A 144,179-nucleotide genomic window follows, 5' to 3' on the forward strand; every position below is an offset into this window, starting at 1 on the left:
TTTACCATTCTATGATTGTGAAGACACAAGCTACGTAGAGTAAACACTGTTTTATTATGCAGCAACAAACAAGTCTTTGAGCTCATCAGACATCTCAATTAATTATTAAAAAAGTCTAGAGAGAACAAAACTACTGGAAGAAAATGTAACTCTGCCAGATGATTCCAAATTGTCAGGTTGGTCAGCTGATCCACAAAAAGGGCAGTTCAGGATAATGTCTGGTATATTCAACTACGCTCAAAAAAAGAAAAAGAAAAGGAAAATAGGGAAAAATTTGTATTTCATATTTGTGACTTGTCTTGTATATACAGTTTTTGTATTCTGACTGGTCACATGTGGCATTCATAGATCTGATATTTCCTAATATCCACCATCATAAACAGCAGTGCTAAAACACTCATCTGGATGGGAAACTGGGTCTCTCGTATCACACCGCAAACTTGCGCACAACATAATGTTCTATTCATTAATTTATGTGTAAAACATTTTAACGAGGAACAACTTTGTGCACATTTAAATACTTCAGAGATTTAGTTATTTAAACTAAACTTCAATCAAACAAAATGTAATTATGATGTGGATGCGGTGCTCATGCAGGTTTGAGTCAGGCCTGTGTAGCCTATATGTCTTGATCTCATTCTCTCCTTAGAAAAAAAAACCCATATTATCTTTATCATAAATGTCATTACTTTTAATTTAAGCTGACATTCATCATCAGTGCTCTGCTTGTCAGGCTATTCTCTGGAAAAAAAAAAACAACAACAATGAGGCTTGAGTGAAGCAGAGAGCATGCTGGGTCAAAGCAGCTGTTTGGCTTTCAGCTCTCTCGCAGCACTTGACCCAGGTTTGACCTTGAGCTTTAAAAACAGAAGGCATGGTGGCTTGTTAGTGGAATATTGACCTTTCTAGCAAACATGAAATAAGCTGAACTTCAGCACTGAAGTCTAAAACTAATCCTATAGCTCATATAGCTCAGTGTAAAAAAATGACAAATAAATACTAGGAGCCTCGCACCAGGAAGATCATATTTGGAGGTCCATGGCATCTAAAAGATTCACTCACAAAAAAAGGCACAAAAGCTGTCTATAAATCATTTAGGTAATATCACGTTAAGTACTAATATGTGCCTTTAAGACACTAATACACACAGTTTAGTGGTAAATAAGGTACAAAAGTTTACCTTCTGAAAGCTGCCCCAGCTTATATACTGCTTTAATTCATAACCCAGTTTTACCCATAACCAAAGAATTGGTCACAAAAATGATGTATTCAGTTAGCATAAGGCTCTGGGGGTGACTTGCCCCTGTTTAGCAATGATGAAGAAGAAGAAGAAGATGATGATGGTGGTGGCTTTTTCACATAAGCCTGGGAACATGCTGTCCTATTCTGTGCAGTTCTCTGCTTCATTAGATTCATTTTTCATGCCACTTAACTCCATGAGGATGAGTGCTCACCATAGGTTGTTTTTTCGTTTCTTCTTCCAAGCATTGTCTCTGTAGCTGTCGAATTTCAGCTGATAGGTTTTGAATGTTCAGCTTTTCAGGGATTTTGTTTTCTCCGAGCTCTGCGTGGTGTTCTGAAAAGTCTAAAATGATAAGCATTTTTTTTCTGGCTGTTTATCCAAAGTGACTTACAGTACACTTATATCGTGGACAATATCCCCTGAAGCAACCTGGATTTAAGGGGCTTTTTCAGTGGCACTGTCAGTGGTCATGAATCGGCCCTTGCGGGGTTTGAACCAGCCTTTTTGTTCACCAACCTAAGGGGAGATTCGCACTAAGATGGGCTTTTAATAAAACTAATAAAATTCAGTAGAAAGGCGATAGAGAAAAAAACAGAGAGAGAAAACAGAGATAATGGCTGGGAAAACCCCTATAATGCACTGCAGGCTCAAACCAACTGACAAATAAACCAGGAGATCTGGGTGCAGGTAACATGGAGAATGAGTACATACTGTTAATTTAGCCTACTACCAACATTGTAAAAAATGGCAAACATGTCTTCACCCCTTCAGTCACCAAAACCCCACCCAGCTCCACAGCAAACATTGACAGACAGAAAGAAATTCTGGTTAAGTTTTCTAATTGGTTTGTCCTGTTATTATTATTATTCATAGGCCTATAATTATTCATATTCATATTCATAATCATATATAATTATTATTAGTTTACCATCTTAATCAAGCTCCACTGTCTGCACTCTCCAGCTGTTGCTGTATGAAGTCGCTTCGTATTTGATGTTGAGCATTTGCATAAAATTAATAGGTTATTTAGTGGACACGCCCACATTGCAAAGGACCTCAGTCGCCAGTTTATCTTTTATTGAAAATGATTGTCGCTGTAAACAGAGCATTTGGTCTGTCAGAGAGGAAGGTGTAGCCTAGGCTACTGTATTTTAGTTATAGATAAGTCATTTTATTATTTATTTTCCCCTTTCCAGTCCATAAACTAATGTGGAAAAAAAAAACAGCATAACGCAAGATGTTATCCTTTAGAGCAGCAAGGCTACAAAACAGGACATACAACAGAACTGACAGTGAAACGCCGGAGAACTGAAATGAGAGAGGTGCAGATCATGACTAGAGAGCAAATTTAAAAACAGTGTTAGCTACTTTCAACCGAAATAGAAGCAAGAAAAAAAAAAAAAAACACATCTTCGTGTAGGTGGAGCTGAGACCTTCCGCTTCGCTTTGATGAGAAAGTTACTCGTTTAACCTACTAGAGTGCGCAATTCTCACACACTTCCTCGCATGAAGAACCGAACTGTCAATTCCATCAAGTCAAGGACTGTAGCCTCCACGCGAACATTATTATCAGCCAAACCAAGCGATTGTCCTCTCTCGCCCCTTTTATTTAAGTTTTCCTTTCCGTGCGACTTGTCTTGTTTTTTCTTTTTCTTTTGGAGAGCTGGAAGACACCCCAGATCTGCGCTCGCTTCAGCATGCGTTTGGCGGACGGAGCGCACTCTTGGCAAGCTCTTCATCATCAGGCGCAGGGATGATGTTCAACTCATCGGGCGCACTAGATTTCTTCTCGTTCACTCACCCTGAAGTCGCGTCGGAAGTTCTCAATGGTTCCTCACACTTATTCTACAACATCTCAATGGCCATGTGGAACAATTCCTGCGGGGAACAACTGCTCGATTTCACCTCAGCGGAGAAGATTATTATCGGAATCATGCTGGCCATCATCACCACCGTGACGGTGATTGGAAATATGTTGGTGGTGATCGCGGTGTGCGTCGTTAAAAAGCTCCGACAGCCGTCCAACTATCTGCTGGTGTCTCTGGCCGTGGCGGATCTCTCCGTGGCGATTGTGGTGATGCCATTCGTGATCGTGACGGACCTCACTGGAGGAAAGTGGCTTTTTGGAGAGGTCTTCTGTAATATCTTCATCGCTATGGATGTGATGTGCTGCACTGCATCCATCATGACGCTGTGCGTGATCAGTGTGGACAGGTGAGTGTACTTTGCGTTCTTAAGCCATTTAGGGGACGCTTAAAAGTCAAAGTGACTTTTTTTTCACAGGGACAATCCTCTTGGAGCAAGTGCTTAGAACACAGTGGTGATGGTAATGAAGCAACCTGTTTAGGAGGTTGAACCTTCAACCCATTTGGTTATTTAGCATCAGTTTTATAACAACAAGGTGTTCATGCAAAATGTCTTATTAATCAACAGGGTAACTGTGTGTGTGTGTATATGATGAACATTTTGGAAACATTACTATTTTTTATGTTTTTGAAAAAAGTCTCTTAGGTTCATCAAGCCTGCATTTATTTGATCAAAAATACAGGAAAAAGAGTAGGCCTAATGTGAAATTTTATTTCAATTTAAAATAATGGTTTTCTATTTTAATATAGGCTACTTCATATATAATTTATTTCTGTGATGCAAAGCAGAATTTTCAGCAGCCATTACTCCAGTTTTCAGTGTCACATGATCCTTCAGAAACCATTCTAATTATGCAAATTCATTATCAATGCTGGAAATAGTTGTGCTGCATAATATTTTTTTACAACCTTTTTTTTCAGGATTCTTTGAAAAAGTAAAAAAATAACAGCATTTATTTAAAATAGAAAACTTTTGTAACAACTTACCGTCCAAAGGTTTTGGAGTCAGTAGGGTCAGTTTCATTTTAAATAAATGTTGTTCTATTTAAATTATCATTCATCGATGAATTCTGAAAAAAGTAGGCCTATCACAGGTTCCCAAAAAAATATTAAGCAGCACAACTGTTTCCAACATTGATAATAACTGAGTATCAAATCAGCATATGATTTCTGAAGTATCATGTAACACTGAAGACTGGAGTAATGGCTGATGTTCAGATTTGCATCACATAAATACATTTTATTTTAACATAATAATATAAAACCATTTTTTCTGTATTTTTTTTTTTATCAAATAAATGCAGGATTGATGAGCATAAGAGACTTCTTTAAAAAACATTAAACTTTTGACCGGTACTATATACAGTATATATATATATATATATATATATATATATATATATATATATATATACTTTAAAAAACATTAAACTTTTGACCGGTACTATATACAGTATATATATATATATATATATATATATATATATATATATATATATATATATATATATATATATATATATATATATATATATTAAGCTTAGATGTATACAAAATATCACTGGTGAATTTCTGTTTTATTTTATTTTTATTAAATATATATTAATCATGCTGCATGAACTCCACAAGTTTGTGTAAAACCTGATATTTTCAAATCAAAATGATTTGAGAATGTTTCAAAGAGCATCTTGTGATTCATTGGAAGCCACAGACTTCAATGTCGTCTCAGACTTTTGGACCCAACTGTATAGGGGTGTTTTCAGGTTGATTGGGACACTTTTTCCCAGTCACCTCAAAGGCGTAAATGTGTCCTAAATTCATAAAAGAAATTAGGCCAATGGTTTAAGATGCTGTAACTGGTAATTTCTTGTAGATTTTCCACCATTTTTTTTTTCATAACTGCAAAAACCCTCTATTGGAACCTTTATTTTTAAGAGTGTATAGTCTGTAAATGTTTATTCCCATACAATGGCATTTATCATTTTTATAAAAATATTATAAAAATGCTGCAGGGCACTGATGCTCATGTTATGTCAGCTACCCATGCAATCATAAATGGTCCACGTTGTTGCTCATTTAATATTACTCCTCAGATAAATAAGCATCAGTCAGTACTAAACCGCAATGGCAACTTCCTTCTCTCGAATGTCAAGGCAACTCTCTGGACGTGTCCACTGTACAGCAGAAATTAATACTGACAACTCTGTGTCCATGTCGGACATCATTCCTCCAGACTGAGAATAGGGTCAATACACCTGCAGCCAGTCTCCTATGTGACATCACGAGGGGGTCGCTGAAAGACCCTGATTTCGTTTGACACATCCGAGGAGCCAGTGTCCTTTGGGTCCAAGAATCTATTTCTGTAGTGAAGCTCACTGAGAGAATGGGTTATGCTGGAAAAATAAATAAAAATAAAATGTGGTGTATTCATTTTGAATAGTTAATTCAATTGATCTACGTGTCAGAGTGGCCATTAATATTTAGTTTAAAAGGTCTTGCTTTCCAGATGAACACATCAACTGTTTTTCTATGACAGTAAAGTCAATAGGGAAGGAATACAGCATGTCAGGCAGTACCTTGGGGTTTTGAACTTTGCTGCTTTATCTTTTGGTCTGGAAGCTCAGGTTGTTTATTTAAACAACTACATTAAAAAATCTATAAATTATCATTGGAAAGCTGTCTTATTTAAAGATGACCATCTATTGTGATGTAGGGTAGTTTAACCATCCTCAGTTTAACCAATTAGAAATGAGCTACAGTGGTGAAATTTGATTAGACAATAAATTCATGTATGGTATGGACATTTATATAGTATCCAAGTTTGAGATGCATAGCACAAAGTGTGTTTGGAAACACTCCTCTGTCTCTTTATTTTTGTGACGCACACATCCTTTTTTTTTCTTTTTTTCCCAGCACATTACGTCTGCTATCGCTTAGTAGACACTTTAATCTATACACGTACATACCAGAGGATCATTTTCTTTCAACAAGCACTTGAAGGTTTTATAAACAAACCTAGTCTCTTATGACGTTTCTGTTTGAAAAAATCTAATGTGAAGTGATTGCATATTTGAGTATTGCCATTTTTCTGTTAGGACCAGGAACATAGACAGGAGGTGCTTAGTGCTTTTTTGTTATTGAGACTAAAGTGTGATCCATCAGGTTGCTCTGATCAGGTTTTATTAAAGGGTTAGTTCACCCAAAAATGAAAATTATGTCATTATGACTCACCCTCATGTCGTTCCAAGCCCATAAGACCTCCGCTCATCTTTGGAACACAGTTTAAGATATTTTAGATTTAGTCCGAGAGCTTTCTGTTCCTCCATTGAAAGTCAATGGACGGCATAGGCTACTGTCCATGTCCAGAAAGGCAGTACAGACATCATCAAAGTAGTCCATGTGACATCATGGCTCAATATTAAATTTATCAAGCGACGAGAATACTTTTTGTGCGCAAAAAGTAAACAAAAATAACGACTTTATTCCACTATTCATTTCCTTCTCTCTGGGCCTCGAGCTATTTCACGTAGTGTTTTTGCGCAGCGAGTCTGTGTTGTACGTCACACGTAGGCTCACTATTGGCCGACGCTGGTCATGTGTGATGTGTGTGACGTACAACACAGACACGCTACGCAAAAACACTACGTGAACTTCAGAGAGAAGGAAATGAATAGTGGAATAAAGTCGTTATTTTAAGTATTCTCAACGCTTGATAAACTTAAAATTGAGCCACTGTAGTCACTTGGACTACTTTGATGATGTCTTTATTAGCTTTCTGGACATGAACAGTATGCCGTCCATTGACTTTCAATGGCGGAACAGAAAGCTCTCGGACTAAATCTTAAACTGTGTTCCGAAGATGAACGGAGGTCTTACGGGCTTGGAACGACATGAGGGTGAGTCATTAATGACATAATTTTCATTTTTGGGTGAACTAACCCTTTAAATGAAGATTGTGTAGCAGCAGCCATTGGTGATGAGATACCCATCCTGCACAGTCTGATTGGCTATTAATTAAAAAATTATCCAGTATTTAATCAGAAAATGTACCTGGATATAACGGCCCCCTGAATGGCATTGTATATGACTATATTTAGCATAAATGTACCTTCTATTTGTTTTCCCATGATGTGACACAAACCTTTATTTAGTGACTTTACTGTAATAGCTAAATAGTTTCAGTTCCAACCTAGCTAACAGGGAACGTTCTCAGAACTTTTGCTAATGTTCTGGCAAGGTTTTCGCGAAGTTAAAACCATTATTTATACATTGTTCATAACATTTTTTCTAAAACATCTTTTAAATGTTGTTATTACTTCAGAGAACATTCAAATGTAATGTTCCCATAATGTTTGCAAAATGATCAAATGGAAGGTTCCCTTAATGTTTGCATAACCAAGAATAAAAAAATAAAAAATAAAACAAAACATTTTAAAAACTGGACGTTTTGAATGTTCAGAGGCCATTCGGAGCTTAATGGCAACGTTAGCAAAATATATTTTTGTTAGCTGCAAGTCAATTTTGATTTAATGCTGACTTGAAAAGCATTAATATAACTTATGTTGAATAATGTAATAAAAAAGCCACCTTGGCCCTTTTAAGGTTGATTTCCCCAAAGTTTATGCTTTTAAATGAATTTGACAGAGAAGCCACCAGTTAACAGCACCTAAACAGGAACTGAAGTGCCTGTAAACTCACTGTTATAACTCAGCGTTCAAGTACACTTGACAAATGCTTTGACCTTTGATTCAGTTCACATTTCATTTCAATAATGGAAGGGAAACTACCTTGCTATAGTGCCGTTTCCTCATTCATCTTTAAAGTGAGGTCTTCTTAAAGGACCATTTACTAGATGTTGTCAAAATCTTGAGGTGTTTCCAACAAGAAGGCTCTTCAAAGAAGGAACAATTCTTTCCATCTACTGGACAATCATTCACAGACCAACAGGCTCTAGAGATTGAAGCCATTCAGCAATGAGGAAAGACCTTTCAACACAAAGTGAAAATAGCAGGATAAAAAAAATATATATATTGATAATTCAGGCTGATAAGATCACAAGGGTTTATGTCGGATTTTAAAATCAACATGAAATCAAATCAAATGATTTACGCATATCTGGTCACTAAATATTGCAAAAAAATCATTTTAAATCTATCTTTAACATTCATTGAAATCTACTTAAATCTACCTATCACTAAATAAGGAAGAGAAACATACACTATTTTTCATTTATGGAAACTAATAAAGAAATTAGCAATCATAAAAGGAAAGGGCCAAATGTTTCTCTATTGGGCTTGTGTTATCTTAATTAAATAAATCATCATTATTTCTCCAATGTTAAAGACACATCACCCTCATTCACAACTCACAAATACACTCTAATTTACACTCTTGTTTCAACCCATGCATGTTTGGGTCAAACATGGGCCAAAAACAACAATTTTTAATCCATATTTGGAGTGTACTAGAGTGTACCACATTAAGTTGTCCATGAGTGAGCTCAAGCAAGTTATCCATCTTACTAAAACAGCAGACCTGTCTCTTATTTATGGGCATATATTAGTTTCATCTCAGGGTGAAGTGACAGTGATGAAAAAGTGTTATAGTATAGGTTTAAGTGTTAGTGAATGGAATGTTTGCTGCTGGTATAAAGTATTGAGAAGCCACACAGCTTTGGGTTTGACGGAAAGACTCAAAGACAACAGGAAGTAGCCCTTGGCTTTTCTCACGATGTTCATGTTAATGTGACTGGGTAATGTTCGTGTAACGTGCTAATGTGAATGCTTGGCACTTCAAAAATCAAGTATCACACTTGTTGCATTATTGAAGAGGATACATTAAAAATAGAAATAGCATGCATTTGCATTTACAATACCACATGGTTCATCTTGTCTTGAATGTATACATTTTGTACACAGTATATTTATAAGCTCTTTTCCTCATGGGGACCAAAAAATATCCCCACAAGGACAAGAAAAAAGGGTTGTCCCTATTCTCTTAATGAGTAATGGGTATGTTTTGGACATAACATGCAATAAACCAATCAGAGTGTAATTTCCCATTCTCTTTAAAAGCCAGTTGCGCTCATGGCAAAGACTGAACACATCTCCAGAGCGCAAACGGATCTGCTCGTGTGTGAGGTTAAAGCGCGCAAGCAGACCATCTACAGGACAAGCCTGATTCCACCATATCTTTATTTACACAATATTAATCTTTTACATTGTAATCCTTTTATTTTTAATATTTGGCATGTTTGTGTGCTGCCCTGTGTGCGTAATAAGCAGAGTGTACCTGTGTTGTGGACCCGCCTATAGGTGCACATTACTAACGTGCTCTTTAAATAACAAAACAAATATTTCAGTTGCCTCAAAATAGCAACGAGCCAACAATACGCCTGAACACACCTCGTTTTCAGACCAGCACACCCATGAGCGCCAATATATTTGCTATTTAAACAACGTGGCACAGGACGTGAAAATGATAACTGCGTCGGGCTGAAACTAGAAAAAAAAACTTGCCTGGTGCTACACTGCACCTTATGATAGGGCCGTAGTTTGGGACTCGTTCATAAAGAGAGTCACTTGTTGCCATCTACTGGCATGTTGATATAACCTGCAGAAGGGCCACTGAAAGATCTCCACACAAGAGTTACTTTGTATGAGTCACGTTTTGTGACTCAAACGCAGAATCCAAGTGAAAGGCCATTTATTAAAAAAACAAAATCCCATGTGGATTTCACATCGATTTTAAGTTTGTGGAAATGTTCACATGCGAATTCTACTCGTTTACCAATAAAAAGCTGCTTGCAGTGCCATTGACAATGGATAATGGACCTATTTGCCAGTGAAATTTTTCTGAAGTTTCGCTAATGTGACTACATATATATTATTTGGAACTTTTTTTTTGTTTTGTGAAAAAAAAGCACTTTACAAATAACACCAAACTAAATTTAATCTTCTTGTGAATGTAGGACTTTAGTTACTGCACTTTTAACACTGACTCTTTGTATACACCCTTTTTATCTGTGAAATGGTTAAAACTTCCCTCAGTATCTCTTTTTATTTTCTTGGTCACTTTAGGTCTGGTGTTCCTGTTGAGATTAATAAATTGTGACATCAATTATTCACGGGAGTGACATTAATATTTAAACTTCAGGGTAAGTGGAGGGAGTCTATCCTCTTAGCCGCAGTAACTCTGTTCTTTGTGCAAGAAAAAATAGCCTCATATATGCTGGACAGGGGAATGCTGCGCATGGAGATGGGAAGGGACAGATTCCCATTAAAATTGCAAATAAGAAACACACGGTCTGGCTGTCTTCTAGAATTTAGAAATAGAAATGGACACAGATACAGTTCAGGTTCAAAAAGCAGGTTTTCCCAGTGGCCCAGGAACTAGCCTCAGGTCTCTAGTGTTCTTGTGACTACTCTCCTTGAGTCTTAGTAGCATACGACACTGTTTCTGCTCTCCTGAGCAGCACTCGCCACGCAATCTGAGGCCCGGAGAGACGTCGCTCTGAGGTAAAACTCCCCTGAGATGCGCCTGACATTTTGAGTCACACCTTTCAGTGTAGTCCGAGGTGTTTCCGACCGTCACCGATTTCTCCAGGAGGGGAAAGGACAGGAGGAACTGTTATTGTGAATTTCACACTAATACTTTTTTATACAATCACTTAAGAGTATTGCACATTTCTAACGAGCTGCCAGGAGTCCTGCAGTACACACGCTCAAGCATACACGCTTGAGTATCATCTTGAATGAGATACACTAACCAGGAATGATGACAGGTTTTAATATGCTTTATTCCTCTGGGAGGACGGGGAAACGAAAGCAAGCTGTACGGGGAACCGCGTGTGCTAGAGCAGAGTGTGAGAAAAGCACAAGGGAGGCTAACACAGTTGTCGCACAGGAAGGAGGCTGAGAATTTATACTTACAGGAGGTTTCAGATGTAGATGTTAAGGGAATAAGCACCACATGGAAAATAAAGGTTTTCTTTATAGAAATATCATCTCGTACTCACCTTTATTTTGTTATATCTTCCAAACCCATGCGATTTTATTTTTGCTGTGGAACACAAAAACATTCAGCAGAATTTTTTATCTTTTCCTTTCAATGGAAGTGAATGGTGACCAGGCGCTTTCAAAAAGCAAAATAAAGTTGCATGTTGGGGGCTTTTTCTTATCTTTTTTTTTTACTTTCCCTGGTCAACATTTTTCATTGTATGGAAAAGAGGAGTGTGGAAATTTAGCATTTTGTGGTTTGCAGTGAAAATAAAGTTTTACCATTTGAGTAATTGATGACAGAATGTTCATTTTTGGGTGGACTATGCATTTAAACTCACCATGAAATCCAAATGTATGGACAATTAATGCTTTTTAATGGAATACTGCAGTATTTACTATAAATTTGGCTTTCAAGGAGGCTTAGACTTATCCGTGGACATAATTATTTTTTATTTAATCATGTGCCCTTGTAATCTTAAATTAAAACAACTTCCCCTCCCACTTGCAATGTTGTTTCTATTTCTGCCCTATATTTTTTCTTGTTGGAGAAGCCGTTTCACTCGGATCACAATAGGGAAGAAAAGACTATCGCAGATCCTGTCAGTTACCACAGAAAATAATTTAGATTCCTCTGTTACAGTAGTTTTTAAATTGCTTACAAACTACAGAAATAATGTCAGTGACACATAACCAGTCAATCCAGCAGGAATCTGCACGATTGGGAGTTTCGTGTGAGGGCGAAAAAGATTTTGCTTGTCTTCATGAGATTTCGCCACACTGACCAACATAAAGCTGCTCGGTTTGAAAATGACTTCTATGTGAACTTTGCTTCATACATCTCTACACTATTGACAATAGATAATGAACCTGTTTTGTATGCAAAATATTTTGCTTGATGAGCTGGTGCCATTTGACTAACTTGTAGGGCTATATCTGGTATATCAAGTTGGGCTGGAACTGGTATAGTGGGCGACTTAGTGGAAATGACTTTCATATAATTTTCACACATGTACTTCCTTGTGAATCATGATAACATCCTCTAGGTAGTTAATAATCTTTTTACTATTGGTACATACGTTTCTCTGCAACTGCAAATGAAGTCTGCAAATGGGGGCATCTATTATAAAGAAGCAAATATAATGGTGTGATGAAAATGATCTGAGAAAAATCTAGAGTTTTTTTTATTTATTTTACTCCTATATATCTATATATACACACATCATTTTTTTACTAACTTATCTGTGTTAGTGTTTCTGCTCATTGTTCAAGACATTGTTAGTTGTAGGTGGCATCAGGGTTTCACTTTATTTTGATGGTCCCTTTAACACATTCTGTTGACTATTAGTAACGTTGCACCTACATGTTTACTAGCTCACATTAGAGTGTTAGTACAGTGTTGGTAGATTGGTAGGGTCAGGGTTAGAATATGTTGACATGTACTTGCAAAGTTACTTATAGTCAGTTGAATGTTTGTTGGATGATCATCAAAATAAAGTGTTGGCAGATATTAAGCAGACAGTCTACTAATACTCTAATGAGAGTTAGTTGACATGTAGTTTCTTATAGTCAACAGTATGTTCAAAAGGGACCATCAAAATAAAGTGTTACCGGAATCAGTTGCCTTTACAGTCCAAGTTAACAAACACCAAAATCTCTAAGGGTTGCTTTCAAAAATTTGTGATATCCTCATACTGCCATTGATGGTATTGAACCTTCTGTGGCTCACATGATTTTTTTTCTGGCTCATGGGTGTTTTTATAGATCTATCTATCTAGAAGCTATTAAATCATACATATTTTCACATGACCTTATTCAGGTTTTTTTTAATAAATTAACCTCTTAAAATTAGGTCTTTGCATTTTGAAGTCTTACTGACTGGAGAGTGTCATCATGTCATGCTCCATCTAAACTCCATTAAAAGTTCAGTAACTGTATTTTGATTAGATTCATTTTTTCGAATGAAAATCATTCCGAAGGCTTACAGTTTTCACACATCGGCCCACCATCATATCTCGATTAAAATGATTTGACACGGATCAATAAACTGTGATCTTTCACATGGTATATGAGGCGCAAACCATCCCAAAAGCCATTATTTGTGCTTGTTTGAGACTTTCAGTCACCCTGAAAAACAACACAAAAAAACTGTCATGTCCTTTGCAGATGTTCTGAATTTCATTTGAGAGAATTTTGCAACATTATTGCACAGTGGCAGTCTATGATAAATATTCAGGCTCATTAATTGTTAGAACTGCCAAATATGACGAGTTTCTTCTTTTTAATGCAGTTTTCTCTACATGCTCATAGCATCTGAAATTAAGGGTAAACATTTTGCTCAGAAAACGGCAGAAAGTATTGTCTGTTCACATATACAGAAAAATGATTCTGCAAAAAAGTTCATTTATCAAAACAGTTCTGATTTATAAAGAAGGAATGTGTCTCTTTTCATTCAACAGGGTCTAAATTAGGTGAGAATGAGACATATAGATTCTATCTAATCAATTTTTACTTGGAAAAGTCCAGTGATCTCTCACTAAGGACCCCATGATTCACTCTAGAGTCGTTTTCTCCATTGTTTATTTAATTTATGGATTTAATCATTTTCACTTTGCCCCATGACACATACCTGAAATTACGTTAATAAGGATGAATGTACTTCCTTGGAGAAAGATATAATATGCCCTCTTATTCAGTTTTTTTTTAAATGCTATTACATAATTGATTCTGTGAGAATAATTGGTCTCCCATTTGACCCCCAGCCTAAAATAAAGTAAATTACCCAAACCCATATTGAAAGTGCAAATTTTAAAGCTGTTATGTTTATAAAAAGTTAAGGTTTAATTTATATGTAATTTATTTTATTAAGTTTGAGAACAGTATATTTGTATGTTATTTTTGTTGTACATAACCTTTAGTAGGTTTTAAATGTCAAGCATAGTAAATTCTGTCTTTAGAACTCTCTGAGTGTTTAGCATGGTAATGGATATGGACATGGAATTACCCGTAGCAGACCTATACAGGTGGAGCTGGGGAAGGTGGAGGGTTTCTGAAAGCATGCTGCAGACTGCTAACAAAAAAAGCTAGGTATTTGAAGGTTGAGCAGCAAGCTCATTGGCTACTTATACAGCAGGAACCAATCAGCTGTGCCCTATAGAATGATGTGATTGCAAGCAGACTGAGTTGTGGACCTATCAACCTGTGCCATTTAGATTTTCATGACAGAACTTTGTATATAGCTTATATACAAAGAAAGAACTTTGTATATACCCTTTAAATGGGACATTATGTTTTCACAAAATGTTTCTGGTTGATCTAAAATAATGAACAAGCTTTTGATTTATTAAATATATCTGCTTCAGTTATTTGTAACTGTCCCAAAAAATTTACATTTTAATAACCAGAATATTTGATAGGAAGATAGAGTTGTTTTTATTTATGCCACTCGTGCTTCATGAATCCCCACAACAATAGGTTTAGCCTTCTCATAACAGATTATATATTTTTCATCTGTGCTGTTTTTTGTTCAGCTGGGAAGGTCATAAAAATTTATGTGGACTGGTTTTTGATATTATGTCTCCAGTTTGATGTGCAAATGCCCAGAATAAATGACTAAAATATGAGGAAATGCGCACAAATAATCATGAATTAAATATAAAAACCGTTGGAATGGATGCCCACTGAATATTGCAGATCATCATTAACAAGTGTCAAATATAAAATGGCATCATTCTGAAGATGAATAGAAAATGTTTCTGCAACTGAATGCTGTGCCATGTTCCTTGTTTGAATTAATGTGCCTGCTGATATGGATGAAGGGCAGACGATTAGTGGCATCTGTGTTATTTAGCATCAGGTGTGAAGGAAATGAAGCAGCCTTACCATGTGGTATCCATGTGAGCGTTTGCTGACATTCACTGTCAAATAAGAATTTGCTCTCTCTTGAGAATGTTTGTGCTTATAATAATTTCAAAAGCAAGTTTGTCAGGTGTTTCAAAAGTGTCCAAATATGTTTCAGGTTGAGAGATGGATAGAGCTGGAATAGAAAATAACACTTTTTTTATTCTAAGTGGTCTATTCACTGCAAAAAATTATATGATCAACAAGTCATGACAACATGTTTTTACATTGCTTTAGCTCATCAAAATAAGATAGGCAATTTTCAACTCTTTTTATTAATTATAGAAGATTCAACTCATTTTTTAAAGTCAGTTTAATGTAATTTAAGTTGAAATGACTTAAATATCCATGTTGATTGTACGTAAAAATTGAAAGCAGCAATTTTTTTTGACAGTGTTGTGATTCTCATATAGTGATGTGACTAAAAATTTATAGCAAAATTAATCATGGTGTTTTAGACATTTGTAATAGCATACCTTGGCAATATCATGGTAAAATTAAAGTGTCTTTGAGTACAATGTATTCTGTGGTAAATAAATATGATCATTATATAATCATAGATGATCATCAAATAAACATTTAATACCATAATATATAGATCTTATTACACAGCTCTGTGTCATCCACTATTGTGGACTCGCTCTCTCTTGTTTCATACAAACGCAGATGCTGCCATTTTGCGACACTGTAATGGATTAAAGGTGCTCTAAGCGATGTTGGGTGATGTCACTTCTTGTTGACGTTCGAAGTATTGTCAAACAAAACGGAGTCTAGCTCGACCCTCCCTCTTCCTCATCTCGTCCCCTCCGAGATATTTTTTTCCCCAGGATGGTAGGGGAAGACTCATGAATAGTCATTAGGGAAGTCATCCCTGCTGGTCTTAACCCCAGTGACGGGTAGGTTTAGGGGCGGGGTTAGGGAGGTCATAAGACCTCCAGTGACGGGTAGGTTTAGGGGCGGGGTTAGGGAGGTCATAAGACCTCCAGTGACGGGTAGGTTTAGGGGTGGGGTTAGGTGTAGGTCATCAGACCAATCAGGGATGACTTCCCTAATGAATATTCATGAGTCTTCCCCTACCATCCTGGGAAAAAAAATATCGCGTCCCCTCCCCCTCCCTTCCGTGCTTCCTGAAACAATCATGAACCATTTAGAAAAAACAAACTGGATTTACACACCTGTCCAGCAAAAACAGAGCCACCTGAACCCTTCTGCCGGTGGAGTTCTCGCCACCTTTTGAACGCTTTTCCAATGTTAATGGTTGTTAATGTCCAATGTTGGTCGTGTGTCGGCCATATCAAAATTCTCAAGAATATACCATTTTAACGTTAGTCGTTGCTAGAACATCTCTCCTCTAGCTAACTTCCCTCTTCATGCTTCTCTCTCCTCCACTCCCCACACCCCCCTTCATGTGCACGCGCACTACTAACCCCCCACCCCCAAATCATTCTTGTCGATTATTGGCTGGGACACTGTTTGTTATGTTTTCTGGCCAGGGCTGGGCCAGTTTGTTTTTCTTGCCATTTGTGGAGCCTGGGCTGTCTACAGAGACCCAAAATGGTTATTCCTTGGCATCCCTGCAAAAAAAAAAAAAAAAAAAAAAAAAAAAAAAAACTTTTGGAACCTTTATTTTTGACCTTTGTTAAATTACTATACTGTACATGTATTTGTGCAAAAGAGCAATGACATGATCAGATGTGTTCATGAGGGTAGATGTAGATGTTCATGAGCACATAAATGTGTGTTTGTGTATAGGGATGCTTTGATTATATAAACTAGCACATTTTGTGTTTATACATTTATTTACATTCTTGACACTTGTCAAATGACTACTGTCAAATGACTCATAAGGAACACATAATGTTTAAATAGCAGTTACACAGATGGGTTGCTAAGGATGCAAGTCAAGTGGTTATAAGGCTAGACATCAGGGGTGCAAATACAGGAAATCATAAACATAGCATGTTGCATAATGTCGCCACAGTGCTACATTTTTCCAAACATTTTTTCCCACAGAATCTCTGTAATACTATGGCAATTGTAAGTGTTTTTAATTGTAATTAACAACTAATTTAGACCCACACGTCCCACAATACACAACACGTTTTTAATATTGTAAAATCTCACATTTAATTTATTTGCATTTGTTTTCTTAAATGACTGAAATCCTGGAACTTTAGTGCATATTTGCAAACGGTTTTCCAAGGACAGAGATTAAAAAACAATCCCAAGGACAGTCCAAGGACAGAGATTAAAAAACAATCCAAAATGGCGCCGCGGATGGCTGCTTCGGTTTTGAGCTCCTCAGTACTTTTACTGTTTTTGTTTGTTTGTCCTGTTTTATGTAACCTTTTCCCCGTCAGTTTAACTAGGAACGAACTCCTAGACATCAGGAACAACACACCAAACGACATTTTGCCGACTTTTGAGCATTCCGACATTTTATTAGACATCCTAGTTGGCGGAGCTGCGATCCTGTACAAGCGCTTCAAAAGACGCAAACGAGGGAAACGCGCGGGCGCGCTCGTGAAGTTTCGACAGCGCGGATTCAGGACTCCGCTGCCGAGCATTCACTTGGCAAATCTCCGTTCTCTAGCAAATAAAACAGACGAACTACTACTACTCACCCGCACAAACAAGGACTTTTCAAACTCGGCTGCTCTTTGCTTCACAGAAACATGGCTGAACGGTTCCATACCGGACAGTGCGCTAAATCTAACGGGCTTCCAGCTGTTCAGAGCGGATCGCGTCGCCGAGTTAACTGGGAAAACGAGAGGCGGTGGATTATGTTTTTATATCAACGAAGGCTGGTGTTCAGATGTGACAGTGTTGACGAAGATGTGCTGCCCTAATTTGGAAGCTCTCTTCATTAACTGTAAGCCTTTTTATTCGCCGCGGGAGTTTTCCTCATTTATTCTGGCGAGTGTGTACATCCCCCCTGACGCGTGTGTGAGCGCGGCATTGCAACAGCTGGCTGATCAGATCACACAAACGGAGCAAAGTTACCCGGACTCTTTCACTATCATTCTCGGCGATTTTAATAAAGCTAATCTCACCCGTGAACTGCCTAAATTCAGACAGCACATCACCTGCCCCACCAGGGACACTAACATACTGGACCATTGCTACACTGCTTTAAAGGACGCATACCACTCTGTCCCCAGAGCAGCTTTGGGACTCTCTGATCATTGTTTGGTTCATCTTCTCCCAGCCTACAAGCAGAAACTTAAATCTGCTAAGGCAGTTGTAAGAACTGTAAAGAGATGGACCAGCGAAACAGAGCAGGTCTTACAAGGTTGTTTTGACTGCACTGATTGGAGTGTTTTTGAGGCTGCAGCCACTGATCTGGATGAGCTCACTGACACTGTGACATCTTACATCAGCTTCTGTGAGGACATGTGTGTCCCCACTAGGACTTTTTTAACATATAACAACGATAAGCCATGGTTCACTGCAAAACTAAAACATCTTCGTCAGGCCAAAGAGGATGCCTACAGGAGTGGGGACAGAGCCTTGTACAAACAGGCCAAATACACACTGACAAAGGAGATCAGAGAAGCTAAGAGGAGCTTCTCTGAAAAGCTGAAAAGCCAGTTTTCAGCTAACGACCCTGCATCAGTGTGGAAAGGCCTGAAAGCCATCACCAGCTACAAAACACCATCCCCCAACACTGTTGAGAATCAACGACTGGCCGACGATCTCAATGTATTTTACAGTAGATTTGAAAAGCCTGCTCTCACACCCCACACCCGCTCTGACCGTCTCTACACACAACCATCAACACCCCCCTCCCTCCCCCATACTGCTTCTCAGCCTGCACCTCAGATCAGTGAGGAGGATGTATGCAGAGTCTTCAGGAAACAGAAGATAAGGAAAGCCAAAGGCCCAGACGGTGTCTCACCAGCCTGTCTCAAAGCCTGCGCTGTCCAGCTGTCATCCATCTTCACACTGATTTTCAACAGATCACTGGAGCTGTGTGAAGTCCCCTCCTGCTTCAAACACTCCACCATCATCCCGGTACCCAAGAAACCTAAAATCTCTGGACTTAACGATTACAGACCTGTTGCTTTGACATCTGTGGTCATGAAGTCATTTGAGAGACTGGTGCTGGCCTACCTGAAGGACCTCACTGGACCCTTGCTGGACCCCCTGCAGTTTGCTTATCGAGCAAACAGGTCTGTGGATGATGCAGTCAACATGGGACTGCACTACATCCTCCAACATCTGGACAAACCAGGGACTTATGCAAGGATCCTGTTTGTGGACTTCAGCTCCGCTTTCAACACCATCGTCCCGGATACCCTCCTGAATAAACTAACCCAGCTCTCTGTGCCCTCCTCCATCTGTCAGTGGATCATCAGCTTCCTGACAGGCCGGCAGCAGCTAGTGAGGCTGGGAAAAGTCACATCTCGGACCCTTACCATCAGCACTGGTGCCCCCCAAGGGTGCGTTCTCTCCCCACTGCTTTTCTCCCTCTACACAAATGACTGTACCTCCAAAGACTCCTCCGTCAAGCTCCTGAAGTTTGCAGACGACACCACAGTCATTGGCCTCATCCAGGACGGTGACGAGTCTGCTTACAGACAAGAGGTTGAACAGCTGGCTGTCTGGTGCAGTCATAACAACCTGGAGCTGAACACGCTCAAAACTGTGGAGATGATAGTGGACTTTAGGAGAAACCCCCCTGCACTCCCCCCTCTCACCATCATGGACAGCACTGTGACAGCAGTGGAGTCATTCAGGTTCCTGGGCACTACCATCTCTCAGGACCTGAAGTGGGACAATCACATTGACTCCATTGTCAAAAAGGCCCAACAGAGGTTGTACTTCCTTCGTCAACTGAAAAAGTTCAACCTACCACAAGCGCAGATGACTCAGTTTTACTCAGCTGTTATTGAGTCGGTTCTGTGCACTTCTATAACTGTCTGGTTTGGGTCAGCCAGCAAATCAGATATAAGAAGACTACAACGGACTGTTAGGACAGCTGAAAGGATCATTGGTGTACACCTCCCCAACCTTCAGGACTTGTACAATGCCAGAGTGAAGAAACGGGCAGGGAACATCATCACAGACCCCTCCCACCCCGGCCAAAACCTGTTTGCACTTCTGCCGTCAGGCAGACGTTACAGATCTCTGCGCACTAGAACATCTAGGCACAAAAACAGTTTTTTCCCCCATGCTATCTCCAGCTTAAACAGCTAAAACAGCAATTAACACCTGCTGTATAATTCATTCAGTACTTGAGAGAGAAGCAAGAGGTTTTTTTGTGTAAATACATATACAAATTTTATTTATAGAGCTGTACACACAATGCACAAATCTGTACATAACTGTTTCAGATGTATACTATAACTATTATTATTGTTTATTCTATTTATTTATGTTCTCATTTAAATACCTGTTCTAATGTCATATATGTATGTATGTACCAAGAGCTCCTGTAAAAACCACAAAAAATTCCTTGTGTGTTTGTGCACACTTGGCGAATAAAGCTCATTCTGATTCTGATTCTGATTCTGATAAAACAAATATTATGGAAAATATAATAGCCTAGAATCACGAGAATCTCGACTTGCTTTACGCCACAACGTCACATACATCAACAACATATGAAGCAGCCTCTATGGAAGACACTAACACGCATTTCAGACGTGAATCATGGCAGAGTCGACGAAGAAAACGAAGAAAGCGCGGCCGCGGTTATTAATTAAATGTGTCATAATGTATTAATTCCTTAATAACATATTTTATTAACTAATAGTGTAAATTAATGCGTTAATTACCAAAATGGGTTGAAGTCAAGTACTTCAACTTCGAATTGTCTGCTTTAATAAATCATTAGCTAATGATTTGCAAATGTATCATTATGTTATGACTTTACTTGTTGAGGCACATGACTAGTAACCAATTGTTAAGTAATATGCCATTTTGGTTTTGACATCCACACTAAGCCATGGATTTCAATTTCCAACCATCTACAACCAAGATTTCACTGTGTCCGATGAAACTTGTTGTTCTTGGCACAGGAATATGTCAAGTTAAGCTTGAGGTCGTGGTACACTGAGAACATGCACCGAGCACTGCCATTTCATAACACTGTGTCTAGACTGGACAAAGACAATAGAACGTCCATTATAGTCAGTGATACTACACTGGATGCGGCGCGACGCTACACGACAAAACCCCGACAGTATGCCACATTATATTTCTGACGTACTCCGAGCTCTTGTGCTAGTTCTGTTACGAAGAACAAATGGACTTGCAATGGTCTGTCATGTCCAGTGTAGACAGCTAGTCTCGTCCAGTTTAAACAATGTAACAGTGGTCAGGAGTTCAGATTCTGGTGTGCTGATATTTGTGTGCAGCCCAACTCACCCATCCTTCAAACACATTCTTTGAAATTACATTCACTGCATGTGCAAACTGTCAAAACATATAAATGGTTTTGTTTCATTACTTAACAATGAATTATAAGTCAAGTGCCTCAACAGGTAGTCATAACATACATTTGCAAATCATTAGTTAATGATTAATTAAAGCAGTTAAAGTACATTGCTTTGACCAATTGTGGTAATTAACGCATTCATTTACACTTTTAGTAAATAAAATATGTTATTAAGAAATCAATACATTATGACACATTTAATTAATAACAATTCATATTACTTAATATATTAACAATATAGAATCTTTATTAGTTGCTGATGCAATAATCATTAATTAATGGTTTAGTTCTTCATGAGTCATACATTAACACATGATTATCTGTCCATTAGTTAAGTATGAATTAATGCATATTAGTGCACCTGTATTGTAAAGTGTTACCTTAATAACAATTCCAGCAAAAATAACTATATTGAGATTAAAATGAAAAAACTCGATGATATAAGCTAATTTTTACTTGTGGGACAAGTCTGAATTATTGTTTGTGGTAAACAAAAATATTCCACAGATGCTGATCATAGACATTACAAAAAAACAATCTGAAATATTCCTTTCCGGTCACAACAGACACCATGACCATTCACCATTAGAAAAGCACAAAGGTCATTGTTGTTCACATGCATTAGCAACAGATGTTCATGCTTCATAAAAAAAAAAAAAAACAAAAAAAAACATGGAGGATGTCTTTGACACTAGCATGTTCAGCTAGACTTACTTAATGAAGATTGCTTTATGCCTTGCACTATTAACAAGGACATTTGATCGTTCATCATCTTTCAGGTAAACATTAGATGATGTTGTGAAGTAAAAGCAATAGCAGGAACATGCAGCAGTCCCATTACTGGCTTTATGAAGAAACTTATTACACATGCAAATGCTGCATATCTGATAATGCATATAAATTCTACCTGGATGAAATAATCATTAACTTACCTGTAGCTTGTCATACCATATGAAAAGTCATAGAAGTCATATAATGGAAGCCCATTTCTGCCGCATAAGAAAAAAAAGAATGTACTAAGTCATAATTATGAGAGGAAAATTTTAATTTCTGACATAAGTAATAATTATGACAATAAAAAGTCAAGATCATGTTGTGTTGTGTCATAATTAAGACTGTGGTTAACAACAGTAAAGAAGACATTCCAGACACCAGTTCATGGCAGGGCCCCTCTCTAACTGCTGGTGTGCCACACTGTAATTGGATCCTTGATGAATGAACATAAACAAATGGTCAGCAACATCAGATAAGATGCTAAGACAACTGCCAGACACCTCTTACGAGGCAGGCAGACCTTCTGCACCCACCAACACCAAAAAGAGGACTTCTTATTGGACTACAGGTTGACTCCAACCACCAAACTCATTTTGACGATTTAGGCAAGAACTGCAATAAAAATTCCTTCCCAATGTGGCAGCAGTGGATGAAAAAAAGAAAAAAAGAAAAAAAGAAAGGTCACAGATATATTTAAATCCTTTGGAGACCATAAATTGATATAAACTGCAACACTCTTCCTCTTTATGCAAAGTACAGTTTATGTTATTGACTGTTAACACAACAGATATGATGACTCCACCGTTTCTTATCGTGTTTGGATGTTGCATATGATGCCTTTAATAATCTGAAAGAGGTTTGGTAAAGGAATAATGCAACACTGTGACTATTCAGATACCAGTGGCCAATCACACTACAGGATTGGAAAAGTGCCAGACTACAACTCCTGTATATAAATAACAGGTATAATAGGCATTTATCTATCTGCATTTTGCCAGTCATTAAGTGGTTTCCCAGAAGAAGCATTTCCATACAGATCTCTTTCATTGTACATTCAGTTCAACAACATTGCATTTATCCATTCTGTGTTCACATCATTATTTGTTTTTTATGGTGTAATTCAGTATTCGGTTTAAATTTTATTTATTTATTTTTTTATGAACCCCTTAACACATTTTGTTGACTATAAGTACATTTGTGATCCCTGTTCTGTGTCTTTTGTTTTGTATGAAGTTTTATTTTGAAGTGCATTCTCTGGTCTCATTGTTTCCAGGTTTACTTCCTGTATGGTTTATGTCTCTCCTTGTTGTTGTATTAGTTGTTATAGTTACCGTCATTAGTTACACCTGTCTTTAATTATCATTGATTTCTCTGTGTATAGCTTATGCCTTTTAGTTGGTCTTTGCTAGTCGTTCTTGAGTAGAAACCACAACATGACTCAGTATGTCGTAATTTTGACTTTTTATGTCAGGAACAGGAAATAAACAAAATTCTTATGCTGTTGAGGAAGTGGGACAAGAAAAACCTGCTAGATATTGAATTGGCCTTCCAAGGTGAATAAAATATGCTACTAATGCACCTGAGGGTAAAAGAAAATGTGGCTTCACTCAGGAAATGAAATGGAGAAGTTAATGGATAAAACCAGATATTCTCTATACTGAATGTAGTAAAAAAGAAAAAGTAAATGTATAAATTAGATTTAAAATCCATTAAATGTATTTGTCCAGTAATTCATACACCCCTGGTTTCACAGACAAGGCTTAAGATGTTTTAGCTGAAAGCAACTTGCTGAAATATAATACAATATGTCAATGCCATTGTTTTGCTACAAGATTCACACCAGTAGGCCTAATGTTTTTTTTTTTCCTTAATGCACATTCATAAAAGGTACTTAAATGTCCCAACTGAATGAAGGCCTAATCCTGGCTTAATCTAAGCCCCGTCTCTGAAACCAAGCCACATTGTTGTGGCTTTACAGTCTATGGCCTGGTTTCACAGACAGAGTTTATATTAAAGATGTAATATAAGTCTCAGGTGTCCCCAGAATGTGTCTGTGAAGTTCCAGCTCAAAATACCCCACATATCATTTATTATACCATGTTGAATATGGCAATTTTGAATAGAAGGAAAAACATGCTGTTTTCGTGCATGTATCTTTAAATGCAAATGAGCTGCTGCATCCCACCCGCTCCAGTGGCTCAACCTTAAGTTTATCAAGCGCCGATTGATAAATTTAAGGTTGAGCCACTGTAGTCACTTGGACTATTTTAACCATGTCTTTACTAACTTTTCTGGGATGGCATATCGATTACCTAGCAGCCTATGAAGGAGTGAGCCAGCTCTCAGATTTCATCAAAAATATCTTAATTTGTGTTCCGAAGATGAACTAAAGTCTTAGGGGGTTGGAACAACATGAGGGTGAGTAGGCTAATTACTGACAGAATTTTCATTTTTGGGTGAACTAACTCTTTAATAGTGTATCGATTTGATTTGTAGTGCCACGGGAAACGGCATGGTAAGTGAAGCTAAAAACAGTATTAGAAAGTTGCAGTATGGTTATTTAAACTATTCAACTAGTATTTTAGGATCCAGTGACACGTGCCACCAACAAAGTGAAAATAAACAAAGATAGGCTTTCTGATGGGAAGCCAGTCTTTCAGAAGTGGCTCCCAGAGCAGTTCTTCTTTTTCACCATAAAAAGTCTTATCTAAATGACAGGACACCACCAAGTGCTTTAAACTAAGCAGTTACAATAACAAAATATTTAGTTTTAAGACTTAAAATGTCAGATTTATTTTATACTTTTTTATCATTTTCTTTGTGTTCCCTGAGGTCCAGTTGTAATGTTAGTTTAGGCTTTTTGTGCACTAAAAACCAGCATCATTTATTTTTTTTTTATGATCATTTTCCATCCTATATTTGACTTTCAGAAGTAAATGGGCTGTTTTTAATGCTGTGACTTTACAACATCTATGTAAACACCCTCTTTGTATGTGCTCACAAAGAGACAGTGGGTTTCCTGTCGGGTCCAAAATAGTTTGCACTGTCTCACACGTATATATCGTCCGCCTCATAACGTTACTGTGACTGGACAGCCTTGGATGCTAAATATGTGTTGTTGATGTAAATACTACACTTCAACAGTTTGTGGTCTGTAGTAAAAAAAAAAAAAAAAAAGGAAATTAACACTTTTATTCAGCAAGGATGCAATAAACTGATCAAAAGTGACAGTAAAGACATTTTTGTAACAAAATATTTTTAATATAACTATATATATTTAAAATATATAATAGAACTTTCTATTATTCAAAGGATCCTGAAGAAAAAGTAAAATAATATCAAGCAGCACAATTGTTCTCTTACGAGAGTCCTCTCGTACTGCGTTTTTTCAAAACGCTACGGGAAAAGTCTCTTTTCACGAAACACTGAAGCAAAAAATTATCCTTTAATTTTCATATATGTAAAACGCGTTGCGGCAGCAGCAGACAGCTATGGCGAGACGGCTTGCTCGCTCATTGGCTGCTCTGCGGCAACTGCTTAAGCCAATCGAGCGAGGCCTGGGATGACATCAGGCCAATGAGGGCGCTTCGCGCCCTCCTTGCCACTTCCCGCCGAAACGGGCGTGGCTTACCTCTATAAAAGGAGCTCGAGAAGGCTGACTCACTTGATTTTAATCTCTTCAGCGAAGCGCACGCATCGCTGGATCACGGAAGCAGCGTCGTTGAGGCAAGCACATCAGCGGGACGAGCCCTCGAAGCCGCTGGCCAACGCCGCCTTCTACAGCCGTACCTGCTGCGCTTTCCGACGCCTATATCCTTTCATATTATTGCTTTCTGTGTGTGTGTGTGTGTGTGTGTTCTTCGCAACACTCACCCCTAAGAGAGCTGCGTCTTTTTCAAGATGCCTTCCTGCGGCTCGTGCCGAGCCCCACTCACCGAGGGAGACAAGCACGTCATCTGTGTTTCCTGCCTGGGTGAGGACCATGCAGCGCTCGCGCTCGCTGACGGCGGATGCCCTCACTGCGAGCTCTTGCCAATGGTGACTCTGAGGACTCGCCTGGCATCCTTTTCCAAGCCTGCATTCACCGCCGCGATGCCGCGCCGTAAAAAGCGCCGCTCGCAGCGGGTCCCGGAACCCGCTCCAGCCCGACCAAGCTCGCCGGTTCGCCCGCCAGCTTCTCCGGCCTCTCTCGAATCACTTCCTGATGCTCAGCGCCCGCAGTCCGCCGCCGCTTCATCAGAGGAAGTCGGTTCAGAGGCCGCGTCGGGGGAGAAGGATTCCTGCTCTCTGCTAGCTTCAGGCAGCGAGGATTGGGCGAGCTTTGAGGATCTCGCGCCCCCTGCCCGCAAGCCCTCAACGAGAGCCAACATTGAGACGGAGCTCATGCGGGTACTCGCACTGGCCGCGGCGAGCCTCGGCCTCGAGTGGTCTGCACCGGAGCCCCCCTCTCGAACCCGGCTGGATGGTAGTTTCCTCCCTGGTGAGCGCACTTCTCCGGAATCTAAGCCCGCTCCTTTTCTTCCTGAGTTACACGAAGAAGTTGCGAAGGCTTGGAACGCGCCCTACTCTGCGCGGACGCGCTCATCTGTGTCACCCGCGTTTTCCTCTCTGGATAATGCCAGTGACCGAGGCTACCTCTCTCTTCCGCCGGTGGAACAGGCGATAGCGACCCACCTTTGCCCGCCCTCTGCTGGACGGCGGACTAAACCGGTGTTGCCTTCCAAAGCCTGCCGCATGACGTCGACGCTGCTCGCGCGAATCTTCTCCGCCGCTGGGCAGGCCGCGTCATCGCTACACACCATGGCTACGCTGCAGATTTACCAGGGTGATCTCCTCCGTAAGCTGGACGAGATGGGACCTGACGCTATCTGCATCGCGGATCTAAGGAGCGCTTCAGATCTCACGCTCCGAGCTACTAAAGCCGCCGCACAAGCCATGGGACGGTGTATGGCTTCCGCCACTGTCGCTGAGAGGCACTTATGGCTGACGCTCACGGAGATGGCCGATTCCGAGCGCACTGCGTTTCTCGATGCCCCGCTGTCTTCCACCGGCCTTTTCGGTTCTTCTCTCTCCGAGTTCGTGGAGAGATTTACCGAGGCCCAGAAAGCGTCTCAAGCCTTCAAGCACTTCCTACCGAAGCGCTCCGGTTCTGCAGCGGCTCGTGACAAACGGACCCCGCGGAGCTCTCAGCCTCAGCCCCCGCCTTCGGCCGCCTCTTCGCAGCAGCCACAACAGCGCAGCTCGAGGCCCCGCTCTCGGTCCAGCGCCCGGCGCCCCTCTTCGCGCGGGCCGCGATCGAGGGTTGTGGTAAAACCAGAAGTGCCGAAGAAGTCCTAGCAAGCCTAGGAAAGCGCAGGTGTGTGAGTCCCGTTGCGGCCGGCCTCCCACCCAAGCGCCCCGCTGTTTCAGTCCCAAGGTTTGCGACTGTTCCAGTGTTTTCTGCAGAGAACAAGCCTGCACTGCCGCCCGCTTGCCTGCACGCAAAAGCCGTTCTCACGGCTACCCAGATAAATCTCGAAAAGAGTGTGTTTTCTGGTGTCCCGGCCACGGCCGATGGTGCTATAAATGTAGTCTCGATGCCCACTCCTCAGTGCCCATCACTACACATAAGCACAGCCCTACACGTAGGGCCCGCGCACATAAAATCGACTCAGGTCGGTTGCGCTTCCAGCATAGTGAGAGTGCCCACTTCCCAGTGCCCACGAACACTATGTCTAACACATCACAGGCTCTCTGTAAAAACGAGAACTGTGAGCGCGCGCTCTGCTCAGGCAGACGCCGCGCCCAAAGCAGTAAATGTGCCCGCTCCCAGCCCACATCTACTCGCTCACATGGGTCCTATGAGACTTTCTCAGTCCTCCCTCACTCAGCCAAGCACTGTAGTAAGGTCGAGGACGAGCATCTCGCCCGCTGTATTAAGCGCGCGCCCCGCCTCAAATGCCACAGGCATAACGCCTATGTTTGTATCCCCCGAAGCACCTCTGTCGCACGGCGATCAGAGCGCGCTCCGTATCCAGCCCCTAGCCAGCCATGCAGAAGCATGGGCAGCGCTCCCAGGGGTTTCGGACTGGGTGCTAGGCATTATAAAGAGAGGCTTCTCGCTACAGTTTTGTCGACGCCCTCCCCGCTTCATAGCGCGCGTCGAAACTACGGTCTCGTTGGAAGTAGCTCACCTACTTCGAGCCGAAATATCAAAACTGATAAGCAAAGGGGCGATAGAGCGCGTTCCCCCAGCTCTAAGCGAAGGAGGGCTATACAGCAGATACTTTCTAGTCCCCAAAAAGGACGGCGGTATCAGACCCATACTGGATCTAAGACGGCTGAACAGAGTATTGGTGAAACGCAGTTTCAAAATGCTCACAACCAGCAGAATTCTCGCGCACGTTCGCCGAGAAGACTGGTTCATGTCAATAGATCTGAAGGACGCGTATTTTCAAATACAAATAGCGTCACACCACAGGCGATACTTGAGATTCGCCTTCGAGGGTCAGACATACCAGTATACAGTCCTGCCATTCGGCTTGTCCCTAGCACCCCGTACATTTACGAAATGCATGGACGCAGCGCTCGCTCCTCTCAGACTCAGAGGCATGCGAGTGCTGAACTATTTGGACGACTGGTTGATCCTAGCTCAATCACGATCACAGCTCGTGGAGCACAGAACCATTTTACTCGATCACCTCGAGAATCTTGGTATCACAGTCAACTGGACAAAGAGTTCGTTGAACCCCAGTCAAGCGATTTTGTTCTTGGGCGTCGTTCTGGACTCACAGTCTATGACAGCGCGGCTGTCACCACAGCGCGTGTTGATCATTCAGCGCGCGGCGAGGTCTTTCCGCCGCGGCGCTGTCACCCCGCTCAGGAAGTTTCAAAAGATGCTGGGTCTCATGGCTTCAGCATCGTCAGTTCTCCGGCTGGGCTTGCTCCGCATGCGCCCGCTGCAGTTCTGGTTGAAAACGCGGGTACCGCGCAGAGCGTGGGCGACCGGTCGATTACGCCTCAAGGTCGATCAGAGCTGTGTTTCAGCCCTGGCGCCTTGGACGGCGGACGACTGGTACCAATCAGGTGTAAGCCTGGGGACTTCCTCGAGAGTGAGGATGGTGTCGACAGACGCATCCACCTCGGGATGGGGAGCTCTGCTCGAGGGCAGACCGTTCTTCGGCCTGTGGTCGGAACGAGAAAAGCTCCTACACATAAACTGCCTAGAAATGCTGGCAGTGCACAACGCGATGACGCGTTTTTGTCCCCGCATCAAGGACGAACACGTCATAGTCCGTTCGGACAACATGGCTGTGGTGTCCTACATAAATCGCCAGGGCGGTCTGAAATCCATATCCCTGTACAGGCTGGCAAAGCGCCTCCTACTATGGGCTCAGCACAACTTACGCTCGCTGAGAGCAGTGCATGTACCTGGGCTTCAGAATGTGGGCCCAGACAGACTGTCCAGGAACAATGTTCCCCCGGGCGAATGGTCTCTACACCCACAAACAGTCCGGCTGTTGTGGGAGAGATTCGGCAGAGCGGAGGTGGACCTTTTCGCGTCCCGCGAAAACGCGCACTGCCCCGCGTTCTTTTCAAAGACCGACAGCGCGCTGTCCCGGAGGTGGCCGCGCTGCCCGTTATACGCTTTTCCCCCCGTCTCCCTCCTGCCACAGGTGCTGGAACGGGTCAGGGAAACGAAATGCCCAGTCCTGCTTGTAGCTCCGTTCTGGGAGAACCAAACATGGTTCCCAGTTCTGATGCAGTTGGCAGATATCGCTCCATGGCCGCTGCCGTTGAGGAGAGATCTCCTCTCGCAGGCCGGGGGCTCGATTTGGCACCCACACCCGGAACTGTGGTCCCTTCATGTGTGGGTGCTCAACGGATACCCGTTGGTCTCACAGAGGGAGTCGTGAATACCATCACTCAGGCTAGAGCACCGTCGACACGGCGGCTTTATGCTTCGAAGTGGTCGGTTTTCTCCGGCTGGTGTGCAGCCCGGAGCATTTCACCCCTCGAATGTGAGGTAACGGAGGTTCTCTCCTTCCTACAAGAGCTGTTGGATAAGGGCAGATCCCCTTCCACGCTCAAAGTGTATGTGGCGGCTATTTCAGCGTTCTCTGGTTCAACGCTGGGTCAGTCGCTGGGAAGGAATGATTTAGTCATCCGCTTCCTCAGGGGAGCTAGGAGACTGAATCCACCCAGACCTCCTTCAGTTCCTTTGTGGGACCTTTCTACGGTCCTAGCGGCCATGAAAGGTGCCCCTTTCGAGCCTATCCAGTCTATTAGCCTCAAACATTTGTCTTTCAAAACAGTGTTTTTGATGGCTCTCGCTTCAGTGAAGCGCATAGGCGACCTGCACGCGCTCTCTGTGAGCCCGGCGTGCTTGGAGTTTGGTCCTAATGACTCTAAAGTCATACTCAAACCTAAGCATGGCTATGTGCCGAAATCCCTCAACACGCCTTTTCGGGCTCAGGTTATATCCCTGGCTGCCCTGCCGGCATCGAGTGAGGAAGGGGACTCGAGTTTTCTTTGCCCTGTTAGGGCTTTAAGAGCTTATATGTCCCGCTCTGCTGTCTTCAGACAGACAGAGCAACTCTTTGTCTCGTTCAGCGGACGTTCCAAAGGAATGGCTGTTTCGAAACAAAGTCTATCCAGATGGATAGTTGACGCCATAGCGCTGGCTTATACTGCCAAGGGCATTCCATGCCCTCTGGGAGTCAGAGCGCACTCTACGAGAAGCGTTGCTTCTTCGTGGGCTTGGTCCAGCGGGATTTCCCTACAGGATATATGTACGGCGGCAGGTTGGGCCTCGCCGTCTACATTTATCAGGTTTTATAACCTAGAGGTTCCCGCCTTGCAGGCTAAGCTTTTGTCGGTGTAATCTGTTCAGCCGTCTAATCAGACCGCTGAAACTCATGCGCAATGCGCTACCGACTATCTTGGGCAGAACTGTGTAAGACCCACACTTTCCACATTAGTTCAGGTTCCCTACCCTGTCTATGTGATAATTATACTTGCGTCTGTGGACATGTTTTTCCATGACGCTGAAATATAGGGATTTAAGGCTCTCACCCTTATTCCCTGACTCTGTGTGAGTCAATCTGGTGATTATGCACTGTATGCCTGAAAAAGCTTCCGGTGATCAGTGTTTTTATCCCAGCACGCACGGCGTTTTGCAAGGGGTTCCCGTAGCGTTTTGAAAAAACGCAGTACGAGAGGACTCTCGTAAGAGAACGTACTCGGTTACTAACGTAACCTCGGTTCTCTCTAGAAGAGGGAACGAGTACTGCGTTCTCTGCCGTGCGTACGGTTCACTCTGGTTCGCTTCGGCGATCAAAATCAAGTGAGTCAGCCTTCTCGAGCTCCTTTTATAGAGGTAAGCCACGCCCGTTTCGGCGGGAAGTGGCAAGGAGGGCGCGAAGCGCCCTCATTGGCCTGATGTCATCCCAGGCCTCGCTCGATTGGCTTAAGCAGTTGCCGCAGAGCAGCCAATGAGCGAGCAAGCCGTCTCGCCATAGCTGTCTGCTGCTGCCGCAACGCGTTTTACATATATGAAAATTAAAGGATAATTTTTTGCTTCAGTGTTTCGTGAAAAGAGACTTTTCCCGTAGCGTTTTGAAAAAACGCAGTACTCGTTCCCTCTTCTAGAGAGAACCGAGGTTACGTTAGTAACCGAGTACGTTTTCAACTGTTTTTGATAATATGAAGATTCTCGAGCACCAAATCACTCAGCATATTAGAATGATTTCTAAAGGATCATGTGACACTGAAGACTGAAGTAATGGCTGCTGAAAATTCAGCTTTGCCACTGGAGTAAAATTGCATTTTAACATACATTAAAATAGAAAACAGTTATTTTAAAAGGGCCAGTATAACTGCTACTACAGTAAGAAAAGCATTGTATATTCATGTTACAGTCATTCACAATGTATTGTTAAGAAATGGACGGTGAATATTGCTGTATTGTTTTATTACAGTTTTCACTACCACATGTTAATGAGGAAGTGTGGCAGTAAATGATCAACCCTACTACGATTCGGTCTTCATTGGCAACAGTTTAACTTGGTGTTTTCAGTTTCAACACACTGCACGATGACACTACAACTACATTTTCAACTTTCTTTTATTAAATTGTAATAATATTTCACAATATTACTATTTTTGATGATATAATGGAGCCTTGGTGAGCATAAAAACTTATTTAAAAACATAAAATAAAATCTTACAGACCCCAAAATAGATTTACTTGTTACATTTTAGTTTCATTTAGGCCTCTTCTATCCCTCTGTGTAATGTTAGGCCTCTTGCTTCAATTGAACAATGTCAGAAATCAACCTCTCATTGAAGTAGGCTATAGCTCTAAGGGCCCTAAAAATGGCCAAAGCTGAACAGCAATCCTGTATGTCAAGAACTAGTGCAACAGCCCACTGATAAAATTCATAGTTAGTGTTAGTGTCCTTCCCTTTTGCATCTTTCTTCATGTGTATACATCAGTATATTTTATTGCCATATACATTCAATTACATACCTCCAGTTTCACTGCTGCCTTAACAAAGACTTCAAGGATGTTGAACTGAATTGTTCCTCCAATACTGCAGAGCTAAAACTCTTTGACAAAACTATGTTTAGTCACAGCACTGTTGCTCAAGAAAGAAGTTCCTTCTGCAACTACAAATCTTCACGTTTAGTTTTTAGGATCTTTCACTATCAGTTTAACTGTTTGTTTAGTCATACTCTGCATGTTTCAAGGACATCTGATTGTCTAAATGTTTGTTCAACAATTTATATTCCAAATCTACTCCATTATGATAATTCAGCATGCTATGGGACACTTATGTTATTATTGGCATGCCAGAACAGTATGTTAAGAATCTTGATAAAGATAATGGAATTGTTAAACATAAACATTCTTTAAGGCAAGAAAGATTATACTTAACCCTTTAAAGCCTACTGTATCATATTTGATATGAATATTTCTAAGGCCTCAACATTATCAACATTATCAAAACTTTGCTAAAAAGCTGTTGTACACAATCCACTACATGCAGTCTGTCATTTGATTTATAGTTTATACTTTTTAGCAAGTAAAAGCTTGACATTAGAAAAGTATTTTTTTTTTTTAAATGAAAAGATTTTTTGAAAACCTACTTTTGCGAATTAGTCCTGTTTTTGGCCCAATCTGAACCGAACCACTGCAGCAAGATTCTCTGAGTCTGATTGTCAATAATTATTTTTTAAAAAGTTGAAATTTTTATACACCGTCTCTAAGGGCCACCAAAACGTTCGAAGTGGGAGGAGCCACTTTTGCTAAAATGGTTGTAACTCCTGAACGGAATGAGATATTTTCACCAAATTCAGCGCATATATGTAAGAGCTCATTCTGTGGTCGTGTGAAAAAAACATGTGGTGACTGGTCACTTGGTGGCGCTCTAACGTGGAAAAAAAAACCATATAAATGCCTATAACTATGCAACCGTGAGTCTGATTGACTTGAAAATTGGCATGCGTTGTCTTCGTCCAAGGTGCCAAAACTGCCTTTGAGGACATTTGCGTATCTCTAAAAATGCGACCGATTAATTTTGAGCAGCAATCAGACAAGGTTAAGGAAGGCCGATCGGAACGAAACTTACTGGGCCTGTTCGCTTTTTCATGTACGTAAAGGATTGTATTCCGCGCGATTTTTCGCACAAGCCCACGACATTCATACCGCATGAATTCCTCATTCTGGGCGACTTTGTGTCTAGGACCGCCACCGTCAATCATATCGCTCGTTAAATATTGGATATTATTTAAAATAATTAAAAGTAATAAAAACTCAGTGAGTGTTTTAGCGCAATTTTCTCACGTCATGGGATCACAACACTAAGAGATAGTAAATCTTTTCCTGGATTTTTTTTTGTGCGTTCCCGAGATTAGACCTTCCTTAACATAATGCCGAAAACCCGAAGTCTCTAGGTGGTCTGGTTGAGGAGTAGATAGAAGTGCAAGATTGGTGCGCACAGACAGAACAGAAATCATGAGTTAAAGGGATAGTTCACTTTGAAATAAAATTTTGGTATGTTTTAGCTTACCTCAAGGGCATCCAAGATGTAGGTGTCTTTGTTTCTGCAATAGTTTCAATTTTGATATTTTTAGGTCAAACCGTTCTTGTCTGTCAGTCATATAATGCAGGTCGATAGTCACTGTCTCAAAACACAAGCACAGAGTCCAAATTAAAACAATTCCCCATCGTCCAAATTAAACAATTCCCCATCATAAGTACACATTGATGGCCTAAGACACGAAACGAGCGGTTTATGTGAGAAAACGAACAGTATTTATATCGTTTTTACCTCTAATAACAAAGCCACGTCCAAGTGATCTGAAGGCGCGGGCGCTTCCTATTGTGTGACGTGTGCGCAGACTGTTGCATAGATATATACAATAGAAGCCGCCTTGGCTACGCCAGTTCAAGGAACGAGGCGACATCTAGTGTGTATATATCTATGCAACAGTCTGCGCACACGTCACACAATAGGAAGCGCCCGCGCCTTCAGATCACTTGGACGTGGCTTTGTTATTAGAGGTAAAAACGATATAAATACTCGTTTTCGTTTTCGTTTTCTCACATAAACCGCTCGTTTCGTGTCTTAGGCCATCAATGTGTACTTATGATGGGGAATTGTTTAATGTGGACGATGGGGAATTGTTTAATTTGGACTCTGTGCTTGTGTTTTGAGACAGTGACTATCGACCTGCATTATATGACTGACAGACAAGAACGGTTTGACCTAAAAATATCAAAATTGAAACCTCTGTGGAAACAAAGACACCTACATCTTGGATGCCCTTGAGGTAAGCTAAAACATACCAAAATTTTATTTCAAAGTGAACTATCCCTTTAAAAATCGCAATTTTGTCCGGTGGAAAATTGCGCTAAAAAACAACTTTGGCGAACTAGTCTCGACCTCGATAAAACCCCCTGCGGCACATTTCTCGGGACTCTCTAGGTCAGTAATTATCAGAAACATGTTGAACTTTGGTCTTTGGATAGCTATAGCTGGGTCATTTAGAAAATAGGCGTAAAAACCCCCCACTATATTTACTCTAAGTAATTACATGCTTGCTAAATAAAACATAATACCTCAAAGCAAAGAATGCCACGAAGTGCTGCACAGAGTGTAAAATCTCGGTGCTCTTTGGTTGTTTGGGATAATTAAGATCTAAGAACATAGGAACTCTAGGGCACTCGAATTATGTTGAAAAAAGTTAAAAAGACTTTATTTTATTCATGGCTTAAACATTAAAATTGGTGACAGGTACACCTACGCATTGCGGCTTTACATGCCTTCGTCAGGGTGTGTGTCATAATACTTTTATACCTTTTTATGCATTGGCTTAAAGGCCTTAAAGCGCTTGAACCGCGATAATTGCTGCATTTTGGTGCAGTTGGTGATATTTATATGACTTTTTTTTTTTTTCAAGATTCAATTCTGATAGCTTATAATGTAAATCAAATTGATGTGAAATCTTTTAATGTTTTAATGAGTTTTGTTAAGTAAACAAAGGAATAACTTTTATATTCTTATTAATAATTTAAGATGAACACTTATTGGACTGAAGTTACTTGCCCTCCACAATAAAAACTTTTTTTATTTGCCTATGAATAAAATTGAGTGTTTTGATCCTCCATGAGTATGAACTCCAAATACTCCTATCATATTATTTATAGTTCAATATACTGTTAAAAAAAAAATAGACTTTTCTATTTTTTTATGTCAAGCTTTACATTTTAAATGAACTAACAATCTCTTAGAAAAGGTAAACTGCCAACCATGTTATTTCCTTTTGTGAACAATATTTTTGTGAAGAGAGAGTGAATGAAAAAAAATATTTTTTTTTTATAGAAAAAGACTTATTTTCATCCTGTAAAACAGCAACTACATATTTTCCAGTATGCAAAACCTTTTGAGACTCAAATACTTGCAATTTTCTTGAAACTATACATAAAAAAAAACAATGTCAGACCAACAGAATTGCCCCAAATGTTGTCCCAACTAGTCAAACAGTTGTCTGAACAAAGAATGCGCTGAAATGTAAAGTTTTAACTTTTTTAGAGTTACCCTTGATCACATAAATTCACGTTATTTTATTTCATTCTAATGAAATAGCCACAAGTGCTGAAGGTCACTTTATTTGACTAATTAAAATTGTGGGGAAACGCAGCACTGTTTTACTTGGTCAAAAAAATCATATTAAGAATACGTTTGAGTGCGTTGAAAGTTATGTTAGAACGTTAGCGTTCGCTCAGTGGCTGGTATGAGACACTTGTTGCACACTGCAATAAGCCAGATCGATATTAGTATATCATATTAATATAAGCTGGATGTCTTGATTTGCTAAATGACATGCAATTCATTTTAAAAAAATACAATGTATGTACAAAAATTGTACAAAAGCCTTTTCTGATTGTGATGTTAGCCACTTGACAAAATCCTGTTGTCTCTGAGGCATGGTACAAACATGTTATTCGTGGTAAATCAAGAAAACAGGAGATTCAAACAATAAGAATAACCGTGTTGAGCTATATAACAATGATTAGTTTTCTGTCGATAAAGGCATCCAAACAATTGCTCCTGTCTAATAAAACACATAATATATTAAAGCGTCAACAAAATATATAACATCTCCAAAGATCTTACATATTGTACCTTAAAACGAAAATATGCTGAACAATATCTATTGTTGTCTTGAATTCATTGGCTAAATGAGGCCGTTTGCATTCAGTGAACGGAACAATTTAAAATTGGCACAAGTAGCTTTACTCAGTACATTTATTAAGGCAATTGAATAGTTGAACTTCAAAATCTGAACACGTCAAGTTGCCTTGGATTTTTAGAGGGATAGTTCATGTAGAAGGGATAGTTCTATCTATCTATCTATCTATCTATCTATCTATCTATCTATCTATCTATCTATCTATCTATCTATCTATCTATCTATCTATCTATCTATCTATCTATCTATCTATCTATCTATCTATCTATCTATCTATCTATCTATCTATCTATCTATCTATATGTCTGTCTGTCTGTCTGTCTGTCTGTCTTATTATTATAGCTAATAAAGTTATAAATATGGATTTGTTTTCTGACATAAATGCATCACTTCGCTTTAGAAGGCCTTTATTAACCCCCTGGAGCAGTATGGATTACTTTTATGATGGATGGGTGCATTTTTTTGGGCTTCAATATCTCGACCCCCATTCACTCCCATACAAAGCTTGGAAGAGCCAGGACATTTTTAAATATATCTACTATTGTGTTAGTCTGAAAGAATATAGTCATATACACCTGTGATGGCTTAAGGGTGAGTAAATTATGGGAAAATTTCCCAAGTTTAATCCCAAATAATCCCAAGTTTTCTCCACCATGTACCCTGCCTTCATGAAGCTCAGACTAGTGCATTCGAACATGACATTTTCTAACACAAATATATTATGCATTCATCCTGTCTGTCTGGCACAGCACTAAGCATTTAAGATGACAGCTGCTGCTTGTGTGCATATTAGCAGCACTAAGGAAATTTGTTCAATTAATTATCTTAATAAATGAGGAGGTATTGGTGTTTGTCGCTAATAAACTCTGTAGGACATGTGTCATATGACATATTTAAAGAGCAATTAGCTCCTGAATCTGCAGTGCACAATTATGTGGGAGGTTTTGTAAGGCCTATAATACATCAAAACAGAGCTGTTTAAATATAGATGCAAATGGGACTGTTGATCTATTCCCTGTACTTTTTGTTTTTATGAATTTTCCCCAAGGACCACCAATATGTGAGTGTTTCTTTAGCCACATCTGTCACAGAAGAATACATTTGGCAATGAACCATCTTGTTTTATATGAAAGTGTCATTAAGATGACTTATTCTTCCTTCTAAGTCATATTTAATATTACAGGTTCAATACAACTTAAGCTGTTTTTGCATGTAGCTCTCAGTGCATTTACATTTATTAATTAAGCAGACTTTTATCAAAAGCAACTGATTTTGATTTTGACTCATCCCTCAATCTATCTTACTATCTATCTATCTATCTATCTATCTATCTATCTATCTATCTATCTATCTATCTATCTATCTATCTATCTATCTATCTATCTATCTATCTATCTATCTATCTATCTGTCTGTCTGTCTGTCTGTCTGTCTGTCTGTCTGTCTGTCTGTCTGTCTGTCTGTCCGTCTGTCCGTCTATCTGAACATTTAACAAGTAATAAAAAAAAATTCGACAAATCAATATGAAGTAAAAGTATAATATTTAAACCCAACTGAAAGCTAAGTTTCAGTAATTAAATGGTTTATCGTTTATCATATGGCATCCTTGTTTTTGTCCTGCCAATATTTTGGTTATTATTGCTAAAAACAACTTTGTGGCATGGTTTACAAAGAGAAAAAACCCATCCACAACAATACCATCAGTTGTACATGACTGATAAAATGTATACTTATAAAATGTATACAATGGAAGTTAATTTGGGTAAAAAGCATAAATGTAAAGTAAAATTTAATGAAACTAGATGTAATGAACGTTTATAAGGAAGATTTAAACAACTTTAAAGTTCAAATATCACACAATTTTATATGAAGGAATTGTTACAGAAGCAACAACAAAATTGAGTGACGAATTAAGACTATTCCCTGTAATCGACAGCAGGCAGCTGTTGTCGACGGCTGAACTTGTATTGAACTTGAATCATTCCTTTAAAAATAGGCTTGTCTTTTTCGCCAACTCTGCTTAGAGCTGTTTTATAGAGAGGCTGAGTTTGAAATTGTGCTCTTCTCTTAATAATACCATGCATCCAATGAGCGCCTGAGTTCACTTAACATGTGAGTCTCCGATATATCCTATCACTTAAATGCAGCTTCATTCCTCTCAGTAACTCTCTTTAAAATGTCAGGCTTTGTGAAAAGGGTCAATCTGTTTATGAGTTCAATCCTGGGTCTTTGCCACTAAAAGGTTTACAAGTCACTTTACACAGTTGTCATACGACTGCATCTCTTTTACTCAGATGACGAATTTTCTGTAAGAAACAAAGTCAAAAACAGGTCAAAGACGAGTGCTTAGGCCTCATCCAAAAAGTGCTTTTAAGCCCAAGGTTATGTACACGTGCATTGAGATACAAATATGAAGTCAGTTAAAGGTGTGTGGTTGTGTAATTGAATCTGGCAGTGCTTGCCAACTGTGTCCATTACGAAAAAAATAAAAAAAATAAAAATAAAAAAAACAGCAACAGCTTTCCATAAGGAACAAATGAAACTTTACAAATCTCAACAATGCCAATGTGCTCGGATTTGTAAAGTCTGCAATCACAAATGAGAGATTTTAAAAATTAATAACCGTAATATTGTGAAATATTTAAAATTACTTTTTTCATATATTTTTAAGTCATTCTTGTGAAAAGAACAGCATTTATTTAAAACAGAAATCTTTTGTAACTCATTATAAATTCATTATGGTAACGCTTTACAATAAGATTCATTAGTTAACATTAGTTAATGTATTAACTAACATGAATAAACAATTCATTTGTTACAGTATTTATTAATCTTTGTTAATGTTAGTTAATACAAATACAGCTGTTCATTGTTTGTTCATGTTAGTTCCCAGTGCATTAACTAATGTTAACAAATACAAGCTTGGATTTTAATAATGTATTAATAAATGTTTAAATTAATTATAACTGAGATTAATAAATGCTGTAGAAGTATTGTTCATTCTTAGTTCATGTTAACTAAGGTAGTTAACTAATGTTGAACCTTATTGTAAAGTGTTAGCTTCATTATATATCACAAAATATCTTTACTGTTACTATTAATCTAATTTAAAATCTTTTTATATATATATATATATATATATATATATATATATATATACATCTTACTGACCCTATATAAAACATTTAGGGTCAGTATTTTTGTCTCATGATGATACAAAAATATTACCCAAAGGGGAGACGTTAGTCTCACATGGAAAGAATCTACTTGTATTCAGATAAATATTGTCTGTATTATTTATAATCTGAAAATAGCCAACGGTTTTGTCCCTGACCTAAAAAAATACTAGCTGTAGCCTGGACAGAGACCAAACATACCACTAAAGCTCTTTGGATTTGGGTATGGATTATTGAAAAATACACTGAAAGAGAATGAGGAACAAAGACAGGTATAAACAAAAAGAAAACAAATGTCATTAAATATTCTAGTAATGTTGTACAGTGAGATTATGAATCCATAGAGAGGGACTTAAGGGAGAGTCTCATAAGGAAAACACCGCTGTAGCTTTTTTTTAATCTGGCATTACTAAAACGGTGCTGTGGTCCATTTTCCATCAAGCCTCTGCATTTCTTGGCTTCAGGCTCATTTGCGATGCCAAACTACTCATCTTGTATGTAGACGAGAGTAGGCGGCTGCAGGCAGAGAACTGAAAAAGGAGCTGTCAAGTCGGACAATTCTCACTTTTTGTAGTGGAATAGATACGTAAGCAAAAGCAGAAATCCTTTGCCCTTTAGATATTTTAGATTTTTTTTTGCTGATGAAGTGAATGCATTTATCTACTGTGCAGATATTTTTAGTTACAATATACTGTAAGAATTACATAATTGTAAGTGAATTACATAAGTGTGATCGCCATGTATTTGGCACAAAATGCATCATGCACATGCACAGTAAGCATACGTTACACCACTCCGCTACAAACTTAACCGATAAGTCACATTAATTTGACAAATTAATTCACAAATAAAGTGCCATAAAACTGGCCTTAATTTATAGAGAAAGAGAATGTCAGAAGCAATCAACATAGAGGTTAAAGTTGTAGGTAGGAGTGGAGAGATGGTGAAGAAACTGTGTTTTGATGAAGAGTTTGAGCTGGAGGAGGAAGATGAAGGAGCAGTGGCCATACTAAATGCCTTTGCTTGACTGTTTTTTGTCCTCTGTATGTCACTTTTCATCAGTTCATTCAGAGACGGACCTGTGTGCATTTCCCTGCCATATCTCATCATCCATTTACCCGGTCTCTGCAGCACTTTAGCCTGGACTTTACTATCTCCAAGCAAGGAAGACTTTACAATAAACTAGAATTGATGGTCTAATATTACAAAAAAATCAAGAGAAATGTAAAATGGCTTTCTGTATCTGTGAATGATTGTGATAGGATTACATGATAAGAAATAATAATAACGAACAAAATACAATATCAGGGGTGTTATAATCACGTGCTATTAAATATCCGTCTGTGCAATGAATAAATTTAACACAGTAGCATGCGTGCGATACAGTTTTGCATGTGTGTGAGACAGAGCCGCTTGTTTGTGTTAAGTGAGCATTTGTTGTGTTTATCTATGGCTGCACGATTGACTGAAATTAAATTGAAAATGCAAAATCTCAAAGTTTTAAAGGGGTCCTTGATTATGATTTTATTGGAACGAGCAACTAAGCGATAAAGATGCCTTTGAAGAGTGCAAAATGTTGTGCAGTGCCAGGTTATGGAGAAACACAGTGGCTGCATTGGATTTTCAGAGAGCCTGGAATTAAAAAAGATGCATGGTGAAAATAATCTGTTATTTAAACTGTGATTAAATTATATATAGAAAAAGCGATCAAATAACACTCCCTTTGACAAGATCTCTTTCATGCCACAATCTAAATATAATGCAATAATCAACACTTCTCACTTTTAGTAAATCTTGAGAACTGTAAAAACATGCTTAAAATTTTCGAGAAAATGCCACATGTAATACTTAGCTATTTCCATATGTAGAAATGTTAGCCAATCACAGCAGTGAGTATTTACACTAAAGTCTCACAGCAGGAACACCCCTTAAAACAGAGCGTTCAAATCAGAGGGCTAAAATCAGAGTAGGAAAAATGCCTTTTATTTCTAAATTATGATTTTTTTTATGTAAAAATCATTCTACTATTATAAGTGCACCCCAAGAAACATTATAAAATAATAAAATAACGCAGTTCATGACCCCTTTAATTAAATAAGTATATGCACAGTGTGTGTTCATGGTGAAGCGGGTCGATCTGTTCGCAGTGCTGCTCCATCTCTGCAAGAGCTTTGAGTTTGAGTCACTTAAAGGGATGAAAATTAAAATCATTTATTCAACCTCAAGTTGTCCCAATTCTGTATGAGTTTCCAGACAGTTGATGGTAGCCACTGACTTCCATTAAAAAAAAAAAAAAACTATGGAAGTCAGTACCGCCAAATTTTTGGTTAACATTCTTTAATATATATATTGTGTTCAACAAAAGAAAGAAACTCATACAGGTTTGGAAAAACATGAGGGTGAGTAAAGGATGACAGAATTTTCATTTTTGGGTGAACTCTTTTTAACGATGGGCATTTGAAAAAGCAACACGCACCAAATATCTATCCAAGTTTGTAATGAGAAGCGTTTACAAACCTGTTGTCCAACAAAAGAGAACATTTAATGACAAACTCACTTCGTAACGACAGTTTTAAATTCTTAAGTCTGAAATAACTTCCTTTTGTAATCTGACGTTGTTTCATATTATAGAATGAGGCAGTAAAGGCCATGTCGATTAGCATTATAGCCTATAAATATACTTTATTCGGTTTCACTTTATTTTGATGGTCCCTTTAACACGTTCTGTTGACTATAAGTAACGTTGCACCTACATGTCTACTAACTCTCATTAGAGTATTAATATTATAATTAATTAATAAGAGTGTCTGTTGGAGAACCATCACAAAAAAAGTGTTTGCAGATATTAAACATACAGTATGTAATTTTTTCGTCGCTAGAGGTCGCTAACCTCTTTACAATAACAAAGGTGTAGTTGTCACGGGACACTGAACGAGAGACGAGGATTCAAGTGCAGAGAAGATTTAATAAACAAACATGGACAAAATACAAAAACTCAGAACTCAGATACCAACAGCACAGGAACATCAAATACAGGTAACACGGACAACGAGCCAGCACAAGACTACAAACACAAGGAGGCTAAATAGGGGAACAAACAAAGGAGGGTAACGAACACAACAGGTGGGACAAATTAACCAAATAATCAGATAACAAGATGGGAGGGGCTAGACAATAAACAAGAACACATGGCAAACATAACAAAAACACCCATGTGCAGCACAAGACAGGACAGGCATGTGACATTACCCCCTCCCTACGGAGCGGCTACCAGACGCTCCACAAGACCCGAACGGAACGGGAGGGACAGACCAGGGCGGGACGGGAGGGACAGACCAGGGCGGAACGGGAGGGACAGACCAGGGCGGAAAGGGAGGGACAGACCAGGGCGGAACGGGAGGGACAGACCAGGGCGGAACGGGAGGGACAGACCAGGGCGGGACACAAAGTTCAGGAGTCCAGGGCGGAGACGACCCCTCGGGCGGCCAGGGCGGAGACGACCCCTCGGGCGGCCAGGGCGGAGACGACCCCTCGGGCGGCCAGGGCGGAGACGACCCCTCGGGCGGCCCAGGAACAGACCCCACCGGCTCAGGCACTGGAACAGACACCACCGGCTCAGGCACTGGAACAGACACCACCGGCTCAGGCACTGGAACAGACACCACCGGCTCAGGAACAGGAACAGACACCACCGGCTCAGGAACAGGAACAGACACCACCGGCTCAGGAACAGGAACTGGCACCACCGGCTTGGGCACTGGAACTGGCACCACCGGCTCAGGAACAGACACCACCGGCCCAGGAACAGACACCACCGGCCCAGGAACAGACACCACCGGTCCAAGTGTGTGCGTAGCCCACACACACCACATGGCTGTGGCCATAATGGCCAGTGTCGCGGTCACTGAGGGCTCAGGAGCAGACGCCTCCGGCTCCGGCTCAGGAACAGACACCACAGGCCCAGGCACAGGAACAGATACCACCGGCTCAGGTTCAGGAACAGACACCACCTGCTCAGGTTCAGACGCCACCGGCTCAGGAACAGACGCAGGCTCGACGGCGGCCATCTTGTCAGGAGACACAGGAACAGACATAGTTTCAGGCTCAGGAACAGATACAGTTTCAGGCTCAGGAACAGACACAGTTTCAGGCTCAGGAACAGATACAGTTTCAGGCTCAGGGACAGACACAGTTTCAGGCTCAGGGACAGACACAGTTTCAGGCTCAGGAACAGACACAGGTTCAAGCTCAGGAACAGACACAGGCTCGCCGACGGCCATCTTGTCGAGGGACACAGGCTCTGCGGCGGCCATCTTGTCAAGGGATACAGACTCGGCAGACGTGACGTGAACAGTCTCTGGATCGGCAGACGTGACGTGAACAGTCTCTGGCTGGACAGACGTGACGTGAACAGTCTCTGCCTGGATAGACGTGACGTGAACAGTCTCTGCCTGGACAGACGTGACGTGAACGGTTTCTGGATGGGCAGATGTGACGTGACGTTGAAGTGGCGCCTTTCTCCTCCTCCTCCGTCTCCTGACCACCGGCTCCGAAACCACCGAACCACCTCCTCCGATCTGATCACCGTCAGACATGGTGCTCTCCTCCAAAGTTCTCTGAGCACACCTGGCAAAATATTCAAACAGGGAAATGGAGTTTCCCTTGTTCTCCCCCGGAGGAAAAATCTCGCTCCGCTGAATCCACATACTTGGCTGGCTCGTTCTGTCACGGGACACTGAACGAGAGACGAGGATTCAAGTGCAGAGAAGATTTAATAAACAAACATGGACAAAATACAAAAACTCAGAACTCAGATACCAACAGCACAGGAACATCAAATACAGGTAACACGGACAACGAGCCAGCACAAGACTACAAACACAAGGAGGCTAAATAGGGGAACAAACAAAGGAGGGTAACGAACACAACAGGTGGGACAAATTAACCAAATAATCAGATAACAAGATGGGAGGGGCTAGACAATAAACAAGAACACATGGCAAACATAACAAAAACACCCATGTGCAGCACAAGACAGGACAGGCATGTGACAGTAGTTTGATGACGCAACATTTGCTAAGAATTATGGATCTTGTCGTCAACGTGAAGCCGACCGATCTAATAATGTTTATGGATGACTGAATACATTAATGTTTTTATCATAACTGTGATATGAAGCAGCTCTGGATTGCTAAGAGACAGCTATCAGCTCCACAAGCGACGCGATACCCGCGGATATAAAAGGAATATGGACATTTCATTCTACCGAACTACACGCAAGAGCAGAATTACTAGTCACAGGTCAGTTTATTAGACAAATTAAACTTGTGAGGTAACGCAGCGCTGTTTCACTTGGTTTACACTATCACACTAAACTGCATTTGAGAGAGTTAAAGTTATAATGTTATTCTATGTTTTAGTTTGTCTGTATGAGACTAGCAGTAAGCTAGATCAACATTAGAATAACATACAGATCATATTCTAACATTTTATCATTGTTGAACTATATAACATTGATTAGTTTTATGTAAATGCGCTCACCTGTTTAATAAAGTACATGTAGGAGCGGTCGAAGTCTCGGACGTGGAGCTCTCGTTTATGGGAGCTCTAGGCATCTCGAAAACACTGCACTGATATTGATTCTCGTTTTAGTTCTCCTTTTTTATCCAAAGTCTGCTTGCCATGGTCCATAATGTTTGAACGAAACAACAACAGCATGCAAATAGACATCGCAAGCTACACAGTTGTCCACGTCTGTCGCCTTGGTTACTATCAAAGGGCCCTGGTTGCTATGGCAGTACGAGCGGAAACCAGGGAGAACGCGGATATGACGCCATTGACGGCGACAAAACGGAAATAAAGAAATGGGACGTGTCTTCGAATTAAATTACAAATTTCTCCTTGTTTGAAAGTTGTTGGAAACAGTCGGGATAATGTAAGTACACAACTAAAAAAAATATATAACATAGATATAGTGATTTTTGCTATTTTTAAAGCAAAAAAGTTACATATTGTGCCTTTAAGCAGACAGTCTACTTTTACTCCAATGAAAGTTAGTTGACATATAGTTGCAAAGTTACTTATAGTCAACAGCACGTTCAAAAGGGACCATCAAAATAAAGTGTTACCCTTTATTCTTACGAAAATGTCTAGAACACAGATAAACCATATATGTATTGTATGTTTATATAGTCAAAATGTCTCTACAGCAATAGCTTGATTTCTTTGTCCATATAAGGGATTTCCTGAAATGTCATAAGTTTTTTATGACTTCTCTGAGTCTCACTTGTGGACTTTCTGCACGATGGCGCCCTCCGACTACGAGTATGAATGAAACAGACATTACATTACGTGTGTCCTCAATAATGATAACAACACCCCATTTTGGAAAAATAGGCAAAATAATAGGCTTCTCTTTAAATACATTTTAAGTAAACATGCAAATCCATACGTTTTTCTCCAGTGTAGAGAAGTGTACGGGCGTTTTCTCTCTCTCAGTGGATCCATAAGGTTTCCTGACAAAAATTAAGAAATTACCATCACAGATTGTTATCATAATAATTTAATATGAATGACACTTTAGAACTTTTTAACGATTTATAGGAAAATGTTACTGAATGTTAAAATGACTTACATGTACTGCAAAGCAAGAGGTGTTATGTTCCTGCAGTCTGCCATTTTTGGAAAATAAAGCAAAAGTTTGTTTGAAAACATTATGTGTTAAAGTTTGTATTTTGTGTGCCCTGTATGGAACATTGATGTCCTTTGTCAGTCACATTCCTGTTTAAGTGATGAACTGCCCTGCCTGTGGTTGTTTTCAGAGATTGTAACAGAAATTATTTTATGTTGCAACTGTGTGGCTGGAGCTACAAAACTTTCAACTTCTGTAGCACCATAGCATTGTTGAAGGTTTTTATTGTTTTATTTTATTTTTTATTTTCTGTTTCTGTTGTGAATCTAATAAGAATCAGAGGTAATTGAGAATAATTATAAAACACTCAAAAGTAAAATGTCTAGGTGCATTATGATGATGAGAATTTGTGGGGAAAATGTGTCTAATTATCTAGTATATTAAAAATAATGTCAGAATGCAAATATTAATCTTATCTTTAAAATATAAATGTGTGTGTGTGTGTGTGTGTATGTATAAACCATTATATTGTAAAGATAAAAAAAGACATTTTAATTACTCTACAAATTCAATTAATCCATCAAAATATGAGGAAAATATTTTAAACAAAACTCTAAACTTGGTTAAGGAATTAATCTGACAAATTTATTATATTAAATAGCAGAATCAAAACCTCATATATGGTTTTCCCATTTTTTTTTTTTTTTTTTTTTTTCTGATTCTCAGTTATGATAGCATATTTTCAAGTGCTTTTAAAGATCTGTGAAGGAGTTTTTTTAGACATTTGAGTTCAGCTAAAAGCGGTACTTGAATATTCCATTGTCTCTCGTCCCAGACACAAAAAGATGAGCCATAGCAGTATTGGAAAAACATTCAAATAGAGATCACTTCACCACTCTTCTGCAACATAGTGGAAGGGTTAATCCTCTCCATTAACCCGGCCTTAATGTACATCAAAGCCACAGAATGCCCTAAGTAATATCGCTAATGAGAGAAAGAAAAGAAGAGCCAGAAATGTTCTAGAAGCTCATCGAGTTGTTCCCTCTCACTCCTAGACATCTGAAATATACAATGTTGACTCAACGTGAGAAAAATAATCATAGCTATTTTTGGGGTACTTTCACTCTAGTGGCTCCCATGGTTACTATATCAAACTGTCATTTAGACGCTTTTGAAAAGTCACGGATGCCATTTAAAACAATGAAAGCAGAAAAATGTTTGATTCTAAGTATAAGATTTCAGATTCTCTTTTTCATGCATGACGAAGAATGTTGTGTTAAAATAAACCCTCAAGATTTAGAATGATAACAACATGAAGTTCAAGATTTGAGATTTGCCAAATATAACAGAAAGCAAAAGCATTGCCAAAAACTAAAACCTTAAAGGTGCACTGAGCTTTGTACAACATTAAAAGAATTGTATGTCAAGAAATCACTGGTACTTTTGACAAATACAGTAATACAGCCACATGAGATCTGTATATGATTAGTGTACCCTGAACCTCTTCTAGCCTTCTAGCTCAAAAGAACTCATAAGGGCTCTCATAAGAACTTTCTTTTTCATTTTGAAGAGGAAAATTGTACATGTTCAAAGGATTACATGGAAAGGTCAGACTGCATTTTCCATATGACCTAGAATTATGATTAAAATTATAGCCTTGGAAACTCCTGTGCCCTCAGTGTCATTACATAAATAATGGCCATGTTATTTACATGACCCGCAGACCTCTACGTTGCCCTGGGAGTCATAAACCAATGGGTGTTTGACTGCTAAGCTGCTTAAAGGGATGTTGGAATCATTTACTTCATGCAGCTGATGGTGTCTAAGCCAGAGCTGGTGCCATGGAGATTCAGATCTGAATGGTTGAGTTGTCACTGCATATTGGATATAGCGCTTCAGGAATTTTAAATCAGTGTTGCACATGTACTTAACTACATATTCTTTATGTAACTGGTAGTGGGATTTGAACTTTCATCTCTGGCATGGAAGGGCTGGCTTTTCGTGTGTGTAACGGAGAGAATTCTTGCCTCCGTTGCACTCACCCACATAAACCTCACTCACATCCGGGTCACGGCACCAAATGTAACTGGTCCTACTGATAAAGACCACAGACCACAGTTAAATTGTAGAAATTTAAGATGAAACGCTTGTATTCCTCATTTGTAAGTTGCTTTAGATCAGGGGTGCCCAATCCTGCTCCTGCCGATCGACTGTCCTGCACAGTTCATCTCCAACCCTAATCAAACACACCTGAAGCAACCAATTAATGTCTTCAGGATCACTTGAAAATTAAGGCAGGTGTGTTTGATTAGGGTTGGAGATGAACTGTGCAGGACAGTCGATCGGCAGGAGCAGGATTGGGCACCCCTGCTTTAGATAAAAGCGTCTTCTAAATGAATAAATGTAAGTCAGGAATTGATTGGATTGTGGTTTGCTATTGCTGTGATGTTATGTGAGTGACTGTTACAGAATCAGAACATTCAGTACAATCTATATCTTTTATTTAGAAATGTCCTTTACGTATTTTAGTTTGCCAAGAGATTCAAAGCGCCGTTTTTGAAGAGTGTGAATGTGCGTACTTGCTCTAGTATATAAGAACGAGCCTATGATTGAATCTGGAAATAAAGCAAAATAACTGAGAAAAATGAGAAATAGTCCTCAGATGCCATGTCCGTAATTTATCGCAAAACATCTAGCATTAATTCGATCTCAAACAGATTAATTAAAAGAAGTTAATACTCCACCACATGCGTGACATCATTAAAGGGATACTTCAGGATTTAGCATTAAGCTTTGTATTAGTAGAAAACCTGTAGTATTTTCGAATTACCGTGCTTTCCACCCTCATATCCCCCTGAGAGGAGAGATTTATGTATTTTTTTGTCTGGAAAAAAATCGTCATTTTGCGTCATTGGAGGATTTTCTGGCCAGAGGCTAAAGACTACAGCCAGTAGTAGGGGCTGTCCCGCATATTTTCAACCCGCCCATAGAGGGTGGGATCTCACTCACATAATGTACACACAGTCAGCCGTCTTTCTTTAGAAGCTAAGCTTGCAGGCTCTTGTTCTGTTGAGAAAGCTAAGTAGTAGGAGAAAGCTGAGTAGTAGGGGTTACCATCCTCCTTTTCCCGGATTTGTCCGGCGGGAAACACTTGTCCTCAGTAATGACGCCACCGGCCTCGCGGCGTTCTCCCGCAGCCGTCAGCCTCGCCCTGCTCGCCACAGTAAACATAATGAATGGCGACTGTAGAACGCAAAAGCCGAATCCCGGACATTTTGGGCAATCCCGAAATCCCAGGCAGACTCGTCACGGAGACTCACTGGTAGCCTAACCTTGTTGTTTTCAACTGCGCTCTCTTACCGGTAGGCGTGGCCCCGTAGGGCAGTGAAGCAAGTGCATTCTGGGAGTTGTTGTCTTTCATCCACATAAGCCAAAAATACATTTTCTGGCTTTTCTCAGTCTAGAAAGCTCCAAATTAAAAAAATTCTTCACATTTCTTCTACACAAATGACCTATTTTAAATACACATTCATCTTTCCAGAGGTGAAGTATCCCTTTAACCAACGTGGTTGAACGACCAATTTTGCGACGATACGGTTTTCGGGAAAAAGTCGTGACTAGCTAGTTAATTTCTTCAATGATGCATTGTTTGGTAGTAAAGCAGCGAGTTATGTCGTTGTACTGGAAATGCAACCCTGGTCTTTTTGTTCATTCCTGAACACTTACCTGAACTACCTACTGTACCTGCTGATTCCACTGGTGGAATCCTCTCTCAAACCGCCCAACCATCAGTCTGCTTTAGTCGTCTGTGTGGTTGGTCCAGTCCTCCAGTCACTTCCCTGATCTACCTGAAACCGATAAAAACTGTCATTTCACAGCCAGTATCACGCCAGCTATCTTCTCTCCAGTTACTCACCTCTATTTGCTCTGTCTGCACTCTTCTGTTTCGTGACAGTGAACACGTCATCAGAGAAAAGATGAGACGTGGCTGCAAGAGGGAGGGAAAAGTTATTCAGTATTATTCATACCTGGTCTTATACTAACAGTGCAGAGCCATTCTAAACTCAGCGGCTTTGTGAGTTCAATACGACCCCAGCAAGAGTGGCGACTGCACAGAGTTTAAATTTAGATGTCTATGGAAAGCACATTCTTGCATAAGTGTCTCCTGGGGACAGGGGTCATGGCAATGAGAATCCTTCATCAAACCTTCAAGGGCTGTAATCTTACGCTCTTTAAATGCGGTTTAACAAAACGCAATAGCACCATCAAGGTCAGTTTTCTCAGCAGCAGAAGTGGCAATAATATAATTGATTTTTTTTTTGTTCATGCATTTTTCTCAAATTCTGTTCTCCAGCTCAATTCAACTTGAGTGGGTGCTGATTGGTTCAGACAAGAGCTGCTCAGACAAATGCAATTTGCACCACCGTGCTCTTGTCTCGCTGTAGTATGCCCCTGATGTGAACTTGTGTTTTTTAGAATACTGAATGTCTCGCTTCACTCTCATTCGCCTCTCAATCATCTTGTAAAGTACCGCACATTGAGCAGAATTCTGGGAACCGAGATTGAGAGTGAATACATCTGCAGTACACAATGATTTTGATAAAGAAGTACAATTGTAATTTATATACTTTACTTTCTTTTATTTAATTTTAAAGGTATAGTTCACTCAAATATGAAAGTTGTCATCTGCTCAACCTCATGATTTTCTTTCTTCTGTGAAACACAAAAGGAGATGTTGAAAATGAATAATGACTCATGCACTTTATTCCAAGTCTTGTTCAGTCGTATGAAATTTAAGTCGTTAGTCACTGAAAATCGTTCCCTCTGATTGTCAAATATAATCAGTATGATCTGAATATGCACATATTCAAATTTGGTGCATCACAATCACTGGCAAAACACAGATGAATCAATGTAATTTGTCATTGACGCCAAACCTGGTGTGGCATCTGGATGAGGCATACTGAATATACATGCAAACGTGAATGAGATTGAAGAGCTGTGTAGGAAAAGCTATGATTTTATCAGATTTTGACTAAACATCTTTTTGAGTTTCATGGAAAAATGTCAAATAGGTTTGGAACGATACGAGTGTGAGTAAATGATGGCTTTTATTGCTGGCCGAATTTAAGTTGGCATGAACATTTGTTGTTGCGATAATCTTTTCTTCCCTATTCTTACCAAGTGTGTTGCACAAATCCTGAAAAGTGAAGGCAAAGTATTTAGATCGCCCTCCCCTGGTGGGTGGCTGCAGTATAGGTCTTATAGGTCTCAGTAGGGACGCGAGTCAAAAAAAAAGAAAAAGAAAAGAAAATCCAATTACATTTAAAAAAAAAAAAATTCCAAAGATGGTTTCTGTCATTTTAGGTAGTTCTCATTACGCAAACATATGTTAAAGTTTGTTTTCCCAGTAAGTTTGGTTTTAGTTAGTTATTTGATACTAAAACGGGGTGTAATGTCATGATTGTCAGCTGTGCTTGCAACTGAGTGTGCAGGAGCTTAATGTATTTAATATAATGCATTGCTTACAATATGTTAATAATTACACAACAGGAGTATAAAAGACTGATGAGTTCATTGCCTCTACTGATACATTTGTACCCCCGATGCCTAGAAGCTCAGAGCTGAGAACAAGAAATCCAATAAACTGAAGACAAGAAGCCCAGAGTTGACTACACCTTTGATTGAAAGCATGATTATTGTATTTTATACTATAATGAATTTGTATTTGCCTTTACAATTTTGTGCATTATATAAAGTAGCCAATTTAAATAAATCTATTGATTAAATCAAAGCCTCAGTAGGCAGTTTTTGTATAGTGTTTTAAGGCTTTGAGCAAGAACATTCCACAGAGAAGTCCTCTGACTAAACTGTAAGCAATTATTATATATATTATTATAATGCTTATAATTTAAACCATGACTTACTCTACCTAACCTGAGAATAAGAAAGTTAAAGGTGTTAAAATCCAAGTACACACCGCAAAACACAGTGAAGTAGTGTTAGAGATAATTAGATAATTAAGTGATTAATTGAGTGATAATGAACATTATTGAAGACACCTGATGATAACAAGCAGAATCACTGAAGAAAAGAGAAATAGAAAAAGCCACAGCTTTTGATGAAATCAACTGAAGATACAGTAAAAGACATTAGCATGCGATTTCACAGACAAGGTTTAAGCCTAGTTGCAAGATGCATGTTTGAGCTGTTTTAACTGGAAGCATCTTGCACTGACAAATCTTAAAATATGTAAGTGTCATTGTTTTGTCTCAAGATGCACACCAGTAAGGTTTTTTCTAAGGTACGTTTATAAAAGCTACTTAAATGTCCCAATTGAACTAAAGCCTAATCCTGGCTTAAGCCCTGTCTGTGAAACCAGGCCTAGATCTCTCAAGATCTCAGCAGAAGATTAATTAATAACTCCAAAAACAGCATTACCAGCTTCACTTATTACTAACCAGTTAAGAATTATTGAGAATTAACAGAGGTTTAACAACACTTTAATATCAAGATGTGCAGTCACAGTGCTACTATCATCAATGAGGTTATATTCATAAGACGTCAAAATCAGAGATTAGACTCTGAATAAGATCAGTGAATGAGAATATTACATGATGAGTGATGACATCTTTATCATCAATAAGTAGCTAACATCGTCTTATCACATTTTCTCTGGCTGTGCTTGCCATAAACACAGTTACAGCAACCAGAGAAAAACTTTCATTAAAGAATCAAGAGAGAAAATGCCCAAAGCAAACACTGATCACCATAATGACTACACCAACCTATTATTTTCAATAAAACATCAACATCTAAACCTCTATTAATTCTCAACAATTCTTAACTCTTTAGTAATAAGTGAAGCTGGTAATGCTGTTTTGGAGTTATTTAATCCTCCTTTGCAGAGATCTTGAGAGATTTAATGTCTTCCTTTATCTTGAGGGGATTTAATCTAAGGCTGTGGCTGAAGTCATTTATTCTTGCATTTCTCTTTCCTTCAGTGATTCTGCTTGTTATCATCAGGTTTAAAAATGAGCTTCAATAATACTCAATCATCACTCAATTAATCACTTAATTGTCTAATTAACTCTAACACTGCTTCAGGGTTACTTTTAACTGTCTGCTGGTGGTTCCATATAAATTCCAAACAGTGTTAATTTAATGGGTTAGGGTCAATATATTATAAAGTTATAAAATATCCTGGCCCTTTCAAGCTTTATTATGGAAGTGAATAGTACCTGAGATTTTTAAGCCCAAAAAAAGCGGATCCATCCAACAAAAAAGTAATCCATACGGCTCAAGTGTGTAAATAAAGGCTTTCTGAGGCGAAGCGATGCGTTTTTGTAAGAAAAATATCCATAACTATAACTTCACAAACTAGCTTTTGGACAATGGCTGAACGCGCATTCACGAGAGAGTCGAGTTCCGGCATATGATGTAGACGTAGCGTAAGATTAGGTGAGAGCAGACACCTCTCATGGTTCAAATAAACAGGGCTGGGCAACAAAATTAATCTCCTCTGACATTTCTTTTTAAAAATTCTCGTTTTAGACTTCTAATTCGTGACTGGTGTTTTGTTTTGTTCTATCCTCTGTGCTTCCACGTTTGACAATACGTCATGCGTCTTTTTTAAGTTTACTCTTCCACCGGAACTCGACTCGCGTACGGTGTTTACAGGAAGCCAGTGATTCTAGTTTATAAAGTTATAAATATGGATATTATTCTTACAAAGACGACTCGCTTCGCTTCAGAAGGCCTTTATTAAACCCCTGGAGCCGTATGGATTAGGCTACTTTTATGATGGATGGATGTGATTTAATTTTTTTGGCCTTCAAAATCTCAGTTACTATTCACTCCCATTAAAAAGCTTGGAAGAGCCAGGAATGTTTTTTTAATATAACTTTTGTTACGATTGTGTTCGGCTGAAAGAAGAAAGAAATTTACATCTATAGGATGGCTTGAGGGTGAGAAAATTCTGTGATAATTTTCATTTTTGGGTGAACGATTCCTTTAACACCAAGTATTTTGCAGTGCAGGATCACTACTGTGCAGACTCGGGCTTCCAACGAAGTAATCAGCAACACCATTGGAAACTGGGTTCATTTTCTACAGTGGAAGGAAGCAGAGACATTTTTTTTTTTACAGTGTATGGTTGCGATATATATCCGAGGGAAATGGCTTCTCCTACAAGAAAAGGTTGGGTGGGACTTAATTTTGTCAATAGAGAATTGATTGGATCATTGGATGGTTGTGGTTTGCTATTGCTGTGATCTCATGTGAATGACAGGTTGTCCCGCCTTCACGCCAGTAAACACGTCATCATAGAAGAGATGTCACTGCAAGAGTTATTTTGTTATTTTAATTAGATTACGAGGGCACATGAATTAAAAAAAAAAAAAAAACGTGCATAGATAAATCATTTATAATAAATACTGCCATATTCCATAAAGAAACAAGAATTGTCCATTTGGAATTCATAGTGACAATCACATCATAAAGTCTTATATCTGTTTGTTTGATTGCAGGTATCTTGGAATCACCCGCCCTTTGACCTACCCTGCTCGTCAAAATGGGCAATTGATGGCGAAGATGATTTTTGGTGTGTGGCTTGTATCAGCCTCCATCACGCTGCCGCCATTTTGCGGCTGGGCGAAGAACGTTAACACGGCTGGGGTTTGTCTTATCAGCCAGGACTTTGGCTACACCATCTACTCCACCGCCGTGGCCTTCTACATCCCCATGATCGTCATGCTCTTCATGTACTACAAGATCTTCAAGGCCGCCAGAAAAAGCGGCGCCAAACATCGTTTTACTGACTTCCCCCGTAGGGAACGCCTGGAGACCGTTGCCAGCGAAGCCCTGAGGATGCAAGGCCTAAAACCTCAACACACACCTGGCGTAGCTGAGGAGTGCGCTGCTCTTTCTCGCTTTCTCAGCCGTGAACGACAGAATATCTCAATTTTTAAGCGAGAGCAAAAGGCAGCTACGACATTGGGCGTGATAGTTGGAGTTTTTGGTATCTGTTGGCTGCCGTTTTTTATTCTGTCTACAGCAAGACCCTTTATATGTGGGGTCAAGTGTAGTTGCATACCAATATGGCTGGAGAGGACGCTGCTTTGGTTTGGATATGCCAATTCACTAATGAACCCCTTCATTTATGCTTTCTTTAACCGGGACCTGCGCTCCACTTACAGGGATTTGCTCCGTTGCAGGTACCGGAACATAAACCGGCGACTGTCGGCTGTAGGTGTGCATGAGGCACTGCGGGTTTAAGGTATCGTGATAAAGGATAGCCTGGGAAAACCCAGACAACTTCCGGCAAATTTAGATTTGCTCTGCAAGTAGTCTGGCAAAGAGCTCATTCAAGCCCATTTCTAATCCGTTGAAATCGCGGCACCAATCAGAAACGCTGGGGCGGGCTTTACACAATGACGATCGCTCTGATTGGTTTTAGGTCTATCCAATTGCGCCCAGAGGCATGTGAGCGACCGTTGGTGAAGCGCACCAACTTTTAAATGCATTATTATATTCAAATTGCAAACACATGAGGACAGTCTCCATGAAAGACCCACTGGCAGATGAACGTGCTACTACATTTCTCTCCGAAACGGTAGGAAATTAAATTAGATTTAACAGAGGATTTTAACTGTAACAAGATGATTGACAGGGCAGTTTAAGTGACAGGATGCACGCGACAGATCCGTCCGATAAAGATGACGAAGTAGTATGTCCCAAAGCTTGCCTACTGTTTTGCTACACATTCAAAAGTAAATACCTTTTTTCACAAAAAGAGTACATACTTTTATGGCGTAGTGTTACTTAGGCGAATTGGGACGCAGCATATGGCTTTACACGATGATGATCGCTCTGATTGGTTTTAGGTCTATTCAATTGCGCCCAGAGGCATTTGAGCGACGTCCGTTGGTGACGCCCCTTTGGAAATTAGTTATTAATGAAGCTTTGCCAGACCATAACTCAGTTACAACTGAGAATGGTCTGGTTTTAACCAGTCTAGATAAAGGATGTAGTCTGGCCCAATTTTGGTTTTCACAAAGCTCAACAATGTGCATTTCTACATCCACTTATTGGCTTTTATAGATAAAGTGTGAACAATAAACAGAATCACAGACTCATATTTCTTCAGAACACTCTTTCTGTTATTTATGTTTCTGTTCCATTAAGGCATAGTTTTGGTCAGTAGTTGTTTTTCCCCCCCATTATTTCCCCCATGAGACAACAAGGTATACCATATTAGGCATGATTTCACTGAGGATTAGACTTACTAAAATACTTGGCTAACAATTCAGCACTGATTCTTCAGACAAAACAGGCCACATAACTGAGAAAATATGCATTAAAAAATACTTTTATTTTGTTTAATTCATTAAATAATATAAATCATTTAAACCTATATAAATATGTTTATATTTTATTTTATATAGGCCTACCCGTTATTCTGTTTTTCTTCAATTCTATGGATATATGCTACTGTTTAAATGTTAACGATCAGTAAGGATAATTAGATTAAGAAATATTTTTATTCAGCAAGAGTTATAATATAATTATACTTCAAATAAGATTGTACCTTTGTAAAAAGAACAATGGCTATTGGCTATTTTCAGAACAAATTAAAATATGTTTGGAAATTTTGAGTGAATTCAGGTAAAAGTTAAAAAAGTAAAAGTAAAAAAAGATAAAAGTTGGTCAAAATTACCTGAAATTTGCACAGCTTGCATAAAATAGTGATATCCTAAAATTATAGCAACAGTACGTTTGCTATTTGAATTCACAATTCACACATTTTTTCCTGTCATAAAGCAACTGGGTGTGATTATAGGGATGCTCCTGGCCGTTATCTTCTCAAAGCTGTTCATTTTCTCATCACAATAGATTCTACAATGTGACACAAAAGTGCAGCCTAAATCTTCACACTTGCTTCCTTAGCTTGTATTTAGCCAGTCATTGGTTAAAGCTGCTGGTTCATTTATCTGCATTAAGCTGTGATTATATTGATTTCCCTCCACATGTGAGTGTTCTGAAGAAGTATGTGGCCACCTTAAAGCAGATGTTCTGTACATATCAGGTGACCGAGTCTCCAGAGGAGGAAAAATAAGGGCTTGTGGGCAGTTGTCACTATGAGGCTTGACTGATATTGGAAATCCATCAGAATGTGTGTGTGTGCGAGAGCGTGAATCCCTGCCTAGAAACAACAAGAGACAGGACACTCACCTTGCTTTTCCGATGATTCAGTCCATCTATTTTAAGAACTTTAAGAACATGGAATAGCCGGCTGTCTTTGATGGAACATCTGACTCAGTGAGCCTTTGTGAATATGCTGTGATCTGGCATTGTCAGTTTTCTACCCATTTTTGACCTGATGTGGCAATTGGAAAATACTTTCAATGCCTTTAAGTGTCTCCTCAACCATGAATGACAAAACTTGTGGTAAGCAACATTTACTGAGGACTGAATTCCTGTTAAATCTCAAGTCTTAATGACTCTTAACAGATAAATTATTGACTGAACAACTTGATGTGGTTGTTTACGGAGATCTGGAGGTGAAATGTTTTTGATGTACAGTCGTATATGTGTGTTGCCAAATCTTTGTGAGAAGCTTACAAAGTGTTTATTGTCACAGATTTTAACCATGCACCAGAAACATTGAAATTGCCTGTGCATTTTTGTGTATTACCTTTTCTAAACAAGGACAACACTAAGTGTTTTACCAAGATTGCTGATGTAAAACAAAGTAAAGAGGAAAATGAAGAAAGTTAAAGAAATTAAATAAATTAGAAGAAAAAGAAACCAAGGTTCTCTTTTGACAGTTATGACTTCTTTAGGGTATTTCTATAAGGACATTCTCATTCTGATCATCAATGTGTCTTTGCTTCATTCCACAGAATTAGCTTACTGTACCTGTGGGTTGCACATGATTTCTTGCAATGATTTGTGGAAATGACAAAAATGGCTGGGCATCTAAGAACCTTTGTAAACATTAATTTATAATATAAAATAGAATAATATAATATAAATTGTTTATATATCGGAAAAGCCTTTAATGGTGCTTTCACACTAGAGCTTTTCATGCGGATCAAGATTTGTTTGACTTCGGAGTTTGGTTTGTTTGGTTGTATTGGAAAATGCAAAAAACTAACAGTTGGCTTTTCTTTTAGTTCATTAGTTGGAATTTGAACTGAATTGGTCAAGCCACACAGGAAGGTAAATGGCAGGAAGTGTTGAAATTCAATGAAACGCATTCCAGGAAATGAGGTATTGTTCAATTTTCAGTCACACACTTACTACAGAATAATGCTACTTTCTATTTGTGAATTACTTTCGGAAAGCAGCGCCCATTTGGTGTATCTCTTGCTAAACATTCATGGCAGACAGACTCGAGTGCCGTTTTGGTGGTAAATCTAAAGGGACAAAAACTGGCGTCTTCATCTTCTGAGTTGTTACAGTAGCAACTATCGTTATTACTATAGTAACTATGTAACGTGTAACATGTAACAAAGACTCTGTAAAATAAAGTGTTACCAAGAAACAACTGTGAAAACAACCTTTCAAAATTTCAAATCAAATGATAGAGGATCATAGTGTTCATGCAGCAGATAAAGCAGTGCTGCATTATATACAGCACAGAGGTATTCAAGGCCATACAATTCAATAGCTATGAATAGAACAACATTACAGTACAGCGGGAGCAGAGAAGAATGAAACATGACTGATGTATAGCAGCCTAAGACATGTCATTATCAGGTAAAGTGCTGTTACTTAAGTTAAATTGCATGTGCTGAGGCTTGGAAATAAATATAAGTATTTTGGTGCTACGGTAGAGCCACAATGGATCAAGAGAGTAGTTTGTGGGGATGAAAAAGCGATTGTGGTCAAAATCCAGACAGCAAAGATACTGTCGTCTGTGTAGTAACAGAAGCTGTTCATTAATGTGTGCCATAGCTTTGATGGCAAATGGATAGTCTATTTGTGCCTGCCAAAAGTTGTAGCGTCCGTTTATCTCAAGAAATCTGTGAAATGTAGTTCAGTCATGACACCTCTCGGAGTGAATAAATTTCAACCAGCATTTATTTGTGTGGGGCATGAAATACACATAGTCATCTGCTACGCTGCTGCTGCTGCTGCTGAGCAAATACAATAATTTGTTCAGCTTAGTCAAAATAACAAACAAAGGAAAGGCTGCTATAAGAAATAGTAGAACCTCCGTAGCAGAACTCTGCAAGTGGTGCTGGGGAGGAGGAGGGATGACAGAAGCGCAGGTTAGGTCGCTCACAGGTTTTATATTGCGCAGGTTAGGGTACGATATATAAGGCTACGTGGATTTGGAAGTACTTCTGATTGGCTGGTGCCGCTGCATTCACTGAATTTTTTTTTATTTTTGCTGCTTGATTAAAATGAGCTTAAGCAACACAATTACTATACATTTTGTCCTAAACTAATTTGATTGTGTTCAATCTGCTTAAATATATGTAAAGTTTAAGTTTACTCAATCCGTTTGTGTTGGATTACACACATGATTTGTGTTGCATTAACTGAAACTGGGCGGTGCTTGTTAGTTCCCAGCATGCTTTGCATATGGCTGAATTAAGAGAGAATAAATGTTGAAATTAAGTGTTATTTTATGTGAATTGTGAAACTGAGAAAAGGGGAAGACTTGATAGTGTGTAATTGTGTTTAATGTTCAATTACATTGGAATTATTAGAACCATTTAAGTTACAGTGTGTTACCATTGTGGAGAAGAGTGGAGCATTTGGTTAGGACGTGGACTGATTCTACAACTCTAACTGCCCTGGCTGAAGGAGCATGTAAATCTTAGCATTTAAGATACTAATAAGTTATAATGCTAGCTAATAGCTAGCTACAGTCTATCAACTCAATAGTGTGAAAATAAAATAAATGAAGTCTTATTGAATGAATGAATATATGAATTTGAATACCTGAATCATTTCAGGGAGCCTTTTAAAATTCACTTTGAGACTACTTAATTGGGTCATTTAAAATGACTTAATTCCATGATGTTGATGTTACACATGAACAAATTATGTTTGTTTAACTAAATTGATTCACGTGAAACCGATGTAGACTATAAAATCATGTAAATCCAACACACTATTTTTTTCAGTGTTGAAACCAATCAGCGTTCGTCTGAGTTTCATACCTGAACTATGTATTAGTTGTGGTTTGTACTGTTGCCTCATTGATATTGACCAGTCTGTGATTTAGAAAACAGTAACATGGTAATATAATGGATTTAGTGTGGGGTCCTAAACAATCAATTTGAGCATATATATAAATATAGATATATACTGTACATTTACACTATAGTTCAGAAGTTTTTATTTAGCAAGGATACTGTACATTAAATGTATCAAAAGGGACATAAAGACTTGTACAATGTTACAAAAAATAAATCTATTTAAAATAAATTATGTCCCTTTGACCTTTCTATTAATCAAAGAATCCTGATTATTTATAACATGGTTACTACAAAAATATTAAGCGTTTTAAACATGGATAATAATATGAAATGTTTACTGTGACACTGAAGACTGGAGTAATGATGCTGAAAATTCAGCTTTTTCATCACAGGAATACATTTCATTTTAATATATATTTGAATTAAAAAACTTATTTTAAATTGTAAGAATATTTCACAATATTAGCTTACTATTTCTACTTTATTTCTTATCAAATAAATACAGCCTTGGAGACCCCAGACTTTTGAACAGTGTAATGTATAATACATAAATGAAGATACATAGTTATTAGAAATGATAATACTATTAATAAAAAAAAAATCCAGAAACTTGGACTCCACTAAAAGTGTCATGGTATTATACCATGACATATCACCACTTTACCATGAAGTGTCTGTCTCTGTATTTCTTTTTTATTTTAAGGCGGCAGTTAAAAAATAAATAAATAAATAATCAGACACATTTGTGAAATTTCAAACTGATCTATTAGTCTTTTTCTTAATGTTTCTGCACTCTTAAAAATTAAGGTTCCAAAAGGTTTTATTTTTTTTTTTATTTTTTTTCTTTTGCTCATAGAAGAACCATTTTGGGTTCCCTATAATAAAAAAATTAGAAACCTTTATTTTTAAGAGTGTTTATCTCAAAATCATTGTTTTTAATTGCCATTTTTTACTAGATCCAGTTCTTACCACTATGAACTACTCAGTACAAGCCAATTTTGTTTGTATGGTATAACATAGAAAAAAGCCTCCTGTAAGAAAATGTACACCATATTTAAAAAAAAAGAGGTTTGCCAATTTATTTATTTTTTTTTCATGATGTCATATAAGAACCATATTTGTTTCCACAAACAAAACTCTGAACAGTTCTTAAAATAACATTTTTTTAATGAGAGTATACTGTTGGACCTTGGAATGTCACCTTCAATAAAAACTGAAAATAAGTTATGATTATTAGATTGTATTACATGCACAAACCTAACAGAACAGGAACATTTTGCAAGTGTGGAACTAATAAAGAACAAATGTGTACCTTTTGAAAAGGTACTGCCACAGTGACATGTTTTGTACCTTTTTTTTCTGATATTGCATAGTGACAAACAGGTGTTTAGAAAAGTAGCACGGGGAGGTCTTTATCCTTGCGGAACCCATAAGCATTCAGGAATATAAATGAATTCAGCTCGTTAAGGTCATTTAACAAATTAAAAGAAACCTTCGTGTGAAAAAATGTTGTCTCAGCCTAAAATGAATAAAAGAATATGTTCTCTTAGTCACTTGCCTTTGTTTTACATGGCACATAATCCTGGCTGACTGGTAATTGTGTTCAGATCTGAACTGTTTTAAGACCTGTTTGGAAGGAAAAGCTGTGTTTGAAGACAGCTAAAGCACGTCATGCACATCTTTGTGCTCAAACACAATGTGAAAAGCCAGCCAGATGGTGCCAACTTGAGATCTGAAAGCAGAATGTGTTTAGGGAACGCTGAATTTTTTTTCAAACTGATTTGACAGGATGAGGCAACGTCTGTGAAAACAGGTGTCAGCTTTTGTGCACGCGTTTGCCATCATAGGTGCATCGTGTGAACTATGCCATATTCAGAAAGATACAGCATAAATGTTCCTTGTTTGCTGAGAACTTTGTTCTTTCCCCCCAGCATTGCGTTACACATAACTGCAGTGCAGTTTTACATCTGTTATATCTAAATGACTGCTTGTAATGAATCTATCTCGCTAGTAACGAGTGTTTGGTCAAACAAAGCTGATCATAATCCTATAGACTGACTGCTTGTTATTAAAGTTACAGGGCCGGGGAAACACACTTGCATGAAGTACTTCCTGCTAACTTTTATGTTAACAGGATGTGGGCAAAGTTGAGAAGGATTTTTTTTATCATACTATAGTCATGTTGTATAATATGTCACATCTGATCACATGAAAAAGTGCTTTCTACCTCATTATATTTATATATGGAATTATAAAATTGTGAACAAGTTTATGAGCCCTGAGTATTTTTTTTTCTGTTATGTCTGCGTGTCACCGTCTTGGTAAACATGACAGCATGTTTTTTATTGCATTTATGGTGAACTGTCATAACACACTGTGTACACACTCATTCACACACACCCTTGGGTCTGAGCTGTCTTTGCTGTGAACTAGATTGCCACCGTAAAACCGACCAGAAACAAACATCTCAATTGTTTCTGACATTAACTCTTGGAGAAGTGAGACGCTTGCTCTCTCGGTGGATTCCGCTTGCTGAATGACCGCCTGGAAGAGATCCCAAAAGAAACATCCCATGCGGTTAATAATTCATGAGTTGAGAGGTTTTAAGTCTAATAACAAAGCTGGAAGGAACAGAGAGCTTTTTGGAGCCTAAAAAAAAAAAAAAAACTCAGCCTCTTAGAAACGTAGAATGAAGACTGTGACCCAAAAAGGCTTTTTATTCTTCTCTCAGTTTGCAGGGAAATATTTTATTCAGAGGTTGTGTGGCAGATGTGCTCCCCATTCAGCTGTTCTGATGGGCACTTAGACAGGAGGAGTGGATGATGTATACAGGGAGCAAAGCAATCAGAAAGACAATGCATGTTTGTGTTGAGTCGCACATCCTCTATAACTCTATCTGCAGAGGGCAAACCTCAGCACACTTCAGCTGCTCTATTATTAGAGATTAGGTGTTATTAGAGGGGCTTACCAAGGCAAGCATCATTCCGTTAAACCTCATACTTATTCTAACGGATTTGAACAAACTTCTAACCCCAAGTATTAAACTTTTGGATTGTGGTGCAGATATGAATGATACCACAAATCATGCGGCTTGTGAGGAGGTCTGCTATTACTTTTATAAGTGATCCGATTTTTTGCTATAGGAGATGGTAATTATGTCAGAAAAAACTCCCTGTGAAGAAGGACTCAAGGTATAGCTATATCAGGGATAGGAATATAATAATAATAACAATAATAATAATAATAATAATAATTTGTTACGTTTATATACCGCTTTTCTCCTCAACCAGCAGCATCCACAGTTTAACGTCTCATCCGAAGGACGGTGCTGTTTGACAGTATAGTGTCCCCATCACTATACTGGGGTGTTAGGACCCACACAGACCACAGGGTGAGCACCCCCTCCTAGCCTCGTAATAAGTTTTGCACAAACAAAACGAAATGCTATATGTGCACATCCCCAAAAAAACTTTAATCCGAATCCTATTCGGAGTAGGTATTGTAGAACCAGAGGGGTTAGATTGGTGCCGGAGTGTGCTTTTGAAGTGCTGATCATTGTAGCCAACAGACATATTTGATAAGCACGTTAATACAACGGCCATTCCAAGGTGTTTACAAAACCGCTCAACAGCGCTCAAAGGGTCACATTTTTTAAATTTCAGTATCGACTTGGTACCGAAGTCGGTACTTTTGACAACACTAGAGTGTAATGGAGACCAGCTAGTAAGAGCTGTGTGAGTAAAACCTCATCTCCTGGCCTCAAGAGGCGCACTAGCGACTGAAGTGACAGCTCTGTATGCTGAAGGATCGATTGCTCCTGTCTGCCTCGTTGCTTCTGCTGCTGCTGTTGCGTTGCGTCTGTAAGCTTTGTATATCTTTCTGTTTTGAATCATTATTTACTATCATTCCTTGTTGTTTATACTGCTAAATATAACTTACTCAACATCACACATTAACCTGACATCGCTAGCTTCAATCTAAATCATTATTGCTAGCACAACACGCTAGTAATTTGCTAGCCTGTTAGCGTGCCATCCGTGCGCTCGTTATTTATTTATTTATTTATTTTTCTCGCGCACCTTTTACGAGTCCATCAAACAACTTGGGTGAGTAGGATCAGTCAACAAACACGGTAAGTCATGTCATCTTCTCCTCTTATTGTTATTTGAACCTCATGCAACATGTTTAACATATCCTTCTCTGTCAGCACAGGATTTACATGTGATAAATGCAGGGAGATAGTAAAGCTGACAGGGAAGATTTCAGAACTAGAGACACGCATCCAAGCTTTAATCGAGGTTAATTGTAAGAGCGTAAGGGCTTTAGATACTACTTTGAATGCTATTTAGTGAACTTTTTACATTGTTCGGTTCTGGCTGTAGTAGAGCCCGTGCAGCAGGGCAACTGGGTGACGGTGAGACGCTGTAGTTGTGGGACAAAACACCGCTCTTCCGTTCTGATTACAACTTCAAATAGATTCTCCCTTCTCAGTGAAACATCCACTGTGAATCCTGTTGAATGTGCCCTAGTTATTGGCGATTCTATTACACGGAACGTGAAAATTGTTTGCCGGGAGCCAGAGCGCCTGACATCAAAGCAAATTTAAAAGTGCTGGCTAATGCTAATCGTAAGTTCTCTAAGATTATTATTCACGTCGGCACAAATGATGTTCGACTCCGCCAGTCGGAGATCACCAAAATTAATGTTAAAGAGGTGTGTGAACTCGCAAGTACGATGTCAGGCACTGTAATTTGCTCTGGCCCCCTTCCTGTTCGCAGGAGTGATGAGATACTTAGTAGATTGTGTTCACTCAATGGCTGGTTGTCTAAGTGGTGTCCGCAAAATAATATAAAATTCATAGACAATTGGAAAAGTTTTTGGGGCAGACCTGACCTGTTGAAAAGAGATGGTATTCATCCCTCCTGGGATGGTGCTGCTCTTCTCTCTAGTAATATGGCACATAGTCTTAGAGCTTAAACATGACAATCTGGGGCTCAGGTCAGGAAGCAGACAGACTGGCTAAACCGACCGTCTGCTAGCTGTCTCACGTCACCAAGGTCAGATAAATCCCATCACATAGAGCCTCTCTCACCTAGATATCATTATATAGAGACTGTCTGCTCTCCGAATTAGGCCATACAAAAAACTCCCAAACCCATCTAAGGGTAAAAATTTAATTGATATTCAACAAATAAAAAACAGATATAATACAAATGAGCAAATGATAAAGCTTGGGTTGCTGAATATTATATCCCTTCAAAAGCACTTATTGTTAATGATAAGATTACAGACTATAATCTAGATGTGCTGTGTTTGACAGAAACCTGGCTAAAACCAAATGATTACATTACTTTAAATGAGACCACCCCGCAAGATTACTGTTATAAACATGTTGCTGTAATTTATAGTAATATTTTTAGAATTACTAAGATGTCTAGTTTCAAATATAATTCTTTTGAAGTGTTGTGCTTAGCAATATATAGTGTAAATGACAAATCACCTTTGAGATTTGTGCTGGCTACTATATACAGGCCACCAGGGCACCATACAGACTTTATCAAAGAATTTGCTGACTTTTTTTCAGAGTTAGTACTGGTTGCAGATAAAGTCATAATTGTTGGTGATTTTAATCAAATAATGTAGATAACGAAAAATATGCTTTGGGACTGGCATTTAAAGACATTCTAAACTCTATTGGAGTTAGACAACACGTGTCAGGACCTACTACTTGTCGTAATCATACTCTAGATCTAATATTATCACACAAACTCGTTGATGCCGTTGAAATTCTGCAGCAGAGCGAAGACATCTCAGATCATTATCTAGTCTCGTGTAAACTTAATTTAGCCAAGGCTGCAAAGTCAACTCCGTGTTACAAATATGTTAGACCTATCACTTCTGCCACTAAAGATTGTTTTATTAATAATCTTCCTGATCAGTTCCATCATCTCAGCATCCCAGATAGCTTAGAAGAACTTGATATTGCGACAGAAACTTTAAACTCTCTCTTTTCCAGCACTTTAGACACAGTTGCTCCGTTGTGCTTTCCAAACAGCGCAGCAATGACTTTATGAACTTCTTCACTTATAAGATTGATAACATCAGGGAGAAAATTATAACTATGCAACCGTCTACTACAGTATCGCATCAGGCAGTGCATTTCCCTAAGGAAAAAATTGATTCATTCATTGCTATAGAAGAGGAAGAATTCGTTAAACTCCCAAATTGACAACATGTATGTTAGACCCTATACTGACTAAGCTACTGACAGAGATTGCTTTTCACTCTGTACATGCTACCCCTGGGAGATATCATTAGGAAACATGGAATTAGTTTTCACTGTTATGCTGATGATACTCAGCTCTATATTTCTTCACGCCCTGACGAAACTTACCAATTCACAAAATTGACGGAATGCATAGGTGATATAAATAATTTGATGACTAGTAATTTCCTACTACTTAATTCTGAAAAAAAAAAACAGAGATTCTAATTATTGGAAAAAAAACTCCCACACGTAATAATCTAGAATACTGTCTAACACTTGATGGCTGCTCTGTCAAGTCTTCGTCGTTGGTTAGGAACCTTGGTGTGCTCTTTGATACCAATCTTTCATTTGAAAGTCACGTGTCTAGTATCTGTAAAACCGCATTTTCCATCTTAAAATATATCTAAATTACGTCATATGCTCTCATTGACAAATGCGGAACAATTAGTTCATGCGTTCATGACATCAAGGCTAGATTATTGTAATGCTCTTATGGGTGGTTGCCCTGCACGCTTAATAAATAAACTACAGCTGGTCCAAAATGCAGCAGCTCGAGTTCTTACCAGAAGCAGGAAGTATGACAATATTAGCCCGGTTCTGTCAACACTGCATTGGTTCCCTATTAAACATCGTATACATTTTAAAATATTACTGATTACTTACAAAGCACTAAATGGTTGAGCTCCACAGAACTTGAGTGAGCTCTTAACGCATTATAGTCCTTCACCTCTATTGCGATCTCAAAATTCCGGCCAGTTGATAATACCTAGAATATCAAAATGAACTGCTGGCGGTAGATCCTTGTAAGAACTGATTTTCCTGCTAAAACAAAACGCACCCTGCAATAACGCCATAAAATGCCCCCTGACAGCAGATAGCAAAGACAGAGCACAGAACCTTGTCCTGCCCAAACGTATCTCCTTGTCCCTTTGTTTGACTTCAACTCATCCCCCCTCTCCCTCCTCTTCTCCCTCCTCAAGGCACTGAAAGTTCATTAAGAATGTCTATTTAACACATATGGTGTTTCTTGTGAATGTGTTGTTTTTCCTTTACATGTTTGATGTCATTTTAAAGGGCACAGTGCGACTGGTAAAATGGTCTTAATTTCATTGCAGTCATTGGTTTAATGAGAAAGATTGAGAACTTAGGATAATCTTGTATCTCTCTGGCTGATATCTCTTTACGATATCTCAAGAAACCAGGTGCTACCCCCCTGGGGTACATGGATTGGCCCAACCAACTCTAAACAACATTTGTATAACCCCCTTCTGTTCTGGTCTGGTATTTAAGGCGAGGGAATAGAACACACTTTGGGAATCTTTTACCAGGATCTTTCCCCCACAGTAATGTTTCAGTATTTTCCGGTTGGAAGGTCCTGACACATTACTGTGTGTCTCTGTCAGGAAAACATTACTTACTTTTAGAGTCATCTTTGAGTAAATGATGTCATGTATTTTTGAATTGGCTTTTAATAATTTACTTCTGTAATTGGCATGATACATTTTTACCTGACAAATAAATGTTAACCTTGATTTATTCTGCATTCTTCTGAAATCATTATTTCCAGTAGATTAATGTGTAGTCTGGTGTTTCCGCAAAACCTTGTCCAGAATAGATCAAACTGAAGGCACTTTGAATGGACCATGGGGCACATCTTAGGAGACCTTCTGATTTCTGACTATTCCCTGACTTAGCATGTTGTATGCTACAAATATTATATAAATTACACCTATGGGTCTGTAGTGTGCGACCGCATAGGGTAAAATATTTGTACTACACCCTCTGACTATTTCAGGACTGGCTGGTTTGTGATCGTGAGCGCGCAGTCGCGACGTGACGTCTCAAAGCGACACTAGGTCCGTAATGAACGAATAATTGAAAGTATGGGATAATCAGAATAATCAAAGATCTAAATTAATTCATAATCAATATTTATGAGTATTTTCTAATCAGAAATACGATCTAAATTTGGTTATCATTTGAAATTGGAGTCAGATTACGCATAGAGCTAAAGTAATACTAAAACGAAGTTCCAATAAATTAAGTGAACTTCACTGGATCGCTGAAAAGACATACACGCTTTAAACCTTCGCCAGGCCGTTGGATTCCGTCGTTGGGCCAATGGATGGTCCTTACATCCTTCTCCTATTTAGCACCAAAACTCTGGAACAGTCTTCCTAACATTGTCCGGGAAGCAGACACACTCTGTCAGTTCAAAGCTATACTAAAAACACATCTCTTTGACCTAGCATACACATAACACATTATAGACTTTTATAATTCAACGTTAGGCTGCATAGATTAGGTCAGCCGGGAACATTCACCATAAATTCTGATGTACTCGTTACATCATAAGAAGAATGGCGTCTACGCTAATATTAGTCTCTCTGTTTATCCCGAGGTTTACTGCAGTCCGCCGGATCCAGGCTGTATCCAGATCTGATGAAGGACCTGCGCCTGGACACGACGACAGCGCAGTCCTGAAATGTCAACTAGTATCTCCCCTGTGAAGGCCTCCCTGCCCTCCCTTTACCTCTCTGCAGATAAAGCGTTGTCGGGATAATTCCGGTTCGCGTGGCTATGCGGAAGCGATACAAATTCTGTATCATAAATTTTAAGGCCAGACAAGTAGTATGTTGAGGGTTGATTTGTAGGGAAGGACTACACGCCTGCGCACACACTGTATATTCAAACGCGCATACCTATATACTGAACTCGTAATACGCATGTGCACGCCATCTGCGTTCTCACTGGTTCTTGTTTTTGAAGTTTGCGCAGAAAGAACTTAAGGGTTTTCTGTTAAAACAGTGTTGTGTTAGCGGCCCCTAAGTTAATAACTAATGATCGTTGCGACGGAAGTGAATCAATCAAACTAACTTTAGCTGGACAATAACTTTATTCTAGAGCTGCTGGAAAGCCAAAACATTCTCTGTTACTTTAATTTCCTATTATCAATTTAAAGCTGCTTTGGAACAATCTGCATTGTTAAAAGCGCTATATAAATGAAGATGACTTGACTTGAAGCTAGAGGCTGTGGTTTTTATTAGCGCGGCCACCTCCCATGCCGGAGACGCCTGTTCAAATTCCACTCGGAGCAGTGGAAACAGAAGGATTACACTGAGCAGGCGAGACAGTAACAAGCAAGACAGCAATTAACCAATTAAGACACAAAGGACACTCCGAAAAACAAATTGAACAATGAGAACCCACTGTATTATAAATCAACAAACAATAACATTATACAAAACAATACAATACCAAATTAATCACAAAAATGTTTCAAATCAAAATCCAGATGAAGTCCCTTTCTTTCTAATGTATATAAATATAAAAAAGCCTATTTTTGTCAAATCAATTTGTGCCACTTTGGTTAGGCTATATTAAAAACACATTTTTAAAAAATGGAGAGCCGCACAAGAAGCAATATACATGTGAATTATTAAAAGAAACCATTCGCTATCCATTTTAATCCTGTGAAACATAATTTGCCCTCTCGATATATTGAACAAGATACCAAGAAAAGGGACTAGGAAGTGAGTGACATCAACAAATTACTTTTTTTTTTTTCAAAATCTTTTTTGGAATTTGGTAATTTGGTATTGTATTGTATAATGTGTTTTCCTTTTTTATTTTTATATAGTGTAATACTGTGTGTTCTCATTGTTGTAGAGTCCTATTTGTGTCTTCATTGTTAATTATAGAATGAGTTTTGGAAACACTGCTCACGACTCTTTAGAAAATGTACAAAAAAAATCTAGTTCTGTATATCTGTCACAGTGTGGGTGCTATAAATCAGCTCATGACAAAGGAGAATTCAGAATCACAGTCTTTAATAAATCCACACAGGAGAAAAGGCAAACAAACTCACTAACACTGATGAGACAGGACAACAAAACTGAATCAAACAGGGAGTATATATACAAGACCAAACAAGGAACTAATGAGCTAATTAACGAACAACAGATGAACTGAATGAACCTGACACAGACTAGCTAGTAGAAACTAGGCCACACAGGCAAGCAGGGATAAAAACAATGAAACATGTTACAATGTCATTTTAGATTCTATATATGAGTAAATACGTTTTCATTTTCATTTTGACTGAATCAAAATCAGACTAAAATTCATCATACCAGTCCATTTTTCACGCCAGCTCCAATGTTTTCATGTTTGCTCCAGAAGACAGAAGTGAAGCACAACATGAATTTAATTCTTTACATATTAAATATTTGATTATGCAGTGCATCATACTTGGTCAAACAGATGAAGGCTGTAGTGCATGTAAACATAATTATTGATTTACATCCAGCAGGTTCCAGAGGGTACTTGGAAATAGTTCGATTTTACTTCGGTAAAGCTAGTGTATAAAAACAAAAATACGTTGGATTTTATTCATCAATACATTTCCTGGTGGGACATTCATGAGAATATTTCTCTTATTGCCCCCCATAAATGTTTAAACATTAATGGAGAAATGGCTTGGTGGGCATTTATTATAGTATTGATTGTTGTTGTTTTTCGTAAAAATAAAAAGTGTAAAAATGGCTACTTTAAAAGCGCAGTTTTCTGTGACCCACTTAAGTAGTGTCACCTTTAAATGACAGTGCAGACTTGAGTGTGCGATGGGTGCTTGGTTATAATAAGAAATGGAGAAAAGCAGGAGGACACACATACTGCCCTGAGGAGAGAGTGAGAGCTGAAGCTCTGAGAAGGTCACAGCAGGACAGGAATCCAGTGTATATACTGGTGTTTAAAGATGAAAGTGGACGAGTGAAGAAGAGGATTCATTCTATTTTTAACATATCTAAACTGGAACTGAGACTCTCAGTCAGTCTCAGAGTCAGCATGCAGTTCGACACACATAATATGTGTTTTGTAGACATAAATGCACAAGATACAAATTATTTCTCATTTGCAATGTTATTGGAACAGTACCAGCAAACACTTGCAAAATGGAGAGATCAAAATAGTCAGAAACTGGAGCTAAAAAATATATATTATTCTTTATTTTGCCAATGCGTTTTGGCGCACAGGACTTCATCAGGGCTAAAAGGACAAAGGACAAAATTCAAACTAACGGGTAACCAATGAAAAAGTCAAATGGTATGGCATCCATCAATCACATAACAAGTGAGTGATCACACATCAGGCAAATAGCCTCTGTTCTTACGGTGAATTTCTAATCAACATGTAAAAAAAAAAAAAAAAAAAAAAGGTACTGACAAAAATAATAATAATAATAATTTATGTATTTTTACATCTTTATTTGAAATTTTGAAGCAACCAACATAAAATAAGAATCATTTGCCAGTTAAGTTTAAAAACTGAAGTTTTACATTTAAATCCTGTAATAGACCTTGTGAGAAAAGGTTATTGGGATCTGAACAGATTCTTTTTCATTGAGCCAAATAGATTTACTACTACTAAACAAGAGAATGCACCCAGCACTGACTACTCACTGTAAGAGATCTCTTATGGCCCATTGATCGTCCATGTGACCTGTGTGTTGTCTGCCCAAGAGTCCTTGTGGTACATGTATGTGTGCTGAAGCAAAGAAAGATCCACACATTTGTTTACTGAACACTAAACATCACACTTTCATATCTGGGTCGATGACGCTGTCATTTGAGACTAGGGTCACTTATAGTGCAGTTATGAAAGAGATTGCACCGAAAACCACACAATTAAGTTAAGTTGAATCTAGTACATTTTCTTGTGGGAGCCAATCAGTATTAAAATAATGTTCTGGGTTCAATACAATTTATGCTCAATTACGTGCCTGTCAATTACCAGAATGTTTTCAACTTAGTTTGAAAAAAAGAGCAGTAATGCACTTACCTTTCTTGTCCAAAGGGTGATTTACAAGATTTACACTTTCCAAGTGTGTAAATAACAATAAGATTTTTTTTAACAGAATAATTAAAATGTTTTAATAAAAATGCAAACATGCCAGCACATCTGCTATTAAACATCTGGTACACTTGCCCCATCGACTTTCATTGTAAGTGCATTATTAATCATAATATTAATTAATTTGTTGTACTGTTTTTACAAACTAAGCAATAAGTCACGGGTAATCAAGAGCATGCCAGTAGAGAATCATTTGTATTGACTCTGGAATATTCTTCTCAGCTACAGAGTGATTTTCATTACTCCACATTATAACTCCACATTGAAGCATCTAGCTTCATATTCAATCTTGTCAAGTGAACACAAAATTGATACAAATGTATGAGCCACATGACATACATAGCGATTCTAATATCTCATGTGCAATTTGATGACACAGTGTCATGATACTAATGTATATACATGAATATTTAATGTAATTGTCCATATAAATATTCATGCCCAAAATATTTATCATCTTGTCTGTATGGACATGCTTAAAAGTGTTGACTGCAGTCAATAAACATAAATAAATCTCCCCACATAATGTTATATCAGCCATTTTCTAAATGCAACCATCAAACTCAGACATACACAGGATAAATTTCTATAAATATAACTGTTGATTAGTATGGAATAATCCCATTTTCTCACTGCAACCTAAAATGTCAAGGTCCTCCCACCAGCACTTGTTTTGGCGCAAAAACACTGGAGACTGATATTGACGCCCGCTGGTGAGTCACAGGCTAAATGCTACTAAATTCCAGGAATTTAGAGCCGATCACGGCCACTGATGTATTTCAGGTCACGCGTGTACAAGATAAATTCATATTCATTTGATAATTATAGGAGCTGGACTTATGCAGTGGTATGAATACCAAATACATGACAAAAAGTAATGTGGTAACAAAATGGCAATACTCTGATACCATGATACTGAATTATTAACATATTCATTTATTGGTATTCAGCGAGGGCACATTAAATATGTCAAATGTCTAGTCATCAAAGAATCCTGAATAAAGAAACCACGGTTTACACAACTGTTTTCAACATTGATAATAATAAGAAATGTTTCTTGAGCCCCAAATCAGCATAGTAGAATGATGCACCTTTGCCGTTTGCAGTGCATTTTCCAGCCGCATCCACGCTATTCATTCTCCAATTGTATAGTTTGCCTAAAGTAGTATACAAACTATGTAGTTTATTATGACCAGGGATACATAAAGCCCACAGTCATCCCTTTATAGTTTGACTTAAAAAAAAGTGGAGTGCTGGCTTTTCCTCTTTTTGTTTACTTCCGGAATTGTCCCACACATTAATTCTGACCAATAATAGAGCAGGTTAGGAAACAGGTTCAAAGACACATCTGGCCAAAAACTGATGTGGATGTTGTCATGTGACTGCATTTTGGTTCTGTCAACTGATTCGGACCAGAGTAATCAGTGTGGTGTGAAAAGGAACCAAATCGTCTGAAAAATGCTACAATAATTTCTTGCCCTTGGTCCGGACCAAACAAACCTATAACTACAGATGTGAAAACACCCAAAGAGACTTCTTTCAAACATGAAAAATTCTTAACTTCACCAAACAAAGCATGGCCTAACAACAGAGAGGCAAACCTGCTGTTTATGATGTCATAACATGGCTTAGCTCATGCATATTAATCAGGTCATGCTCAAATATTTTACTGCTTTGTTCTATACAAACAACAAATAGTCTATGCATGTAATGTGCATAGTTTATTTCCTGTATATTTCAAATTCTGTTCCATTCCATTTCAAATCCATTTCAAAGTCAAAACTATAATGCTAACAATTTTCATGTAAATCATAGAAATAAAATAGGCCTACACTAAGAATCTATTTTTTGACATAAAAGGTCTCATTATACAGTGATTTGAAGGAGCAATCATTTCCATCGACATCGAAATATGAGTGGTTTGAAATTCAAACCCCCTACGTTTTTATTTTAATGAACCAAAAATTGCATCTGCAACGTGTGGATGTATATCAGTAACAGGAACACATTTGTTTGTGTTTTGTCCTATAATTTCCCTGAAACAGAAAGCGAGTTTGAAGTAAAGCATTAGAAGTGGAGCGCGTCTGACAGAGCTGTCTGCATGAGAGAACACTGCTGCTGTCCTCCGTCACCGATGACAACCGCAACGACTATTCAGCAAAACAATACAAAATAACACGTTCCAACGCCAGCCTCTCATCTCACACACACACAATGAAAACTCAAACTCAAGAATTGGAGATGCTTCCTTTGTATTATTTACATCTCTAGTAGGCTAAGCCGTTTCAAGCGGTAGAATCGTTGATGGCAAACGTGGCAGGGAAATCCCCCACAACACCACTTTTGACCATAGGCTTTGTTAAACCAGCAGAAGGATATTTTTGCTCTATCTTTTCTCACTTTCGTTTCTTGCGTCAGTTTTATGAGCAGGATGGACCCACCTCCTCTCATTGCTCTCTGTGTGAAGTATTCCAGATGGTGAGTTCCTTACTGGAACAGGAAACGCATCCATCATGAGACTTTGAAGCATAAATGCACCTACAGGCATTAATGACATCAGCAGCCTGTGACATTAAGATAGGCCTAAAAGTGTGATAAATACTTAACAGCTCATATGGTGGGGGGGGGGGGGGGGGGAACAACTACAAAGTGCTGCACAGCAGAACATGCCATTTAAATGTCCACAGGTTCAATGTGTTTTCAAAGGCCATTACCTTTAAACATGTGTGTTAGTGTATATACGTCATTTCTTGCGTTAGCTGCTCGTCATACGATAAATTATAACTAACAACTAAAAATAAAATGAAAGGATGAAATGAATAACAGTAACAGCAGCAGCTTTTACAGTTCCTCCTGAACCGTTCACGCCATAACTACTGTAATTTGGAAGAGATGGAAACCCGTGACGTTAAACTCTTTATGCATTTAAGCATTTCAATGGCAAAACTATCAATACTAAAATAAATCTGCAGCAGTCAGGTGGTACATGTCAGTGCTCTAAGTTGTTTATGTTCATTATTATTGTAATGTTATGTGCTTTGCGACATGAGGTAGTTTAATTGTATAAAATAAAAATAAAATACAATAAAAATCCAAATAATTGGAAAGAATAAAACTAATGAAGAGAGATTCTCACTTTTTCCAGAATTTACAAATGACAACTGCATTTATAAAAAAAAACACTTGATGTGACAAAGGCGACAGCTGCAATAAATAAAGCAACAAATAAATAAAGACATTTCTGTCTGTCTGGAGAAAAACTCAATCCACTCACAAGGATTGAGATAAATGTATTTCAGAAGAAGATTATTATTATTAATGTGATTTCCTGCTGTTGATGAAGTGTGCTGGCAGTTGCTGCGAGTAGAACGCTCTGTGTCAGAACCTTTCAGGGACACAGTCACTCCAGGCTGCACTGATGCCGGGCCATCGAGTTAAAGGGGTGGTTCGGGATTTTTGACATCGGACCTCATTTTTAAGTCAGCCTGGTTGTTATTCATCAGTGGAGACATTTTTAAAAAAAAATTATCCAGTCCTTATATTTGGATAGTTAGCCGATGCTAGGCTAGCGCGAGTCAAGGGTAGATGTTAGCCAGCCATTAAAAAACGTTTTACCCACTCCACAGTGCACCAAACGCAAATCAATTATAACACTAGACTATCGATGCAAATGTACGTTGAGAGAATAATGTTAGAAATCAAACTTACCTTTCATCTCAATGATCCCAAAGGAACTAGTTTCTCAGCAGCTGCGGAATTTTACTTTGCTCCAGTTAGTAATGCGGCAAAAAGTAAACACAGAAAAGAAGCGCACTACAGCGTGTGCAGTACATGTGTGTACCGGCTCACTCGGTTGCCTAGGTAATCAATATCACTCCGCTGCTGCTGTAGACAAGGCTTATGATTACAGGGAACAAATTATAACTAATGCAATGTGATGAAAGGTAAGTTTGATTTCTAACATTATTCTCTCAACGGACATTTGCATCGATAGTCTAGTGTTATAATTGATTTGCGTTTGGTGCACTGTGGAGTGGGTAAAACGTTTTTTAATGGCTGGCTAACATCTACCCTTGACTCGCGCTAGCCTAGCATCGGCTAACTATCCAAATATAAGGACTGGATAATTTTTTTTTAAAAATGTCTCCACTGATGAATAACAACCAGGCTGACTTAAAAATGAGGCCCGATGTCAAAAATCCCGAACCACCCCTTTAAGTCACCTTTATTCATCTAGCGCTTTCAACAATACAGACTGTTTCAAAGCAGCTTTTTAGTGATAACAGGAAAATAATGAACAAACACAAAAGATGATATTTTGAAGAATGTCGGTAATCAAAAAGTTGATGGACCCCATTAACTTCCATGATATAGTAAGTCAGTGGGTTCCATCAACTGTTTGATTACACATATTCTTTAAAATATCATCTTTTATGTTCAGCAGAAGAAATTCATACAGATTTGGAACAACTTGAAGGTGAGTAGATGACAGAATTTTTATTTATTTTTTTGGCTGAACTGTCCTTTTAAGATAAATGCTTCAGATCAGGGATGGGGAACTTCGGTCCTGGAGGGCCACTATCCACTATCAGAGTTTAGCTCCAACCCTAATCAAACACACCTGAACAAGCTAATCAATTTTTTCAGGGTTGGAGCTAAACTCTGTAGGACAGTGGCCCTCCAGGACCGAAGCTGCCCAGCTCTGCTTCAGATAGTTTTGAGAAAATTATATTTTCACATTAATTTCAAATTGACCTGACATATATGACATGCGATTAATCTCAATGTAATTGTTGAAAATTAGTCTTACATCAAATATATTACCGGTATGATCATGTTTACAATAGTAACACACATTACAATAGTAAACATTTTTAGAGGGGTAATTTTGACTTCTTATTTCATCCAACTCTAGTAAGTGATTTCTTTTGAAAGTCAGTTGCCCTTTTTGACACCTGGTGTTGCTCAGACCGGTTTCATCAAACCCTGACTTTCAGTGAAGATTCAATTTGGACTTTTAATCATAAGAATAATGACAGTTGGATCGTTAATCATCCACATGGGCAATTGGTGCTTGGACCCCAATGATTGCCGCTTGCGTCTATATTTTGTTTTTAATTATAGTATAGAGATGATATAGTAAAGATTATTGAATGCTTGTTTGCTTTGGTGTTGCCACCCCTCATTATGGAAGCTTGTTTCCGCCACTGAATAAAATTTTTTAAAAGATAATTGCGACTTTTTATCTCACAATTGCGAGTTTACATCTCGCAATTCTGACTTTATTTCTCAGAATTGCGAGATATAAAGTCAAAATTGCGTGAAATAAAATCAGAATTCTGAGATATAAAGTCAGAATTGCGAGATATAAAGTCGCAATTGCCTCTTATTAAGTCAGAATTCTGACTTTTTTTTCTCGCAATTGCAACTTTATATCACGCAATTCTGACTTTATATCTCAGAATTCTGACTTTATATCACGCAATTCTGACTTTATAACACATAATTGCGAGTTTATATCTCGCAATTCTGACATATTTTCTCAGAATTGTGAGATATAAAGTCCAATTCTAAGGGGAAAAAAAAGACAGACTTTTTTTTTTTTACCTTAGAATAGTTTATTATCTCACAATTCTGACTTTATAACACGCAATTGCGACTTTATATCATGCAATTCTGACTTTATATCTCCTAATCGCGTGATATAAAGTCAGAATTCTGAGATATAAAGTCAGAATTGCGTGATATAAAGTCGCAATTGCGAGAAAAAAAAAGTCAGAATTCTGACTTTATAACACGCAATTGTGACTTTATATCTCGCAATTCTGACTTTAAAACACGCAATTGCGACTTTATTTCACGCAATTCTGAGAAATAAAGTCAGAATTGCGAGATGTAAACTCGCAATTGTGAGATAAAAAGTCGCAATTATCTTTTATTTTATTTTTTTTTGTGGCGGAAACAAGCTTCCATACCTCATAGTCCTCTTGCCACCTCAAAAATAATTTTCTAGATCCGATTCTACATCTGTAACATCTGTTTTTGAAGCAGTTAAACTTAAACAGTTTCGCTATTAGTAGAGACGCTGCCAAACACTGTTGAGAGACACACAGTAATTCATTAATGCTTAAGCAAATATCAATTTCTTTCCATTAACTGCATTAGTCTGCACATCAGTGGCTCAAGCCTCTGTTACTAGTTCTAAAATGTCATTTTGATATTATAAGATGAGATGCTTAAGAAATTAGTTATGCACAGTATTTAAGGACAAAAACCTGACAAATATCTTGAAATAAAACATCTGAACAATGTCTTGAGGCGTGGTAACCATAATCATATTGAATTATGCATCGTGACCACCTCGGCTGTACATTGTTTTTCTAATAAGTCAACAGCCCATCGTCAATGATTCTTTACTTATATAAAAACAATGCCAGTTGGTTCAATGTTTTGTTATAAAATGCAATGACATTCAGATGATTTTAAGTTTGGTTTGATACTTATTGATCCCCAGTAAAGAATAAATGAGAAGTTACTGTCATATCTTTGTGGGAAAAGCCTGTTGTCACGCTGTAAAGCTGCTACTACTGCATCCCATGTAAATCATCTAATTGCTGTTCAATCTGAGCTAATCATAATTAAACTTGAAATCATGTGCTACACTTATCAAATCAACGCGATTCACTAAAGCAGCGAGTAAAGCTGTCAAGATCTGCAATTGAAGCAAATGTTCACACCACATATGGATAGGGGTTTTTTAGCCTGTGATTGACGCTGGTGAGAAAAGAGTGAGCTTGAAAGGAAGTGACGGGGGATCCACTATTTCATCTTTTGAAAACTTTCTAAGGTGATATTTGCTGTGGCATTTCTGCGTGGCTGGCTTTAACATCTTTGTGGTTTTGAGAGCTAAGTGACAGATCCTGTAGGCAGGTCATACGCAACACTACATGCTGACCTTCAAGAAATGTACACAGAAGAAGTGACAACTTCCTGGCAACCAAAAAGGATGCCAAAACATTTCTGCTGTCCTTGTTGTCAGCATGTGGTCTCCAAAGAACGGATCTTACCTCAAGAATGAACCGTGTATAAAGGAAGGTGAGGAAGAGTCTTGTGAGGCCATTAGCATCACTTATACTGTTTTGATGATGCACTATGACAATAATGTGCTGCTAATTAGCATATATTTGTTAGTAGTCAATCAAAGTTGACATCTAAAACAGATTTACTTTAAGTATTAAAATGGTTAATTCACCCAATTAATGTTGATGTTAATTTCATCATGTCATTCCTTTACTTTTGTTGTTGTGTGGAACATCAAATATATATTTTAGGAAAGATTGGCTCCCTACTGACTTTTATTGTATGGAATAAAACACCACCAAATTTTTTAAACGCACACAGATTTGGAATGACATGGGTGAGCTAAAAAAAAAAAATATATATATATATATATAAATTTACATTTTAAGTTAAGTATTAAAAAAAAATAGGCATCCAATTCTGCTCTATATTGCCACATCATCTATACGGTTCCTGCTGTATAAGTAGCCAATGAGCTTGCATGCTCAACCTTCAAATAAATGAGCAGCATTTGCCTAGCAGTGCAGCGTGCTTTTAGAAACCCTCCTTCCCCAGCTCCACCTGTATAGATCTGCTGCAGGTAATTCATGTATGCTATATTGTACAGCAGCAGCATGTCTTACTTGCTCACAGCAGCATGTCATGTATGTATTGGCAGTAGCAAATAATACTTGCTCTGCAGCAGCAATAACTTACAGCAGTAAAAGCAACTTAGTAAATGCAGCAGCGTAGCAGATCTAGTCTGCCAAGACCAAACATATCAACATTGTCATATCCATTACCATGCCAAACACTCCAAGAGTTGTCATGACAGAAATAAAGTCATATTGTCTCCTAAAAAAAGAATCGATTCTGAACTGCCAAAACCAGTCAGCAATTCCAGTCTCACTTTCTGTTACATAACTGCGTAACAATGTAACAAATTTGCATAATGCCAGCCTACGACCTTAAGCCTGGTTCACACGGCAGGATAATTAGGCCGATTTTAGTCCCGACTTTTAGTCCCGATTCACACCTTCCGACAATCTTAAGGATGCTCCGATATCGTAAAATAATCTGATCAGATATTCCTACCGTGTGTGGTGTGTTAAGACTGCTCTCGGCTGCTCGGAAGGACTTCGGGACCGCTCTGATCTCAAATCGGGGATATCCAACATGTTGGATTGTTTTGGCCCGATTTCTCCTCGTGTGTGGTGTCCCCCGGGGACAAACGAGCACGCAGCCTGTGGCGTGTAGATTTTTCTTTCATCCATTGGCTGCTCTATAGGCTAGCTACTATAGTATTTTATCTATCATTCATTCAAGTGCTAAGAAACAATTCAAGCGCGATAAAACGCAAAAAAGAACTTAAATCTGTACTGGCGGCGCGCTGTCTGTAAATCTCCTCTCTGTGTGATGCACACACACACACACAGAACTCATGCACACAGAATGCCGCTTCAGACAGCGCGTTGAGTTCTCTTTCACGCTTGAACGGACAAAAACACACAAAAGTATGCCAAAATGTTCACTTTGTCAAGTATCCTCGTAAGCACAGTATTAAATTACGTTTGATCTCGAGGGATTTTGCGAGATTTCCCGTCTGACATGGGAATGCTCGGGAGTCAAATCGGTTCGTGTGTGATGTGTTGATTTTGCCGTGTGGCTGCGCACCACACACTGTACGACCAAAACTGTTAGACCCGTGATTTTTTATCGCCGTGTGTGGGGTCTCTCAGGTTTGGAAAATCGGCCGACAATTTTAAAATCGTCCGTGTGAACCAGGCTTTAATTTGCTGCTGAAGAACATTGTCTGTTTCGACCCGCCCTCAAACACTGTAGTTGTAGCTGAGGCCTGCAAGTTTGTGCTGTCAACATGTCGTGAAGATGCTGTTTTCAGTACTGAAAATCCACATTGCATGCATTTCAAAAGGACAAGGACTCATGCTGGAATTGATACGGAAAGAATTACGCCATCGTATAGCTCATGTCACTGTGTATCAAGCGCTGAGGAAACCTATTGTGAGAGAGCTCTGTCACAATTGCGGCAGCACTACATTTACATGCACATATGCTCCACTATCCACCCATTTTCCTGTTTTTCCCTACCCTTGGGTGCACACTAGGGTCAGGTTAATGCTTAAGTTGCATACATAACACACATATTCACTCCATTACTGCATCTCTCCAACAATATACACATACAGATACCAGAGAAGTTCACGAGTAAATGTTTATTGTACTTATCTGCACATGTTAGGTGTCATCTTCAATTTTCTGTTTGTGTTGCATCCAGGGCTGCATCTGAAATTGCATACTTCTCTACTTTATACTAGGTGAAAAACAGTATGTGACAAGTAGAACGACCAAATTCACTGTAAAAAAAAAAGTAAACAAAAAGTACCCGGATTACCTACTAGCTGTCACAAGGATGAAGATGATAAAGACAAAGGAGAGTTCAAAAAGGTTTCTATAAACAAAATGGTTCTTTAATGAAAACCATCTCAGGTAATCCACAAAGAGAAACCAACAGCGTGTGTAACATGCACACATAAACAACAACCAACAAACACTAATATTCAATATCAAAAAAAAATCTGCTAGTGTCACATTTTATGTCCAATGAAGAAGATGGGATGCAAAGGCTTGATCAAAGTGCAGCGTATTTATTAAACAAAGTAAACTCAGGTAATCCAATACTAGCAGACTCAACGAAACAGCATGCAGGGTTTAAACAATACCGGACAAGGAACAGAAAAAACTGAGGGATAACGTGAAAATGCGAACAGATGGGAGTACTTAGGCCTACATAGTAACAAACAAAGAGCGGGAAAATTAAACAAAGAAAACAGGAAACAACGGTAAGCAAAGTCCTCGAAACTAAAATCAAGACACATTAAAGTATAATGTGACAGTTATATCAGGCAGTAACTGATATTATACTGACAATATTGTGAATGCCTAGTAGGCTACTGACCACTCAACATTTTAGATCAACAGTTTCAATTAGCCTACATATATTGAGCAAAAGCAGAAATCATAAAAAAAGGGAATTCCTGCTCTTCTATTGTTTCAAAGCGCATGCAAATATCCAACCTTCACTATTCAACAATCAACATGCAGTCTCAATAGACCTGAAAAGAGAATGATTGGTTGGTTTGGCACGGAGGGCATCCAACCCCCAGGGCGATTTATATATGCTGACATGGGCTTGTGTGTGAATTGTTTTCATAAATTGATTTAAAACGAACAAGCAACCGTTCAATCAAGGTGGCTTATCTGAGGCAAGTTTTCCTCTTGAGACAGACAAAGAATTATAAACTTCCTCCTCTACAAAGGACACTGGACCAACTCCTTCCAAACCCTGATTGCACACATCAATGTCTAGTAATGGCGATAGTGAAGTAAACCCTTTAACCTACAGCATGTGTCAGTTTGATGTACCGGGTCAATGGATTAAAAGGTCCCTAATGGTAAAACAACAGAAACGGTAAAGGGATTAAAACTGCCCCAGTCGAGACAGATGGATTCAGTGTAAAAGGGCATGGACCTGGAAGCTGCTGCTTTATACAATAAATGCGCTATAATTATACCAACCATCTGCAGAGGGAGGGAAATTGTCCTGAGGCATTAAACGAACATCTCTGCTGCTAATCGAAGTGTCGTTTTCATTTGCAGGCAACAGTGTGAATTCTCACGCCTCGTCACTGGGGAACCGGTTTAAAAAATGCGGTGACCACCACCGCGTCACTTGCCAAATTTGAAGTGTATTCTTTTGGGTAATGAATTGTGTCTTTTTATTCTAGCCTGTTACTTTTGCTCCGTTTATGTATTTATGCGTTCTTTCGGTTTCATTTGCGAGAGTGTGGCCTCATGTCACATCTGGGAATCCATAAACGGGGAGAAATAGGGCTTTTCTCGACCTGTGACAGTTGCCGCTATTTTTGTCAAGGTTATTAGGAGTCTAAGTGAGAGACTATCTGAATATATTCAGGATGGAGTCGTTTCCATTTGTGGCCTTGTCTGTATGCAGCACAGGGAAACATGGGATGGATTTAGGGAGGCTTGATCTGTTCTGCTGATAGTGTAATCCCTCCCTATACCGGTGAAGATGAAACTCAGACCTCTATCTAGTAAAGTCAAGCCACTTTCAACATGATGCATATATAAATCTGGAGCGCATTTCCTTTTTTTCCTCAAAATGAGACCATGGCCTTATCTAATATTAAGTTGTAGTATAAAAGATAAATATTTTATTTCATTCTTGCATTTTGCACTTATATGACTACCAAACTGAAGATTTATACACCTTACGTAATGAGCTGGGAAATTTGACATGGAGTTAAATAAATATAGCCCTAATCCCAGGGACACCAAGCAGTTATACAGATGGTTTAAAAGTGCATTAACGCATGCTCCTTTATCTGCTTTTCAACGGCAAGCTCCTCCAATTTTCAAAATTGTAATGTGCGGTGACTTTGCCTGTAGAGATCCACACAAAACAGTGCATTTCAGGCTCACTTATTCCAACATCCTCTGCAGCTGACACATCAAAACAGATCATTGAGAGGAAAGATGACTTTCAGCACAATGGGTGCCGCATAATCGAGTTCTCAACCAATCAGAACGGATCATGAGAGGGGGGTTTATCCATTGAGGCCATGAAGAAGCATTAGTGAAAGGACTGTGGTAAAATGCATGAAGAGAGATGAGCTACCACTCATTGCAATAAAATCCAAAGGAAGGAAAAATCACAAATTAGATTTTTATATTTCAACTAGTTCACCAACACGGCCATATTTGCTAAGCCATGCATCACTGTTAACATTGCTTTTATTTGTCAGAACAAACTAGTAACCTTAGGTTTTTTGGTAGCCACCGCTTCAATTTTATGAAGAAATTGTAAAAAATCTACACTACTGTTCAAAAGTCAGTAAGATATTTAATTGAAAGAGGTCTCTTATGATTACCAAGGCTGCATTTATTTGATCAAAAATACAGTAAATCAGTAATATTGTGAAATATTATTACAATTTGAAATAACTATTTTAAAATGTAATTTATTCCTGTGATAGCAAAGTAGTTTTCAGCATCATTACTCCAGTCTTAAGTGTCACATGATCATTCAGAAATCATTCTTAAATGCTGATTTGCTGCTCAAGAAACATTTCTTATTATTATCATTGTTGAAACAGTTGTTTTCCCACAGTATTTATTTTAAATAGAAATCTTTTGCAACATTATAAATGTTTTTACTGTAACTTTTGATCAATTTATTTGTCCTTGCTGAATAAAAGTATTAATTTCTTTAAAAATCTTATACAAGTGTGATGGATTTTACCAAGACAGGTCTTTATATGAACTCAATATGAAACATTTTCAGGGCAAAGGATCTGCATGGCATTTTATTTGTAGGAAGACGGCATTTGGTTATGATTTAACATTGAATATTTTCTGCTGATTTATGAATTACAGTCGGTGCTGACGCATAAACCAACGAGTACACGAATGATACCTCCAACAAATGCTACTTCGATGTTAAGTAAGTCAGCTCAGACTGTTAGTTTATCGTTTATTTATTCAACATACAGTATAAATACCAACTGAAATCAAACATTAGTCATCACCTTACAGAGAAAGGAAGACCTGACCGAGGAACATGTGACCATTTTAAGGCTGGCACAAAATCCGAGCAACTGTTAGTGTGAGCAACATGACGTGAGTCCGCCTTCTTTTTTCACACCTTTGCCACAGAGTTTGGTCCAAAAATATAAAACTCAGTGGATCATTCATATTTCGCAGTCTCCTCAGAGGTGTTGCATTTTTCAGCCCTGGCTTTGGGTTCTCTCCTCCTACCCTGTTTTGATTCATGCTAATTATATTATATGGAAATGAGGGGACGTGGATAAATCAAAGCAATGTAAACGGTTAAAGAGGAGGTTCTGCGCCAGCTGCTGCCTACCTAATGGATATTTAACACAGCTGTCAATCCAGCAGTCAGTCTACTGTACACATGCACACAGGAGCGGCACACTCAATAAACCTAACTGGGAGATTAAAACTGATGGATAAACAATGACCAAAAAACAAATGAATGATTACTGTATCACATGATTGACAAAAGCTTACTGTCAGAAGCAATATTGTGCTAAGAAGATAATGAGAGAAATAATAAGGTCATAAGCTATGAGAAGCTATTTGGCTCATTGCTTTTTTGCAACAGATGTGTTGAAGATTTGGTTCCCCATACAGTGCAGTTGGTATTGGAACCCATGTGGTAGCCATTCGTAATGCCCGTTTGAAAGAAAAACTAAAACATAAAATACATCTTAAAAAAGTATATTTGTACATAACAACAAGAACTGAATGTTGTTTTTTATTAAATTAAAAGAAAATGTTGTTGTTTTGATAATATATGCGAGTATATAATATGAGTTTGCTAAAACAGTAGGCTACGCTGAGAGCTTAGCTTGCCAAATGTAAGTTAACTGAGAAAAACACAAAGAACAAGAAATATATATTATGACACTTCCGTTTAAACATTTGGGGTCAGTAAGATTTAAAAAAAATAAAAATAAAATAACACTGTCAAAGGTCAAAGTCAACTTTACTGTAATTTTTAGCACATCGCATGGCAAAAAACTAGAAACAGTTCTCTCAGGAAACAACAATGACATCTAGTCACAAGGACTAAAAAAAGATCACATTAAATGCTGACAATAAATACAGACAATAGTACCATGAGGTACACAGTTATCACTGTGCTGTAGGACATCTGGGAAAATGCTAACTTTAGCCTGATAGCAGTAAAAGCGTACGTTCCACCCTCCCTGCAAATCGCTGTCCAAAGCCACGCCTCATGAAAGCATGAACGCGCACAACCAAGAAGACCGGAGACAACGTTACATACATCATGTTTCATTCACCGGTGAGAAAACTTTATTGTAGTTTTGCCAGTTCAAATCTAGACTAAAAACGCATCTCTTTGACCTAGCATACACAAAACACATTATAAACTTCTATAATGCAATGTTAGGCTGCATAGGGTAGGTCAGCTGGAACCGGGAACAGGATGCTATGATGGCGTCTACGCTAATATTAGTCTCTCTGTTTATTCCGAGTCCGCTGGATCCAGGCCATATCCAGATCTGATGAAGGACCTGCGCCTGGACACGACGACAACGCAGTCCTGAAGTGTCAACTAGTCTCTCCCCAGTGAAGGCCCCATCTCCTTCCCTTTACCGCTGTACAGATAAAAGGTTGTCAAAATAATTCCAGTTCACATGGCTACGCGTAAGCGATAAATAATTCTGTATTATACATTTTTAAGGACAGACAAGTAATTTGTTGTGTACCGTTACGTCTGTCGTTCAAATGTTATGGACCATGGCAAGCAGACTTGGGGACAAAAGGAGAACTAAAACGAGGATCAATATCAGCGTGGCGTTTTAGAGATGCCGAGAGCTCCACGTCCGTGACAAACTTCGACTTGACAGAGACGCGCAAATGTAGAGGTGAGCAAATGTACATAAAACTAATCAATGTTATATAGCTCAACATGATGAAATGTTAGAATATGATCAGTATGTTATTCTAATGTTGATCTAGTTTACTGCTAGATTCATACAGATAAACTAACACATAGAATAACATTATAACTTTCAAAACTCAAATGCAGTTTAGTGTGATTACATTATCACACTAAACTGCATTTGAGTGTTGAAAGTTATAATGTGCCAAGTGAAACAGCGCTGCGTTACCTCACAAGTTTCATTCGTCTAATAAACTGACCTGTGTGAGTAGTAATTCAGCACTTGTGGGTAGTTCTGTAGAATGAAATGTCCTTATTTCTTTATATCTGCGGGACTCACGTGTGGTGCTCTCATGGTGGTGGTCTCTCATTAGCAATCGCGCCCTGCTTCATACCACAATCATGTTAAAAACATCAATTTATTCACTCATCCATAAACATTATTAGATCCTTCGGCATGACGGCAAGTTCAGTAATTCCGCTTATGCGTCTTCAACATACGCATTTGTCATTGTAAGAGGTTAGTGACCCCTAGCGAAGAAAAAAAAAGACATATTGTATGTCACAGATAGCCTGTGACCTATGACTAAAGGGACTTTTATTTTGAAAGGACTGCTGAAGTGCATGTACACCCATAAACAGTTTACGCCAATACACACACACACAATCTACATGCCGGCAAAATAACATTGTATACTAGATGTGTGGTTATTTTTCTGTTTAGGTGGTGTAATAGGCCCTCTGCTTAGTTTCATGTTTTTTTAATTTTCTTTTCTTTTGTTGGTTGTTTGTTTTGTCTCAATGCTTAATGTTTTGTTTTGTTATATGATTTAACATTCAAAGAAACCACACCAAACTCTTTTACAAATGTTAACAGTTTATTTCCCCTGTAATAAACTAACATATTGCAACACATTCTCATACCTAAGGCGTCACTTTTTGTCACTTTCAACCATGCTTCAATATCTGACGCTCAAAGCACCCTTTAGCGTCCATATGTGACGCTTCGGTTATGGGTAGGTTTAGGCGTCATGTAACTGACGCTTTCGGAAGCGTCAATATCTGACGCTCAAAGCACCCTTTAGCGTCCATATGTGACGCTTCGGTTATGGGTAGGTTTAGGCGTCATGTAACTGACGCTTTCGGAAGCGTCAATATCTGACGCTCAAAGCATCCTGTAGCGTCAATATGTGACGCTTCGGTTGGGTAGGTTTAGGTCTGTGGTACGGTTATGCGTCTCATATGGACGCTAAAGGGTGCTTTGGTTGCCATAAAATACTGTTATACTCACATTGTGGGTCATCTCTCTTCTGGCAAACCCATGTGTAGCGACGGCTGCCGCGCATTGTGGGTCATCTCTCTTCTGGCAAACCCATGTGTAGCGACGGCTGCCATTTTAAAGCTTCTAATTGCCCAGTAGGAAGGGCACTTTCATTGTCCGTGACATCACAGGGGGAAATCAGGGAAACTATCATTTCTCAGACATTTTTCTTTGCAATGTTTAGACATCATTTTGTAATTAATAGTGTGATGCGTAGGTTGCATGTTAGTACCATTTGTTTAAAATATTTGTGTAGTTTTATCTTGCTTTAAAATTATAATTTATTTATACATGGTATGTTCCAGAAGTGGGAGGACCCTAACTCTATAAAAGGGCTCCTGGTAGCCGTTTTTAGGAGAGTGTTTGGAGTGTGGGATCACTCCTTGTATTTTTGGGCCTGGATATCGGCATAGCCAGAATACACATGTGAACCTCTTATGGATAATATGGATTATCTTCATTGATTTTACACCTTCACCGACGGTACACCCTAACATTGTAGCTTTACAATATATTCAGTATTGCACATAAATTATGAAATCGAAAATTATACTTTTGACTGAGGTAGAGTGATGTTATTGTTGCATTTAGGTTGGTAAGTCAGTCTTAGTCCGTCGTAGTGAACTATAAGTGATGATGGGGTTAATATATATGAAAATAGAGAACAATTATTTAAAAATGTTTCACAATATTACTTTTTTTAATGTATTTTGATCACATAAATGCAGCCTTAGTAAGTAGTATTTTGAATGGTTTTGTATGTAATACATTAATGTAAAAAAATGTTATATTTTATTGAAAATTACACATACTGTAAAAAAAAAAAAAAAAAACAGTAATGGCCATAATAATTATTTTAATACTTCATACATCATTTTCCTAGATGGACCGAAGCAATAGGGGTGACAAAAATACCATATCACGATCTTGGTTGTTAAGACTATTTTGACTAATAATATATAGCCAAACTAATTTCCCTATTTTAAAAATGTAGCGATACAAGGCAACAAAATATAAAAGAAAAAACAATGACAGACCATTTAGGTCAAAGTAGAGGTGGGCCAAAATATTTCACATTATTTTATTTCATTATTTTATCTTTGTTATTAAAAATAAGTAAAAAGATGCAAATTACAAATAATAGGCCAAATACAACATAAAATAGAAATGAAATAAACATAATTAAATATACCTTGATTCTTATTAAAGCTACTGAAATTATTCAGTCAAGAGCAGGAAGTGATTTTCTCTTTGTCTTCTGTTGTTTGATTAACATTGACACAAGTGGCAGAAGGTTTATTAGGCTGCGGTTGTCACAAATATGAAGGTCCAAAGATGATGAAGAGTCCAAAGTTACAAACACAAAGTAAATTTAATGAGACAATCCATGCAGAAAGGTCTAACACATGCAACAGTGTGTCTCACACAAACAACAACCGACAAAGAACTGAGGAAACAAAGGAACTTAACTTAACAAACTCAAATACGAACAGATGTGATGGTTAAATTAATATCCATGGTACCAAACAAGTGGTGGGTACCAAACAAAGACAACAGGAAATAATGATAAGTCCATTAGAAGGAAAACTAAACTGAGAGTTCGTGACAGCAGTCAATTTAATACCGAATGCACGGATCTACACAGACAGGCATCCGATTTTCTCCCAACTCTTTACGTTCACTAAAGACATAAAAGACTCCGTTTATGCAAACCTTGTCTGTATTTGACAGCTAAAGTGCAATAAGAACTAGATGTCACTCGCTGTTTGACAGGCTTTAGTGTGTACACTTTCATGTGCGCGAAACCCTACCACTGCGTTGCTAAACGTGAAGTGAATATGTTGCGTTGTACAGAATAGGGGCCTATGTTGGGACGCAAGCACCAGAACTGCAACTGATAGAGTCTGTAGCATGATACTATGATCTCTCTTCAAAAGCAGACCGTGGAGACAATTGAATTGTTCACTAACTAAAATCATTATATCGCATACCCCTACGAAGCAATATGATAAAAGACAAGTGTTGAAAAAACTGCCTGTTCAAAATCGTGGCCCGTTCTATATGTAAATGCCGGAACCATTCGTTACAGATTTTATTCTAACCGTAAGTCCATCCCACAAAGCACTGCCGAGTCAGACACTTTTACTTTCTGTGGGAAGTAGAAAACAAGCTAATACATTGATTCTGAGAAAGCCTCTCTTTCATCCAAGAACATTCACCCACCACGTATCCTTGTTTTTTCATTCCGGTCACAGCCCTCAGCGTTCACCCCGGTCATGAAGCTCTGACATAAATCCGGGGAGCTGATCTCTGACAGGCACCCCGCTGCGCTGCATCAGTCATTTGAGAGAAATAACATTATGAGGTACATTATGAGCAATTCAAATGGAAAAAATAAATGGAATATGAAAACCAGTTTGTGCTAATATTGATCTGCCTATTGATTTTAATAATGATGCAACTGGAAATGATGGGATGTTCAGGGAGAGGGGCATTACTCATTTGTGTGGGAAAATATTTTCTTGCCATCTGTAGAGAACAAACTTGATTTAGATGAAAAGAATAAATCTAGAGAATCACAATAAAGTTCATTCACTAAGATAGGCAGCCAAAAGCACTGAAGCATTGACGGAAATATTTTGAAAGACTTGAACAAAGGCAAGGGAAAAAAATGAATAAATTAAATATCAGGTTGAATATGGGTGATGATGTTTTGAATGCTCCTCAATTTAATCAGAAAAAAAAAGTGACAATGAGCTTAGGTTATTGAATTTTCCTCTCTTGTATACATTTTTGGAGGTGATGATTACAAAGGTATATGAAATAACAAAATCATAATAGATTCAAGTACATCTTTAAAGCTGATCCTTTTGGGAAGCCGACTGACGCACGCGCGCACACACACACACACAAAACAATATAAGACATTGCAAATGGTAAAAAACTCTCACTGCTACCTTAATTGCAAAGGCTTTAGCTTGTTGTTCCACATGTACCACGGTACAGCAGGAAAATAATCATTACAGACACAGACATCCTTTTAAAACCGTCACGTAGAGCATCAATCAGCCGTGCAAGATCTTCCCAGACATAATGCGACTAGCATGGGTCACGTCTGCATGTTGGCCTACTTTTTTTTTAACGCACCTTTCTATGGTCGTATCAAACCGCAGCTCATTCCTGTTTTCAGCTCTCTGCTTATTGAGCACAGAGGTACAGCTGTAATTAAGTCTGGTGAAGAGACAAAGGTGCACCAAATTGACTGGATTCCTGCTGACACCCGGCTTTCTTAACACCAGCCTAAACGAACTCGTGCTTTCTCTCACCGGTGAGAAAGAAACAGCAAGGACGGAAAGAGGCAAAAACGAGATTGTGGAACATAATGCGTTCATGAATGCCATCCTGGCAGTCTAAAAATACATGCTGGATAATGTGAAATTATAGAGGGGGTGTGAGAAAATTATTTTACACCTGCTGATTCTAAGAAACAGCTTGGTCTTAAGAAAATTAGACAAACCAGAGAGAAAGAGCAGTACACACGTTTCACTCAATTGCCCGTTGCAACCCATTTGACTTTGAAGTTGATAAGTAAAAAAAAGAAAGAAAAAGCAACAGCACACAAGTGACATCAGCGGAAAAAAGTTGTGTGAGAGCAAGAGCAATTTATTACCTTTTGATTAAAGGTTAACAGTCAAATAGCCTTTTTATAATTTTTTATTTTTTTTTTTAATAACATGCACCAATGAATTGTTCATAATAAGACCAGGAAGAAAGTAAATGTGTAAGTAAGTAAGTGCATTTTGATGCCATTTTGACATAAACAATTAAAGGTGTAGTAAGCGATTTCTGAGAAACACTGATGAAAGAGCATCAGGGGTGCGTTTCCCGAAAGCATCGTTGGCCAACTATGGTCGCAAGTTCCGTCGTTACCAATAGAGTTCAATGGACATTGCGATGAACTTGCAACCATAGTTGGCCAACGATGCTTTCGGGAAACGCACCCCAGACCAAGAACTAAAACACACTTATAGCCAATCAGCAAGAAGGGGGGTGTCCTCTCATGAGGGGGGAGGTGCCTGTGCTGCATAGCATGTTTGTGAACTTGGGGGTGGAGCTATCAAGATAGGGGCTTTTGGGTAGGGGCGTGTTTGTTTTTATTCTTTCATATATCAGCAGTGTTTCTCAGAAATCTCTTACTGCACCTTTAATTAACTCAATATTTTATGAAATATATATAAAAATACATTATAATACAACATAATATATAATACACTCTACTATTCAAAAGCATTCTCTTATGCTCACAATGGTTGCATTTAATTGATCATAATTAAATACAATACAAAATATAGAATAAATATTGAAAAAAAAAATTATAATTTAAATGTTTTTATTTTAAGTGAAGGACGAGAGAGGAACAGGCCTGGACATTTTTGTTATGTTTTGTTTATGTGTGCAGCAGTCGTCTGTGAGGGGCTGCTGCTTTTACTTTCATTTTGTGTTTGTTTTGGAATTAAAGTTCATTGATCCTTTAACGTTGTTACATTATAATATAATACAATATACAATATTATATTAAGGAATATAATATTATAATATTATAAAATTATGATAAAAGTTACCTAAGAGTAATTGCAAAATGGCAATAAAAAGTGTTGAAAAGGTTATTCCTATCAAAAGGTCTAGTATAGTTTGTTTGCATATTGCTATAATGCCATACAATTCTGAGGTGTCCAAAAGTGTCCCTGTCCACTGTATACAATTTGGCAAGTTACTGTAGATAAATTAAATAGCTTAAATCTTCTTGTGGAACGCTTTCCAAAGAATTTATCTAAAGAGCAGCCGGAAAGTGGCTCTAAAGACCATTATGTTCACAAATCACTGAATAACAATGTAGGATTGACTCTAATCCAAACAATTCCAACCCTGTCATAGTCCTAACCAATCCCTTCTATACCCTGCTTCTTAAAACTAGCAGCTCACATATTGGTGCTCCCAGTCTTGGATTCCTTTTTCAGTCATGCTGGTCCACAACAAGATTTCTAATTTGCCACAAATCTGCTCCCATTTCCTGCGCTGACCCCCAGAAAGCCTGGAGCCGACCACACAGTGAAGCCCAATAATGGCAGCTGAGCTAAAGTGTCCGACTGAGGAGATTACATTGCAAGCTTTTCTGCCGGCGCTCCAGCGTAGAATGTCAAGCTTTTGAGCAACAGGGCGAGAGTAATGTCACAGCAGGAGGTGGCTGTGCGCAGTTTATCATGGATTCAAGACCAGGAACATGGCAGGAGTGTGCAGTCACATGTAACTTATGATAGGTTCATCATTTACTTGCTCCCTAGAATGTCACATCTCTTTTCATTTTTTTTTTTTTTGTTGCCAAAATGATGTCGGTTTATCTTTGTCAGCATCTTCAGCTAAGCCAGCACTGCTATAATCTGTCATCTGATCGATGACCTGTCATCCTGTCCGAAATCAGGAATACAAAATACTGTAAAATAAGGGTCCTTTTTTGAATAAGCAAGCAGTGCAATTGCACACACACACACACACACACACACACACACACACGCACACACACACACACACACACACACACACACACACACACACACACACACACACACACACACACCTTCTGTCATCCCTGATGTTGTTTTCAAACCTCTAAACATTGTTTCCATGAAATACAAAAGTACTGTACACAGCTTTTATTATACAATGACAATTCATAGTGACCACACTGTATGTCAGCTCCAATAAGATCAACAAACAAACACCATAAGTTTAATAAATGTAGTCAATGGCTGCTAATAGAAACATAAGCATGATATACTGCTGCTGCTGCATAAATAGACATACATAAATCCCATGAAAGGTCTAGGCAGGTGGAGCTGGGGGAGGTGGAGGGACGCTGATAGCACGCTACAGGACTATACCAATCAGCTTGTGCTATGTAATGATGTGATTGCTTGCAGATTGCACGTAAAGGACCTACCAGCCTGTGCCAGCCTGCACCACTCACATGTAAAAATCGAATACACATTTTGGTTTGATTGCCTTCTTTTTCTTTAGCTTGCTTTGTAGTTAATTTGACACGTTTCTCATTGTAGATATGGTCTGTATCCACAAATTGCCCCATGCTCCTGTAAAAGCGCATCTGTCTCACACACTGCCAAAAAGACAGCAATGAGATTACATTTAATAGTCCCACAGGAGGCTTAACATGCTAGGTTCTCAAGACTCCTGGGACAAAAGACTGTAAGTGAAAAAAAAAAAAGTGTGTGTGAGTTATAACAAGCTTGAGAACAATTCTCTGTCACTGTACTTCTCTCTGCTTTAAATTACCTTAATTGTTTTTACCCCGGTACTGGAATAAAATTTCTACATGTTATCCTAAATTTGAAGGAAAAAAAAACTTTATTTTAAGGTGATGTACTTACATATTACTACATGTACTTACCATAGTAATAACTAAGAGTAAATTATGCACAATTACAAGTAACTAACCCTAAACCAAATCCTAACCGTAACCCGCACATGCAGTTAATTACTATTACTCAGTACTTATGAGTAAGAACAATGTAACTACGTCACCTTAAAATAAAGTGTAACCAAAAAATGTAAATGCAAACTTATTGATGAATTGGTATTTTTCATGTTTTGCCTGATGTAAGATACTGTATGTCTTCTTTGATAAGTGTTGGAATTTATAAGACAATACAGAATGAATGATCTAAATAGCATTCAAAGGTTTCCAAAATAGTCACATAAGGATATGCCACTGAAAGATTGATTTTGAGTTAATATATGAAAGTTTGCAGGGAAAACGTCTACCTAGAGTGAAGCTTTCAAGCATAAAATCTTGAAATCATATTGTTGATGTTAGCACAAAATTGGATGTTTTGCATAACAAGAGAGAGATCAAAAGGTCCCAGAATTCATCAATCCATCAGACCATTCAAACAGTCAACAGACGAGTCCCTGCAGTCAGAAAGAGGATGAGAGAATAGGAATACTGGATGAAATTTTCTGAGTGCAGGGAGTTAGTTTTCTTGGCACCGGAATACATTTAAGGAAGGGTGAGGATTTGCATACCATTTGTGCCCTTGGGCCAGAAAATACTGAAATTACATTCTGACTATCAGCACATTTCCATTTCTCAATAGCAGTTCAGCGCTTATTTATACTAATCTGCACTATGTATTTAGTAGTACAGTAAAATGGCCATATAAAGATATTTATTTGTATAGGCCAATGCAATTTCAGAATTAGCCTAACTCAAATAAACAAACAGGACGCATTAATGTACTATCTGCGGGATACATTCAGGAGATTAGTTCCTCACTCCAACCACAAACAACAGTGACGAAAGATACACAATCTCTGGCACGAGGGTGGAATAATTGTGGCTTGCTATAGCGTGACCCTAGCTGTTACAAAAACAGTGCCACAAATCACACCACAAACAGCATTAGGGAAGGAAACAGCCCTTTTGATGGAAATGGATGGGAATTATAAACAAGTCCACAAGTTTGCAGCATGTAACATGTAAAGCTTCTCAAAATGATCCTGTATATGTGACTGTGCATGTACAGATGATGATAATACCATGGTACTCTACTAGTGTTTACTGCACCGCTCTCCCGCTTCTAATACCACCGCTGGTGAATCTTCAGCGTATCATTTACCTGAGTTTACATTGCAGTCTGTATTGAATGCAATTTAATAAAAAATATAGTGTATCGCAAAACAACAACAACAACAGCAAAAAAAAAAAAACGTCAGGAAACATTTACCTACTGAGTCCTCGAATGCAAGCCAAAACAAACTTGTTTTATTTCCATATGGACATCACTAGGAAAAAAAGATGGCATGCAGTTCAGTGAGTCAGATGATTCATCAACTGCTCTGATGGATTCAATTTAGTGAAGAATTCAACCCTGGCTGCATCCGAAATCTTGAAAATGCTGCCTTCGGAGGATGCATTTCAAGATAGGAAGGCATCAAGGCATGTCCGAATCCAGTGTTAGCTTAACTTCCTGTCTCTCTAGATACCTTCATCTGATCGATTTTTGAAGGCAGCATAGATGCAGCTTTCGCTGTTTTTGATATCCCACAATCCTGTGCTTTCAATTCTGTGACAGTTAAGCTAATGGCATCTGAAAGTTGCGGTTGCTGGCCAGTTTGTGTGTAAATTTACTTTTTTGACCAACATTTATCACTTTTGATGCCTAAAATTACTATTGTAGTATTAAATATTTGCTGTAGATCATTAAACCGTTATACTACCTCAGAAGTCTGTACGAAATCAGTTTCGTGAGGTGCCTTTGTGAGCAAACACTGCCTGTAAAGTCATTACCTGATTGGACAGTGAGGCAACAAGTCAGCTGCCTCAGATTTTGGATGCAGCCCCTGATTCAAAACAGTGAACATCCATTAAAAGAATCGACTTCATAAGAGTCATTAATTCGGGTATCAGGTGCTGTATGTTTTTGATTCACTAAATAAAACCAGCTCAGTGTGTTTATTTTGTGTCAGCATCATTATTACTGATTGTCCATTTAAAAACAATGAAGATAAGCATTTGCAACAGTTTTGTTGGTGATAGCCTAAATAAGGTAATATTTATAGCCTATAGGTTACTGCATAATAACGGCAGAAGTCAGGTTTAAGTGCAGGTGTTGAACTTCTTAAAGATATTCTTTGTCGCTGTTAGAAAGTTTCAGTTGATTGTAGATAATATCCTCTTCATGTAGTGCTATTTTTGCAGTATGTTTTTCAAAATATCACATTACAGACGTATGGAGTGAAACCACTTCTAACGATTCAATGCGAGTGATTCAAAAAGAGTGATTGATTGTGAATCTGCAATGCTAGTTCCGCTTCTAAAAATGACACGTATCCACCTTTTTCTGATGACGATTTGTGCAAATTATGGGAGTGACTTCCGTCAAACTGTAAATAATCAGTCAAAGGTTCACTCTTTGAACGCAATAATAAGCATTTTCATGAGGTGACATACTCACCCTTCAACCATCTAACATTAAAAGTTAAAAGTGTAAACCCAACAAGCAATAGCCGTCATTTCACCATCTAGGTTAACTATAGATCCGATGTAGTCCGGCTGTCTAGCCAAAATAACTTTGAATTTGGTTACATGTCGTAATTGCCAAATAACTTGCAAGATGTATGATATTCCATCATGTAAGCAAAGTCAACGGTGATTACAAGGTGTTTGGTTTCATTTCTATGACATGTTATTTAATTGATGACTAGTCTATTCTTGGGCTATGGTTAGATGTCTATAAAATTTTCACTGATAGCCTTGACATCAGGGCTGTGGTTGGAAGGCTATGAGACGTCTTTTAAAAGCAAAATTGCATGCTGGGAAGGCATTAACAAATTACTTTCAACAGACCTTAAATAACCCCAAAAGCACGATTATTTCTGGATGTATTAAATATCACTTTAGTAATAGCCTGTCTATACTCTGTAACATACGTTGCCTTGCCTTGATTAAAAATCTTCATTAACTGGAGTGATAATATTTCAAAGTGATGCCCGTCATTTTGACATATAACAAAAATTGAATTTACCTGTTAGGAAATTTCCAATAAACACTGCTAATAGGGATTAGAAGTGAAAAGGGGTAGATAATTGTAAAAGATCAGTGTTAAAACAAATCTGGAAAAAAACACATGGATTCGGGGAGAAAAAATAGAGATTCTTAGTGCATTCCAGTGAATTATTCGTGGGATATATTGTAAACTAAATTAGAGGAGCAGACCACAAATGCGCAGTATATGCTGTCTTTTTTCATACTGTTAGAGCGGAATACAAAGGAAAATTTTTTTGGGCAGGTTTGCACCAGCCATTCATGAGTTCTTAAATTGGAACATATACTGTAAAGTCCACACTATGGTCTTAATAACTACTAACTAGTTACTAACTAACTCTACTTTATTCGGTTGCACCATTTGTTCTTAAGGCAGAATGTAGCTAGTCGGTCGTAAGCTTGCCTATATAATGCGTAGTCACATAAAATGACATTTACCCTCAATATAATCCTTGACTAGATTTGTCAAAAAAGTTTTATTCGGGCTTATGTAAGTCAAGTTTATTAAATATAGCTTTTAACATTGTTTCAAAGCACCTTTACATAAAAATAAAAACATTGCAGTAATAATGTCTTAAACTCCATAAAGTCCTCATTTAGCATCCCATTAATACAAATGTTGAGGATCCACAATTTATGTCAGCATTTGCCTCTAGGTAGAACTGTCAGACATCAAACGTCACATCAAAGAAACAACACCCTCCACAATTCAAATTCAAGAATTAGAATTCAAATACTTTACAATTTCATTGAGTTATTTGCTAAGAAATACGATTAAGCCAAGGTTAAATTTCCAAGGAGGAATTGCTGATCTTTACTTGGGATCATTGCATGAGCAGGTGGTCAACAGTGTCGTGAGTCATATTTGCTTTCCTGTAAAGGAGAAAGAGGAGAGGGCACCGTGAGTTAATTAGGCATCATTACCCCATCTCCTGCTTCCTGAGTGGGAGCTGTGCTTTTGTCCTGTTCTATTAGCATCTGATAGAGCTGTCACAGTGACTCATGCCCATCAAACTGACACATGGCTTGGTCCGCACTGCCCCACGTTATGTGCATGAACGACATTGGGATGTCATCCGTACACAGATCTAAAACAGGAAGTCAGGAGGGATTATCACAGTATACACTCAATATAATTAGAGCTGCATGGTGTTTTTAAAGTGAAGTGTGTAATTTTTTTTATTTATTTATTATTAATTTATTTTTTTTCTTCACTAAGGTGTTGCATGTGGCTGCTAACTTGCTAGGGTGCGAGGGGTGGTACAGTATAGGGTACGTCTTACTGGCATAAGTCAAACGAGCCTTCATAACTATTTACATTTATTTCTATATATTATATTATATTTATAGTATTAGTATATGATATAAGCTAATATATACATTTAAATCCTATGAGACTGATTACGCTTTAACTTTCACACAAAAACACATAAATACACACACGGGAAGCTGGGTTCAGATATCCATGGCTCTTTTACTTGGTGGATTAAAGAGGTGGACACACACACACACACTGAAAAACATACTCAAGACGGTGCTTCAGGTACTGAAACAAACACACCCAATAGCTCACACACACAAATCTATAAAGTCTCCAATAGCCACCTTTATCTGATGTCTAAAAGGGTCTTTCAAATCCCACTTTTACACCCTATTTTTACACACTACTTTCATCTGAAACCCTTTCAGAACGGCCCTAGACTCAATCAGCAGTGGTAATGGAACGGTGGCCTTTATATCCCGACTCCAGCTCCACTCAGCAGAAAAGAAAGACAGATAGAGAGAGAGAGAGAGCGGTGAACATCCTAATCATTTTTATATGAAGATCTAGATCTGTGATACAACCATGACACAAATATAGAGCTACATCCTGTCAGTGAGAAAGGTCATCACCCCCAGAGAATTCTCCTTTCATGGCAAAAATGGTTTCGTGGGAAGCCCTTTATGGTTTTTACAAGTCATCCATTAACTCACATGACTTATTAATCATTTCTAGGCTGTACACAAGCATGTGTTTATGTTTGCTTGAAGTGTGTTCTACCCGAATATGCATTCTTTCATTCAGCAAGGATGCATTAATTTGATCAAAACTGACAGTAAAGACTTAAGTATATTACTTGCCGCAAAATGCCGCAAGACAACCCCGAACATGGTGAGTGGGTTTTATAATTCAGGAATGGTAAGCCTGGGACACAACAAGCTAAAGTTAAAGAACTAGCGGCGACAAAAGCTGACAGTCTTGGCGCCTCTCTACGCTGCGTCTCGGACAAAAATCTGTGCTTGAACACACCAAAAGGACTATACTAAGTGTAAACAGGGCCTATGTTTACAGCCTACACTCGTACAAATAAAGGTTCTTTATTGGCATTGATGGTTTCAAAAAGATTCTTAAAGGATAATTCCGGTATTTAGCCCTTTGAGTCTCTTTTCTGGTTTGTTTTGGATGAACTAGAGTGGTGGACAGAAATTTTGACGATGGGTCCTGTCTCGACTTTTTGACTCGTTTAGAATCGCCTTTGACCGCTTCAGAGTGGCTGGCTACGGGCATGCACAAACATGTCCTTAAAGGTGGTATCAGCGATTTCAGGCCCAAACATAAATGATCACATTCATCTAATATTTCGCTAGCTGCACGCCCCATAAGCATGCTGTCAAAAAACCGCGTCTCTCTAGGTAGCCTAGGCTCAGAGATCTGCACACAAAAACAGCTGTTTTCAGTCTGTTTGGCCAAACAATCAAAACCCAAACAGATAGTGTTCCAACCAATCACCGACAGGGGCGGGTGTTGTGAGATTTTCGCGTGCAGCCGTCATAGGCAGCCGTGCACGAGCGCAAAACCTCACAACACCCGCCCCTGTCGATGATTGGTTGGAACACTATTTATTTTGGTTTTGAGTGATGTTGATACCAACTGTTTTTGTGTGCAGATCTCTGAGCCTAGGCTACCTAGAGAGACGCGGTTTTTTGACAGCATGCTTATGGGGCGTGCAGCTAGCGAAATATTAGATGAATGTGATCATTTATGTTTGGGCCTGAAATCGCTGATACCACCTTTAAAACAACCCTTAACGTTCGTTTTCAAAACTGTGCAACTCACCGAGTGGTTAGTGGTGTTCGTTGATGATTAAAAACAAATATATTGGCGCAATGTATGATTTCAATCCGTGTTATTTGCTATAGTGGAACTATTTTTTCAGATACCTCACAACCGCGTATAAACTTCCGCTCGATATTTGAGTCTGAAGCGTCTTTTCTGTTTCCGGTAGCGTAGTAATATCAACGCGCAATGAGTCCTCCAACAGAAATCAATGAGATTTTACAAAATGCCAAATAAAACACGACAGAAACTGTATTTCGCTACGCTTTTGGAACATCAACTAACATCAACGAACATCACTAACCACTCGGTGAGTTGCACAGTTTTGAAAACGAACGTTAAGGGTTGTTTTAAAGGGGCATTTCACCCATTTGAACATTGTTTTTTATTTAAAGTGGGTCATATATGTAGTCGAAATGTAAAAGAAATTTTGAATTTGGTGCCTTTGTGACCGAGAAAAGACAAAAAATAACTTCAGGACGCATTTGTATGAAAGACAACAACTCCCACAATGCACCACATTGCACAGCTCCGCAAGCCACTCCCACTAATCCAGAAAGCGCATATCTGCCTATAAGAGAAATCACTCTTCCGTCTACAAGTCTAGCTACCACCAGAGCTTGAAATTAATTTCACATTCACACAAAATGTCTAGTTAGTTGGCGAACTCATTAGTGCATTACTCCTCGTTTGTATTTCTTTCGAAAAGGTGAATTATTGCATGGTACCTGGATGTTCAGTCAGAACATATGCGGTGCGAAATTAGGAAACTAGTTCACAACACAAACGTCCGTGTCCTCGTCTGATTCAGAGATTTCGTCCAGGAGAAATTGTCATCGTTGAAATTCTTTGCCACAGACGGACTCTATCTCTGTGTTCGTAGCGGTTCGTAGTTGCATAGTGAGATCACCGGCGCCACCAGTCCGCCCTAACTCGAGCCAGGCCCAGTCCGGGCTCCTCGTCCGCGGCAGGCAGGGCTTCTGCCTCGGCTGCTCTTCGCTATAATGCGGCTTGTAAAGGTAGCCACAAACACCTGATTCAAGCATCCGACTTCCGAAATCCTCTTCCTCTAGTCTATATCATATTGAGCACTCTCCTCCGCTATTGTCATAACTTTACATCTGTCTCTACAGCGCCTGTTAGCTTAGCTTCAAACAAGATGGAGGATATTGCTTTCAGTTTCAGAGAGTAAAGTCCCACCCACTGATCTGTAATAGGTCTGTAGCGTGAGCGGGTCCCGCCCCCTGAGTCTCAACAGAAATCCCCCCCTCTTACACTTCCTCCTACAATGACGCAAAATGACGATTTTTGCGTCATTGTAGGAGGAAGTGTAAGAGGTAAATAACAGATTTCTCCCGTCTCAGGGGAAAATGAAAGAGTGTTGCACGACCATTCAATAGTATGACTGGGTTTCTAACAATGCAAAGCTTAATGCAAATGGGTGAAGTGTCCCTTTAAGGACATGTTTGTGCATGCCCGTAGCCAGCCACTCTGAAGCGGTCAAAGGCGATTCTAAACGAGTCAAAAAGTCGAGACAGGACCCATCGTCAAAATTTCTGTGTCCAGCACTCTAGTTCATCCAAAACAAACCAGAAAAGAGACTCAAAGTGCTAAATACCGGAATTATCCTTTAATTAAACTGCAACATATACACTAAGAAAAAAATGGTTATTTTAAGAAATGGTTCTTTGGGGAACCATGGTTATTTTATAGCATCGCCGCCCCTTTTGGAACCTTTTTTTTTTTTTAAAGAGAGTATAGTCTTTACAAGCTCTAATTCGGTGACAAAGTCTGGCAAACGTTAATTAAACCACTAACATATATTTGTGGTTTTCTTGTGCTGCATGATTATTTTTTGTACAATTGGGAACATGATAAAAGGGTTATGTAATCGAACAGGGCTTCACATAACGTACATTTCAGTTCAGCTCTATCTGAGATGGAAGAAAGCAGAAGTCTCAGGAGGTTATGCCTCATTGCAATAATAAGGCGGATGAGGGATTTGAAACACATGCTACTGAAAAAATGCTTCAAGCAGTAATTCCCCTGAGCTTTTTGCTAAGATCTTTCACACTCAAGAAGTCGTCTCTTTTTTTTTTAAATATCAAAGAAATATTAATACACCAAACTTCATATACAAACAGAAAATTCAAACATGCCCTTCAGAACTGAAGGAGGGGGAAACATGACACTATTAAAAGAAACACACAGCAAATATTGGGCACATCTCAAGAGAGAGAAAGAAAAGGAAACTATTTATAGTGCAAACACATAAAAAAAACATCAAATAAATGCACCAGGGGAATAAATGCTACGTTGTCATTTTAAAAATGTAATCCTCCATTAGAATGCTGAGAGAGTCAAATTTCTGCCACTTAAGATCACTTGAGTTCCCTTTAAGGGTTAACATTCCCCTTCTATCTCAATTCATCCACCTTAGCACATTTCCTGAAGACAACCAGAATGGGTTCCTCTCCAGGATTCAGCTCCGGGAGCTGTGCTTACTCCCCGAGGCCTGTGAGAAATGCCTCTGCTTCATTATTCTGTTCCCTGCTCCCTGTAGTAGACAGCAGGTGCCTAAACTCCAGTAGACATTTCCATACTGAATGTATCATTAGCACTTGGGTTCAGTGAGATGACAACGCGTTCACTCGGGCACTTAAAATGCATAAAATCACTCGTGAACGCATCAATTAAATCACAGTGGGCCACTGAATAATACTTGGAAAACAGCCTTAAGTGCAATGCAGTTTTCCCGTCAGCTCTGTTTTTCTTTATTGATGCAGATCAGGGTCCACAGAAAAGAAACAGAGGGTCAGATGAAGATGCACACCAGTGCTCCTTCCACTATGCACACACGTGGTCAAATGACGATAAAAGATAACTTCAGTTGGAAGCCAGTATGATGTACTGTATCCTGATCTTCAAGCAGAAGGACCTGGATGAAATGCCCTGAATGATATCAATCCACATTCTGACTATGATGCTGTGATGCAGCCTGAATCATAGTCACACCATGTTCGTTCATTTGTCCAGAGGAGGACTGGTCCCCCGACTGAGCCTGATTTCTCCCAAAGTTTTTTCTCCATTTCTGACACATGAAAGAGTTAGGTTCTCTTACGAGAGGTCTCTCGTACTGCGTAATATCTTACGCTAAGGGAAAATCTCTTTTCCGCGAGATATTAAAGCCAAAAATTATCCTTACTTTTTAAATAATGTAAAACGCGTTGCAGCCATGCAGACATAGGCGAGACGGCTCGCGCGCCAATTGGCTGCCCTGCGGCAACTGCAGCAGCCTATCGAGAGAGGCCTCTCGTGACGTCAGATCCAATGGGGGCGCCCACTACGTCACATCCCGTCGAAACAGGTGTGGCTTGGGCCTATAAATACGGCTCGACAGGCTGATAGAATCAGATTTTTCATCTCTTCAGCGAAGCACACGCATCGCTGGATCCGGAGAGGAAGAAGCCGCGCCGTTCGAAAAAGCCTTCTGCGGGACAAGCCTTCGCATCTGAAGCCGCTGGCCGACAACTCGCTGCCTTCAGATGCCGTTCTTGCTACACTATCCGGCGTATAATATCCTTTTCTCTGCTAGTGTGTGTTCATCGCTGCGACGCACACTCCCTTTCTAAAAGAGCCGAGCGTCTTTATCAAGATGCCTCACACCTTCTGTGGCTCGTGCCAAGCCCCACTCAGCGACGGGGATCGCCACATCATCTGCGTTTTCTGCCTGGGTGAGGACCATGCAGCTCTCACGCTCGCTGACGGCCGCTGCCCTTACATTGCCCATGGTGACTCTGAGGACTCGCCTGGCATCCTTCACCGAGTCTGCACCTCTGCTCGCTGCGGTGCCGCGCCGTAAAAAGCGTTGTGCTCAGTGGGTCCCGGAACCTCCTCCAACCCGTGGAAGCTCGCCGGTTCGCCCGCCAGCTTCTCCGCCTGCTTTGCCTGAGTCTCTCACTGCCGGACAGCGGCCACTGTCTACCGCCGCTTCCGTCATCGATGACGACGAAGAAGCCGCGTCTGTGGAGGATGACAGCTGCTCTATCCTGGCGTCGGGCAGTGAGGATTGGACAAGCTCTGTGGATCTCGCCCCCTCTGCTCGCGAGCCTTCCGGGAAAAGGGCCAGCATTGAAGCAGAGCTGATGCGTCTGCTCACGCAGGCCGTAGCGAGCCTCGGCCTTGAGTGGTCTGTGCCCGCGGAACCTGCGCACAACCGGCTGGATGGATGTTTCCTGCAAAGGGACCAAAAGTCCTGGAACGCCCCCTTCTCAGCCAGGGTCCGTACCTCTGTTTCAGCAGCATTCTCCGTGGTGGATGGTGCTAAACACAGAGGGTATCTTTCTCTTCCTCCGGTGGAAGAAGCTGTAGCGGCCCATCTTTGCCCGCCCTCTGCTGGACGGCGTGCCAAGACGGTGCTCCCTTCTAAAGCTTGCCGCACGACTTCAGCCATGCACAGCCGCACTTATAGCATCTCACCGCCGCTGGACAGGCTGCATCTGCGTTGCACTCGATGGCCATTTTGCAGATCTTCCAGGCTGACCTTCTCCGTAAGCTGGATGGGGAAGGACCGGAAACTATCAGCGTGCCGGACTTGAGAAGCGCCACGGACCTGGCTCTTCGCGCCACTAAGTCCGCTGCACAGGCCATAGGCCAATGGGTACCCACCAACCTCCCGGTGGGAGTGTTAGACACTATCATGCAGGCTAGGGCCCCGTCTACTAGATGGCTCTATTCCTCGAAATGGTCTGTGTTTTCTAGCTGGTGCACAGCTCGTGGCATATCACCACCGGACTGCGGGGTGATGGAGGTTCTCTCCTTCCTGCAAGAGCTACTGGATAAGGGCAGACCCCATCCACGCTCAAGGTCTACGTGGCAGCTATAGCGCCGTTTACTAAACCGACGCTTGGCCAGTCACTTGGGTGAAACGATCTGGTCATCCGCTTCCTTAGAGGAGCTAGGAGGCTGAATCCTCCCAGACCTCCCTCAGTCCCCATGTGGGACCTTTCTACGGTTTTGGAAGCCATGAAAGGTGCCCCATTCGAGCCAGTCCATTCAATAGATGTCAAACACTTGTCTTCAAGACAGTGTTTCTTATGGCTGTCGCTTTGGTAAAGCGTATAGGGGACTTGCAAGCGCTCTCAGTGAGCGCGACGTGCATGGAATTTGGGCCAAATGACTCGAAAGTCATACTCAAACCAAGGCACGGGTACGTTCCTAAATAGCTGCGTTGAAACAGAGTCTATCCAGGTGGATAGTTGACGCTATAGCGCTGGCTTACACTTCTAAGGGCCTGCAGTGCCCATTGGGTGTCAGAGCGCACTCCACGAGAGGCATGGCCTCGTCGTGGGCTTGGTCTAGTGGGATTGCCTTGCAGGATACCTGTATGGCGGCAGGCTGGGCCTCCCCATCTACATTTATAAGGTTTTATAACCTAGCGTTTCCCGGCTTGCAGGCTAAGCTGCTTTCGGTCTAGTAAATCAGTAGTGTCTGCCCAGATGCTATCGGCCCAGAATACTGAAACTGCTTGAGCATTGCTCGCTGAACGATTAAATAACTCTATGGGCTGGGTGTAAGATCCATAATATTTTTCAGTCCAGGCTGAGTTTTTTCACCCTGACTGTGTGGAACACTGTTTATATGATTAGCTCCTTATAGGATGCTACTTATTACGAGAATGATGCTATTCTAGCCCCTCTTCCCGGACTCTCTGCGAGTCCCTGGTGATTATGCACTATATGAGCCCCGGGCACCTGCCCTTGTGACTTTGGTGACGGATCTCAGCACGCACAGCGTTTTACACTGTGTTCCCCTAGCGTAAGATATTACGCAGTACGAGAGACCTCTCGTAAGAGAACGTACTCGGTTACGCGTTTTTACATTATTTCAAAATTAAGGATAATTTTTGGCTTCAATATCTTGCGGAAAAGAGATTTTCCCCTAGCGTAAGATATTACGCAGTACTCGTTCCCTCTTCTAGAGACAACTGAGGTTACGTTAGTAACCGAGTACGGTTTCTCTGTTGCCTTTGGCTTACTTAGTTGGGCACACTTAATTTTCAGTACTATTATTGATTTGACTGCACCGACTGATTAGATAAAAAGAAAACTTGTACTGCACTGAGCTGAATGATGACATCACTGTTTCCTGCAGACTGAGCGTTGTTTCATAATTATTTTTGCAACATTGACACTGTTATTAAGCTGAATGGAATCAACTATGAACTGAATTAAGCTGAATAGTGACACTATTGTCTTCTGTAGATTTGCTTATGGCTAAATTGAACTCATATCATAATTAATGAACTTTACACAGTTATCTAACGGAACTGAATCAACACTGAACTGACTTTGGCTGAATAATTATGCTATTGTCTTTTTTAAAGCTGCTTTACAGCAGAATAGCATTCTGTTTGCATCACCGATCATTATTGCTTGTTTATTACTGTCAAGTCACTTTGAAACTATCTGTACTGTATAAAACCCTATAAAGATGAAACTACTGTAACCAAATCAAGTCAAAAGGTACACTAAACCTGTTTCGAGACACTATAAGCCCTGATTTTAACTAAACATTTAAATATGTGGTAATCAGTAAAACAAGCTCTCAGCTTTAAACACACTACTTTAAACAATGCACAATCCTGATGACATCTGCCATTTGTTTTACTGTAATAATTTTATAATAAATATGTGCATTCCAAAAAAGCCAGTGAAAATGATCAGAAATAAATGCAACACTTTTCCTGTGATTTGCATTTGCATGTTATGACAGTATTAAAGTTCCTGATCATTACAAGAAACCGCAGAATGACAAGACCTCATCAATATTAATGAAAGTGAATAGATACAGTAGATAGAACCAAATTTCACAGACATTTGATGGACAGAAATCGAATGACGAGTCCCTGAAGAGAGCGGTCAGTAAGTAGCAGTCAGTATGTGGTGTTTCCACCAGCTGCTTTAAGTTCTGCAGTGCATCTCGTCTTGAAGGACTGAGCAAGATTTGCTAGTATTTGCTGTGAGATGTTACTCCACTTTTCCACAGGCACTTGCAAGTTCTCAAAAACATCTGGCAGGACATATGTGACCCTGGACCACAAAACCAGTCATATGGGTACATTTTTGGAAATTGATGTATGGTTTGTTAGGATAGGACAATATTTGGCCGAGATACAACTATTTGAAAATCTGGAATCTGAGGGTACAAAAAAATCTAAACATTGAGAAAAATTGCCTTTAAAGTTGTACTTTAAACTATGCATCCTGATAAAGTTCCCTTGGCCATTGGAATTAAAATATCCCCACATCATCACATAGCCTTCAACATACCTAGAGATTGGCATGGAGTACTTTCCATAAGATCATCTCTCAATGCAAATCAAACCAGCTATTAGGCTAACTGAAATAAAACTATGCCAATCTCTAGGTATGGTGAAGGCTATGTGATGATGTGGGGCTATTTTAATTCCATAGTATCCTGGATCCATGAAGTAACTGGCCTTTAAAAATAAAAATCTGCCTGCCTCTATGGGAATTTAACATAGGGGTGTCCAGACTTATGCACCCTGTATTTTAAGGAAGAACATTTATATATTTACGATACATTTTTCATTCACAAAGAAAATTGGTGTCCTTAAAGGTTGGATTTTCCCTAATTTTTTTAATTAAGGCATTAAGTTCAATCTCCAAAAGATGATTTTTTATTCCTCTTTTTAGTCAACTTTAGCATGGGTGTCTAAACTTATGCATAGCACTGTATTTGTAACGCTGAAATCCACAGAAGACGAAGATGAAGATAAATTCTTAAAAAAAGGTTTATTAAACAAGTACTAACAAAATAGCCAACAATGCGAGACAGTGTGCTAAACACAAACAATACCGGACCCAGAAGTGAACACAAGGAGGAACTTAAATACACTGTGATGACATACAGGTGCAGGTGATCAGGTGATGGCTGATTGAGTGCAGGTGGGAATCATTTGGAATGTTGGGAAATGTAGTGCCGTTGAGGTGTGTGACAGTACCTCCCCCTCCCGGAAGGCGCGACCTCGCGCCATAGAAAGACCAACTGCGGAGGGAGGGAGGGAGGGAGAGAGGGGGCTCGGGAGGAGGACGAAGAGCAGGTGAAGGGCAGACAGAAGGCAGGAGGGACCAGGGTGGAGCTGGAGGGAGTGAGGAGCCCAACGGAGCCAGAGGGATGAAGGGACGAGGCGAAGCCAGAGGAGTGTAGTCCCGAGGCGAGGGCAGGGGATATGATTCCATCTTGATATCTCAGCTTTAATTTTTGTAATTAGAGGAGCATAATATGAAATCTTGGTATATCTGATATATCTTTTAATAAAATTACTCCCGGATATTTCATTGAAACTGATTCCCAGTTCTGGTAATGAAACCAGGTGGCCTATAATTAAAAGTGAGAACCTGGGTTTTCTGTATGTTCAACTTATAACCTGAAAATGATCCATGTGTCTCAAGAAGTGACATCAATTCTGGAAAAGACTGGGTTGGCTGTTTTAAGTAAACGCAGCTACCTTGTGCACCCCTGTCCCTATTTCTATACCTATAATTTTGTAATTTTGCCTAATCCACTGGTTAAGGGGCTCTATGAATAGGGCAAATAGAATAGGATTAATTGGGCAGCCCTGACGTGTTCCTCATTCTAGAGTAATCTGGTTAGAAAGATCAATGTTCACCTTAATACCTCAATCTGTAATGGGAACGTGCCTACTGATAGGTCTGTAATTTCCACACTCAGTTTTATCTTTACCTTCCTTCGGTATAACCAAAATAATTGCTTCCCTCCATGAGGGAGGGACCACTACACATTTTAATATCTTATTGAAGGTGGCAAGTAACATAGGGGACAATGGCTCTCTAGGGGATTTATACCATTCCGAGATGAAACCATGGTGTCTGGAGACTTATTTACTTTCAACCTCGTAATAGCTATGTTCAACTACTCATCACTTATTTCAGATAATAGTCTCTTATTGTTTTCTGCAGAGACTGTAGGTTGATTCAAAGAATCAAGAATCTTTGACCCCTGGGAATCTGCATCTGTTTTCCTCTGGGATTATAAATTCTTGTAAAATATTTCAAAATATTTAAGAATTTCATCCGAGCCATTTTCTATTTTTTTGGCAATTGGATTACGGATCTTGTAGATCGAATTATCCGCCTGTTGCATAATATGCCAAGAGTTTAATAGATTTGCCTCCCACTTCATAATATTTCTGTTTAGTAAATCTAAACTTTTTCTGTATTTCTTGCATGTATACAAATCATTTATTTCTTCCTGAGAAACGAATCATGGTGAAAAAAGAGATTTCTCTTTGTGGGAATAAAAATGGGAATAAACACGACCAGAAGGATTAAGATCTCTCCACACATCCATTATCCCCAGCTCTTTCATGATCACATTCATTTTCTTACTTATAGGCTTGTATTGACTTAAAAAACTCCCAGAAGAATCCAATCTAGGATTCAGCCAAACATAAGTCCCCTCCACCCCTCCACAAATTGTAATCCCCTGTGAATTAGTAGCCATTAAATCAAATATATGTTTATAAAAAGACCAATCTGATCCTGGAGGAGCATACACATTGAGAAGAGTAACTAAGGAGCCCATACATTTCCTGTAATCATGACATCTACCTTCTTTGTCTATGATAGTAGATATAAGTTCAAAGTTTACTTGTTTTGATATTAGTATTGCCACTCCCCTCTTATGGACAGATTTATGAGAGGATGAAAAAAAAAACATCAGTTTGATGTGTTCTACCTGTGAAAGATGTGTCTCTTGTAAGAGAAAAGTCTGAGCTTTCTTTTTTAAGTTTTGTGAAAATGTTGCTTCTTTTAATTGGATTGAGCACCCCATTAACATTAAAAGATATCACCTTAATATTATTTAACATCTTTTCCCCTTAACACACAAATTATCCTGCATCCCTTCCTATGATTCAGCAAATGAGCAGACACCCCGCTCAGTGAACAGCAGTTGAACAATCATAACACAATGAAAATATTGAAGAACCATTAACAAAACAAAAACTTTAAAGACTTCCAATAAAGAGGTATCTTTTCTGAACTCGGATGAGCCGAAAAAGAACGGCCCCCGAGGGAAAACCTTCACAGTCCAATGGGGAAGGGCCCCCTATGCTGATCACATTGGCAATACAGCTTGCACTCATGTGTCAGTTCGACAGCAGTCCTCCGATATTCATTATTACACACCTTGTATAGATGAAAACACTAGCGTCACAAAACTATTAAAATGGATGAATCCATTTCCATAATTTCACGCTGATGTCAAAAAAAATAAAAAAATTCAACTTAATAGAATCAATGATCAGGGTACCATCTAAAGGCGTTTTCACACCTGAAAGTCCACACCAAGATCCAAACCAAAGTTCATGTTTTGATACATTTGGTAAGTTTTGGTTTGTTTTTATATTGCAATTATGCGAGCGCACTAAAGAACTTTACACGACATACTTGCATCCTGTTGTCATCATCTATGTGGGCTGCATCTTGACATTGATTGGTTTGTAAACGGACGTGCGTCTGACGACAGCGTGTTGTCAATTCGGCGGGTAACTTTGACAAGAATGAATGAACAGACGCATATCATTGCCACTATACTGTTATTATTACGGCATTACTACCTGCAGCACCAACTATACTCGGCTAGTTCAAAAATCGCTAAATGAACGTCCTTCTTGTGCAAACATATTATCGTCGCCGGCAGGAAATAATAATAATAAGTTTAATTTATATAGTGCCTTTCCCAAGCTCAAGGACGCTTCACAATAACAGTAAAGAACAAACATTAATTGAATTCAAACACCGGAAGTGAATACTCTTCACGGAAAGGAGGAGGAGACTGCAAGCAGTCCTACGAGAACCACCGGAACTTCCTGTAAATGGTCTGAAAGTCTGAACCATACAGAAAATGCTTTCATAGGCACTACCTCTTTTCGTCTGACTAAATTTCTTCTGTTTGGTCCGGACCGTGGTCCGGGGGAGGTTTCACACCTGTAATTTTGATTCGGATCAAACTGAAAAATCTGAGAATCTGGACCAAACAAGGTAGGGTGTGAAAGGGCCTTAAAAGATTGGAGCTTTTCCTTGTAGCTTGGCTTGTCTCTGGCGCGATCTCGTTCTGCTTTCTGACCAGCCGTGCGCCAGGTGAGACGTTGAATTTGCTCCATCAGTGTCCCAGGGGGCTGAATGACAGTGATGGGAAGTCCCCTGTCAGCTAAATCCTTCGTCGCTTCTTCCACAGTGTTGTATACCCGGATCGCATCTGGAAAAAACACCCGTAGCTTGGCCGGGAAGAGGGTTTGGAACTTGATCTTCTTCTCCTCCGGTAGCTTCTTTGCTTCAGTATATTCCTTGCGCTTTCTAAGTACGTCAGGGGCATAATCGTGATCAATGTTCACTCTCCTGTCCTGCCAGACAAAAACCTTCTTCCTCCACGCAGTTCTCAAAATTTCCTCCTTTCTATAACTGAGAAAGTTCACCATGATTGATCTCGGCGGGGCATTTTCTGGCGGCCGTGGAGCGAGCGCCTGATGTGCTCTCTCAATCTGAAGGGATAGCGATGTTTCCAATTCAAGTTTTTCCTTCAGCATATCCTCGACAAAAGCAATCATCGATGGCGAATTGCCCTCCGCCCCCTCCATGACCCCGTAAATCCTGATGTCGTTCCGTCGGGAACGGCCTTCTAGGTCTGTTATCCTCTCTTCTAACTGCGTCTGAAGTTTCAGAACCTCCGCCATTATGCTTTCAGTGTTTTGCGATCTCTCCTCCAAGCCCACGGTTCGTTCTTCGGCTTTTTCTAATCTGTCATTGTTTTTTTGGATGTCCTCTTTAATGTCTTTTAGCTGATCAGAATTGTCTCTCCTAAAATAACGCAACTCGCGGGGAATAGCCAGGCTGACAGTCTCTTCGGGTTCGCCGGCGCCCTTCCCGCTCCAGTACAGTATCATCCGGGCAGACATTTAATGGCTACTTTGCGTTTTGCCCCCATGCTTTTCACTCTAATTTCTATTGCAGTTGCTTCTTTTGTTTTCGCCTAGTATGTACTTGGAAGAAGGGGCTCATGTCGACGATAATGGTAATTCGAGTTTGTTTCTTGTATTTTGGGGCTAAATTCTATCACTTTGTCAGAGAGCTAATCTTTCAAGCTGCCATCAGTTTGATGACGTCACCGGAAGTGTATATATTTAATTCTATATTTAATATATAAACGACCCTTCTTCAGGACCTGTGGGACAGTCCTTGAGGCACTAACAGTTTACAGGCGGAAGAAAATAAAGTCAGTTCTAATATATATAGTCAACATTGATAATATTAATAAATGTTTCTTGATTTGTGAAGGATAACGTGACGCTAAAGACTGGAGAAATTGCTGCTGAAAATTAATTTTGAGCCAAGAGACTTCTTTAAAAAAAAAATGTTTTTACTCGTACATTCACATGCTTCAGAGTTGAGAATTAAACAGAGTCAGGAGATCTAGATTTTAAAGGAAGCGTTTTCCAGCAGTGGATCTGGTTTACTGCCTTAAGTCAGGATTTAAAGGATTAGTTCAAACAAAAATGACAAATCTGTGATCATTTGCTCACTCTCGTGTCGTTCCAAACCCATAAGTCTTTCTTCTCGTTTTTTTCTATGGAAACCTAAAAGCAGACATTTTGAATAATTATACTAGCCACTCATTTATATACAATTATGTGGACTTTCAAACTGGAAAGAGGAAGTAAAAAAAAAAAACAGTACCATATTCGTCTGATTTGTGAACAATTCAGAATGTTTTTTTAACTGGATTAATTAATTCCTATATAAAAAAAAAAGACTCAAAATTATACGTTTATAACTGGACATTTGTACTTGTCCCACACAATGTCAAAGAGAGCTAAGGCAGATTTCAAGATTTTCAGTAAATAATGACTTCAATTGGGTCCATGCAAGACATAAAACTATGACTTTACAAGACTTTCAATTTAGCACACGTCACATTGTTTCCTTACATAAATAAGAATTTCATTGTACCAAGCACATATGACAATAAAGATCTTGAACTTGAACTTTTAGAATATATGTGTCTGCTCCCATTCATTGAATTGCATGAAAAAACAAAAACAAAAAAACAGCATAATTCTCTGAACTTTTCCTGAGGTTTGGGTTTTCTATTCGAAGAAGAACTTTTAAAAGTCTCAGAAATATTGCAATGCAAATACTGCCCTCTTGTGGACTCCTACTGCGGACTGTGAAAAAAGCCTCTCTCTTTCTGAGTGGATCCAGGTTATAAACAACATTTTATAATATACAAGCAATAAAAGCTTATATAACTATCAATTATACATAGTTATGTATCGTTTTTACAGAGAAAAACTGCCAAGCAACAGATCAGTGTGAACTCATTGACATCAGTTCTATTTTCTTACAGTTTCTATTTTTGGCTGTTTACTGAGAAATGGAGAGAAAGAGGTGATGAGAGAGCTTCATGACTCAAAGAAAATTGACTCATGACTGTAAGAAAGGTTATGCAGTTTTGATGCAAACGAGGCACAAAGTACAGCAAAGAGCTGAATGTCAACAGATTTTCTTACATCTGCCTCTTTTTATCATATTGCAAGAACAGAACGCTCTGTACATGTGAGGAGATGGTGAAAAGACAAAAGAATGATGTCAACATCAAGAACTGCAAGAACATGACTCTTCTGACAATCATTTAAAGGGGTCATATAATGTCATTTTTGTACAAGTTATTATGATTCTTTAGGGTCTAAATTAAAAGTTTGTAATCTAACTTTAATTAAAAATTCTCATTAGTATTGTAAGAAAACACTAATTTTACCTGGTCAAAAACAGCTCTGTTTTCAGCACGCCTTTTTAGTGCACGTGTCTTTAAATGATAATGAGCTTTGCTCACCCCGCCCCTCTGTTCTGTGCAGACACCGTTTGTAACACAATAACACAATAACCATAACGCGTCATCAAACGTGGGATTATGAATTATATTGAGAACGTCATACATAGAAAACATGCCTTAATGTACCTGAGTGTAAAAATAGCCGCATTTATCGTGAAGCGTGCAAGCAATTTGCAAAGATTAATATAAAGATTAATATAAAGGTTAATAAAACGTTACACTCACTTCAGTTCTTCTGGAGGTGCAGCGGGAACACGAATAGTTGGTACTGATCCTTTTTTCAGGAGCAGCTTCTTAGCAAAACCAGCTTTATACTGACCCTCGTTTATAAAGCAGTCTGGTGTGTGAAATGATTCGCGCAAACATGAAAGCATTGCTGTTGATCGTGGGGAATTCCCTTCGAAAACAAAACTCGGCCACTGCGTCTTCAGCTGTACGGATTTAGGAACATCATTGATATGACTGCTGTGTTCCTTATTACACCCAAGAACAGAACACCAATCCCCTAGACGCCATTCTGCTCATAGACAGTGCTCCTCCAGCACATCAACAATGAACGCGCCGGTCAGCGCGGGCTATGATTGACAGCTCGCTCACGAGGGCGTGAGGGCGGGGCTGTGTTGAAACGCTGCTGTCAATCAACCATCGTGGGAGGGGCGTCGATTTTGTGACGTCACAAAATCGAACAGCTTGATTTGAGAGAGGGGAAAACATATAAGAAGATTAAAAAAAAACACGATGGATTTTTATCATTTTATGATGGTTGTGTACAGGCAATACCAACACACATTTCAGTACAATCAACTTGTAAAAGTGCATGTACCATTATATGACCCCTTTAATACATTCCAGATGGGTTTATTATAAGTTGAGAAAACACTTAATGCAACAGTCACACTGTGGGGATTTATTGGTGAGAAAATTTCATCTTAAATTTACCCAGACAATATGAGTGAATGATTGCAAAATAAACAGGGAAAAGGTATTTTCAGCTAAATTATCCCAACATTAAGACCAATATTTTATGCGAAAACAGAAGGTTTGTAGCAACAAAAAGCAAGAAGAAGATCTGAGTTCATCCCCCCCCCCTCCCCTCCCCTCCCTTCCCTCTTTATAACACAACCAGGTACCTGATTACCAAAGCAGAACAACAAACATTCAAAGTGGAACAGAGCAGCATTAAAGGTGTCATCTGGTGCCTAAAGGAAGCCAAATCTCTCCTCAAACATGGAATTACTGTGGGCATACAGTAGTTTGCCAAACAAGCACATTTGCTTCATTTACATGTTAAATATGTCATATTGTCAAATCATTGGAAATGCACATGGCACGATAAAAGCATAAATCTAAATAAATGTATTTGCCATTTCAATAGGCAATGTTTGACAGACAGTTAATTAAGCAGCCAGACATGTTTGTTTTTTTCCAACACCCATTATCAAAGTAAAACATGGAGACATACGGCTTCCTTATAACATATTTAGCCAATGGGGAAACAATTGCTTAAATCTTTTGAATTTTTTTTTTTTTATTTAGAGCTAGTGAAAGGCCATAAACTTAAGTAAGGACGGACAAAACTGGTAGTGACCTTTGTGCCTATATTATTTTCTGATAAATGAGTATCATGATGCTGGTTTGACACATCGAGTGATATATAAGTTATTTTCCAAGCGAAATCTTTCTAAACACACTCTGAATAATCTGAACATCAATATATGACAGATGTTTAACATCTTTCAATAACCAATATGAAAAATTATTTAATTCTAAGTAGATACATGTAGCACCATTTGTCCCTGTGATTTGTCCCTTTGATCAAGTATACAACCTTGCTTCATGTGGATACAAAGCCGTCTATACCCAAGAGCCATTTCTTTATGTGTGAGATGTGGCACTTTTTTTTTTTTTTTTTTTGTTATTTTTATTTCTACAACCAAAAACTTTTGTACACTAAGACAAACAAATGATAAATATCTGGTCACTTGGATCTCACAAAAAAATATTTCAGCCCAAAACCAAAAGATAAAAACTGGAAATTATTCTCATAATATAAACATACACAGTAATAAAACACTATACAGTATTATAATAAAATCAAAATGATTTTCATTCAAATGTAATAAATATAATTCGATTTTATTTTAGTATTTTTAATACTATAAAGTCGTAAAGTAGAAGTTAAATATTTAAAATAATATAAAATACAAATAATACATTTCAATATATCACACTACTGTACTATAAATTGAGAATTAATTGACATGAAAACAATGTCACGGTGAAAAGAAACTAATTTCCCTTATGCAAATTTATTTTCTTTTGATTTTGGGTTAAAATACGACTCAGACATGCCCCTTGCACAAATTAACACAGTCATCTTATCGTGGCTAAATTTGTGTTAACGAAGATCACACATGCATCATTCAGTATAACATTAGAGTAACACTCATGCATCCTTATAAGACAGACTACACTTGGTGTTTCAGGAAATCTGGTCCTGATTACTAAAACATTTATAGACATAGCGAAGATTGTTTTTTTATTTCTCACTCTGAAATCCAAAAAGTGGTTCAATATCTGCTTCTACACAATATGCCCCCGAAAGATAATCATATCTGAAATATGTATGTGTGTATACTATTATTATTATTATTGTTGTTACAACACATAAACATGGTTGTTGTATTGAGTGTGTGACTGTAAATTCATTATAGTGCAAAGTAGTCATTTTTGAAACGCAACAGAAATGTGAAAAGGAGAGAAAGAATGAGGCAGAAAGAAATAAGCTAGAGAGAAAATGTGTATGAAGGTGTAAAGCGAGTGGTGTTCAGTCCAGAGGCACCTCTCTCAGATTTGTTGGGTCAGCTGTAACTGTGGCCTGTTTGGACTCTTTCATCTTATCTAGGCCAAACATCAGGTCCAGTTGAGTCACGGGCCTCAGCTGCGTGCCGTCCAAATGCCTGAGGACACACCAGAGGACACCAGGGACAAAATCAGTGACATGAGTTTTGCTAGATTTTAGTGAGTTATATACATTTACATTCACTCCTACATATATAAATAGCACTTCAAAACTCTGAAGAATATCTTGAATTGTTTCTCTTTTAACAAAACATGAAGATGAACCAGCTGAGCAACTGCATTGTCACAATACATTGACTTTTTGTGCATTGTGACATTATTTACCGTGGAAAAAATATTTAAATTCACCATGAAATCATAATGAACAATTCTTGTTTTTTTTCTTTAATGGAATCTTATAGTATTTATTATGAATGATTTATACCTGCACATAATTTTTTTTTTTATTCTCATGCCCTCGTAATCTTTAATCAAAATTACTTTCCCTCCCTCTTGCAACTTCATCTCTTCTCTTCTCTGATGAAACGTTTACTGGCGTGAGGACGGGACAACCTGTCACTCACATGAGATCCAACAATAGCAAACCACAACCATCTAACGATCCAATCAGTGTCCAAATCAAGTCCCGTCCTACATTTGTTCTTGTTCGAGAAGCTGTTTCACTCGGATATATAAAATAATAGGGACAATCGCAACATCCGTTTCATGCCAACTTTAAATGACATTATATTTAACACATTTACACAGCATCTCAAAACTCACAAAATACCTTGGTTTGTTTCTCTTCTAACAAATCAGGAAGATGAACCAGCTACTTGAGATTAATGGGATAGATTTCTCCAGATATTATAGACCTCTTTGGTTTGGATGTGATGTGAGAGCTTCATTTCGTGCACACAAATAAAATGCTAACATTGTGTGTGTATTATACAAGCATCTTAGACATACTCTTCCTCTTCATCCAGCTGGAACTGTTGTGCGATCTGTTTCATCTGCTGTTTGCGGACATAGTCTCTGACGCGGTACATGGCGGCGTCCCTGCACAGCTCTTTCAGATCACTGCCGGAGTAGCCCTCGGTTTGCCCCGCTATTTCCTTCAGGTTAATCGCGTTACTTAACTGATGAAAAATAAAGATTCAAATAAAAATATTTATCTATATATATATATATATATATATATATATATATATATATATATATATATATATATATATATATATATATATACACACACACACATACACACACAACCATCCAAAAGTTTTGCGGTCAGTTTTTTTATTAAGCAAGGGTGCACTAAATTGATCAAAAGTGTCAGTAAAGACATTTATAATAACTTTTTATTGATCAAAGAATCCTGATAAAAAAATGTCACAGTTTCCACAAAACTTTTGATACATGTTGACGATAATAAGAGATGCTTCTTGAGCACTAAATCCTATTAGAATGATTTCTGAAGGAACATGTGACATTTTGATGAAATAAAAGCAGCCTTGGTAAGCATAAAATACTTCTGTAACATTACATAAGGTCCAATTTTAATCACTGGTCAGGAAATTAGCAAGAATTGCACAAATACTGTAGATTAAGTAATTTAGCACATAATAGCCAAGCCCCTTGTTTTCTTTAAATGCTTAAGTCGTGTGGGTAAACGTGCAGACTTTTTTTTTTACAGGAAGAAGAGTCCGTGTTGTTCTACTCAATGTTAATGGCTTCAAGCAGTTTATCAGCAGTTGAAAAATGTCTCCCAGTTTGTTTGAGTTTAATGTGAGACCAAATATTCACTATAGGGTTCTAATCTTTGCTCTGACCAGGCCAAAAGCCTGATGGACTTGTTCTCAAGCCAGTTCTTGGTTGTCTTTTTGTCAATTTCGGCAGGAGCATTGTCTTGTTGAAAAATAACATCTGATCATTCCTCTTTAGATAACAACTTTTCATGGGAAGAAAGCTAGCAATATTCTCCGGAACTCCAAAGCATTAAATGTCTTTTCACAGTGAAGTAGCTTATCAATACCAGCAGCTAAAAAGTCTCCCACACAATGACACTCTTCCTCCATTCTTCACTGTGATAGAGATGCCTTTATTAATATATTTCTCAGATGCTTCCTTTTGAAGACACCGCTTTGGAGGCTAACCATGCAACTCGTGTTTCATTATGATTCATCACTCCACACACACAACTTCCCATATTCTGCCAAAAACTTCATTCAGTCTTTGATGTTTTTTTTTTTTTTTGAGATAGCAATGGCTTTTTAAGTAGTGCATTTGCTTAAACTTTGCTAATTTCCTGACCAATAATTTGTAGTTAAGTTAACTAATGTTAACAAATAAAATCGTATTGTAAAGTGTAACCAAGATTTCTTTCAAAAACATTTAAAAAAAAATTTTACTGACCACAAACATTTGAATGGTAGTGTAAATATACATAAATATATGCCACTTCACCTTTAAAATAAGCAATATATTTAAACAGACAAAATATTTTGTGAATGAATTTTTGTGCAGAAGAGAAGAGCTTCATGTCTTACGTTTTCCCCAGACAGAATAAGTCTAAGGATTTCTTCTCTTTGAGCTGCATTCTGAAAATGGACCAAAAACAATTCAGTTTTGTCCTGATTAAGATGTGCAATTAACAAAAACAGAATATAAAGGTGTGTGTGTTGATCATACTCACAGGCAGGCCTACATGAAAGGCAGTAGGCATTCTGCGCAGTATTGCCGCATCCACATCCTGTGGTCTGTTAGTAGCCCCCATCACCATTACCTGGACATTGACATACACTTATACTTTGTCACATTTTATATGATAGAAAGTGTTATTCCTAACACTTTTAAAGAAATCCTATGACCTATGAAACCTACATGTGTGTTACCTGACTGTTTTGTGCTGTGTCTAGTCCATCCCACAGACTCATGAACTGGGCCTTCATCATAGCGGTGGCCTCATGGTCCATACTGGAACGATTCCTCAGGAATGAATCTGAGACAAGAGATAGATTTTATGTAGATATACATTTCATAATGCACACTATGAAATCAACACAAAATCAAAATAAAATAAAATTATATTTAGCATGGGGAAAATTAAATGTAGCACTACATATATAGAATCGTTAAAAAGTTTGGGGTCAGTCAGATTTTTTTGCTTTTTGAAAGAAGACCTTTAATGCTCAACAAGTCTGCATTTATTTTATCAAAAATACAGTAAAATAAAAATAGTAATATTGTGAAATAAAATGCAATATATTCCTTTGATGGTAAAGCTGAATTTTCAGTGCCATTACTCCAGTCTTCATTGTCACATGATCCTTCAGAAATCATTATAATATTATGATTTGGTGCTCAAGAAACATTTGCATTATTAAACATGTTGAATACAATTGGGTTGCTTAATATTTTGGTGAAAGCCATTGTACATGTTTTTTTTGTGTGTTTTTTTTTGGGATGTACTATGAATAGAAAATTTAAAAGCACTTTCAAAACAACAACATTTATTTAAAATAGAAAACTTGTTACATTATTATTCAATTTAATGCAATTTAAAAACATTATTTCTTTAAAAAAAAAAAATCTTACTGACCCCAAACTATTAAACGGTAGTGTACATAAAATATTTAATTCATATAGTATTTAAAAATATTTATAATTTACAGTTATGTAAAATTATATACAGTTTTTTTTACATTTTAAACAAAATTAAAGCAACTACTTTTCCAGCATCTGTAATTTAATATGCGGAACTGGCTTTAAAAGTAGAGAAACTATTTAATATAATTAACGTTTACTGACTGTTCAGCAAGTACACTATGACAAAACGCCTGAGAGACTCTGTGTGCAGCGTCCAGATTCTTCAGTTTCACAGATGATGGGTCACAGTACAGTATTATTCAAATGTCATCAGCATTGAAAATACAGTCGAAAACATTGCAGTCATTATGCAAATGTACATTTACCATGTTTTCCATAAAACCCATGAATAATAAACACCTGCATATCCATAGTGATTACAGACAAGCTTATCACTCTAGTAGTGCTAGAATTTATTTGGCACGTTAAACAAGCAGGCATTGTAATATTTTTCCTATCTTTCTGGAATCTCTAAATATCTGTACATTTTTAGAGCATATTCAGTGGTTACCTATTTCATCAATGAAAATGATGCAGGGCTGAATCTTGACCGCCAATGAGAACACAGCAGCAGTCAGCTTTTGCGATTCGCCGTACCACTTGTCAGTCAAAGTGGAGGCCTGAAGATTAATAAAGCGGCACCCAGATGCTTTCGCTGTTGCTTTGGCAATTAAAGTCTTTCCACATCCCGGTGGCCCATACAATAGTACACCTGGGAATCGTCAATATAAAACAATTATGAATAACATACTTCACTTTGATATTTCGTATATCCTAAAATAGGATGGAAAACAAAAACTCCAAATGCACTGACAAGTTCAGGGCCCAATCGCTTTTTCCATGACTCACCTTTGGGAGGTTGCAAGAGTTTGGAACCACAGAAGAGATGACGTTTCTGAAAAGGCAAAATGACAGTGTCTTGCAGCTCTGAGATGACCTCATCTAGCCCAGCAACATCTCTCCATGTCACCTTTCAAGGAAAGGAAGAAGATATTCAGTCATATAGGCTGATACTGACTTGGAGGGGGGACGTCAGGCCAATAGACCTTAGTCAGGTTAGACGCCATACTGAATTTAACGCTGATGAAAACATGGCTGTGAGGGAAAAGACTTACAGTCTTTACAGTGGCACACACTGTAGAAAGGTTTAATTTTAAACTTTTATTACTGTTTTATGGAGTTTTTATCCAGAAAGATGTTTTGTCAGCTCAACAATTGGTAATTGTTAAACAACAGTTCAATGCATTGAACATTTCTGTCAAAAATTAAATATGGTGCTACCCTGACTAAGGTTCTCAACTCTGGCCCACGAGGTCCACTTTCCTGCAGAGTTGTGTAGCTCCAACCTTGATCAAACTCACCTGTCTGTAACTTTCTAGGGGTGCTCATGTTCCATACCTTCATGTTGTTCCAAACCTGTAAGACTTTCGTTCATTTTCAAAACCAAAATGAAGATATTTTAATGAAATCCGAGAGATTTCTGTCCCTCCATTGACAGTCTACGCAATCACCACTTTGTCGTTTCAAAATGTTCATAAAGGGATCATAAAACATATCAGTTGTGGAAAACGGAAGCTCAAACATGTTTGCTTGATGTGCAAGAACCAACGAGGTTCATTCTCGTGTGTTACACAGCACGTTTGAGCTTCCGCAAGAGGTTTGTTCTCGCGCGTCAAGCAAGTACGACTGAGGTTCAGTTTATGTTCACTATTCAAATGTTTATTTCTGAAAAAATATCTAAATTGAATCTGTTCATCATATAAAGTAATCGAGTCTCTTCAGAAAATATGGACTAAACTGCTTAATTAATATGGATTAGTTTTACCATCTTTTTCTGAACAATTTGAAACAACAAAGTGGTAGTTGCGTGGACTGTCAATGCAGGGACAGAAATCGCTCAGATTTCACTTGAAATATCTTCATTTGTGTTTCAAAGATGAATGAAAGTCTTACAGGTTTGGAACGACATGATGGCATTTGTTTTTCATTTTTTGGTGAACTAAACACTAAACAGCCAATTATGTAAGCCACTTGGAGACCACAGACAGTTGTCATTCACTGTATTGCATTAACAGAAAGCCAAAGTTAATAATATAATGATTTTTAATACAAAGTATTTTTCCACAATTAAGTATTTTTGTGCCAGCAATCATGGGGGTGGGAACATGTGTGATGTAGCCACAAAGACTGTCTAATTCTAGTGTTTAATGCTGATGAGGAGTCTAGCCAAGAAACTCCTGAAGGACTGGTCTATGGAGGACACAGCCTCACTGGGATGCAGTTTTCCATTTGAGAAGCACATAAGTGATCCTGAAGACCTTGATTAGCTTGTTCAGGTGATTTTGATCAAGGTTTGAGCTAAACTGCAGTAAAGTGTATCTCGAGGGCCAGAGTTGAGAACCCCTGACCTATGGTAACAATGATTATCGGTTTGCACCTTCATAGGTGTAAACAGGGAAAAAATGTCCAATCTGTCAACACAACTGACATATTCTAAATCAGCTTGAATAATAATACTGAATATGAACAGTGCAAAATGACAATCAACAACATAAATAAATCATGTCTTTAAGAGCATGTCCTTTCTTCAAAATTACTGATGTAATGAGATGCACACACAGTGTGATTTGATGATAGGTTTCCATTGATTACAACAGTATTGGTGTTTACTTTGATGCTGCGAGGATCAACAAGATGAGTGGCGATGTTCATCTCATACTCCGTCAGACTGACTCCTTCTACGCCTATCTGCTTCATCAACTGCTCTGCCTGAGGAGAGTGCAGGAGTCAATAAATAAAAACTTCTATCAATTAAATATACAACATAATAATTCACAAGAAATAATGGTCAAGCCATTATCACTATTAAGAGTATTTTGGTTGAAATGATTTGAGTGTCTGGGATGAATCAATAATAAGCCATGATGAAATAAATCCCTTCAGGCTTGCATGAAATATGATCTGTAAATTAAGTTTAATATTCACTGGAACAACATTTACAGTAACACTTATAATCAAATGCAGCACACGACCAGTAGCAGGTGGTCATTTAAAGTGTAAAAAACTTTACCCTTTTCTTGGCTTGGGATTTTTGTTTTTGTGTTGGGTCAAAAGCGTCCACCACCCATTTGATGCTGTAATATGTTGCAGCTCCAAAAATGGTCAGTCTCACCAACATCCCCACCACCTCATTCCGGGTGAGTGGGCGAAGAAGGGCGTCCCGAGGAATGTCACTCAACATCTTGGCCCGCCCCCGCTGTCAGCCCATTGGGCAAGAAGAACAAACTGGGTGTGTTGATCTAGAATACAGCACATGTATAAATCATAGACTGTATAAATAATGAATCAATCAGTGTATCTGGTACATGTCATTAAACTTCTGTCTTGTTTCAAATTCTTATTATATACTTAAGGATCAATAAGAGTTGGATTGAATATGTAACAAATTGTAGACTTCATATCTAATTGTGTGAAAGATATTTAGACTAGAATAGTATTAATATTACTAGAGTATTCATATTAATAACAGATTCAATTAATTACATAACGACGTTAGAAAATAATTGTTATCTTTGAAATTAAATATTTTAAATCCAATGCATGAGTAAGCCATTTCCTGAGAGATAAAAATAGAGGTGAGATTTAGAGATTATTTCAGGGACCGAAATCACGGAAACCACAGTCGAGTGTCGCATCAGTCTCATAAGATATATTAACACCATAACACAAGTATATTTTATAAAACTCACTCACATTTCACTGCATCACTGTAATCCTTGACTATCGACTTGTGCAGCCGCACTAAACTCGCCGTCCGGAAAATATTACTCTAAACAGAGGTTCCTCTCTGAGTTTTAAAAAATATATATGTATTGAATGCAAAATGACATGAATACTATATTTCCAATAAGAAACTGACATGGAAGGCTCAACACAAAATCAAATCCAAGACAAAAAAAAAAAAAAAACAATAAATAAATAAAATTACACCGAACTTGCTTGACATAGCCTATCAAAATATCTAAGTCCCTAAGGATACATGAATGTGTTCTATCCAGATACAGGGTCTGCTTATTATAATAATATACTTCATCACTATCATAAATCGTAGAACATATTAGGTTATTGGCGTCCTGTATACCAATCCAGCCATCAGTTCCTTTAAAGACCACATGAGAGCAGACTTGGCACATTCAAATAAACTAGTGCCAGAAAGAAAGACTGAACACTTTTGATTGGATCAGCCTCCATAATAAGCCAGAAACATGGATGCATGTAATATATTGAAGGTTAATTAAACTGGAGAATGGATGTTTGCTGGCATCAAGGAGTCATTATCTTCAAGAACAGGGACTGGTTTTGGCTGCAAGCCACTGACTAGCTAAGAATTGATGTGTTTGATTAGTTGCCATGGAGCTCGCATCTTCTTGTGATGGATGTAAACTGGGAGATGCATTCATCTAATTTCTTCAATCTTTCAATTAGCGGAGGAAACAATGTGCACTTAGATAGCGCAGCAAATGTTAATTCTGGTGACCCTCACACATAATCAACTCTTCCTTTTTAGACATTCCTGCTAGCAGAGTGCTGCTATTGGCTGCTATTAAGAAATAACATGTTTGAAATTATGAAATGATTCTCTTTTATTATTATTATTATTATTCCAGCATTGCCTGAGCTAAAGAAGGAATAGGGTATAAGAACAGTTTGAAATGTAGCCTATTTGTAAGAAAGCATGGGACTGGATCCCCAACCCATTTTAATTTAAAGTAGGGCTACTATGAAACCAAAATTGCCCATTCTTATTTTGAGAATAAGAATAAGAATATTGCAGTATCTGTTAATAATAAATGATTTATGCATGCACATCATTATAATTTGTGTCATTTGTGTTCTAATCAAAATAACATACTCTTGTAGCGACATCTTTTTTCTTATCTGATGATCTGATGACCTGTCACTCACATGACATAACAGCAAGACCAAAACACTGATCCAATCAATTCCCGATGAACATCAAAATCAAGTCCCGCCCTACATTTTTTTCTTGTTTGAGAAGCGGTTTCACTTTAGCCAGAGAATGTCTAATAAGGTGAGAAGTTTCACTCTCAGTACACTTTCGGCTTCTGAAATGGTTGCAGTTCCACTCTGATTCCATATGAGGGCGCTCACAGGACGAGTGCAGAAAGAATGGAGGTCTATGGCGCTATAACCATCAAAATCCATCCTTCAGTCACTTTGGTGCTTTCGCGCTCTGCACTTTCTTTTCTCTCGAGGCATCGACAACACAGCTGACACAGGTAAATACACGTGCTAGAAGAGTTTTTGTTTTGTCTGTTTCTGGTCCCGCTTCGGATGCCACGATGTCATCAAGCGGTATCTCTTGTCGTAATCAGTCCTTCACTGACCAATCAGCGTTCATTAGCAGAATGCTAGCGTGTTATGGGCAACAACAACAACTCAACCTGTAAGAAAGCGAAAGGACATAAGTACTCGTTCATTCAACTTTCGACCTATAACCCATGTTGAACTTGCAAAACCTACAATCAAATCTGAGATTTCTCAACGGCAATCGGGTGAAAGAAACAAATTTAGCCGTCTAGCCCCATAGACTCCCATTCATTTTGCACTCATGGGCGATCGCCCCCAGTGGATCTCTGGTGGAACTACAACCAAAATTCGGTACAATAGGACTTGAAGGTGGTATCAGCTAGCCTAGAAATCTAGACGCACCCTAGCGGCAGCAAAATGTATTTCGCAGCCAGGTACGTCTAGCAACTCTCAATAAACCTTCTCGCTGCAAAAACCCAGATTGGGTCAGGCCAATCACGTTGTGTATAGAGTAGGCGGGGGCGGGCTTAACATACACGACAGAGTTGCGACGGTTACCTGGCTGCTGCTACTTGAAAACAAAGAATGGCGGCTGCTGATGGAGAACAGTGGTCTTTCGAATCGGCTTTGGCCGCGACTCTGGTGAACTTGGAGTTAATTTTTTCTTTGAGAAAAGAGCAAAGAACGGCACTTAAGTCATTCTTAAAAAAAGGAAGATGTGTTCGTCGTTTTGCCGGCCAGATAGTTGGATAGTTGGCAAAAGTTGGATCTATCAACTAAGCTCCGCTGTTGGGAAAACGCTCTGGTTGGTTGAAGCGCTGTCCTATTGCGTGCAGAGGGAATTTGAAAGACAGCCGTTTATCCCGCCCCTCGGATTGAGCCGTGACTATGGTGAGTTTCCAGACCTAACATCTTGATGTAGGTCTGGCTTGCCAGGCTAAGTATCAGCGATTTCAGGCCCAAACATAAATGATCACATTCATCTAATATTTCGCTAGCTGCACGCCCCATAAGCATGCTGTCAAAAAACGCGTCTCGCTCTGAGATCTGCACACAAAAACAGCTGTTTTCAGTCTGTTTGGCCAAACAATCAAAACCCAAACAAATAGTGTTCCAACCAATCACCGACAGGGGCGGGTGTTGTGAGGTTTTCGCGTGCAGCCGTCATAGGCAGCCGTGCACGAGCGCAAAAGCTCACAACACCCGCCCCTGTCGATGATTGGTTGGAACACTATTTATTTTGGTTTTGAGTGATGTTGATACCAACTGTTTTTGTGTGCAGATCTCAGAGCCTAGGCTACCTAGAGAGACGCGTTTTTTTGACAGCATGCTTATGGGGCGTGCAGCTAGCGAAATATTAGATGAATGTGATCATTTATGTTTGGGCCTGAAATCGCTGATACCACCTTTAATAGGGAGTGGGCAGGCTCTCCGTAGACGGGCTCTGCTATAGCCTACAACAGTACAGTACATCACAATAGGGAAGAAAAGACTATCGTAACTTCCGTTTGTAATTTATGTAATTTATTTTCTAATGAAACAGGATATTCACTGATAAATTGCAATGTAATGGTAATTACAATCATTTTATTAAATTAAATACAAATTACAGATTAAAATACAGCTGATTCAGAAACACAGCAACTGCCGCATCACATAATGATGTGTCTGGCGGTGAAGTGTAGTACCACTAAAGTGCATCAACAGACCTGCTCACTTCTAAGCAACCTCTATCATCTTAGCTCGACGACTCTCACTCCTCCGAGACTAAAAGCCTCTCCTTCCCTGACTTCAAGTCACCATTGTATTGTACGTGACTTAAAAGGATCAAGTTCCTGTGGGAAATTGCTATGGTGATTGTTCCTGTCACCCCTCTCCCCTCTGTTGAAAGCAAACACAACAGCAGTGTACACTTTAGAGGGAGCTGGATTTCCAGAGCACCCAGTATCTAAACTTTTATTATGCTGAGAAATGAGGCCAACTTTTGTTCTTTTTTTTTGCCTCTGTAATTAAAAAGCTAATCAAACTGCACGGTGAGAACAGTGGTGCAGAGATGCAGATGATTCCATTTTCATTTAAAGTCAAGCAAATTAAAAGCAGGTTCCTCTGTCACAGATTCCTGTTTATTTTAAATTAATTAAATTCATTAAATCAATTAAAGTGAATATGTAATATTTCTCTGCTATTTAGTCTAAAACAAAAAACAAGTCTGAAAACATGTTTGAGTCATCTAAATGTTTTTTTTTTTAATGAAGAGAGAAGGTATTCTTTATTAACAGTTTGAAATTTCAATTTAAAGTCATCATGAAATCAAAAAGGACAGTTATTATTTTTTTTATGGAATATTGTAGTATTTATTATAAATGATTTTTCCATGAACACCTTTTTTTGTTTGTTTTTTTACTCACATGCCCTCATAATCTTGAATCAAAATAACTTCCCCTTCCTCTTGCAGTATATCTTCTCTTCTCTGATGACATCTATTACTTGCATGAGGTCATGATCTAATCAAATCCAAATGGACAAAATCAAGTCCCGGCCTACATTTTTTTTCCTGGCCGAAAAGCCGTTTCACTCATATACTATTGGAGATAAGCAGTCAGTATGGGCAATAGACAATAGTACAATAAAAGTTGGAAAAATGTTGTGCAAAATAAGAGCTGAGAAAATAAAAGAACTGTATGTGCAGACTCTGTTCTTTCTGTCTGATGTATCTCTATTGCAAGTGTAAAGTATGTTCCTGGTTGTCAGTGACAACCCTGTTCACCAAACCCTTCACATGATGCAAGACTAACAGATCTCTTTCACTCTTTATATCTCAAGTCTCAAGGTGTGACCATGGGGAGCCTTGGATACATGTGGCTAGTTCTGTATTGGCTTATAGACAAGGAAGCAAACTCCTACTTTGCTATATACTCCAGATCATGGCGTAAACACACCACAATCCAATTACATTCTCAGTCAAGCTGAAAAAAAAAAGCAGATATACTGTATCTGTCATAATAAGGGTAAAGGCTGTGCAACTGGTATATGACTTGAATAAAAATGTATTAATAACAATTAAAACTTGAATATGTTTGAATGCCATTTATTAATTTTTTTCTCTTTCTAGGGGAGACTGGACTAGTTGTCACATGAGAGTTTTAACACAATTTCATGGCAATTCGAAATTTTAAAGTTTGGCAAACTGGTGGCTAATTCGTATTTGTCCACTCTCATTCATATGTTTTGTACAATCTGCTTCCGCCCCAGTGACAGTTAGGTTTAGCGGAGGGCCTTCATGCTTACTTTTGTCTAAAAATACACTTTTGTATGATTCACTTTGTATGAATTTATACAAAATCACCACCTTGTAAAACAGATATGTTTTTCTGTGAGAGATTGGGTTGGAATTTTTCACTAGCCAAGAAAGTCTCTATTTAAAAGTCCAGTTACAAAATTGCTTTTTTATGTAATAGGTTAGTATATTTGCTTCAGAAATATATGTACTGTATATATATGTCAGAAATGAAAATATATTTTGTGATTTGGCATACATTGGGGAAATAGCTATTTTGAAGGTAGATTCTGTTCTCCTGCATTCTCAGGACAGTAATTTCTGTTTAAATGCATTAACTGATGAAATGAACACAATTGTGAGTTGCTTTGGATAAAAGTGGCTGCAAAATTTGACAGCTATCCCTGGTTTTTCTGTGGGATCACTTAAATGCTGTTTACTGGGTGAGAGCAAAACTATACGAAAAGGCATTCAATCATGCTTTCATTCTTGATTTTTAATTGTCAATTGCTGAGCCACAAAGAGTTTTTCCAGTGTGATGACTTCAGTCACCTGCATAAATCAGTCGAAACTTGATATTCATAAGCAGGCCACTTGCTTCAACATTTTTAAATGCAGCTATCTCATGAAAACTAATTTCTGTATGATGAAGAGATAGAATTGTCTATTAGTGCAACTGGGAACAAATTTTCAGAATTATGTTCTTGCCAGACAGATGTGCACAAAGCACACCAGTAAATCGAGCTGCCCAATCAAGAACATAATGGTGTAGCTGATTTGACTCCTCGTGCAAGAATCCGGTAATAAACATCTGATTTCCCAGATGAGTTTCTTTAGAGACTTATGGTAATGTCGGGAGAGGGTTATCACTTTCTTTGTGAGGGACATTTGGGTTTCAAGGGAATGAAGGCCCTTTACTGAACAAATACAATTGCCTCTTTCCAGCTCCCATTCGTCAGTGTGACAGCGCTTGTCCGATGGAAATGAATGGATAAATAGAGAGAACACATTTAGGTTGCAGATTATTCCTGGCGCATGGAGACAACTCTGACGCCAGGGAGACAGGACATGTTTGGCGGACTGTCTTTTGCAATTCATCAACTTGAACGCACACAAAAAAACAGGGGTTTTAAAACTTCAAACCAAGGACCCCCATAAATGATGATACCCTTGCAAAGCACACTTCTCGTAAAAAGGCTTTATTTTTAAAAAATGAGGAAAAACTCCAGTGTTTTATATAGAAAAATAGCATGATATTAAACTGTTTTTTAAAATAAATCGTTTCCTTTTATTTGTCATTGCACTAAAGTAAAAACAAATTAAAACATTATCTGGAAAACACGTACAGCAAAATATAGCATTTTAAAGTAATTTTCTTTCCAATGGCGTTTTACAAATTAAAATGCCAAACTACTTTTCAATATACAATAAAAATTACAAAACTATAGCCAGATATATCTTACAGATTCAGATTTTTTCTCACTTTAAAAATATATATAGAAATTCACTAACTTGAAATAGATCAGTCTGACTTTCCAAAAATACCTTTTCACGCTGTGCTGGTTTGCCTCTTGAGCTCTGACCTCCATTGTTTTATTGATTATTATATCCCCCTGTGCCACCCACAATTCTGTTACGCAACCCATAGAAATGGCATATTCATGGCAAATATGGGACTGATCAACATCAACATTGTACATTCTGATGAAAAATGAATCTGTTGATTATTGGTCCATACTGGCTGATAGTCAGTGAGTCTACTGGGTGAATCTGTGTTGAACTTCACATTCTCTTGTACAAAAAATTTAAAGTGCAGGTGACGACAGACTTTCTAAAGTGAAATGAATCTGCAAATTTGATTCCTGAAAATGTTGACCAGCTGGATTAAATTTCATACCATGCTACATTTGTTTCATTTCTGACTGTCCTCTTCTTGGCCAAAAAAAAGTTATTTTCATTATCACATGGGATCCTTCATCCGAGTAGCATCACTCTTGGAGTGACACTTCCATCATTTATTACATGCCTCACATTCCCCGTCGACCGCTTTCCTCCCAGAATCCACCAGGTGGCTGAACTAACAGCAATAAGTGTCTCTCTCCAGCGAACAAGCTGCCATATTGATCACTGCTCATGTTTCTTCTGAATCAATCTCCATCACCCAATGGCCATTTTCCACATCATATTTCTTTTCAATGGGAGACCGATGTTAGACTTTGAGAAGGGGGAAGGGTCTCAAACAATGAGATTTCATCAAAGCAAAGGTCCCTAGTCCCCCCTCAAGGCACCACTGCTAATGCAACCCAACACATCACTGTCACACCTCTAGGTCTTTCGGGTGCAGAAAGACAACACTATCTGTAATGGATTTAAAAGATGTCAAAATAACTCAAGTGCCTTCGGCAATGGTCAGTTTCATTCCTAAGAAAACTTTCCCACTCTTAGAAACTCTTAGTAGCCTACTTTACATTAGTGTTAACCAGTGTGCATTAAAGGGATAGTTCACTTAAAAATGTAAATTCTGTCATTTTCTCACCCTCAAGTTGTAACCTCAACCTGTATTCATTTGCGTCTTCTGCTGAACACAAAAGAAGATATTTTGAAGAATGTCGGTTACCAAACAGTCGATGGGCCCCATTGACTTCCATAGTAGCCTATTTTTTTCCCATACTATGGAAGTCACTTTTCAGTTCATATATGCATATATGCTTTATTACTTAATTAGTTACTGTTTTAGGGAGTAACGCATTACATTCAACAGCAACTTTCCCCAACACTGCTCAAGTGTTTTTGATTCACTAAAGAAATCGTTTGAGAATCGGCCTACGCTAGTCGCACTGTATGTCTTTGATTCAGTAAGAAAATCTGGCTCACATTCGGGAATGGGACTACACTGGTCGCTATGAAACAGTCATTCATTCAGTAATGGGACTGGTCGTGCTGGAAGTAATGGTGCTTTTCCACTGCATGGTACGGCTCGGTACGGTTCGACTCGGCGCGGAATGGTTCGGCTCGCTTCGCTTTTCCTCTGCGTGGTACGACTCGACTCGGTACGGCACGGTTCGGCTCGCTTTAGCTCGTTTGCTTTTCCACTGCAGTTAGTACCGCTTCAAAGTGGGTGGGACTGTTCGTTATATAGTTGCCGTCTCTACTACCATGACATCATATTACATACAAATTTTTCATTCCGTGTTTCCACATCCACTCCTCGGCAACCGACGAGAGGAACATCTGCACCTCGTCCACTGACCACGATTCAGCCATTTCATTTTTTGAAGTTAAACTCTTTTTTTTTTTAAGCAAATACTTTTAAAACAGGTGCTACAGCGTTGGCTGTTGTCTACTGGCTATTTAAATCTAGCGGGTTTAGTGTCTGGTGTTGTAAATACAATGACGCTGGACTGGTAGAGATGATTCTGTCTGACCAATCAGTGATCTGCAGTGTTTTCACGTCACATATCGGTACGGTACGCTTGGAACCTCAACAGAGGTGGTACCATTTAAAGCGAGCCGAAGCGAGCCGTACCGTACCGTACCGTACCATGCAGTGGAAATGCTCCATAAGTGAGCCATACCGAACCGAGCCGTACCGTACCATGCAGTGGAAAAGCGCCATAAGAAGAACCAGCTCACGTTCTGGAATGGAACTACACATCTTTCTATATTTTTGAGCAAGATTCGATTCAGTCAGCCATTCAGGATTCAATCAGATACCTGATTTCAAGTTTTTCATTCACTCAGAAGAACTGACTCAAAAAAGTCATTTGTTTAGGAATTGAACTATCGCTGATCCTGTTGTCTGTGTGATCCACTTAAAAGAACCAATTCGTAGGGAAATCAGCCTAGACTGGTAGCTCTATATGTCCCGCAAATAAATTCAGTAGTGCTCAGAATGCACGATCAAGAACTGCCAACAGAACCAAACTTTGTTAAAATCATTCAGTTGTTGTACTTAAAAATAGAACCGGAAATTTAAGAGGGTGATTTAGCCTAAGCACTACTAATTATTGAAACAAGAGTATAGTTCTTTAGATAGGCCTTGATTTACTCTAAAAAGCACCTGTATAGAGTATCTAAATATAAAGCTCATTATTAGAGTCACCATAGTGGCTCTGAACTGTAAAACAGGGTTGAGTTTCTATTACTTTTCTTATCTCCAATGGCCAGTCTCTCTCCAAAGCTCTTAAAAGGGGTTTTGGCCCAGAGAAAATTAATATTGACTTTCTACTGACACCAGACCATTGCTGAGTGTCTTCGGTATTACACCCAAATGCATTGTTCATTTCCCAGCGAGGCTGATTCAAATTTGTGGTCTAGCTCTTCAGAGTGTGCACCGAACCAGTTACTGAACGCAATGAAGAGAACTGTCTGTACGGCTCACCTCTAGATTATCCTATTCATTTAGATGGGCCCTTGACATTGAACACTATACTGACCATTTTAATTAAATTTTCACAGTATTAGAATCTAGGCTAATTCAAACCATTAAAAGGTCACTCAAAAGACGTAAATCACTAAGATTTATAGCACATGAATTATCCGTTGATATTCAACATGAAAACATTTCTCATTCTTGACATGTTATTAGAGTGGAATGCATCTGCATGCATTAAGTATACAGACATGTTAAATGCTTAATAATCAATTCCTGTTTTCCTCTGGTGTCATGCCTTAAATAACATACTGATGTTTGTTTGAAGAAATGAAGATAAAAAAGAAAATGAAGAAATGAAGAATGAAGAAAAAAAACTGCCTTGACAGTACCTTGTTAAGGCCCATTCAAAAAGCACACAGTAACTGGAAAACCTTTTTTTTTTTTTTGAATAAATAACACTGTCTCCTTTTTTCCTCTTTAAAAAATCTGTCAGAAAGTTTCAAAAAAAAAAATTGCAGCATGTACTTGCCTTGTCTATAGAAATATCAATTTTCTATCCATTATGAAACACTATGCTTGTCAGCTTGAGTCGTCAAGGAATGATTCTTTCATCAAGCCTGCTCTGTTGAACAGCTTTTTAAAGCACACAATTGATTTTTGGATAAGAAGGTAGTCTTTTCATTGAAAGGTGGCCTAAAGTGACAAGTTTTAGCAAAGGTTTACAAAAGTTGGCATTTTGATAAAGCAATACATAGGTTCCACAGTTGTAAAAACCACAAACCAGATCCCCATTACATGGAGCACAATGAAAAGTAGAAAAAAATTGGCTTTATGAAGTGTGACTTTATATATTGCTGTAAGAAATGAGAGCTGGCGTTGTGGTTGTGAGTTATGTTGGACAGGATAATAGGGCCCTAAATCATGAATTCAGTGACACAATTCTGCCATAGTATGACAGATCTGATGTCTGAATTCATTACATAGATTTTTTACTGACCTCACAAGAACAAAATGGATTAAAATACTAAATACTATGACGTCTTGGCTTGTTAAAATCATTACCCAGTTTGGAACAAGCTTAAACTGTCACTCATTTTCTTTTACACAGCATTACACTGTTGTGCTGGCCTCCTGTTTGTTGTGTATCTGCATAAAATGACAATAAAATACTTATTTTTTAACATCTTTAAAACAAAGGCACAGTGTCATAGTTTTATATTTTAATGGTTCGACACATTTAGGCAAGAATATTCACTCAAAAATAGTACAAATTAAAAAAGTAAATTTCACAATTTATTACAAAAAAAAATAGTATTTACAACTTTGAATATATATATATATATATATATATATATATATATATATATATATATATATATATATATATATATATTACAGTGTAGATGATCTTGTTTTAGGTTGTCCCAAATAAACACAACTGTTGAAGTAAATTCTTACTCCAGTGAATATTTCTAATGGTTTTCTTTTTAAACCTAGTTTCTGTATAGGCACATACCTTAAAATCCTTACTAAAATAAAAGATATTGAACATTTAGAGGAAGAAAGATACAGTTCACACCTTTTGTGACAAGACAACATGCCCCAAGAACAGGTCATGTAGTCACACTATAAGGAAAGTTGCAAACCAGCCAATATTCAGAGGGATTTCAGCATAAAATATCAAAAAGTACAAGATAACATACATATATTAAATTAAGCATTTGTGTATTTTGGAATTTTGGATTTTGAGATAGAGTCCAGTGTGACAACTTGCCCTGGTCTCCTCGATGCACTCTCAAAAGTAATACAGAGGTCAAATGTTCGAATGTTGTCTGCTAATATACTTCTTTGAATCAATTCCTGGCACTATCTCTGTATCACAATGAATGTGCTAAGGGACCTGTAGGCCCATGGCAACTTTTCTGCTCTGATGCAAGACTTGCGCATACCAAGGAAATGATTTCTGCATTCTAGCTCAAAAAGATATTGTGAAGACATTTTCCGATATGAACGAGGGACTGAATGCGCACCTTGCAGCAGAAGGTCTTCTCTTCACTTTTTAATCTCTCTCCCTAAGACTTTCACATTGCCCCATTTTTCCATTTCTCTCTCTCTCGTCAAAAGCCTCATCCTCCCAGCTCTGACCCACGGGAGAGGCTTTCTCAACCTCAGCCTCATTCTTCTTCTTCTCCTGAATTCATTTCATTCCCACCTGTCCTCCTAGACTCTTCAGCAACAGATGGCCCATGAAATAGTGTTTGAGTTCATATGGCATTACTATAACTATTCTGTCAAATAAAATATAAGCATGAAATCTAATGTTAATACAATCTGCGCATTAGTGATGGGAATCAAGTAACTATTTCTTGTAACTCTTTCTGCAGGTCACATAGATACACCAGTAGGTGGAGACAAGTGACTATCTTCATTCAACAACGATACGCTCAACAACACTGATCCATCCAGGAACTATACAAGTGTCTGGCTGCATCCGGAATCGTATGCTCTCTTGGGTAGGTATTTGTTTTGAATAGGTACTTACTTTGCGAGTGATAAAAAGTATGAATGTGTAGAATGAATGTAAACCAGACGTATATCCGCCATATTGTCTTTATCATGTGACCCATCATCATCGTCAGTTGCGTCGCTTCACTTCCATTCACAAATCCTCTCCCGTGGCCTCATGGGATTGTAAAGTATCCATCATACGCACACCTCAGAATTTCGCCGAAAATAGTTGTAAATCTGCGTACTTTTTGTCTACTCATTTATCAATCACATTCGCAATCGTTCTAGCACGACTATTACATTCTGCACTGATATTCAGAACATGTACCCTAATTCCCAGCTAACAAAAATATGTTCTAATAATGTTTTGCTAATGTTCTCATGAAATTATGAAAACAGTATTTCTGCATGTTCAAAATGTTCTGTTTTTTTAAAAACTTTTTTGGTTATGCAAATTCTTAGGCACCTTTTGAAAACAAGACATGTGAACAGGGGAAGCACACGACAGGATCACATGATAGCAAGGGAAACACATGACAAACCAGGAAATCAGACAAACTATGAAAACTACAAAGTAAAAGACATGAAAAACATAAATGTGAACCCAAACCCAAAACATGACAATTCCATTTGATAATTTTACAAACTTTAAGGGGACATTACTTTTGAATGTTCTATGAATGTTCAAAACTCATGAACGATGTATAAATATACATTTTTGTGCTAATGTTTTGAGAACAATTTTTCTGAATTGCTAAAACCCTAAACCCCATTATCTGAACCAAATTCTCAATAGCCTAAACCAATTTGTCGAATAAATCACTCTTTCTGTAAGACATTAAACAAGTTCAGGTAGTTAAAACACTGTTTGCAAGTCTCATGCACTCTTTTTTCAAAACTGTAAACACATTTTCACTCACTTAAACACATTTGGCACTGTGATGCACTTATGTTTCAAAATGCTAAACACAGGCAGGCAAAAGTTAAACACAACTACAACACAGTTGCCATCGTTTACACACAACGACTCAAAATTGTTCACACTTATTTTTAATGATGTGACCAAACCAACTGTACATAATACAAGTCAGTTCAGAGTGCCAACATTGACTCAAAATGTTGCACTGAATGTAGTTACCAACAATGGATAGAAATAATATAAGAGGGAGAGGAGGAAGAGTATGTGTATAATAGGAGGAAGAGTATGTGTATAATAGGAGGAAGAGTATGTGTATAATAGGAGGAAGAGTATGAGTTAGAGGAAGAGTATGTGTATGAGAGGTGGTGAACAAGGAGGAACAGTATGAGTTAGAGGAGGAAAAGGATGATTTAGAGGAGGAAGAGTATGTGTAAGAGGTGGTGAAGAAGCAGGAAGAGTATGAGGACGAGGAAGAGCAGGTGTGGAGAATGTTGTCAAAGCTGGATCTGGCTTTAGGGTTTTTCCCTTTGCCTGCAGAGATGACATTATCTGTGACGTGAATAAAGTCCTCCGGACTCCGGACTCAACATGAATGATGCAGAAGCAGAATAAATCTCTCTCACTGACCTTGATTTTGCAGTTGCACAACTCTTTTGATTGTACTGTAACATGCTTTTCATTTAGAGTTTTTTATTTTTTTTACTGTAACCTTTTTGTCTTTTGCAGTTGTGTCACTATATTTCCACAGTATGCAAGAGAAAATCTATAGGCCTATACAATATTCAGTACAATAATTGCAGTGCATACAGTATACAATTTATTCACCTTACTACTGTAAGTTGTCATTAATATACTTTTTTACATAATTGCAAAATTAGTTAACTTTGTTACAATATACTTTTTTCTGCAACTGCATGCCTTGGATTCTGTGTTCTCCATTTTTTGATGTAGTGTCTAATGAATGATCTGCAGTTTTTATAATATTTGACTCATGTGCGTATGATCTGAAAGCATTGTTTGATTTTGAGCAAAAATCAAATGGTTTTGAGGCAATTGTTTGATTTTGCAAGAAGAGTCAGATGTTCTCTGAATGTGGTTTGAAAATGTGGTTCCGCGTTTAAGGTTTTGAGAAAGCGAGTCATGATTTCAAGTTTTAGCAATCAGAAAAACTGTATTAGTCAAGCCAAGTCAAGTCACCTCTATTTATACAGCGCTTTATACGGACTGTTTCAAAGCAGCTTCACAGTGATAACTGGAAAATGATTATATAATGCAAACATTTCATTCCGAATGTACACCAGCTCTAAAAGAAAATTGAGTCATTGTTCAGCTTAAGTCAGTGTTGATTCAGTTACATTGTAAAGATCATCAATTATTAAAGAGCAGATAACTCTGAACGAATTTTCTAGTAACGTTACTGGAAGAAAGGTTGTTCATAACTTTGAGAGAACCTTAGCCAAAGTTCTGATAATATCTGTTTGCTAGGTTATAGGCTGCGCAAATATTTTCACACAAATCTGTTATTGTAATTGAATCTATTTCAGATAAATCTGCCCACTGTGTGTGAAAACAAAATAACTCTGACTGACTGTTGATTGTGTGGCTACATAAAACTGCATTACTCATTTCGTCTTCTCATCTACTCTTCTTTTCAGACCCTCTTTTATCCTCCTTCCTGCATGTAGCCTCTAATATAATTTTTTTGTCAGAAAAGAATGAGGTTTAGTTACCCTTACAATGTTCTTTCCCACAAGGTTATGCAACCACATGCTGGCCCGTCCCCATTCAACACTATGCTTCAGTGGGGGAATATCAGTATCAGACTGATGAATAATACATCCTGATTGCTGTCACATTTATGGGCTATGATACACTACAAACACAGGGTTCATGGTGAGGGTAAGCAAGTTGTGCACCGCAATGAACATAAATTGTCCTGCTTCTTCGTCGATCACGGACTATGATGCTATAGAAGCTATTTGATTTAGAACATCATTTCGTGAGAAGGCCTAAAACATGTCAGTAAGGTCTGATTTTATAGTACAAAGTACCATCCAAACCAACAAATGTTAAATACAAGCATAAAATATATTTAAATGACAATGTCAAAATGAAAAAGATACTGTATATCAAAAGTTTTCAAAGACCAGCATGCTAATCAGAAGATATACAATTTGTAATGTACAGCTATGTAGAGAGAGTTTTAGACCAATAAGACTATGATGCAAATTAGGATTCCTGTTTTTAACCATTATTTTTGAGCAGTGTATAATATGTGTACAACAGTGAATCATTAAGCAAACAGTTTAGTTTATCTCCATACTATCAAGGTCACTTTGCAGAAATTGGATGAAGGCATGCCGGGTGGGAAGTCAAGTTTTTGTTTGTTTGGTTTGACAGTGAAAAGAACTAGAGATTCATTTCACTTCATGTGAGGATTTGGGAATTGATATTGTTCTGAAACAACCGGAGGCATCCTTTAGCTCGTTCCTCAAGTGGAAGCTGGTGTTCTTTGCCTCAGTTTTCACCAACAAAAAAAAAAAAACAGTATAAAATTTCATCTTTAGTATGTTTGGGATGTAAACAATTGTCAGTGCCCAGTAACAATACTAGTGCCTCAAAATGCCCACTCATGCTGACTTGCAAAATGGCGTGTTTTAGTACAGTAAAATGCAGTTAATGAGTTTAAGAATTGCAAAGTAGTACAGTTAGAATGATGCAGAAAAAAAGATTAATGAGCATACTCTGGCGTATCACTTAAAAAGTTGTTGTAGTACAAAATTATTTGACAAGAGGTAATTGATTACAAGAGTCTGGCATCAGGTACGGAATATAGCTTTTATCTCTGAATACAAATTGCTTGATTATGATTAATGGACTCTGGCCGTGAGAGTTTTGACTTTTGCTTATTCTGCATCTGGGGGAAAACATGAAGTTGATGCTGTATTTGGAAACAAAGTGGGCTAGAACAACACAACACTGCCCTTGTGTCATTCAGCCATTGGCGAGTCTGTCACCGGATTGCTTTTAAATTCTGCTTTTCAGACAGTAGGGTACAACAAAGGCCGGTTTAATAAAAATGCCATCAGCATGACCAGAAAGGTTTAAAAGCTGAATAAATAAGTGAAATCCACTTTCAATATGAAGAAAAGCCAATGAAAGGTTATCATCATTGATAGTTGAGAAGGGCTATCATTTCTAAACAAGCCAATTCCCCTATACATTACTTATGTTAGGCCAGCAGATCACCAGAACATTTGTATAGTAGACAGCAAATGTGAGGTGAAATCTTATAAAATGAAAGAATAGATTGAAGTTTAGAGCCACACTTTTAACTTCAAATAGAGGAAAAATGATATATGTGAAGCAAAACCCTGAAGACAGTTCAGAGAGATTCTGACGTTCACTCAAAGCTGTTATTCTAACTGAGGAAATATGACCTTATAAAGCTGGAGGGAGGGACACTTTATCCGTGTCATCAATCAAACTCAGAAAACAATTTAATGCCTGTCAATAGAGAATGTTGTATTGCGTTCGGCACAGACGCCTCCAGAAGACATGACTAGTCAAGCACACGACTGACGCTTTCTCCAAATAACCTTTTTAAGATCAAAACTCTACGCTGTCACCCAGATACATTTAATGTTTTGTTGAGAGTGAGTTTTTAATTTATCTTTCTATTTGGGTTCCAGAGATCCTAATAACATATGAATGTTAAACTTTCATTTAAAATTAATATTATTAATTGTGGTCACAATTTACAGTAGATTAGGGTCCAATTTCACTATTAACTAACTATTAACTATTAACTACGACTTTTACCTCAATAAACTCCTAATTATTGCTTATTAATAGTTAGTAAGGTAGTTGTTAAGTTATAGGATTAAGTGATGTAGAATATGGTCATGCAGAATAAGGCATTAAAATATGTGCTCTAAGTACTAATAAACAGCCAATATCCTAGTAATATGCATGATAGCAAATAGCTAATAGTGAGAATTGGACCCTAAACTAAAGTGTTACCATAAAAAATAATAGTAATTTTAATTATATTAATCAATTATTTTCCCTTCAAATTACTTTAATATGTTTCTCTGATCTATTCGAATCCTAGCAGATCTTTTGCATCACAAAGTAGACATGCACTTTCGATACATTTCATTTTGAATCAGATTACAGATGTTGTTCTCTTTGGATTCATATTCAATAATATGATCATCCAAAACTAGTGTGTACACGTATAGAAAAGCATTGAAAATGTGAAAATGCATTGCATTTAATCATGCATATATCTAAAGTCCCCAAAAAGTTCATTTACACTAAGGTTTCTTATAAGTTTCAACCTGATATTTTTATGCTAACATGATGCCAGACATTTTGCAGTACTGCCACCTAAATTATATTTCTATGCATAATTTGCTTTTCCTCTAAGAAAAGACTGCAGGACACTAACTTGTTTGACAAATGGTTTTCAGAAGGTATTAAGGTTTTTGTTGAAAAGTCATTCTTGTGCGATAGAAGAGAGCCCAAAACTTTTCTCTATATTGATATATTCTAAGAACAAATGTGACTTGATCTTTAGAGACAAGACGGCTTCTTGAAATGAATCGAAAGGAATGAATTTGCAGCACTTTCCATGACAAAAAAAGCCTTACCATCAAAGGTTCTCTTATGAATGCAAACTGGCTCTATTGAGGACAGAAGGATTGAACTGCTATTCTCTGCACTATTGGCCTTGTTAAAGAGAATACGAGTAATGTCAGATTGTTACTCCTTTGAATGCAGTTTTCTTTCTTTCTTTCTTTCTTTCTTTCTTTCTTTCTTTCTTTCTTTCTTTCTTTCTTTCTTTCTTTCTTTCTTTCTTTCTTTCTTTCTTTCTTTCTTTCTTTCTTTCTTTCTTTCTTATAATTTATCATCAACATTGCACTCTCCATTTTCAGTACAGCAGGTTTTTTTTTACAAAAAATGTAACCCAATTTTCGGCTAACTCATTTGCTCATATTCAACTAAAGCTATTTCTGGTAATCCAGTAGACCGTGACTGATTTTATTGCGTATTCTCTGTGAGTGCTTGACTATTTCTTGCCATATTAGCAAAAAATGAATTTGCACACATTATAGCCTGAAGTCCTTCTTGTGTTGAACCTCTTTTTATATTGATGATAATCTTCTTCTCCAAGAAGCCTGGAAATGGTGATAGAATGTTGAAATTCCATCAGATTTTCCAATTTTACATCCCCATATCCCTGAAATCAGCCGAGGATTGATAAAACGAGCCATCTGAATGCAATATCCTCAATGCTTTAGGGGTGATAGGGTATGCTTTCTGTGTTCTCTATAAATTATCTTATTGCTTTTTAACTAAATGGCAAAATAATAATTTACAATTTCGCTTTAAGCCACATCTTTGTAATGAAGCTCTCTACTATCTCAACATGTTTATGGGTAGTGTAGTTCTTCACTTCCTGGTGAAGAATTACACACAGGCTGCGTTTAAGTCCATGGGTGCTTCTCAATACTGAAATTGATGCGGGGAAAGGAATCAAGGGAAGAAAA

General features: G+C 38.5%; 2 protein-coding genes across 3 annotated transcripts; one reads left to right on the top strand and one right to left on the bottom strand.

The window, feature by feature from the left end:
* Window positions 1–2,924: 2,924 nt before the first annotated feature.
* Window positions 2,925–56,042, top strand: htr7c (5-hydroxytryptamine (serotonin) receptor 7c; the record flags this gene model as incomplete). The annotated part of the gene is made up of 2 exons (XM_081365385.1): window positions 2,925–3,457; window positions 55,295–56,042. Exons 1-2 carry the CDS (start codon window positions 2,997–2,999, stop codon window positions 56,040–56,042), a joined length of 1,209 nt encoding a protein of 402 aa, XP_081221511.1. The 5' UTR covers window positions 2,925–2,996.
* Window positions 56,043–99,170: 43,128 nt separating this feature from the next.
* On the bottom strand, window positions 99,171–126,085 carry atad1a (ATPase family AAA domain containing 1a). Of its 2 annotated transcripts, XM_081365469.1 has the most exons (11): window positions 125,968–126,055; window positions 125,285–125,513; window positions 124,885–124,983; window positions 123,064–123,184; window positions 122,726–122,926; window positions 121,461–121,567; window positions 121,262–121,351; window positions 121,116–121,166; window positions 119,536–119,705; window positions 118,568–118,685; window positions 99,171–99,563 (listed from the first exon to the last, which is right to left on the bottom strand). In XM_081365469.1, the coding sequence occupies exons 2-11, from the start codon at window positions 125,453–125,455 to the stop codon at window positions 99,534–99,536; spliced, it is 1,158 nt and encodes a 385-aa protein (XP_081221595.1). In that variant the 5' UTR covers window positions 125,456–125,513; window positions 125,968–126,055; the 3' UTR covers window positions 99,171–99,533. The 2 variants fall into 2 exon arrangements, with proteins under 2 accessions (XP_081221595.1, XP_081221596.1); XM_081365470.1 differs by lacking the exon at window positions 99,171–99,563 and having other exon boundaries at window positions 117,653–118,685; window positions 125,968–126,085.
* Between the last annotated feature and the right edge of the window lie 18,094 nt (window positions 126,086–144,179).

The sequence above is a fragment of the Scardinius erythrophthalmus genome (assembly GCF_964197995.2).
Source record: "Scardinius erythrophthalmus genome assembly, chromosome: 5".
NCBI lineage: Eukaryota > Metazoa > Chordata > Actinopteri > Cypriniformes > Leuciscidae > Scardinius > Scardinius erythrophthalmus.

Coding starts and splice junctions, on each gene's coding strand:
- atad1a (XM_081365469.1), bottom strand. CDS start 125,455: ATGTTGAGTGACATTCCTCGGGACGCCCTTCTTCGCCCACTCACCCGG. Junction 121,568..122,725: donor CATTTTCATTGATGAAATAG/GTAACCACTGAA, acceptor CTCTTGTCTCAG/ATTCATTCCTGAGGAATCGT. Junction 119,706..121,115: donor TTATTCTGTCTGGGGAAAAC/GTAAGACATGAA, acceptor ATTTTTCATCAG/TTAAGTAACGCGATTAACCT.